The 140,385-nt window shown below is 38.8% G+C and overlaps 3 protein-coding genes and 1 long non-coding RNA gene across 4 annotated transcripts; 2 read left to right on the forward strand and 2 right to left on the reverse strand.

Annotated features, from left to right (window-relative positions):
* Nucleotides 1-21,248: 21,248 nt before the first annotated feature.
* Nucleotides 21,249-27,086, reverse strand: LOC137289510 (uncharacterized). Its single transcript, XM_067820862.1, has 5 exons — nt 27,034-27,086; nt 25,001-25,045; nt 24,136-24,215; nt 23,267-23,335; nt 21,249-23,037 (listed from the first exon to the last, which is right to left on the reverse strand). The coding sequence occupies exons 1-5, from the start codon at nt 27,071-27,073 to the stop codon at nt 22,834-22,836; spliced, it is 438 nt and encodes a 145-aa protein (XP_067676963.1). The 5' UTR covers nt 27,074-27,086; the 3' UTR covers nt 21,249-22,833.
* Nucleotides 27,087-28,130: 1,044 nt separating this feature from the next.
* LOC137268828 (carcinoembryonic antigen-related cell adhesion molecule 1-like) lies at nt 28,131-32,659 on the reverse strand. The gene is made up of 5 exons (XM_067803426.1): nt 32,555-32,659; nt 30,665-31,006; nt 29,529-29,846; nt 28,730-28,996; nt 28,131-28,282 (listed from the first exon to the last, which is right to left on the reverse strand). Exons 1-5 carry the CDS (start codon nt 32,616-32,618, stop codon nt 28,131-28,133), a joined length of 1,143 nt encoding a protein of 380 aa, XP_067659527.1. The 5' UTR covers nt 32,619-32,659.
* An 11,706-nt stretch (nt 32,660-44,365) lies between these two features.
* Nucleotides 44,366-106,169, forward strand: LOC137289425 (uncharacterized). The gene is made up of 13 exons (XM_067820857.1): nt 44,366-44,412; nt 44,807-44,857; nt 45,533-45,684; nt 56,106-56,268; nt 63,303-63,391; nt 68,690-68,834; nt 97,007-97,101; nt 99,086-99,227; nt 100,934-100,981; nt 101,898-101,930; nt 102,901-103,029; nt 103,282-103,338; nt 104,438-106,169. The coding sequence occupies exons 1-13, from the start codon at nt 44,394-44,396 to the stop codon at nt 104,521-104,523; spliced, it is 1,209 nt and encodes a 402-aa protein (XP_067676958.1). The 5' UTR covers nt 44,366-44,393; the 3' UTR covers nt 104,524-106,169.
* LOC137289627 (uncharacterized) lies at nt 91,639-94,372 on the forward strand. The gene is made up of 2 exons (XR_010957193.1): nt 91,639-91,915; nt 92,125-94,372. It is a non-coding gene; the product is annotated as an uncharacterized lncRNA (long non-coding RNA).
* Nucleotides 106,170-140,385: the final 34,216 nt, after the last annotated feature.

A 140,385-nucleotide genomic window follows, 5' to 3' on the forward strand; every position in this document is an offset into this window, starting at 1 on the left:
TTTCAAGGATTATCAAGGAGTACTCTAATGGACTCTTTCTTTGGTTTTAATCACAATTGTTAAAATACTGTGTTCAACTGAAATTTTCACGGACAATGAGCTCTATCTTAATGGGTGAGTGAGGGGGTTTAGGTTTACGCCGCTTTTAGCAATATTCCAGGGATATCACGGCGGGGGACACCAGAATATAGTCCTCACATATTGTACCCATGTGGGGAATCGAACCCGGGTCTTCGGCGTGACGAGCGAACGCTTAACCACTAGGCTACCCCAGCGCCCCTCTCTTAATGGGCCATGAGTTTGGTTCATATCACAAATGTTGGGATACTGTCTAAAACTGGAAATTCATTTCCCAAATGTTAGGTTATTGTGTAAGAATGGTCAGCTCGATGTCTATAAGGTACCTTTACTCTCTGTATCATGAGTGTGACTGTTTCAGTGAGGTTTGTTGCATTGCTGACATATGTTTTCCAGGAACATTCGATCCATCTAGATTCCAACATGTCTACATGTATAAACACATCCTCAGGACCGGACTTACTGAAAACCACGCAGACCTACAGCTTTTGTTTTCTGTAGGTCTGTATGTCCGACAGTTTGTAGCATCATATAGTTACAAGTGATATTTTCCAGAAAATATCATTCTGTAATTTCGAGTATTTATCTCGATCAGCAATGGTTAGAGCATCTGCTCGTCACACCGAATACCTGTCATGGGTACAATATGTGAAGCCTTTTTTTGGTGTCCCCAGATGTGATGTTGCTGGAATATTGCTAAAAGTAGTGTAAATGATACTCACACAAACTGTCGATGAAATGACTCACTTGTCAGTGTTTTGTGCTGTTGACTGAGGTACATGTAGTAGGATATTTCGTTACATTTGAGAAGTTTTTATCATTGATTAGATGAAAGGATTTTGCTTGTTTTTGAGGAAATGGCTTATTTGACATTTTGTTCCAATGTTGATACAATATTTGCTGATGTGTTTGAAATGTTGGTGAAAGATTCGCAGATTTTGTGAAGGTGTTTCAAATGTTGATGGAGAATTTGTTTATTTTAAGAATGTGTTTCAAATGTTGTTGAAACATTTGCTGATTTAATTGTGAGGGACCATCCATAATCAGTGGCCAGGGAAGGTGATAATGAATGTTTCAGGCTGGGTTGGGTTGGATGGGATTGGGGATGTGGGGTAGCAATTTTGTATATATGTACTAGAAGTAGTCAGCAATTTTTTGTACGGTAATAATAAGCAGATATGCTTGATTATGATGGGAGGGGGATGGAGTTAATTGATTTTGTACATTGCAAGGGGGTCACTTACTCAGTACATAAATCTTAGGGTTAATTCACATTGTACATGCTTCTCCATAACTAGCGCACGCATGCACACACATACACACACACACACGCACACATACACACACACAAACACACACACACACGCACGCACGCACGCACGCACGCACACTTTATGAATTACTGATGGCCCCTGGTCAAGATGTTTATTTGGAGTGTATTTCATCAGTAACTAGTATTCAGTTTGATTATTGGTTATACAAATTTGTCTTTAGTAAAATTACAAACTGAATGTAACTGAATAATCTTGTCTGTTTTTAGTATTGTTTTTCCAGTTGTGAAACCTTCATGTACCCATCCTTTTACCATTTTGAGAGAAAATTCCATAACTACTAAATATTTTAGTGGGGTTTTAGGGTAGCCTAACACCCAATTTCAGTTTTTATGAAGTCCATTTCTTGATGTTACTGGCATACCACTACAAGCACATTAAAACCATTTTCACTCACTCACTCACTCACTCACTCATCTGTGATAGTGTCTGGCCAAACAACTGTATAAAAGTTTGTGCTTTAAAATGTGCAGAACGTCTGCAATTGCACCCTATTGTATATTTATTATGTATATTTAGTTTCTGAGACTCTAAAAGAGTTTGAAGGTAAATTTTGTTGCTTATTTTTCCTTTCAAACACGTACATGCATATTGCATTCACATTCTTGAACAAAAACAGCAGGTCAATACTTTACATTGTTTTACACTAAATTTTACACTGAGTTTGAACCACTATTGCTGAGGACGTTAAACACAGATTGTGAAATCTTTTCAGCTGTGACAGTATAGTGTATGAATTAATTAAACATACATTCCCCCATTAATTACACCTGACAATTTTTTGTTTTATTACATGATATGAGTCCTGTGTAACAAGTTTACTTTACTTGTAGCATGGAGTATCACGAAGACAAGGGAGACAACTAAGTAAGTTATTTATCAGATTACCTCCCCCTTACCCACTGTACACACTGATGGAAAAGGTAATATTTCCCCACTGACTTCAATAGTAATGTTATAATTTTTTAAGAAGGGAGCCTGAAGATAGTCGCCATGATGACAAGCAATTGTTGCTGAAGACAAGTTCTAACCCGGATCTTCATGGGTAAAATGACTACCTCTACCAATTCCTTTTCCAACAGACTTGGACAGGTCTGTAATGTAATAATTATTAGTTTAGATGATGTTTCCTTAAAACAATAAATAAAACTGACACAGTGTCCCTCCTACTCACAGCATCCTTTCTGTCTGCTTATTCGGACTTGCCATGAAGCAAAGATAACTCCGTATCAGTGGGTTTAGCATTCAGTACAGCTAAGTACAAGAAGCAAATCAGACGTGTGGGTTGGCACAAGACTTGAAAACACCTAAGATCACATTCATGTGTGGTGGGGTAGCCTAATGATTGGCTTGTCATGCCGAAGATCCAGGTTCGATTCCCACATTGTTACAACGTGTAAAGTCTATTTCGGGTGTCCCTCCGCTGCTATATTTCTGGAATATTGTCAAAAGGTGTGTAAACATTCAGTTTAAGTCATTAGAGTGTTAAAGTGTTAAAGTGTTAAAGAATTGAATTATTTTGTCAACATCTATGCATTTCTGCTAGGTTTGGCTCGTGTCCATTTTCTGCATTATGATCAAATCTCATATACCGAACCGAAAGGGATGGAAGCAAAGGCCTCGTATAACAATACGTACCATACCATGGTAAGATCTTACCGTTTCACCCCTTGTCATCATGTTAATAAATACAAAAGTGAATATCGAAAAGTATGGTCAGTATTCACTGGATGTGCACTAATACAAAAAAAACCCACAAAAATCTGGCTCACATTTCATCCAGTCACAGCTGTCAGATTATTCAGTCATCACTGATTGTTGACCTACAGAATCTGATTTGCTAATTCCTTGAAAGACAGTATATGCTAAAGTTTGCAAAGTAGAGCACCAGTGTATGACATAGGTCAAAGACCCAGCCAGACATCAGCCTGCCTACTTCAAAATGCTACCAGCCCCAAATGGATTTAACCAGACCAGACAAACAAAAGAAAATAACTAATTTTTTTTGGGAATGGAGAGATCACTGTTTTAGTGATCATATCTGTCAGTGCAGCGCTGCAGTGTTCAAAACGTAACCACCAAATCTGAATATAATGTTTGATTTGAAAAAAACAATAGATTTTTTAGGTAAGGTGAACTTACTCATATGTATGGAATATGCCATGTAAAGAATTTACCAAGCTCACTGCTCTTGTAACTTTACAGCATGTGTCAGTCATCTTGCCTGTCTCAGCGGTCAGACAGGCCTTAATTCATAAACTGAGTGTACCCTTCATATTGCACTACTGTCCGTTTGGGTTCAAATGAGAACGATGAATGAATAAGTAACTCGAAATAAGAGTAAGAGCACAGAAGGTAAAGCAGACATCTCTGTAGCCAACATGATCTGAGATCTGACTTTTGATGATCAATCAATAAAAATAGTTGTTTAAGAAACTGCTCAGTGTATGAAATAATTTGTGTATGAAATAAGGTCCCTCTGACCAATTACGGCTAGCCAGCCCAATGGTCTGGTAAAAATTTTAAATGTTCCACTCTGTCTTAAAATGTGTTTTTCAAATTGAGCATTACATTTAGACTTGACAATTACTGTTTGAACACTGAATTTTCATATCACAGGCTTGACATATATTATTACTAAAACAGCGAAATGAATCAAAAAGCACAAAATACAATTCTCAGGTTCATTAAATTATTCATTTTAACAAAAACCTGAGATAATTTCATTGGATTGACTGTTCTGGTTGTTCATTTGGGGCAGGAAACCTTTTGAAGTTTTGAAGGAAACCAGCTATGATGTCTAGTTGGGATTTTGGCCTGTTTCAAACACTGCTATCATGTAACATAGTTTTACTTTCATTCTTCACACCGAGGGGTGACAAACTGTCTGTGAAACATGGCCTACCAGCACTTCAAGTGATCTCAGCACAGCCCCCTAATAGTCAGGATACAGCTGGCATCATCATCATGTTCATCCATCCACACAACTCGATGTGTCTACCTGACTACCCAATCCTGTTAGTCATTGCAGAAAAGCAATTCTAACTTGTGTTGAAGTATTGAAGTATTGAAGCCATCAACATCTTCCAAGGCTTGGTTGATGTGGAGGTTGTTCAGCAAACCAGACTCCAGGCATCCACTTGACACCTCAACAACAAGGACAGCTCAATAAGACATGCAATATTGACAAACTTTATAGATTACAACTTCTTTTATTTCGTGTGTGACATTTCGATATTGATTCTTGTGCCATTGTGAAGTATCTGTATCAAATATCGATTCCCACCAACTGCTCTTATATTTCAGTATTATTGCCCGGCGCTTTGAGCGTGCACTAGTGCGTGGATATGTGTCTTGTATAAATATCCAGTAATAATTATTGAATTTTTCTCTGGTTCTTGGTTTTTACTTAATGTATTACTTGGAGTTTACCAGCACGTCTTATGGTGTTAGCTTTGTTTATCTTGTACCATTCAAAAACAAGGAGGGAACATTAATAAAGCCTAGGAGGAGACACGAGATGAAGAGAAATTTGTTAATGTTACATCTGTATGGATATTACATTTTATCATATGCATTGACATTGACTAGTGGTATGCTCACAAAATGGAATATCCCCTACTTTATTTTAATGGTATATCATATTGTAGTTTGTAGTTCAGTATTGAACAACCTTTATGGATAAGGTCTTTTACTACGTGAGAGTTTTGAAACTCGACAACCACCAGGCTCACTACGTTTGCTTGACACATGGCATCTTCTCCCAGTTTATCCCTTAACGTGCGTTAGTAGATCATGAGCCGTTTCAGCAGCAGCGGCCAGGTAAAGGGATACATGTCATAATGAAGCATTTGCCTGAACATTTGGTCAGGGTGACCTGACTGATAGTCTAGATTTTTATTGATCAGCTCAGCACTATATTGGTTACCATAGTTACCAGCAGCTGTAATTACAAAGTCTGTTTAGCATGCTTTGAATCTTACTCTGTATTTGTATATCTAGTTTTGTTACAGGTATATAGTTATGAAATGAAATACTTCTTTTTTCTGGGACTGTGTCAGTCCAGTTTTGAGACTGTGTGGTTGGAGGACACCATCTATGTCGACACCATCAACCGTTGAGATTATCGAAGGTCACTCTGATCTCAGCTTCATCCTATTGATTTGAACTTCCCTGTATATTGATCTTGTTGCATAAACCACGTCATCATGTCAGATGAACACTGATCACGTTAGACAACTTATGTGATGTAAAAATGGCATTTTTTTCAGCTGTCTCCCCTTTCCTGCAGTGTATCTCATTCATTGGTGCACATACTGACTAATGGTTAGTCTCTGAATAAGATTTTGCTGGAAACAAATATTCCCGTTTGAATAGAAAAAGAGACCCAGTGAGATGAGAAATTCACAGGAAATCTAGACTTGCTTCATTTAGGGCTTATAGCAGGGAGGGCAAGGCAGTGAGGGAAAAGTGCGAGACAAACTAAAGTAGTTGGATGTGGATCTGAGATTGATTACATTTATATGCCACATAAGAATACAAATATTGAGAATCCAGTGGTTCAAACTAATATGAAATGACTAGGCAACAGTGACAAACTCAGGATGGTATCACCTGGAAGTGTAGACATATCTGTGGTGTTGTGTAGCTCAGTAGTAAGAGCTTGGCTTGTCCAGCTGCTGATCCAGGTTTGATTCCCAGCATGGGTATGAGGTGTTAGATATCACTGTCCACACTCCGGCCGTCATGGAACACTGACTGAAATACCATGGTGACACTCATTTAGCACTCCTTTTTATCATTTTGAACCATTTTTATCTGTCTTCTGAATTTCATGTCAAATCAACCCTGATAGCATTTTCGCTTTCTTCGGCCTTATTCTATAAGATTTGTATAGATACTGGTGTCCATGTGTTTAAAATAAGGTAGTTTCTCAGGAGGTAGCTAGGTGGTTAAAGCACTTGCTTGTCGGGCCAAAGTCAGGGGCTAATTCCCTTCCTGGGTGTAGTATAAAGGCTTTAAGGGTGACCAGTCATCAGACTGACAAAATTATTCCAGGCTGTAAATAGTCAACAAAAGATAGGATAAGTCATCAACGCTCTATTTTAATATTTACAAGGAAACAAACGAGAAAAATTCTGCACAATGTTATCAAAATGCTATCTTTCCTGGCATGCTCTTCTAACAGGAAGAAACAGTATTGTTTTGTTTTTAGTTCCGTAACCTTAGAATGCTTGAATTTTGTTTATTTGTTCACTGTTGTTTAAGTGCAGGTTTGAGTTTCTTGTCAACATGTTGAAGGAATGTAGACACAGAAATATATGCTGTTAAAGTGTTTGCTTGTCACAACAAGGATGCTCAATCACTTATGTTTTCATGTTCATAAAGTACGACTACAGTCAAACAGTTCTTGATTATAAAGACATAAAAGGCTTCTTTAGGTGGCGGAAATGGTCCTCAAATTAGGGACTATTTAGCTGACATGTTTAACAAAGACCTTTGTGCAGTAAACTAATAGATAGTCATTTTTTGTATTTTGTTTTAGAGAGAAAACAAGTCATGCAAGCTATTTCCTATGTGAACATGTGTATTCTAAATACATCCTGAAATAGAATGTGTGCATCCCATCCTGAAATAGGATGTGTGCATCACTGTGCATCTGCTGTGAAAGTAGGATTACATGTTTGCGACTGTCAGCCATTGATTATGACAAACACCTGTTGTCAGACACTCAGTCAGTGGAGGATGAACTTTAGCTGGAACCTACAGGTATTGTTCAATGCTCAGAATACTGGATTCTTTCATTACGAACTGCTATTCCTCAACAAACATGCAACCTACTTTGTAGTGAGACAAAATATTTAGCTATTTTGAATTCTCTTTGACAGAAACATTTCAAGTGAGACCTGAAAGAAGACGAATGACTGAGGAAAATGGTGACTTACAGTTTGAGTGAACATGCTGGCTGAAGGCTGCATGAGGGAAGTAGGCACATGTAACAGTTCCTGTTCGGAGATGACTTTCATCCGTCTTCATGTTGTTGTCGCCCTACGTAGGTGCCAGCACATCTGATGACTCAATCAAGAGAATTTTAGCAGAGATATTATTGTATTGTTATGTATGATGATAGTTGAATTCAAAAGGGAAAATCATGATATTTAAAGAAATCAGTGTTGACGATGATGAGGAGGAGGAAGAGGACAGCAACAACAATTATGATATGTTCTGGATGACTTCCGCATATTTTCACTATTATTGACATATTATCTTTCAGAACATTTGATGACTTAATAAAGAGAATGTTAGCAGAGATATTATTACAACTTTTAATTGTGAGTGATGCTTCAGTTCCAAACAACACAGATCAGATGTAAGGAAGTCAGTGATGATGATGATGATGATGATGAAATTAGACTCCCTATACAAGTTGGGATCCATACACATGGCTTGTGTGATATTGTCCATATGCCACGATACATTAGCTGGTAATGATGATTACAAGAAGTTGCCCTAAATAGGGCAGCTAAACTGTGGTGTATTTATAGTTTACAGAATTTCTTGAACAGGATATTTACAGTGATATATCTCAGGCTGTTCCTGTCTAAAGTAGTCGATATCAACAATGCATACATTGATTGCTTGCAAATGAATGTCAACGTCGAGGGTTAAGGTTATTTTTAATGCTGTGCGTCATAATTGGCTATTGGAATCTGAAGCCACATTGCAACTTCATGTCTGCTGATTGTCTGGTCTTTGTGGAGAGTCTGGGTAATGAATTTCAAAATTACCCCACGCATGGTCTCATTAGACATGCTAGATTTACCTGCTCCCACAGTCTGAGTCACAGCAATAGCTTCAGGCTGGAATTACTCATTAATTACATCATGAAGTGATGCAAATTTAGTCTGTTGTAGTTGTTGCTGGATCATGTTTTACCTGCATCAGAGTATTAGGTGATTTAGTGTTAGATTATTTCACTGATACAGCAGGCATGTGTGAACATGTGCGTGTATTTCACATCACATACATATATACAAATATACATTTTCAATCTTTATTATAGATCCCCAACATGTGATATATTATTATTATTATTATTCAAGCACAATGAAAAGACAAATTAGGTATTCATTTCAGTGATAGTATGTAGGTAAAAAAACAAGAACCAATCATATGGTAGATATCTCCCATTTTGTATTCGCCTTTTAAGAAGTTTTCTAGATACTAGCTGAAGGTAAGAAGAATCAATCCCCCAGACACATTGTTCAGTTAAACAAAAGTTATGTCAACATAGTTGAATAAATTTCTTTTATTTGAAACCAGTTATCACCTTTCTGTAAATTTAGGCTCTTTTAGATTTAGCCCCCATGCAAGCATGTGTTTTGTAATTGCAGCAGTGAGCTGTAGGACAATAGTGAACCAAGAAGTAATAAATGTACCGTTACAGGAAACAAGGAAACTATAGTAATGTCACCATCATGAACAGTCATAACTATACAGAGAAGTTATGAAACATTTACTATCAGCTATAGTAAACAAAGAATGATGATCATCATAATCTGCAGTAAAACATTAAGAACTACAAATATTACATATGTAAACAAATAAAAATAGAAGTATCACTGTCATGAACTGTAGTAAATAAACAAAATTATTAATATTGGTGCATGCAAACAAATAGCGAGAGTATCTCCATCACAACCTATCACATATGAAAAGAGAAATGATATAGTATATATACTTCCCATGAAAAGACTCACAAGTGTAAATATAGCCTCTTACTTCAGGGCAACTCTTGTAAATTAAATTTCGCAAAATATGCCATACTGTGTACAGGTACTGTTCACACATGAACTGATGTATTGTAAAACAAATTCATAATGTTGAAAAGATTATTGCCATTAGTGTGGTTGGGGTGACGTGGGGTGTGATGATGAGAGGTGAGAATGAAACTTTTGGCCAGTTTCTGTAGATAGTATGATGTAGTAGTAGCTAAGATCTGGTACCAGAGGGGATACTAGAAAGAGGCTTCACACATCCTACCAAATTGTAGTGGGGTTAAATTCCCCACATAGGTACATTGTGTGAAGCCCATTTCTGGTGTAGCCGTGATATTTCTGAAACACTGCTAAATATTACAGATTGATTGTGTAATATATTCTTGGAACTAGAGCATATATGGGTCCACTTTTTGTACCCAGGTACCCCAAACCATATTACCCTACCCTACCCAGACGCCCGATAAATAATTCATGACATCAAATGTGTAGGAAGTGGCAATATATTCTTCACCTCGGAGGCTATAATTTCAAATTTTCAGTATCTTAACTAGGAATTGAGTTCAAAGCAGGTGACTGTAAATGACGTCTTAATCTTCAGAGAAAGAACAAGCTTTTAATCATGAAAGAATAACATATTACATTGTTTAACCTATTAGTCACATGATCATAACGGGTCCGGGTACTGAGACAGGGTCCATCTAGTTGCCTACCCATCCAGGGTATCAGGGTTACCCGTCCCCGCCCTACTTGGAACGCAGTGCTGTGACATATTTTGCTACCTGTTCTTGGCATGTACACTGATCGCCAACCATCATTCATCTCCCCATCTAACACTGCTGCCTCATAACCGTTAACAACTGCAAGATTGGATGATGTAAGTGGGGAAGATTGCTGGGTGTCTGATATCAGAAACATTCTTTATATGTCTGTTTTTTCACCTTGCTTAGATATTTCAAGATGTTGGAAATTTAATTTACTTTAATCCTTAATTAATGATTAAATGACATATTGTCACAAAACTGGCACTGTCAAATATCATCCTCAAGATTTCTGTCAAAATGTAAATACAAAATCATTATTTGCTCCTAAATATATGTATCCAAACAACAGAATAGGGGTTTAAGAGGAGCTTCTTGTAAATTACGAATATCACTACACAATTTTAATGTTAATAATCTTAGAAAGAAAAATGTACATGATAAAAATGTTCGTTTATTTCATTTTTCTAATGAAGGCCATGTCTAGGATGAGTTTTCATTTGTAAACAGTAGCAGTTTCTCCTTATGATCTCAACTGTGCACAAAGATTAACAACAAATGAAAAACCTGTTCAACTCAAGAACTATCAACATATTTCTAATATCTCTAAAAAGGATTTTTGAAATTAGACAGCCTGGGATATATAGATATGTGTGTGTGTGTGTGTGTTTGTGTGTGTGTGTGTGTGCGTGCGTGTGTGCGTGTGTGTATAGATAGAGATAGATAGATAGATAGGTAGATAGATAGATAGATAGATATCCATGTGGTTCTGCAATGTGAAAATATAAGAACACAACTGTACTGTAGGTCCGATAACCTTACTTCCTGTAACCTGACTGTACCTGCCTACACTATATTTTACCTAGCTTTACCTGCGTGTTCTGGTCTGCTGTTTAATCAGATTGAAGTCCTTCATATCACACTGGAATGTTTAACAAGTAAAGAGCTGGAAATTCATTTTGTTAACCTATTGAAAAGTGCATTTCGTCTACCCCATTGTCATCTGACCAATTTTTTAGATTATCAATTCCTATATGTCAGAAACATTTTTCAGAATTTCAGCTGATATTATCTGTATACAACATCAGGTTTGTAGGTTGTATATTTTCTTGCATATGCAGTAGTGGTGCAGCGTAACAGTGTGACAGTGATCACTTACCTGTGCAGTGCTACCTGCTTTAACCAGGCAGGTGCAATAATCCTTGCAAAACAGATAGAAGAACAAAGTGCTTCTCCCTATAGGTGTATATGAATTGTTATCGGGGTATGGTAAAGTTAAATGTCTTTAAGGAATGGTTTCACAAATGCACATTTTCTGTACGTTTGGCCAAACCAATTAAAAGTTCTGTTTTACAGATTTTTGTCCTCAGAAAACCTAAAGGCATGGGGGTGGATGGGTAAAATCACCAGTCAAAGCATTTTTCAAAGACATTGTTTTTCAAGTTTACATTCACCATGGTGCTTGAAGCATTGATTTCTAATGCAAATATCGTCAATTCAGTTTGAGGTCTCTGAGAACAGATACCGATATGTTTTAGTTTCAACAAAGTGCCTTGCATAGTTGCTCCCATATAGTATTGCTCCCTATCTTAACATTAGGATTATATTTTTGAGCAGGAAAAATTTTATGGATTTTTTCTCGATAATGATAAGACTGGGCCAACAAAATGGGTCTGGGTCTAACACAAAATCAAATTATTCACTTTTTGACAAGGTATATAGTCTTCACAACCCAGCTATGTTGTGTCTTATGATGTGATTTGTCATATACTTATATTATTGATCATTTTATCGAAGAGATATTTCTTCATGTTCTCATTGATCATTCATAATAAGGTATTGTTTGTGAGACATACTGTTTTTGCCAACTGACTAACTTTAACCCTCTTAACCGTAGTAGCATAAAAGTCATTAGGCTACCTGTGGGATTTATTTATGCAACACTGATATAACCGCACAATTTTACAATATCTAAATTTTAATTAATGTCAGCTGATACACAAAATATGATCTACAAGTACCTGCTAATGAAGATCTTACCTGCTAGTGAATGGTACAGAGGTTATAATGCTCTATTCCACCAATTTCTTTTGACATCCCCGGTATAATATGATAGGACTAAATGCCTCCAAACCATACAAACACTGTTTGAAGTAATACAATGTTTCCTTGCTAGGAAATGAAAGGCAGTTCAAAAATTTCTACCTGGTCTTGACACCTGAGAGCATGGGTTGTTGATGGGAAATGTTTCATTGAATGCTGAAAGGTCAAGGTAACTTATTGAAAGTTGCTCAAGACGTTCCTTTCATCAGTTATCACCTGCCGTTATTTCTTTAAGAGACAGGATATTTTGGGGTCATGAAGCTTAAAGTTGGTTTCATCCACTACATATAGCTTTTTGCAGTAACTTGAACAGTAAACCATGTGCATGCACCCATTATCCAGGGTATTTTATGAAAGTCATTTCTAGAAGTTTGTTCTACTGCACTGTGTTAGTACAAAACGACAGGTTGAAGCTTAACTTGATTTTATATCAGAAAGTATTTCTCAGTTGGTGGTATGAAAATGTAAAACTTATTTTGATGATACTGTCATGTAAATTCATCAAACTGGCACTAGTATTTCCTCAGCTTTCAGAGCACTATGTATGAAGGCCAATGCGATTTCAGAGTGGTTTTTCATGGTGTGCTCTCCACCTTCTTTACAAACTCAATTTTATTCATTTGAGATAATGGTGGCATACATTCAGCAAACTCCTTGGCAAATCGCATGTGAATAGCCATTCTGCACTTGACATGTCAACTGAACAATGGCTTCAACAAATATAGGAGCGGTGGGGTAGCCTAGTAGTTAAAGCATGAGTTGGTTGCGACAGAAACTCACATTCAATTCCCCACAATGGTGTAATGTGTGATATGCCTGATCTGATTGGCATATGAAAACTCACTACCTTTAACAAATAAAACGTGCACTGGATGATGACAGTGTTGAATTTTTATTTATTCATGAATCCCATTACTTCCCGATGGTTAGATCTCGTCTATGAAATAGAACCCCTTATTTCCCATCTTAGTGTGGTGGGAAACGCTTTTATTTCCATTCTCGGTGTGGTAAGACCTTGTCTTGACAGTAAAACCTGTTACTTTGCTTCTTGTTGTGGTGAGAACTTGCCTTGACAGTAAAATCTGTTATTTCCTTCTGTTTGGTGAGAGCCTGTCTAGACAGTAAAACCTATTAGTTCCTTTCTCGGTGTAGTGAGACCTTGTCTAGACAGTAAAATCTGTTATTTCCCTTCTCAATGGGTAAGACCTTGTCTGCATAGTATAACCTGTTATTTCCCTTCTCACTATAATGCAAAACCCGATACTTCCATTTTACTGATGAAGAGACCATGACAATGGAGTGAAATCTCTTTCAATTACAAAGTACTGTGGGACCTGAACTTGGTGACATATTGTTGCGTGTCAAGAGAACCCTCTTTAACCGAGAGCCAATAATTCCGAACCATAAATTAACAAAGGAAGTGATACAAGGAGGGAACCTTGAAGCTGCAGACATGAACTAACAAATCCATGACTTACGAGTGTGGCATTATTTAAAACACTGCAGTGAATTGATATGAATATGGCATTGTCTCAATGGGGATTACTTAGGCCTGTTGTAGTTTATTGCCGTGTTCCCTAAGAGAGCAGATGTTTATTTAGCAGCTTGACAAACAGAGTAGCATGAAATATGAGCCAAGTGGCCCATTGGCTTGTCCTTGTCAATAACTTTTACAAATTATTTCCACCTAGAGATGCGTGTGTAGGGGAGAGGGGGGGGGGGGAGGGATCAGGAGAATCCTGACTCCAGAAGCATGTCCCCTCATATTCCACTTGATACACAGTCACTACTTACACATTCCTACAGTGACTCAACTCTGTCAACACAGTCCTAGAGACTCAACTCCACCATACCACCCACACACCACAACAACACAGTCCTACAGACTCAACTCCACCATGCCCCACACACATCGCCACCAAAACACAGTCCTAGAGGCTCGCATCCACCATGCTTCATATACACCACCACAACACAGTCATACAGAATCAGCTCCACCATGCTCCAGCCCGCGGTCAACGGTTAACCAATTAGTGTTTAACAATACCCATGCGGATACACCAGAGGTCATTTGTAACCTGCGGGGTGCCTACTATGCTAACCTTGCCTTACAACACCACGCTGAAACGTTTGATGCTGAATTAAAAGCATCTGTAGATAACAAACTAGCACATATAATTTCACAACCTAATGATTCTACTCATGCTGACGCCGTACTATATACCGATATCCAGTCTTCAGAGTTAAAACAACATCTGGTTAATCTAAATCGTAACAAATCCCCTGGACCAGATCATGTAAACAATGAGCACCTTATCTATGGAGGTGACGCACTGATCGAAAAGCTTGGCGTCTTCTATAACGCAATTATGAAAGCTGTCTACTTTCCCAGTATCTTTAGATTGGGTATGACTGTTCCACTTTATACAGGAAAAGGTTCAAAATACGATCCCCAAACTACAGATGTATCACCTTTACTTCCTGTGTAGGAAAACTATTTGAAAAACTATTTCTTTCACGTCTACAATGTTATATAAGACAATGATATTAATCCATACTTTCCAGACCCTTTACAATTTGGATTTAGAAAAGAACATGGTGCCGTTATGTCAACGTTCATGCTCAATGATTGCGTAACATATTATGTTGAGCGTGGCTCACAAGTCTTTTCAGCGTTTCTCGATATTGGGAAAACCTTTGATCGCATTTGACATAACGGTCTATTCCTAAAACTGTACAAGTTGGGTAGAACGGGGAAAACGTGGAAGCTGCTGTATCATAGCTACCATAGCTTTTATAATGTACACCGGAAATAGCTCAGATATCATTTGGAGTAAAACAAGGTGTAGGGCAAGGTAGAGTCCTGTTTGTATGTTTTTTTCTTGTCTTATTAATGATTTTATTACCTGAATTAAGACTCAGTAACAATGGTATATGTGCATATGGTATTGACGTGCTATCAATCCTGTTAGCCGATGACACGTCACTGTTAAGTACTACCCCGTATGGGCTGCAGGATTCATTACAAATATAAAATCATTTGTATATGACACTACTTGACATACTGGATATAGATCTAGATCTATATGTATTAACTGAAATGCTGGATGACGAAGATGCCCTTGTGCTCTTTTGTGGTGCCAAACTTCAGATCCCTGGCCTTGAAGAAGCAGCATGACAAACCATCAAATTACACTTTTCACACTATATCAGTTCCTTGAAAGACTCTTTGATATATACTTTCTAAACTGTCACTCATGTAAATATCCATCCGCTGTTAATATGCGTGCTTTGTTAATATCATATGCATATATGTAACTGACTGATATCATAAATGCTTAATCTTCGAATGTATTTTGGAGAAAATAAAGACATTCATTCATTCATTCATTCATTCATTCATTCATTCCTACAGTCCTACAGACTCACATCCACCATGCCCCCCCCCAAACCACCACAACACAGTCCTACTCACATCCACCACACTCTACATACACCACCACAGCAAAGTCCTAAAGACTCACATTCACCATGCCCCACATACATCACCACAACACAGTCCTGCACTTGCATCCATCACACTCCACACTCATCACCACACCAGTCCTACTCACATTCATCACACTCCAAATACACCACTACAACGCGGTCCTAAGGACTCACATTCACCATGCCTCACACATATCACCACAACACAGTCTTACACTTCCATCCATCACTCTCCACATATACCACCATAACACAGAACCTACATACAAACATCCATCACGTTTCAAATGCACCACCACAACATACTAGTCCTACAGACTCACACCCACCATGCTCCACTCACACGACCACAACACAGTCCTACAGACTCACACCCACCATGCTCCACACACACCATAACAACACAGTCCTACAGACTTATGTCCACCATGCTCCACACACACATCCACAACACAGTCCCACTGACACACATCCCCCATGCTCCTCACACACCACCACAACACAATCCTACAGACTCATATCCACCATGCTCCTCACACACGACCACAACACAGACCTACAGACTCATATCCACCATGGTCCTCACACACCACCACAACACAGTCCTACAGACTCATATCCACCATGGTCCTCACACACCACCACAACACAGTCCTACAGACTCATATCCACCATGATCCAACGGGACAATGCCAAGGCTATGTGGTTTAAACTAACATATTTATGTGTCTTGGATTTCAACTAAAACACAACTCACAGTTGTTTGTCTAATTACACGCATGTGTGACATAGGCAGCTATGTTACTGAGAACAGACGATGTGTGGTCATATCATGATGCTGCAGCTAATAACTCGGACAGGTTGAACTAGTAATTATAAATTGGCATTCCAGAAGCAGATGGTGACATATACATACTGCATCACGTGGTTCAACAACCAGTGGTTATCCGTGGTGTCTGTGTAAAGGTCTTCTCTCGAAATGACACCCGTATTACTTGCTAGAAGGTTAGAGTGTTTTGTATGATTAGTTGGTTTGGAAGAAACTGAATGTAATTAAGTGCATTTCTTCCACCTTCCTCGATATGATGGTATTGTGTTGAGTTGTGTCCCTTGATCATACCAGCATTTGCTTGTCATTATTTAAAGTTTCAGATTTGTAGGATGGGTGTAGAACACAGAGGGCCCAGTCATCTAAGAGGCTACCATTTGCTATGAAGCGTTGTGTCGATAGCTGTAGGTTTCAATTCTGATTTCCAACAGTCATGTTTGTTAGACCTAACCCTGTGCTGGCAGGGTTCCCCAAAGAGATCTACATCTCACATCTGCGAAAAATATTCTTGACTATGCCCAAATGCTATGGTATAACTGCAATTCTATTAAAACTGGTAGAACCCCAACTCACTCACTCACTCACACACACCCCCAATCACTCAGTCATGCACCCGCCGACTCACAACAAGAAGAAGTCATGTGAAACCACTGCACTCTATCACAAGGAAACAATACAGCTGTCAGGCCAGGTCATCTGTGTTTATTAGCTTTCACATGAGAAAGATGCTTCAAATGAAGAACTGAAACGGGTTACTGCATAAAGCTCACCTAGGAAGGTGATGATCTAGACTGGGAGAGCTTGGAAGGTGATGATGTAGACTGGAAGAGTTACAATGGTGAGGATGTAGACTGGAGAAGTAGGAAGGTGATGATATAGATTCCGAGAGGTGATGATATGGCCTGGGAAAGCTAGGAAGGTGATGATGTAAACTGTGAGAGCTATGAAAGTGATGCTGTAGATGATGAGTGTAGACAGAGAGCTAGGACAGGGATCATGTAGATTGGGAGAGGTAGGAAGGTGATGAGTGTAGACAGAGAGCTAGGACAGGGATGATGTAGATTAGGATAGGTAGGAAGGTGTTGAGTGTAGACAGAGAGCTAGGAAAGGGATCATGTAGATTGGGAGAGGTAGGAAGGTGATGAGTGTAGACAGAGAGCTAGACCCGTCATGACTGTAGGCTGATAGTGATCTGGGTCCACTAGCGCAAAGCAATCTTAGCGCCACAACTATCTTAAGCCTATATGTTGGCGTATTTGAGGGGTATAATCGTTGTGGTGCTAAGATTGCTTTGTGCAAGCCGGTCCATTTAAACTGTTTATACAACCAAGGTTTCAATCACTAATAGCATTCAGTTTCAAACACTGCAACATTCCTACATTTCTTAAACCACCACTATCATCACTGTTACATGCACAGTTTCAACCAACAATTACATTCGTACTGATAACTACAGCCAAGAATAGACCCTACATCCCAAGCCTCAACCACACGAACATTCACATCTCCATCTTCTACAATTAGCGACATCGACACTACAATTAATACTACAAAAACTGTGATTAAATAGTTAACATCACTACAGCGGACGTGTTGTCACCCTTAGGAAATTATCCCAGGACGATGCTGACCACAGCTTGACCAGCTGCAAACAGTTGAATCACTGTACCAGGCTTCGAGTCTCACCGTATATGCACTGATTCCATCACACGCACATGTATTGTATTTGATGGTTGCAGTAGTAGTACTCTCAGTCCTTGGTGCCGTTCTGCAAAGCGAACTTAGTGCTAAGGTGACCCATACCTTAACACAGGCTTCAGGTAGTCTCAGCGTTAAGGTGGCCGTAACTCCCATCTCTTAACATAGACTCAGGTAGTTTTTTAGCCGTTAGGTTAGCTTGGACAAAGGTAGCCAGGCCAACTGACTGCGACAAGACCCTGAAACGTTGTACATATATGCACTGAAACACAGTATACCAATATACTGAAACACGACAACAATAGACACAAGTGGTAATAAAGTGAATTTTCTCTCCCACCCATGCATACGTTCAGGTGGATGTGCTAACGAGATCAAAGACGAGGATATGAATTATAACCACCTAGATGGATTAGTTTTCTTTCAATTTTAATATTGCAATATGCATATTACATTTGTCGCATTCACTTAGCCCTGCCCGACAGCTGAGAATTGTGAGCACATGAGTTCTATGCAATATTGATCATTTATACTGCTGCACACAGTTGTTTTGTGGAAACCATTGCTATGGTTTGATACTGCTGTCCAGCTGATGTATTCAATAGCACATTATGCGGAACATTGTCCCTTTTTTTTAATTTTTACCTTTGCATACGAATTCATGTGTCTGTGATAAATCAACAGAGAATTATGCATAGATGTAACAAGAGCGTGATTATGACGAATGTTTCATACGTCTGTTCATGTGTTCTATATCTGAACTATGGCGGTGGGGTAGCCTTGTGGTCAAAGCGTTCTCTCGTTCACATTGAGGACCCGGGTTCAATTGTACTTTGTGTGGAGTCCGCTTCTTGTGTTCCCCACTTGATAATGCTGGAATATTGTCAAAAGCGGTGTAAAACCTAACTTGCTATTTCTGAAATGTAAGTTTGTCCATTCATGTGCTGGTTTGCACGGATGTGTCCCATGTCAGTCATGTTTCCGGCTCATTAGTCAGTTAGACGTTAATAGATCGCATGTGATTTGAACCTTTATGAGTCAGAGATGTGTCAGCTGCACAGGTCGCAGTCAGTGTGCAAAACTGCAGATTTGTCACATGAACACTTTACAGAACGCTCGTAAATGTCTGTCCTTTTATGAGTTGATCTGGGTGATGGGGTAACCCAGTTATTGAAGCGTCTCTCCGAGGACCCGGGTTCGTTTCTCCACATGGGTACAAGGTGTGAAGCCCATTTCTGGCGCTTGAGGGAATATCCGTAAATGCGTCGTAAAACTGAAATCTCACTCACTCACTCACTCACTCACTCACCCATTCACTCATTTATCAGTTCAGTCGGAATACATGCTTAATGGGTTTGCTTTAAAAGGTCCTCACTAAGAAATACCCGTGAAGAGTTAGAATTAGTCATCAATAACCCATACTTGTCATAAGAGTTGACTAACGGAATCGGATGGTCAGGCTTGTTGACATAAGTCATGGTATCCCTGATGGCTAGATCGATGCTCATGCTGTTCATCACTGGATAGTCTGAATCAGATACGATTATACACAGACCGCTGCCATATAACTGGAATATTGAGTGCGGCGTTAAACAGCCGTCAATCAATCCTCCTTTCAGAGAAAATGTGTAACTTTGGAACAATGGTATTTCTCCAAAAATAACGTAGAAAATGATAGCAGCCTTGATAAATAATGAATAAGGAAATATTTGTTTTTGAGCAGACGTGGGTTGTTTGGGGTAGTTTTACGTGTGTAAGGTCGAACACAAGGGACACCCAGGGATGAATTATTCGCTGTGAGGCAGCTTTGTACGGTCTGATACAAGGAAGTAAATTTGACCCACATAACACTCGAGGTCTGAATATTGAGGCAACTGTATTGAAACACTCAGGTTTTTATATATTACTGAAAGTTCGAGTGAATAAAATCTGTAAATTCTCAAAGCCCTCTCTGTAGAGGTCTTTTATACGGAAGCCGTATGGGGTTATTCAAAATCTGTTATTTGACAATGTCAAGATACTAAACTGAAATTTCAAGATATTAAGTCAAAATTTCTAGCTATAACAAGATTTCAACTCCATATCTTGAAATTTCAAGATGTGTGTAATACGTATCTTTGAATTTCAACTTGGCATCCTGTAATTTCAAGAATAAAAACGCACGACCCTAAAAGGCCTATTGGTATAATAAAGGCCTAATTACGGTACGATCAACTAGATTTGCAGAGTTCTCCTTACGTGCCAATCGCGTGCAGATCAATGACTGCATGAGGGCATTAGCTTTGTATCACTAAGGTCATCACGACCTGCGATAAGTGTAGTAATATGGTTATGTGGTGTAAACGATACTCTTGTGAGACAGTATACGTTGTCATGACAATAAGGTCTGCTGCCACGGTAATTATTCAATTTTCGCGGAATATTGACTAACGGACTAGACGGGTCTGGGAAAGGATAACCCTGCGATGCCTCTGTGTCTATGAATTGATTACCACACTCATACAAAATACACGCTTGATCCATTATCTGGTTCCTGCAAAGCAGTCTTAGGACGCTGTTGTTCGTCAACCTCGAGTATGAGATGGCTTCAGTGTTAAGATTTTGAACATGGCCTTGACAGGAAGGTGTTGTCACGAAACTACAACTGATCATAAACGACAACTGATCATAATTCACAATTCTTCAAGTTACACCAAACCCACCCAGACTACATCCTAGTAAAACACGCCATGATGAACAGTGAATACAAGACTGTCTTATACAGTAAAATCTGGTTAATCTACAAAGTGATATCTCGATCAAACAGTTGTTAGGCAATGATAGGCATGAAGTAACTTCCCTTCTTTACTATCCAGTTATAGTCCCCTCCGACGACAAACATGCGGTGATAGAATAGTTGTTACAATGTCACTCCTAAGACCGTCACGCCGATTCCGCACAAGGGTGCAATGTGTGAAGCCCATTTGGTGCTCCCCTTCGGGATATTGCTGGGACATGGCTAAAAGCGGCGTAAACCTAAACTCACTCACACACGGACAGCTGGAACCTAACAGTATGCACATGTGGATCCCTTTGTATTATTGTACCAATGAGTAGTCGGGAAACTTGTTGCTGGAATGTCTAGGCGTTACAGACCCTTTTGGTGGTATTGCTGAGTGTGACAAAAAATGTAAGACGCTAGTTGCTCAAGCATTTATTTACCAGAAACAGGCATTGCAAAATAGCAAATACAGAATAAAAATAATTTGAGGATTGGCACATTCCATGTTTAACGAGATAGTAGAATACTACAGCATACCATGGGGGCTTCTTTCACAAAGCAACCTTTACTAAGATGAACCTTAACTCCCTTTCTTTAACCTTAGTGACTTACGATCACTAAGTGTTTCGTGGAAGAAGGCATAGTTCTCAATGGGAGAGAAAAAAAGTCGCATTAATATAATAAAATATAATAACGGCAAACCCTGTGTGACTGTAGTGTTAGACTTTATGCTGGTTATTCACTACTTCTGGACCAGGTGCCAAGAATGAATGCACCAGGTATTCTTCAATGCGACATTTTGAAAAAGTTAGAAAGAAGAAAGCCCCCCTTTTTACTTCCATGCAGTTTTGAATTGTTTATACATACTGAGATGATGACATGTCAATGTCAGCATGAACATCTGTGACACGTATACCGCCCCCACACCTTAACATAACATCAGTGACACGTATACCGTCCCCAATACCTTAACATAACATCAGTGACACGTATACCCTCCCCCATACCTTAACATAACATGAGTGACACGTATATCATCCCCAATACCTTATCATAGACTTCAGACGATCTTAGAGCTCAGCTTTCGTACCTTAACATAGACGTAACAGAAACTCAGCGGTAAGGCGATCTTAACAAAGACTCAAGGCTGTCGTAACGCTAAGGTGACCGTAACACCTTAACATAGACTTACGACGATCTTAGAGCTTAGGTGATCTTAACTTTCATACCTTAACATAGAAGTAACAAAAACTCAGCGCTAGGGCGATCGTAACTTCTACACCTTAACATAGACTTACGACCTCTTTATTCTGTATAGGCGACCTTCGACTTAGATTCTAATGTCGTTGTCCAGCAAAGCATAATGAAGTTGTACCTCCATAATAAATATCCTCATTCTTCATCTTCTCAACTTCTAGAATGCCGACCAAAGAGGCAACATACCTTGTCTATTCAAATACCAAGATGGTTAGCCTTGTATGAAAAACAAGATGCATAACCTATATGATCAGCAAGATGCCAAACGTTGGATGAACTCAAAAACACAACCTGCCAAGTCTCTATAAAGACTAGATGCTTATAGTATATGAACAATAACATGCTAAACGTTATATGAGTTCCAAAAATGAAACAACCGTTTGACAAAATACTTTCACAACTTAGTGTAATTCGACAAAATAAAGGAGGTAGATTCCCTACTACGTATGAGGGAAGAAAATACTGTCATGAGAATGCTTAAGTAAACTGATCGCCTTTGGGGCGAATTATAAGCTATTGCTTCTCTCTCTACGGCCAGTGCACAACCTTGTAGATAAAAACACCAATGAAACCAATGTAACCTTGAGATTCTCCTGTACTCCCAATTCAACCTCCCAGGTCTTGTCTGGCAGCTGAAGATACGCAAGTGTCTTTCATCTTCACTCCTTGAAGCATTGCCTCCCTCCTCCAGCTCTTCCACATCCATGGTCTTGTCCTGCAGCTGTAGATTCTCAAGGTTCATTCATCTTCACTCCCAGAGGCACTGTCGTCTCTCCTCATCCTCCTGCTCTTCCACCTCCCATATCTTGTCCGGAAGCTGTCGCCCGGGGGTGAGGGCGAAGTCAATCTCTTCATATACCACAGGCTCCTCCCTTCTGTGTATGATTGGTTGGCCGTCGATCAAGGTAGGCGATTCAAGGGCAAGATCGGCGTAGGTCAGACCATCATCATTCTGAAATTTTAACACAACTGCACTTACAAATGTCTAACTTTTCTATCAGGGGAATTTATTCCATGACTGAACCCAAATCTGCACCTGGTACATTTACTGTTTACAGTTCACTAATGCAGATAATGCTTTCTCTTTGTGTTCGTAGCAACTTAGAGTCGTTTCGGCATTGTGTCAGCCAATCAGGGACGTCTCTTCCCGGAAGTTGGGAGGATATGTATAATAAACATACCGTTTCGCCACAGTTGTTGTATTCGGCAGCGACTGGTCCTGCATAGTCGATTAGAACTGCATTTTCCGACTGGAGACAGCAAACATATGACCTCAACAATATGATGTACTGAACACATGATATCTTCACACATCTCATTTATTACATTGCATGTGTTGTTCAGGCTCTTGAAATGACTTGTAATGTTAATGCCCATATAAGTCTTGCTTTTTTATGAGGAACCGAACTTATTGGTAACTTTTGTTTTTGCATTACTTAAATGAATAAGAACATAATGTAACAACGTTGAAATTATTGAAAGAAGTAATACTGTCCTTCTGCTAGTGATACGTAAGTTCGTTCTTAATGAAAGAAAAACATTGTTTTAGAACTTGGCCTCGATCTGACAGCTGCGAGCTTTTTGTATTTTTCTCTTTAAACTACACCCATTCGTGAACTAAGTGATGCTGTTCTGTGTTGACATATGATTTATGACATGTTAGGTTTGCTTTACGCAACACTCAGCAGTTGACGTCAATGAATGAACGAGAAAATCAATGGTTTACATAATGAGCATCGATCTTCGCAATTGCAATCATTATCTCGCGAGGTGCGGGGTGGCCTAGTGGATAAAGCGTTCGCTCCTCACGCCGAAGGCCCCGGTTCGATTACCCACATTAGTACAATGTAAAAGTCCATTTCTGGAGTTCCCCCGTGGTGATGTTGCAGGAATATTGCTGAAAGCGGTGTAAAACCAAACTCACTCACTCACCCATCACCTTACGTTGCCTATTTCGTATCCATGTCTTTACGACACACTGACTGAATGGTAATAAATTATCTTCCTGTCAGTTTTGTATTGTAGGAAAACAGTTCCAGTACACACTTACCGATGGCCCTGCGCCGGCATAAGCCCTGTTCATGAAGTGTCTGCATTGAGCCTTCTGTACCGTGGCATAAACATCAGACACTGTGGAAAAGAGAACAAAGCAGATGAACTTAGAAGAGTTGTGTGAGATTGGTACTGAAGCCTTGATGGGTCATTCGGGGTTTCGCTTTTTTCAACTTATTTCCTTGAATTTTCAAGTTTGTAACTTAATAATTCAACATGAGCATTTGGAAATTAATGAAAAATGACCCCAGAAGGCTTCTATAGGATGTCAAACTTACAGTAATCTCTTTCAACAAAGACACCTGATGAGTAGGTGTCAAAAACAGCGAGTGTGTGTGCGAGGTTCGCGAATCTTCGTTAAAGTGATTTTTTGTACATCCGTCAGTGACACTGACGACAGCTTGTGTTAAACACCTATGGTCTGATGCTGACAAATAAAGAACCTTATTTGGGGATTCGCACCCATAACCATAGTTTCTTTTATGACAGACAAGGACAGCCATTAAACAGGGTGAATGTCAGTGCTCTAGACGGCACCTCCATCCACACATTGTCACAGAAAATACACAAGGACACACCGCTGAGGTTAAATAGTCAGGACCTAAGATGACGTCATGGCGCGTAGATGACGTCATGGGGTGTAGATGACGTCATGTATAGATCACCTCAAGTGAGATTTGCTTTACGCCGCTTTTAGCAATATTCCATCAACATCACGGCGGGGACACCGGAAATGGTCTTCATTAAACCCATATGGAGAATCGAATCCGGATCTTCAGCGTAACTAGCGAACGCTTTATCCACTAGGCTACCTCACCTAAGGTGAGACTCACTGACCACAAGGATAGAAAGATGGGCTATACCTTCTCTCCTGCGCCTTCTCTTTTTGTTCACCTTGGCATACAGGTCTGTAGGTAGAAGTATATAGTCAGAAACAAGTATTACAAGAAGAAATAATATCAATGGTTCTACAGGCCTTTACATCGCACTCAGCAATATACCAGCTATGGCAGCGGGCTGTAACATCGAGCCTCGACCAGACAACCTCGCGTTTAACATCATGAGCATTGATTTCAGCAACTGGGACATGATACCAGGCATAAATGAAGCAGATAGTCTAACCGTTAATAATTTGTGAAGAGCATTTGAAATCTACATTTTCACGGGGTAGATTACTTGTATTTGTAGATTCTTAAAGATCTACTTGCAAACGTATCCATTACGTAACAGCTTATCATTCAATCACCCAATCCTAAACACTGCTTGTCACCCAATCCTAAAAACTCCTTGTCACCCAATCCTAAACACTGCTTGTCACCCAATCCTAAACACTCCTTGTCACGCAATCCTAAACACTCCTTGTCACCCAATCCTAAACACTGCTTGTCACCCAATCCTAAACACTGCTTGTCACCCATTGCACTCTGTAATCAACAACTGTGTAATCAGTATTACATTGTACATCAGTAAAGCATTTGTGTGTACATGCATATGAAATTTTGCTTATTATTTATCACAAGGTGTGGCTTGTCAGATAATATGCGACAGCGCATGGTGTTTTTCTCGGTCTGTGGAACATTTGGCCGACCTACAGTTATTCCACTATTTATTCTGCAGTAAACAGCATGCTACCAATAATGTGTGTGACGTAGATGAATGAATAAATAAATTTGGATTTACGCCGCTTTTAGCATTCTTTCAGCAATGGCATGGTGGGGGACACCAGAAATGGACTTCGCATGTTATACCGAAGTAGGGAATCGAACCCTGACTTCCGGCTTGACGAGAGAACGCTTTAGCTACTGGGCCACCTTTCCTCTCCTTGACACATGAAATGCAGCACAAGGACCTTGGTATTACTCGGGTCATGTGTGGCTGATTAACTATAGCGGCTTTTCAGTTGCTTCGTTTGCGAACGGGTGTTTTTCCCAACATGTAGTTCAAGGTCACTTTATATATCCTGGGGGGTTATCTTCTTCCTAACATTGGAACATAATTCATCTTCCTTGAACACAGGTCCTATCTTCCGGGCAAGCCGGGAGATAATAATATTCCATGAATGATTTCCAAATAATCAAGTTGATTAGAAACAAACATCAAGTACAAGGAATTTGATACAAATACAAGTACGTGGCGTGTGGCGGTTAGGTGGAGGTAGAAGTTGGAAAGGGGAGGGGCATGTGGCGATTGGGTTGGGGTTGGGATGGCGCGTCGCGGTTGGATGGAGGTGGAGGTTGGAGTGTCGTGTGGCACTTGGGTGGGAGTAGGGATTGGGAGTTCTATTACTTGTGGGGTGTTGCTGCACACATAAAGTTCAATAAACTGACCTTGAGTAATGGCGACGAAAAGTTTTACATGAAATCTGTGAGCATAACTTATTAAGTTTGATACAAATCCAGCCTCCCCCTGCTTCTTCTTGTGCGACTTGATGTATAATGGCGTTCGCGTCATCTCCCGATACAATGCTTAAATTACATGTATCACGTTATATGTGACCACTGACTGTGTCACTGTTACTAGACATATCCTATCCAGATGCCATAAGCACTACTTTCAATTATCCGTTTGTTTGTTGCGCTCAGCATACCGAACCCGGGTCTTCGGCATAACAGGGCGGTGGGGTAACTGCTAGCTTGTGGTTAGTGCGTTCGATCGTTACGGCGAAAATGCGGATTTGATTCCTCACTTGAGTACAATGTGTCCATTTCTGGTGTAGCCCAGATATTTTTGGAATGTCGCTAAAACTAAACTCACTTTCCTCGATCTGACTAAAAATCTCTGGACTATCTCACGCCCCTACGAACAATGAATGCATTACATTCATACAATCTGCAAGGGTTACGAATAAGTGCTGATCGCATGCGCCGATACACTTTGCAAGATTTCACATGCTTACCACTGGGATCTTGTTGCAATTGTGCTTCGTTGTCAGCCATACTGCGGTCTCCAGCTCTGAAAGACATGCATGAGGTGAAGGATTAAGCAGTTCATATCATTACGCGGCATACACCAGTCTGCAAAGTTGTGCTTCGAAAAGACCAGCCTTTAATTAGTTAGCTGCCAACGCTGATATTACCTACCTGAGCCTACCTGATAACAACTTCTGTGATTATCTTGAACTTGTAATGCTCATCTTGAAAGTACAAACGACAATGCTAATCCTGTATCGTTTCTTTTCACTACCTTACCTTATGAGAGAAACACTTAACCGTATTTTGTAGGAGTAGCTCTGTACCTTAACTTGAAGGAGTAAAACTGTATCTTAACTTGTAAAAGTAACTTTGCACCTTAACTTGTAGGAGTAAAACCGTACCTTAACTTTTAGGAGTAAAACTGTACCTTAACTTGAAGGAGTAAAACTGTACCTTAACTTGTAAAAGTAACTTTGCACCTTAACTTGTAGGAGTAAAACTATACCTTAACTTGTAGGAGTAAAACTGTACCTTAACTTGTAGGAGTAAAACTGTACCTTAACTTGTAGGGGTAAATCTAAAGCTGAACTTGTAGGAGTAAAACTGTACCTTAACTTGTAGGAGTAAAACTGTACCTTAACTTGTAGGAGTAAAACTGTACCTTAACTTGTAGGAGTAAAACTGTACCTTAACTTGTAGGAGTAAAACTGTACCTTAACTTGTAGGGGTAAATCTAAAGCTGAACTTGTAGGAGTAAAACTGTACCTTAACACATGTGAGTGACCCTATACCTTAACTTGTCTGAGTAACCCTGAACCTGTAGGGCTAAACCTGTACCTTAACTCGTACATATGTAAACGCTGTGGTCTTCTCATTGTTCTTGAAATGATATACTGACAACAGATACCTGCTATTGGGTGTCCTCACCTGTACACTTTACCTCCTGAAACAGATAAAACATACCCTAGTGTAATCACTACTAATGCAAATTTTCATTCAGAAAGGATTCAGTTGCACTTACTGTAATTGTAAAAAATGACGAGATGCATAACAGGATATACGATAGCAGCATAATTCATATTTATTGTATCACCACATTGACGATACCTTTCTTGATCCTGCTTCTTCGGAAAACGACGGCGACGATGACGAAAGCGATGACGACAATAAGGACAGAACAGACGGCAGCCACAGGTACGATGAAATCGACACCAGATTCAGTTACCTCACGTGCTGCAACATTCACTATACTAAATAGCAGCTTTCCTTTGATTCAATATACATACAACATATGGTGTAAGATCACACTGAAATGTGTTCAAATGGACGCAAGTGTCGCAAATGTCAGGATTTATTGGAACTCGAATTATATAAATGATGTATGTAATAGAGGAAATATAAATTGTTTTGTTCTCCTCGGTTCAGATATGATTTATTTTGCTTTTGAAGAATCTGAGAGTGGAGAATCACGCTGACTTGATGTCATATCATCAGATCAATAGTCAAGATTGACCCCTGAGCTATATTACGAGTTTGAATAAACACTTGTCCAGAATCTCTGTGTGTTTTGAGAAATTTGAAGGCAGTAAAAACTTAAACAATCATTACATGTCTCATTCAAATATAATTTTAAATGTTGCATATTCTAAAGTGTGTTTCCGGAATGTGTGGAGGCCTTACTGAAGACCTCCAGTGTCAGGTTCCGCGATGCACTGCCATGGCTGTTGTTGACGTGACACGTGTACTGTCCAGACACAGACACATATACAGCTGGTATAGACAACACAGCCTTCCTGTGTCCTGTAATCACCACCTGTCTGGATGTGTCCCACCAGGTTACAGTGCAGGCAGGGTTACAGTCAGCAGAACATCTCACTGTTATGGGTTTCCCTTCTTCTACCTCCAGCTTGTCCCTTGTGCCGTCAAACTGTATCTGGTCAGGTCCATCTGCAATGCATGTGAGATGATCAGAAATAATAATTTGAAATTTTCTTCTATCATACCACCTTATACTAGTATCTAGATTCAAGATGATAATGAAACTAATGAAGAATGTTTTTTTTATTATAACTAGAATTTTAGCCTCGTGTCTACTGATATCACCCTCGTTCATTACGATAAAAATATCTTCGGAAAGCCTTTGTAACTTTATCAGCTCGTGTTTATATAATTGATATCAGTAGACACGAAGGTGATAGTCTTTATTTATGCGTATACGTGAAGACTAACTGCAACAGAGGACATGGCGTGGTGATGAATCGGATCGGACCCCATAGCTCGGGTCTTTGAGAAAATCCGTTTCAGGAAGTTTGTAGTTTCTGAGTTATAAGCGGATGGGCAAGCTTCATGTTCCCCTGAAGTTTAGGCATCAAACGTTGATAGTGACAACATGTAGAGTAGAATCAGATTTTCTGAGTACTGTATATGAAGAAACATCTAGCTTCTGTTATTGTTTCAATATTAATCAACCTGAACCTACATAAAACATTGAGTGTGTATCCCTGACTCCAGTCTGACAGTAGTCCTTCTTCTCCAGATTGACACGAGTACACTCCCTTGTCCTCCTTGGTGACGTAGTCTATGGTCAGGAATTGTCCGTCCACGTGCACTCTGTTGTCTACACTGCTGTCTACACTCCTGTTGTTTCTCCTCCAGGTGTAGGACGTGGTCAGAGTATACGGGTACAGGGACTGGTCTGTAGGAAGACTCCGGGAGGTTGTGGAGCAGGTCAAGTTCACAGGATCACCGGATACAGTGTCTGCAGCAGTCGTGATGATGTTCGGTTCTGATGGTTTCCCTGTGAAAAGATGAATGGAAGTGGTTGTAATTTTGCTCTTAGTCTTATTAATTATTAATAACACATATGAATATGTACTATAGAGTCAGTGACATTCAGTCACCATATGCCAGAATGTCGTTTGAACGAAAAGTTTATTTGAATTGATCTTAGTGAACGTCATCCCGACATATGTTCTATCCATGCCCAAGGAAGTAATAACGTGTCTGTGGATGGATAATGAATGTAGTGAGGCAGAATCGCTGACCACATCCGTGATAATGTCCATAAAACGTCTGCACGGAGAAAGGATGGTCAGGTCTTATAAAGCGTCTGCACGGAGACAAGGTCAGGTGTTATAAAGCGTCTGCACGTAGAGAGGATGGTCAGGTGATATAAAACGTCTGTAGTGAGAGGGGGAAGGCAGGTGTTACAAAACGTCTGTAGTGAGAGGGGGAAGGCAGGTGTTACAAAACGTCTGTAAGGAGAAAGGAAGGTCAGGTGTCATAAAACACAAGCAACACCTTCATGAAAGTGCCATGGAAGAAGATTGGCCAGTGTCATAGTATACCCTTCAACAGTCATAAGATATATTTCATCTGGATTCTTTTACAGGATGAAGCTTTATAGCTTCATCGCTAACGTAATTAGTTCTTGCAATGACATCTGTGTAAACGACATTAAACTATAATGCTATAATGATAAAACTTCCTTTGTAAGTATGGATGATTATTTCGCAGATTATCTGCCCGTGACCGCCATATTTCTATCAATGTGTCTCAAAAACTAGCTTTTGGCGCGGAGTTTCTATTTGGTGCTCACATTATCTTCACACTTACGCAGTACAAAAAGAAGTTGAGTCCCGGGAGACACGTCACTGTTATGAGTGGTTAAGCTGTAGACTCCGGCGTCCTGTACGTCAACACTGTGGAATATGAGCATGACTTGCTTTCCCCCCTCCAGGGATGTACTGACATTCAGCTGAATCCTCGCCCCGTTCTGTGTGTGTGTGTTGACAGTAGCAGACAGAAGCTTATTTTCATCCACAATGAACAGGACAGTGGAACCAGATCTGTTGTTGTATGTGATAGATTTTATCTTAAAATCCGTAACTGACTGACTGACACTCCAGGTCATGTTGACATTTTGTCCGACACGGGCCACAGTGTTGGTATCAGAAGCTGAAACATGTCAGCATAATTAGTACACGATACAGAAAAGAAACATAAAGGCCAACTTTGAAAAATAAATACGCGTAACTGCATATTTGATCCAATTTGATTGATACAAAGATGACATTATGGTGATAGTCACATCATGGCAATGCTAATTGCCCTGTCGTAAGATGCCCACTCAGTGAGCTGTCGATCATCACTTCTCTGTACTACTGTGTGGATTTCTCTGCCATTCTTCCCACAATGCACTGTAAACGTGTTTCAGTCTGATGTTGACCTCGATGCAAACACTAAGATGTTGTATCGGATCTCTTTCGTTTGAAAAATATGGTCCCTGCACCAGTTCCCTGAACCGCCACCCTGTAGATCTTCCCAAGCAGGGTATGATTCCCCACACTATCACACTTTCGACACAAAACCTGTCGACCTGTCGAAAAGTGCTTAATACCTTCATTTGACCTCAGACGACAGGCTACCATCAGTTTCAGCATTGAGGGAGAATTCACGAATCATCATTGCTCCAGACTCGCCATTTTCTCCATACCTGCAAGGTGTTGCTCCATGCTACACGTCGGCGTCGTCGGCACAGACTTCTCAGCATAGGAACAAATACTTTGGTGTCTGATTTCATGCTGTTTGGTCGGTCAACAGCACATACCATGCACACGTCGAGCAGTGTCAGCAGTGGTAGATGGATGGCGGTGAGGTAGATGAAAGACATGAATGTTGCGATATTTTGCAAGATTGGGGACTCTTCTCTACCACTTCTCGGGTGCGTGAGTGCGTGAGTGCGTGAGTGCGTGAGTGCGTGAGTGCTTGCTTTGAAACTTAGTGTCACGTCGCGGTCGGCAATATTGCATCAATATCGTGACGAGAACAATTTAATTTATATTTATTATCTATTAAAATCAATACATTTAGAACGTAAGAGCTGCCATCAAAGGACAGTACAAATATCACACATCGTAATTTAAACTGGTACGCTATCATGGAAATAATCACTAGAGACAACAGTACTATGAAAAAGGCCATAGATCACCAGCATCTGAACGTTGATCACTAGGGACGAATGAGTGAGTGAGTGAGTGAGTGAGTGAGTTTTGCGCCGCGTTTCGCAATATTTCAGCAACTGCGGGGAACACCTGAAATGGGCTTCACACATTGTTCCAATGTTAGGAATCGAACCCGCATCGAATGTTTTATCCACAAGGTTACACCACAACCATTGGTGATTAATTGAACGAGATATGGTGTTATGGAGTACCTTCCCTGGGCCTTTTCTGACCTCGTGTAAGACAAAACAAATTTCACCTCATATTGTGGCCTTGGAGAGGCGAGTAAAATGGGTAAAATGGACAGCCAGTCTCGTGGCGCTCAGCAACACCGGACCTTGCACATCATATTAATCACTGGTTGATGATTACTTCAGTTGGAGTTCTGTCGAATGTTTCGAAAAACAAAACAGCAAACATGTTCAATTCTACCAAAACATAACAAAATTTGAACAAACATTATATCTAACTGGAATTATCAAGCGTAAAGATAAACGCTTACCAGCAAATTCCAGAATACCTCCATACAAGATCACAGCTTTTAGACAAAAAATATGAAAAAACATGATAGGTGTGTTTGCCTCCAGTGTGTTGACTACCAGAAAACACTTCTGATGATTTTTAAAACTATTTGTCAGTCAGACTTGTCATGAAATATTTCCGTGTTATTAAGGGTCATTTGTGGAGGAAATGGGAAGTGAAAACTGCATATATACACCGTGTTGTAACCAGTGAGAAACACAGGAGGATATGTTGTACTACTCATATACGTTCTTCTATATACTGGCAATCAAGGCGACTTACTGGATTGAGCGGGCAAGCTCGCTGATTTAGTTGACACGTGACATAGATGCTCATGCTGTTGCTCACTGGTTTATCTGGCCCACACTCGATTATTCACACAACACCGCCTTATAGCTGCACTACTGCTAAGTGCGACGTTAAACATCCAGGAAACCATGTTTAGTATCATCAGGATCAGTGTCATATAATATCATAAAGTTTGCACATCGGTTTTTAGTTTCATACCTCAATGCAACGAAAGAAATACACAGTCAATCCTTAAGTGAATGGTGTGTCTTCTTTGTTTTCCAAACAGTGTTTTTCAGTGTTTACGTTTCATCATCCGAGCTGCCCGCCCACTACAAAAGAAGATGAAGATGCTAGAAATTAAAGGGTACCAGTTGCAAGGGTACTGGAATGATAAACTCCAGCAGAAAAACTGAAACACTATTCTTTCACCACGGTGGCCCATGAACCATACCTTCTTTTCAAATATTAAAACCGAAATTATGCTTTTGACATTCCGAGTTATTACTCGCGGGTTGAAGATACTGCAGTGTAATAATCTTACAGCAATATTACACTAGTGAAACGCATGACGTCAAACTGGTTCAAAGTTGTGACGTCACAATGCTAACGTCGCTGTCGCTATTTGACTAGACCTTGCTTGACTCGCGGAAAGCTGAGAGTCCTTACACTGTAAGCAATTTTGCCGCAGTTTCTGTCAGTTTATGTTGGCGAGTAATAAACAGAATACTAAACTCGCTTAATAAAAACGGTATTACACGGAAGCGAGTTTAGTATCTTCTATATACGCATCATTTAGCCAACGCTAAAGTATTCCTGTTGCGATTCGTTATCATTTGGTGGCTCCTTTAAATTCGAAGGCAAGAAAGCGATATCCCGAGACGAAAAAGCGATAGCACGAAACGAGAAGGCAATATCAGTGCGCGAGAAAGCAATAGAACGAGAAAGCCATAAAGTAAGAAAGCGAGAAAGCAATTCAGATCTGTCTGCACATGATCTATTACAGCATCGTTTCTGCATAGCATTAAGTGGTTTTCAGTAATGTTCTTGGAGGGCGTTGTATGACTTAATGTTTAAAGAATATCTAATACGGGTTTACACGTTCCTGTTTGTACATATATGCAATGGTCATTTTGTGAAATACAGGAAACATTCATTTCGTGAAGTGACTGAAATACATATTCTATGCCAATAATGGTCTCGGATTATCTTAACCAACTTAATGACACCAATCAATGAAATTATGATATTGTGTGGCCACTGTTTCGGAAGTGCCAGGTGAAAGGGAGAGACCTATGACACATAAGGCATTGACATGAGTATCTTTCATGTTGATTTCCATCATCATTGGTCAGCACTAAGAGAACGTAGCAAAAGCCACACCCATCATCCTAAAATAATATCATTCTAGCCAATCGACAAATATTTGCTATGAATATCAAACGGCATAAACAATGTATTAATTCAATTAAAATTACTCTTAAAGATGTCTTCACGGAACAAAAATTCTTTGCTATTAAGATTAATTCGTTCTAAGTAAGATTGTATCTTATTTTGAATGTACTATAATACTGTATCTCACTGAGTGTAATAAAGAAAACGGAATAAAAATGAAAAATAAATTGAGAGCTACACCCTACCACATTAAGTTGCGATTTATGCCGCTTTTAGCTATATTCTATCAAAATGGAACTTGAGTTTTTTTCGCAACTTCTTGTATGTCAAAAACATCGCATTCAGGGATTATGTGACACTATAAATGAGCCGTATGCAGCCGATTCTATAATAATTATCAGTTCTCGCTGTCTGGTTATAGGTGGAGGAATTAGAAATGAGGTATGGGAACTTGAGAGGCATGTAGAAGTTGGTATTCGGGAATGAGACAACATATTATGGTTGTCAACTTCTTCTTTATTGTTTACACAACGTTTCTGGGCAATTCCTTGCCCACTCGTCATGTGGATATTAACTGACAATTATGCAGGATATATATACCAGTAATGTGCATGAAGCCAGAGTGATGATTAGAAGCATGTACATACAATAAACAGCAGACAATAAGATGAAAGGGAATTAAACATACAAAAACCGGTATGGTGTTATTACAGCAGAATAAGTGGTTAAGCGATAGGAGACAATGAGGGTACAACAGGGTGGATGATAATCTACGATACGCAAAGATTAGGATACGATATATAAGGTAGGGATGAAGCTGTTACAGTCTAATAATAGGCGATTGGTGAAACCTTGAGTCTAAGTAATTTCGTTAGATGGCAACGTCAAACAACGCAGGATGATGGTTTGGTTGGTGTGTTGTTCAACACCGCACTCGGCACTATTCCAGCTATATAATAATTTGTAAATAATTGAGTCTGGACCAGACAATTAAGTGATCAACATCATGAGCACCAATCTACGTAATTGGGATACGACGACGTGTCAACCAAGTCAGCGAGTCTGACCACCCGATCTCGTTAGTCACCGTTTACGGCAAGCATGAGTTGCTGAAGACCAATCTTCGCCCGCATCTTCGAGGGGCAGACAAGAGGAGAGATAAGTCTAACTCTAAGTCTAAGCCTCCCTAACTGAAGATTACAATGGTACAGTTGGATGTTTACGACAGGTATAATGTACAGGTGACATGAAGGATACTGCACAAATAGATGCATGCTTTAGATATAAAATCAACAAATGAGGAACATTATTTTGCACCAGATATCAAAAGCAATGTCAGCAACACATTCCGGAAAGCCACCAAGTAGAAATGTAATCATAGTGTCATAATCGTTTGCCTACGAAACCACAAAGCAATCTACATCGAGTATATCAATGACACTTCCATACAGTTCATATATTTCTTTCATATTCATACGGCAAGACACGAATACATGCTTAATGATATCATAAGCAACAGTACCACAGCAGCATTCCTTTGCTTGAAGCTTATTTTATGCAAGTGAAACAATACGAGACAGCTGCTTTACATAGATAAAGTTGGGGTAACAGCCACAGTTTATTATGTTCACATCTGATAGGGCCATTCGTCACACCACACGGCTGGTAAGGAGGGACATATCCATACAGTGCACTTTCTCCAACACAGTGCTAGTCCACTTAGATTAATTTACTGAGTACGTTGCCATTAGCATCACGTTCAGAAACGTCACTAGAGAGACTGTACTTTTCAACCTTCTGGACAATATTGAAGCATGGTGAATAGGAACATCTTTTAGCGCACGCTCACACTTAAAGTGAACAAGTCTGCCGATAAACACATGTTTAAAATAGTAGCAGCAACATGCTCTACAGAGTTTGCCCATAAGAAGAAGAGATTAAGAGTCAATATGGGATTGTATACTGATAAGAATTATGCTGTCAGCATAACTTCATTCGGGGTATTCTTGGGAATGCCTTGAAGCTTTACAACGTTTACATTAACCAGTTTCTCACAGACTTCTCACAAACAAATTCGTCTCCCACTACAAGAGAAGAGCACGCCCGCAAGTACTCTGTTGGCGAGGAGTATGAAGACATGACTGTTGTTTCACGACGATGTTCCTCGGTGTCATACGGTTTCGGCATAACCTCAGGCCACAGTCATTTGCCTTTCTCCAATTAAACTTTTCACCACCATAAATTTTATAGCTGTTTTGTATATCCATGAACATCATGAGAAGAAGGTGGTCTGACACTGAATAGGTTATATTAGTGTCCGTCAGGTATCCTGTTACACAGTGAAGGTCCTCTGACGGGGACAATAGAACATAGCTGTCTCACTGTCAGGGCTCTGCGTAGACTTGCAACATGCTTCTTCATGGGCGCAATGTGTGTTCTCAAGTCGGTGTTAAAGTCTCCCATTAGTATAGTTTGACCGGCTTGAGAGCAGATATCATACAGTTCCATGATGTTGAGTCTAAAACATTTGATGAAGGTAGATGAGCAACAATTATATATACTTCACTGTCACATGATTTTAGTCAAACACAAAGTGAACGTTCATATCCACCTTTGTGAGTTACTGATATCTTATAGTTCATGTGTTTTCTGACAAGCATTAGAACTCCTCCACATCCCCTTTGACCTGTTGATACCTCTGTAGAGTTTCTCAAGCAATTCTCAACTTACTTGACTCGTCAAGCCAAGTTTCACAAATGACGTCATAATGGCCAACCTTCTGGTTCAAAGTGTCTACACCGTTACCAAGACCACGTATGTTCCACGTACCAAAGATTGTGAGATGCATTATTAAGGACCACTAAGAGTAGAGCCATTAGTGATGTGGCTTGGTTACTCTCTAACATGAGTTTTCTTTATCATTTCGTGTGCTGACATCTTGTGAGTACCAGTATTGCTTCGGCACCCACTCGCGACAAAGTACATCCTCAGGCCTGAAAGTCTCTTCTGGTTGACGTTGCTTCTAGTTTAGCAAATAAATGGATCCAGGATTTGGATGGCATACTAAATACTGAAAATATTACATACATGCGACATTTTCAATTTCAAAGTATTTCTAGCGGCAAGACCGACATGAATATTGACGATTCCACCAGTTGACAACATACAGCCGTGGGACGAACCCGATCTTGACTAGATCTACGTTTTGAATAGACTACTGCATACTGGTATGCAAGCCACTTGCCTACAATATACTCTTCAAACAAAGTAGGGGAACCCGAACTGTGAAGTCTGGTAAAAGGAAAACCCATGGGGGAACATTATAATGACATTCATCTTTCGTATGCAGCATCATTTCACATTATCACCACACGCAAACACAGTGCATGGTCAGCACGTGCACAAGTGGTGCACGAGCTTCGAACACGTGCATGGGGTGTCATTATGAATCTTGACGTTTCTCAGGCTGGTCGATAAATCACTGTAGACCATTTTCCGATACTTTTCTTGCATCTGTGCATGGTCAGGGTTTTCAGAGTCAAATCCCACACTACTGACTGAAAAATGTAAACGTAAAAGTTTCATGTCATATTCCAATGTTCGATCAATGTGTTACGTCTGTCTTCCGGTGCTACAGTCAGTATACATCGGAAAACGTTGAAATAGTTACGTTCGAGGTTCACGAGTTTATTAGGTTTATTAGTTTATTATTTCAGCTTTATTTCATAAAATGCACCTTCTGATAACATTTATCCGAAAAGTTTTCAGAATGGTAATAACGTATACCGTTACGGAAGTCGACAAGTTCGATCTCACTATTGTAATGTAGAGAAGTACCCTAAATTCGTTAGTGTATGTTTTCGGAGCAAGTCGATAGAGACTCTATATATAGAGACCCGGTGCATTAAACACCAGTTTTATTACACTTTCAGTTTCGATGCACGTGTAATCTGCAATATATACATAAAATGTTAAATGATAAAGACCCTGTAACCTCCTTCACAGCTGATAATAGATATAATAAAGAAATATAGATGCAATAAATTCTGACAAATCCTTGCTGTATCGCTCTCTCCACCTGTCAGTACTAGCGAAGAAGAAATTACTTCATTGCATTCTAGTAGTAATATGTAAAAGTGTGATCAGTCCCAAAGAAAGACCACCAATCAAATCTAGAAACCAGTACACAACAATTAGAGCAAATGTTTTATTTGCATACAAACTGTTTATGATAAAATAATGAATACGCTGTGTACACCAATATCATGACGGCTATGGCTTGCATGTGTATTAACTGGATGGACTGGTTTAAGCCAAAAAAACATGATTGCTCTCTAATAACATATGGCGACTGCAATTTGGAAACATTTACCATCTAAACAAGTGGCATTAATCGAACAGAGGAATACAATAGACCTTAAGACATCAGGTACAATTTGTTTCAGTTCACACCCTAAACATGTTACACCCCTCGGGTTCAGAACTTGCCTATATTTTAACCTTAACCATGAACTTTCAACTTAATTACAAAGGCATAAATGATAGTTACACAAGAGATTAATTCTGGTGCTTATGGCATATTTATCATTACTTGAGTAGTGGATATGCATCAAGGTAATGCTAAGTTGCATTATAACTTCTTTTGTAATTGTAATCCTTTAGTCAAGGCAGACACAATGGTCTCTCAAAGGTACCATGGTCAACTTATTTACTACTGTTATGGTTTATAATGAATTCATAAACAGTAACGCTGATATTTCAAGATAATAACATTACATGTCAGGAAACTATACATTCAGATTCCTAAAAGGAACATCGTTATTCAATTCTGTAGGCACACTTACTGAAAAGTGTTATAATTCATTCAATCTAACAAATATTAAGAGTAAAGTTTTGATCAAATGCATGAACAAAATGGAACTGACAATCCTTCATGTTCTTTACATGTATCAAACCTACTTACAACAACTGCAATTCCTGGTTTTTGTCTAATAACAAATTACTGGCAAGGTCATAAACAGCGACATGTCCGCGAAATCCGCCTTTCTATCAGTTATTGTTTATAGACTATCTTAGACTTTCCACATGAATGCAATATATAACCATAATGTAAATATGATCCTGACAATAAAACCTAATTGTAGAAATTACAAAAACTGTTCACAAACTGTTGAATGGTGAATTGGCTACCAGCAAATATGTTGATTACTAAGGGCTTGTCCATGTGACCCCTTTGTATTTGTCTTAGACTTGCGACATCTTTAGTCAATTTTCAGAAGGTCATACAGAGGCTTGGCACGACGTGCAAAGTCGGGGATGTATTTCCTATAGTAACCCAAGAATTATAGTAACTGCCTTCCATCTCCAACAGTACGTTGTTCCTTACTCTTCAGCTTCAGGACTGTTTCTTTGTTTGCAGGATCCATTCTGTATCCATCAGCAGAGACCAGATGTCCAAGGTAACGGACTTCCTTTTTGAAGAATTCACATTTCCGTCGTTTTAGCTTTATACCGTTTGAGGCTAGTCTCTTCAACACTGATCTGAGATGCTGTATATGGTCTTCAGAACTTCTGCTGAACACCAAAATATCACCTAAGTAGGGTAGACATATTTCGTCCCTCAGGTCGTCAAGGCACTCTTCCATGAAGCGCTGAAAACACCCTGATGCTTGGGCTATACCAAAAGGTATTCACTTCCACTCGCATAAACCCCAAGGTATAATGAATGCTGTCAAATGACGATCATTTTCCCGAACATAACCCTGGCGGTATGCTTTTCCTTGATCTAGAAGGGTGAACCATTCATTTCCTCTCAGAGTATTGAGGGAATCTTGAATCCTGGGTATTGGTTACCTGCCAACGAAACTTTGACGATTAATCTGCCTGTAATCTAAGCGTAGGCTACCATCCCGTTTGCGCACACACACCACTGGACTGGAATAATCAGAAGATGAAATCTTTGAAATCCACCCTTTTCTGATCAAATCAGTTACATAGTCTTTCACTTCCTTGTGTAGAAGTGGTGGAATTGACATTATGTTTTCTTCACAGTGGTATTGTCTTTCAGATTAATCTCTAACTTCAGGTCAGGAACATTTCCAACATCATCATCTGATTTTGAAAATGCCCTACACTTTTCTCGGAGACCACTCCCGACTTGCTCCTGCTGACTCCCATCTGAGTGGTCTAGACTGACTGGTGGATCCCACGATTCTGTTTCCCTAACTGATGACACTGAACACTGTTGAACCTAATCCAGATGTTCATCTCTGGGTATCAGGGCACTACAGACTGTATGGGCTGTATTTCTCCCAGTGTAGTTCTCTGTAAATAATTACATCCTTATCACTTAGGCTGCTCAATACAATATTCACATTACCAGCTAATGTCTTGGCAACAAGACTAAAGTTTCACAAAATTCCCATGAATCTTGTAATGACTCAGGATATGGTACAAACAGTCCTTGATCAGTCACCTCGCACAATCTAACTCTACATTTCAAAATGATAGTACTTCTCTTTGGCACAATAACATTCTTTTTACCAGTCTTAATTGAACACAGTGGTGAATAATCCCTCTTTAACAACTGTACAACTGTGGATGCACCTACGGCTGTAACGCAAGGAATGGTAGACGTGACCATTTCAACCGAGTCAGATTGTCTAACATCTGAGAGATAAACCTTAATTACATTAAATCCAATCAGTGGTTGTGTCACATCATCTGTAACTAGAAAGGTTATTGTTGTTACTAAGTCCTGATACGTTCTGATCACAATTGACTAGATCAGATATAGGTTTAACCGGAATGTTTGGAAAATTGTCCTTGAGCCACGAGGCTAACCTGTTCACTCGCGTCCCATAGGACTTTTGTAGGGGAGTCATTGAGGAAAACGTCCATCTCACAAACTTGACCTACAAGGTCAACCATGGTTTTCCTTTGCTTAGGTGACAGAAAGTGCTCATCCCCTTGCAACTTCTCAGAACTCTTCCGTGCGAGGTCGAGTTCTGGGATCTGTCCTCAAAGCACCTAGATGCAACTTCCCTGATTCCTTTACAAACGTTCTTGTGTTGGTTCCAGTGTCTCTCGTGGCACTTGGTGGAGCAGTAAGAGGTAGTATGACAACCTGAACAAACAGACAACTTCTGTTTCGCTGCCTGTGCGCATGCTACACAACGTGGGATCTCGTCTTGTGCCGGCTGGGTCACTTCAGGTCCCTGATCTGAAGTGACCTTCGTCCGTTTCCCTGTCCGGCTCTGCAACCAATGGCGGCTGTCACACTCATAGCAGTGACTACATTTATCCCCTTCCTGGCATTTGGGACACCACCTCGGCCGACGTTTAGTTGACAAGTCTCCTGCATTCCCCAGTCTCAGCTTTTCCCTTAAAGCGGCTATTTCTACTCTTAACTTTTCAATTTCATCATCACAGGCATCACTGGAGGAGGTTTGGAGCTTGCTCACCTTGCCGTTATTTGTTTTCTTGGATGTCTTGTGACTTCTTTCGTTTCTGTCAACTATCAATTTTCCAAGTCTCTCAATAAGTTCCTCATCAGTGGCTTCCTCCTTGCACTCGGTAAAACGCTTCATCTCCATGTGAACTGCTTCATCTGTGAATCCGGAGATTAAAGACTGGATGAACATTCCTTGCACAAGGGGATTTCCACTATGGGCGTGATTACTGGCAGCCACAGTTGCCCTCTCCAAGGCCCTCAACAGGTAAGTCTGGGGATCGTCATTTGGTTTCTGCACTAATCGTCCTAATTCTGCATGCAAATCGGAAATGCTACTATCCTTGTAGTGGGAGCTGAGAATGCATTGTAGGTTGGCAAGCGTCATATCACCACGTCCATCAAGGTAGTATCTCAGGGAGCTGGTGTGTTCTACTACCCGGATAATCCCATCGATCACCTCCCTTTCAGTATAGCCCTTCTCAAGGCCTGCTGTGATCTGTCTCAGGGGACTGGTGAAACTTAAACTTGTTCCTTTTTCTAAAATTTGCCCTCCCACAATCTTGAAATCTCTTCATCATATGGGACCCGTGAAGGTCCCGGGGTAGAATAGTCCTTCAGGAACCCATGCTTGCCATAAAAGGCGACTCAGCTTGTCGTAAGAGGCGACTAACGGGATCGGCTGGTCATACTCGCTGACTTGGTTGACACATGTCATCGGTTCCCAATTGCGCAGATCGATGCTCATGTTGTTGATCACTGGATTGTCTGGTCCAGACTCGATTATTTACCGACCGCCGCCATATAGCTGGAATATTGCTGAGTGCGGCGTAAAACTAAACTCACTCACTCTTCATCATATGGTCCTACTGTGTCGTGGTCATCTTTCTGTGGTGGTACAGTGCTCTGACTCACTTAAGCTTGGAATTTCGAAGCCTATTCTAGGATCCTACAACCCACAGCTCTGCCTTTGTCTTCTTCCTTAATCGCATTCGCGAAGTCTTTCAGTCCTGCATTCTGACCCAGTATGGCGAGGCTCCTGAAGTGGCATGTGTGTGACACAATTAGTACATTACATGGTACATGGTATGCATTATTACTGAAGTACAATCTGTTTCAACAGCATGTTGAACTAATCTTTGCACAATACTTTCAATGTTTGTCTAGGGGTATTATTTGCTCAAGGAAAGTTACAGTAATTCTACACAATGAAACAGGACAACTTCAACTTGCATAGGGGTTTGGAGTTTTTATTATTATTCGTTTTTAGTTGTTCTTGAGTTGGTCTTTTGTTCACTGGCTTCTACATCAGCTGTTTCTTTATACAGGAAAGAGCTACAGGAGTTTTTATATTGCTCCAAAACAACTACATCTAAAACTCATCTGCAACCAACATCTACAATACAACTCTCTCTCAGTCTCTGTCCCAAGTTCATTTCAGCCTCTGTGTTTGTTTAGTATATCGAAATGAATGCCTAACAAAGAGCATCCTTATATAGTTTTTCCCATTCGTATCAATATTTTGCCGGCACTGTGGTCTTTCACAGCACCTCTTCGAAAAAGGTAACGAACAGAGGTGACCGTGCTTAGAGGTGTTCACAAGATCAGCACGACGACAGTACTCTATGCCCTTTTTGCTTGCCAAATAGAATTGCTCAGGAAATGTACATCCGTGTCGTTTACACATTTGGATAATCACCAAAACTCAGTTTGTCAGTTTCCAGTACATAACCACAACAACGCTTTATTCACAATATTGCGCTTCGCGTCACTTTCAAACTCGATGGCGTATTAAACAGAGAATACTGCACGAGGTCTCATTGCAAACGAAATATACAAAACGAGTATGCTTCCTATGGTATGATACCATAGGAAGTTCACGAGTTTCGTATAATTCCTATGTACCCACGTTTTACTTGCATTAAAATGACAAAATATCGCATAGTCATTTTCATGGTTTCAAACCGAAACCGGTTTCAGAAACACATTCCGGCAGAATGTTGTACTGCTGTTCACTCTTAGCATGACGTCACAGTGTGGCATGACGTCACACCCCTTGATGACCGATGTCGCGATGCATGTCAGTTGTTATTGCCTCGAATAGTCTCCTACACTAAACTACTCGTAGCACCCCGGGGTTTTTTTTGGGGTGGTGGTGGTGGGGTGGTGGGTGGGGTGGGGTGCAGTTGTGTCGTCGGTTATCCAGTCAAATCGTTAGAATCTCAGGTCAAATCGTTACGACACAGGTCAACGTGATACGACACACGTGTGATTATTATGCAACTACCCATACGTTGACAACATGGGTAATAATACGCACTACTGAAATATAAACACACCGAGCGGACTCTCGAGTGTGACGTCACACCTAAAAATGTATTATGGACACGAGTGGGCAGGGCTAAAGTGGTTTTCGTTTCGGTGCATAATTATAATTTTTAGGACATTTTTTCATAAATGGATGGTGCAAATGTGGTATATATTCATGTCTGAATGACATTATATAACAAAGATTGATAGTGTTTAACTTTTTAAAAAATCCTTTAAACAAAGATTTGCTTCATCTTCTTGGGGGATTTGTAATGAGTAATGTCTGGCGGCATATAATGACGCGAAAACAAAGACACAAAGGGGACGCAACTCCTGCGCCCGGAACGCTTCCTTACAGACGCTGTGCTGTATAAACATGTGGAACAGACATGACGGTAGGTTGGTTATTGTATTTTCCTAAGATTTAGTTCTGATTATAACACTGACGTCAATGCTGTCTAGTACAATGACCATCTCGTGGATAGAGTATGGGTTCCAAGATGGGGGTACATAACACCACAGATCAACAGTTAAATCCACATGCAGTCAGGCGCTCATCAAATATGGCGGTTACAGTGGTGATGGTGACCATGCGACCAGCTGACTAACTGGTACACGAACAGTCGAGCTCTATATGGTGCTCATTGTGTGAATATCGCATATGCCAGCATTCACTGACTTTATGAGCTTTTTCACACGTGTCGTACCACTCGGTCGGGACTGACAACGCTAATTCCAATATCAAGAGATATGAATATGCGGTTTAATTCATCCTTTTCACCTTTTCAGTGGCATGTCTGGCTGTGTGCTTGCATTTGTGGCTTGCCAAATCCTCTTCAGGTATGTACAATGTATGAATTAATACCCAAACATGGGAACATTCTGAATGTTTTCCGGAATATCATCCGTGTGAGCTGAACGTAACTTGTTCACACATTTGACAGGCTTTTTCAACACGATTCCGTATGTTCCTTTCCATAAAAGACACAGTATAAAATATTTAATTCACTTTGCACATATACAACCAGCAATTGTCCTGTTTTAACTTGCTCTCTGTGGTTCACATGGGTGATGTTTAGATTGATTACATCCTGTGGGTGTCAGTGCAAGAATACAGTTACCGGACAGTCTGCATGGGTAGTTTCGTCCAGACTCGACCATTGCTGTGTACGATTGATGGGGTGGTCGCTATTTCCAAATCATACTGTAAGTTCACAGAAGTATGCCCGTTAGGTGTATAATTGTATTTGGGATGCTGACGGGTCATAGATACATACACAGACAATGAACGAACGAAATAACGTCAGTGCCTAAACCTGGCAACAATGGTATTGTCAAGCCTTACCTCCCTTTAATTGGTGGGCATTTCTTCATATGGCGGGGCGACGGCGGGTGACGGTCGTAGTGAGTGAGGCGGACTGTTTGATTAAGAATCTGCCATACAGACCCTAAAACAACTCTACAAATCTGTAACCATGTTATGTTTATCAGGTAACAGAACCGTTTTTTTTTCAGAAATATTCACACAGCACAAACGTGATGTGTGTGCATCTAAAGGAGGAAGAGGAATCTTTCACTGGAACGACATTACCCGAGATGTTTTAAAAGTTGAATATGTTTTTGAAAAAAACCTAATTGCAAAGTTATCCAGCCCCAATCTGTCAACGGTAGGTTCTCTTGTCATCTAATTGAATACTTGTATAGAGAATCCGTCAATAAGTTTTTACACACTTCGAAGGTGTATATATATATTATAATTATATATATTTATATTCAGTTATGAGCATTTTATACGGAGACAAACATATTCCACACAGTGTGGCATACGGTCATGAATGAAATATAACCAGATGCACATATATATTCGTTATATGTAGTAAATGTGAAATCCAGTCTTCAAAGGACACCAAAACAACCGGCGTTTCACAAAGTTTGAGTTAAATCTAGCACGTTATCATAAATAGATATCACAAATTCTAAACGAAAAGTCTACCGGCTATCTAGATCGTCATGACAATACAGAGTATTATTTAAATATATTATTACATATTACATCACGCACAATTTCCTAAGTAAGCACAAATAGAGGATTACGGTTTTGTGTGTCTAAAAATAATTTATGAAACAGTAACTATAATTATCTTTCTGTGAAAGTTGATGACAAAATCGTAGACGAATTCAACCATTTTCTGGTTTTGAGGGTCAGTAAGTTCTTTGTTTCCGTTAATAATGGTATCCGTGTTATAACCAGAAATATATAATACATATTAAACCTAGCAGAGTTACCGCAAGTGAAAAAACATAACATATAGGGCTTTATACTCTCGTATGTACAAGGGCAACATGGACTGTCCATTGAATGTTTCTTATACTTATCGGCGTTTAGGTCGCTATAACCGAGCCTGAAGCGACATAGTTAAGGTCAAAATATATCTCGCTTTCGGTTTTTCGGAGGTAGTTTTAAAAATTCGGAGAGAATGCACGACTCTTTGGAATTTGGTAGAGGATTTCATATTATGTCTGGTAAAAAGGATCTAGCGTAAATTCCTTTAATTTCAGAACTGTGTCTTAACGCCCTGCATGGTGCCAGAGGGACATATATGTGATTCCTCTTCAACCCTCACTTTGAAGTCCTGTGAAATTCTCAACAAATCACACACTCTAATACAATTCAAAGTTTTGCATTCTGCGATAAATTATCTATCCCTTGATACAAGCTGTGTCTCAGACAGAATGCTTGAAATAGCCTTTCAAAATAAGTTTCATCGTAAATGTTACCATTTTTGACACAATACGAAATCGCGATTCACGGTGTTATTTGAAACGCTGCCGGTGAACCTTCAATCGGTTGGGATGTTTTCGAAAATACACCTCCACGAATACCGAAGTGCGTGTTCCCCCTTACTGGATAATGTTTATAAATCATTTCGCAAAGGCCGCGGTATTGACAAACCTGTGACTACACGTATATTTCACATTCAGCATCACTGAATTCACCCAACATTTTTAATCAAATTACATCTGATCATTGTCACCATTACCAGCTGTCTAGATAAATTGAATTGAAACATGTGGATGTGAACACGAAGCTGTGCTCGAAAGACTGGGCTTGTTTGAAATGTAAACAATGATAAATTCCTATTTAACACTGCGTAGCGTTTCCTCGAAATTTCTGATATACAACCGTCTCTTCATTGCTTGGACTGGCTCAGTACCTTTAGAATATGAATGGAAATACTATCGTTACAAGAAATGGAAAATTAAAACTATATCAAATTTGATGACTTGATAATTTGTACGTTTCCACGCATTGTGGCGCCATGACTGACACAAAATCACACAGAACGACCACGGTAAGTATCAACAATTCTGACGTCTTCTCTTACATACAACACTGTCGAACGTATCCGCTCACATTGAGGAACTTTGTATTGGAATAGTTTGGTTCAGCGTGAACAAAACTTAACGAAAATATAGCGTCCGCATCGTTACATATATCTAGAGTTAAGCACAGCAGAGTTATGCCCCTTATGTGACAGTGTCAGTTACCATGTTGTTAATGTCCATTCCATTCCCCACATACAATAAGATATCGGAATTAATTATTAATGTAAACAAAAATGTGGGGGTGTATCATTTATTCTTTCATTCATTCACATATGTACCTATTTCTTTTATTCTTTTCTTTGCTTCTTTCATTCATTCACACATTTCGTGCTCTTAATTCATACTATAATCAGAGACCATATACCGTATCGGTATCGTCCTTTGGGTCCCTACATCCATACCTGATTCGGCAGTGGACGATCTTGTAGAAAACGAGTGCCATAATTAAGGCCAAAGTAAATCTTGTTTTCGATTTTTGTAATTAGGTATTTAAATTTTGTGAAACTGCATGGCGCTTTGGAACTAGGTCCATAAATGTATTGTGGTAGGTGAAAAGGATTTGCCATAAGAAGCAGCTCGACTGTAAATTCCTTGTATTTAAGAGATATTTCTTAAATTATAAGTTGTAGTTTGGAGATGGAGTTTGGGATCACGTCACAAAGAAATTTTGTGAACTGGTTAGTGTACATGTTCATCTTAAAAAAATAACATCTGGCAGTAAGTTCTATCTTGCAAGGACTGAAAGTTTGTTATGAGTTGTGCTACAAAAGACACCACGTACAGTTCTCAGAGCATCAGGATTTACGTGAGAATTGAGTACCTTTGCTTTTATTTGGGTAAAATGTAACCTCCCACTCACGGCCCCAGTGAGGTCATTGTTAGAACAAGTAGATGCAGCTGATGGATCGTCTATAACATAATCTCATCCGCAAAGAGCCGAAAGTTACTGTCAACATCACATACAGTATCATTGATGTATGTCAGGGAAAGAAGACGTCCAAGGACAGAGCCCTGAGGTACTCCAGTTAGTACAGTTTTCTTGTCACATTTATACCGATTAATTGATACCCGGTGTACTCTATTTTCAAACTATTTATAATATCACATTAAGTTTTCAGTTTATAAATAATTCCTCAATGCCAGATCTTGTCAAAGGTCTCACTATGTCGCAGAGGACTGCTCTAACATCTTTACCTTCGTCAAGAGCTCTAGCAATGAAATTATGCAAATGTGTTAACTGATTTGATGTGGAATCTCATGGCATGAATCCTGATTGTAACTTTGTCATTAAATCGTTATTTCTTAAGTTGAATACATGTTTAAGTACGCATTTATCAAAGAGTTACTTTTTATTATACATTTGCGAATGAAAGATGGTACTTAAGACGTCACCCAAAGCGGATCTGCAGGTCTAACATTGGCAGTCTTATTTCGTATATGTTCGCAGCAGTTTTTCGTAATTGCGGATTCTTATCTATACTACCCAGACTCACTTGTGTAAATGTAGCCACTTACTTCAGTCAACATTTCCGAACTAGATTTTGTAAAATATTCCATACTGTTTTAGGTACTGTTTACTCATGACCTGATGTATTGTAACAAATTCGTAACGTTGAAGAGGCCATGAGTTCGGTAACTGAATAAAATCTGTGAATATTTGCGACTTCATAACAAATATTTACACCAAATACAGGTGTACACATACATGATATTTGCTTATGTCTTACAACAATTGGATGCATGCTGAGAAATTTATACTCGATGTGAGTGCTTTCAGTGAGTCTGATTTTTTATGGGTAGTATATATTATTGGAATGAGTGAGCGAGTTTAGTTTTACGCCGCACTCAGTAATATTCCAGATATGATATTGGACGAAAATAAATTTTTACTGTCATTATCATCGATGCTCCAGTTCATACGTTCTTCATCAGCTAACGAATACTTATAAACGTACCTCTCATAGTTATTAGGCAGGGGAATTGATTCTTTAATGGTCACAGCAGATTGGGTTAAGAACCCTCGATTCATTCATGGCTTTAATATTCCAAATTTAATAAAAAAATGTCAAGGTACTTGAAAGGAGTGAAATTTTAAGTGCCGGCCCGGTAAAGCGAAATTTCAATATTCCTTGTCCCAGTAAAGCGAAAACCAAAGTTGTGCTAGAAGTGCAGGGCAAGCGAATTGCTATGAAAACATCGGATTACCGAACTTCAGGTTAGCGCGCGACCCCAAGGTTCATGGCCGGGAAGGCTGAAATCGTGACGCTTCTCGGTTCAATGAAGGACTGTCCTTCTTTACTGACTCAACCATGCAGAGAGAACACGATATTCCTCAGAATCCTGTCATTCAAAGTACTTTAGGTCCTGAAAAAAGAAAACCACACTAGACACCCACATGTGACACAAGACCACTGACACAGATGACATCACCTTCAGAGGTGTCAGATGACCGAGAGTTACACGATCCTTCCTCAGTGGAATCGTACCGGGATGTGGCCACAGGTATGAATACTTGCGCTAAAATGATACTTGCTCAACAAGGGTGTTAACGATACCTTTTCATCTTCAGTAGTAGTCGTAAGGGTACACTCAACATCTGCACGTGTCAGCATACGCATCGAGCATTCGCACAGACCTTTAGAAGTCGTCTTCTGGCCCATGTGTATTAACTGTCATCCCTGGATGAACCAAACTAGCCTCCAGAGCAAGCGTGACCAGCAACCTAAACACTAACTGATGGTTGCCACGATACTGAACCTTTTCACTAGGAACTGGAAAGACTTAACGACTGGTGTTGCTTTTCTAAAGTCTTATATGATCACACAGTTGACACCTGCGGTCTAAGTGAGCACTGGCTGTTTGAAAAGGACCTGGACATTTCTTAATTCAATAAACTATGCAACTTGTACGATGAATTTAACACAATGGTAACAGTGACATTCATAGGTGGTCTAAACAGTAAACTGCAATATGGAAGCAGAGATCGTCCTCTTCTGAACTTCATTACTGTCTATGACCTCAGAGCATTATCACCAATTTGTCAGTAAGCTTCTACTTCCTATATTTTTTAATGGCAGGCTACATCATTACCTTAAAAGTCTCGTTATCATACCAGCTGCCAAGTGTGTGCGTGTCGCGCTGCACAATTCTGGGTGATGATGCCCTGAATGTAAGCAATCATAGACCCATCCTTGTCTCTTTTCAAGCTCACGCCAAACTAACTGTTCATGAACAGGACTATTGTAAAGTTTCTTACAACTGGCGTAAACCAGCGGACACTGAAACAGAACAAAGCTATACCATCTTATTGTGTGAACGCCTTGTCGACAATGAAGTCCTCACTTCTGGGATGAATTCTATAGAAGATATTGATATGGCGACAAAACATATCACAGAATATCACATCCAAGCTTCTGAGGAAACACTTCCCCAAATGCGATTTAGACCCCCACCTTGTGACTTATTAGTCTAAGGAACTCAAGCACAACTGAATTAAGAGATGAGACACTCCAGATCCATCTGGATAAGTTACGGGCGGCCTGGAGGCCGACTTCACACCAGCTACGGTGCCTATAAAAAATCAAGTGTTCGTGTAGGAGACTCCAACGGCAACTCATTGCACGTCTCATGAGGTGGAACATCTGGCTGAAATTGACCAAAGTGCCCCCTGGGGAGTTATCAACTCCAAACGTATTTCCCCAAATCTTGGTGCTGGTTATGACGTTTCCTTTGATGGTACAAATACTCTGCATGATTCAAAGAAAATCACGTTATCTTGGAGAGAGTACTTCAGGAATCTAAATATTCCAATCGAGGATTTATCATATTTCTCTGTTCATCACGTAGCAATCGAACAAGAAATGAACCGTATTCTCAGTGGAAGAGGTTAAATCTGCTTGGGACTATCTTAAGCGTGATTAAAATGGTGTTTTGATGGCATTTCAAATGAACACCTATTTTATGGAAGCGAGCTCCTTATTGACTACTTGACTGTCGTTTTCAATGCCCTTCGCATAAGTTCCTGGAGAACTAAGCATAAGTCGTACACTAACCCAAAGAGCTATAGAGGAGTCACACTCTTGACAGCCATCTATATGCTTTTTGAAGTTGTGTTTGGGCGATTAGAAAACCCCCATACACCTTCAATCTTGCAACATTCAGAAAAGGCATCAATTCCACAATAACGTCCGTCCTTATTCGGGAGTGCATTGCGTATGCACAACAATAAACTATTCACCTGCTTCCTGGATGCTGAAAAAGCGTTTGATTGTGTATGGTTCAGTCTATTAGTTCACAAGCTTTGGTGTATGGTCCAGATTCCCCTCACTATATTGGCCATGTACACTGACTTGAACAGTTTTGTCCTCAATAAAGGTTACCTTAGAAAATGGTTCCCAATATTACAAGGAACGAGACAAGGCGGTGTACTGTCTCCATGGCTGTACCAGATCTACATCGATGAGCAAAGTCCACTACCTGCTCATATAGTACGCCTACACAAGCTGATGACTTCTCTCTACTACCAGTGACTGAACATGTTCTCGACGGACTCATGTCCAACTGTCATGAGTACAGCTGCAAAGGGCGATTTCACAACAGCGCTATGAAAAGCATGGTGATGGTGTTCAATGAGACTCTGCCGCAAATGATGCCATCATCCCGATCCTGGCTTCTTTGTGACATGAAGGTATCAGAAATGACAGAATATGTGCACCTTGGGCTAACCATTACAAACTTATGCAGTGCCCAGCAAGTCGGTGATATGTGCAGAAAACTTAAGAGCTCTTACTTCAGCCTGATTAATGCTGGTCTTTATGAAGATGGTTTTCATCCTCTCACAGGCTTTAAAGTGCATATAAGGCATTGGTCATGCCCAGAGCTGTTTGTGGCACTGAAAAACTTTGTACCTAAAATTCTTGAACTTCAGCTGGGGAGAACTCATAGATTCCGTGTCAAACAGCTCCAGCGATCTGACTGATCCGACTGATCATTGAAATGCTTTCTCTTATTTCAACAATATATCTGAGAACGATAAACCTCTTTGGCTGAATTGTTAATTGTCCAAGACATTGCACAGCTAAAACCGTTTTCCTCTTTCGATTCTTCACCTGCCTCCTGAACACAGACCAGCGTGGCTTCATCCTTGAAGTCAAAGGCCCCTGTGGACATTACAATATCTCTAAGCTCCTGAAGTCTGCATACCACAGACTGGGAGTTTCTACACATTCCTGGAAACACCGCGCTAAGGAAGCAGTGCACACATTTGAAACCAACTCTCTGAGACTTAATGACGACCCTGAACTTACAGTGATCTTACAGTTACACAGCTGCTCCTCTCCCCACTATGCGTGAGTTCTAAGCAAGTACGACCCAAAACACAGAAGTGATTACTACAGCTTGCTTCGCCGGATTGCCACACCCACAATAGCAGTCCTCACTGTCGCTCTGATCTGGACGACCTCACCCGTCTGATCCAGCCCTGTAGAGTTCCATCGAACAGAGAGAAACATGTGGTACTCCGTACTTGGCATCGTTGGACCTGACACATATGTGATGCTGGACACTACGGACCCTGAGAGTCAAATTGTGCCTTCTCGGGCTGACACCAACTGAACAGGAGTTGTTTCTTGTAAATACAATAAATGAACAAGTCGGGCTCATTTCTATTGCTAACAAACAGCAAACAATTAAGGTAATTAAAGATTAAATATTTCAGTTTGAAGTCAAGTACTTTATCGCTTATGGGTCACAGGTCCCTATACAACACAAAACGTTTACATATATTTACACGTGTCTACAATAGCACTGTGTATAAAAGATTGATTCACAACACATAGTTATAACTATACAGTACATGGAGAAAAGATACAAAAGATACGAAAATATATATCTTATTTTATCCTGTTGGTTCATATGCATGGCATAAACATGTACATAGTTTTCTTTTGAAGCGATTTAATAATTTGTGTAGATCATTGCTTGAGAGGGATGCACATCCCCAAAGCTCAGTGTGGATACTAGAGACCTTTAAATAGAAATGCGAATTTTGTCTTAATTCCATGCCTTTATTGCATGTGAAGAAATAATGCACTCCGTTATCGACTGGATGACCACATAAGCACGAGGGTCTGTCGATGATTCCAATCGATGGTGTCAAATCAAAACGGAGCCTGAAGCGAGAATGGATAATTTGGCATAATCCTGTCCACAGTTTAGGTCAAACGTAATAGTTATGTTATTTGTGTTTTGAATCGGGTTAAAGTGTCAGTTTTGTGCGTTTCAGAACTAAGGTAATTCCATAGTTTTATTACAGCAGGTACAAATGATCTGGCATCTGACGACGATACTTTTGACGATACTTTTGACGGTGTACCCCACTATGCCCAATACATAATCTTTCATCCCTGGGGGTTTTAATCTATCGTCCGGTTTCAAATGGAAGATAATGGTTTGAAGTTCGGAAATTAAGTAACGTCCTCCGGCTATTATGATGTATTAAATTCAGATAGGCTTCATATTTGAATTCAGAATTTTTAAAGGATATTATACATAGCGCCTCTTGAAGATATTTCATTGAAGATGTGTTTGAAATGCCGGTTTGTATATTGATGTCTTTCAGTCTGTTTACTACAAGTGCCTTAAGATGATTTCTATTTGGACGTGCCTGTGTTGCCCAAATACAGCTCATTCCAGTTTTGTCAAAAGTGTCCTTAATACAGGCAATCCATTTATAGCTAGATGTATTACGGGTTGTATCATTAAATAGTAATTTATAGACTAGAAGAGAAAATTTATAGGCCTTTCATGAAACGAGAGTTCCCCAAAAGAGAAGCATTCGTGATTTAATTTCAATTTCCATCGGATATCTCCCCAGTTCTCCATAAATCATGAATGAGGGGTGCTCTTCTTTAATGAGAGAAGTTCCTTTAGAAATTTTAAATGAATATTTTCTACCCACGATTTATTACCAAAGCCCCACAATTCATAAAGGAGAACAGGGGCAACTAAACAATGGAATAATCGTAACTGACAATCACTAGACAACTTAGGTAATCTGCCTTTGCTTAAAACAAAATACATAGCTTTGGTGGCCTTCTCCGACAAATTCTTTTTAATTACGGTGAACGTACGAGTATTATTTTTTTCCTAGGTATTTATAAGACAGCACGTTCTCTATGATGTGATTTCCAATTTTGAAACAGGATTTATAATCTTTTTTTGATCCACCAAATATAAGTATGTTTGTTTTTGATATATTTAAATCAAGTCTCCATGTTTTACAATATTTGTCGAAGCGATCTAACATATGTTGAAAATCATTTGGGTCTGACGCTAGTAGACCGGCATACAACAGAGCAAATAGATGTATGATAGTTTCTAATCGGTTCTTAAAATCATCGGGGTGTAACTTGATTCCTTTACAGTTATCAGTTTTTAGACTTCGAGATCATTCAGGAATACTGTAAATAGTATTGGTGATAAATTTTCACCCTGACGGACGCCAGACGTATATGGAAAGACACTGGTCTTCATTCCATCACATGATACACAGTGTTTGGTATTTTGGTATACATTTGAAGCATTTTCCGGTTATGTTGTTTGATATCAATTTTTTGCCATAGACCTACCCGCCACACGGTATCAAAGGTTTTCTTAAAATCTATGAAAGCATAATATATTTTCTTTTTTCTTCTTTTTAGCAGTTCCGAAATGAGGTAAAATGTAAAAATATGGGCCATTGTGGAATACCCTTTTCTAAACCCAGCTTGTGCTTCAGATAATATTGTATTAGAGTTTAGAGAGTTTGTAAGACGATTATTTAAAAAAGATGTAAATAATTTACCGAGGCGGTTCAAACGGGTAATAGGCCTATAATTTTCCGGTTTGGTTGACAGACATTATTACTCTATTTAACCAGGTTTCTGAAAAGCTCCCTGTATCTAAAACCAAATATACTCGTTTATGACATCATCAAGGCCGGCAGCTTTATTATTTTTCAGTTTTGTAACTGAGGCAATGATTTCTTCCCTTTTTATGGCGCCATTTAACAGTGCACTGTCATTAATATCAAAGTCGTTAATAGAGTTAATGTCATAAGCAACATTTCCTGGGTCTTCGTTTAACATTTGGAAAAATATGAAAAAGTAATTGTTTGTCCGGAAGCTTTGTCGTGTCAGCTTTTTCACCTTTTAATAGTATCCAAAATGAACGAGGATCTGACTTTTCTAGGTTAGTAAATTTATCTTAAAGGCTTTTGGAGTGTAATCTTGAAAATTTTAAAAGGCAGCGTTTGTATTCTTTACTGGCATTTATTAGTCTTCGTTTATTTGAAGCGCTGCCATAGGTTTTGAACACCTTTAGCGACTCAAGTATTTTCCTCGTATTTTACATTGTTTCCCGAAAAAAAACGGTTTTTTTTCTTGTTTGGAGTAAAAGTTTTAAAGTCACAGCCATGTATATGTTACAGCCAGATTGTGAAATCATTCATTTCGCAAAATGAATGAAAATGTCAGTCATTTCATGAAATGACTAAGATGGTCAGCCATTTCGCGTCTTTTTGTGAGACAACAAATAATATGGTTCTCTATTTATTTCATTAATCTGTCTGCAAATGCTGAATGTCGTTGTTCAGCAAAGGGAAACCACTGCTGTCTGTATGTTCCATGTTGGGCATGTATTCAAAGTGTACACCATGTTACAGGTGAAGATCAAAAGCGAGAGACTGGAATCCCGCTTCAGTGTATTGGAAGCCGACAACGTTGCATTTCAAATAGACAAGGTAGAAGAAGACGACTATGGGAAATACAAAATCATTTTGACCTACATCAATGGGGACGAACGTGAACTCGTTGGACGTCTGAGAAGTAAGTATAATGTTGTGATAACAGAAGTGATTGTTACGCCACGCCGAAAGAACCTGTTTGCAAAACACTAGGGAAGTTAGAGGTAAGTGTAACGTTCCAGTGACAGAAGTGACGGCTTTGTCATGTCCAAAGCACCTGTCCCTTTAAGGTGTTGGAAGTTAGGTAAGTGTAAACGTTGTGATGATAGAATTGAAGTGACTGTATGTCACACCAGGAGGACCTGTATGCGAAACATGTAGGAAGTTAGAGGTAAATGTAAACGTTGTAATGATAAGAGTGAGTGAGTTTGACAATATTTCAGCCACATCGTGATTAAAACAGCTAATGCTTCATAATTTTATTTTATAAAATCTTTCACCAAAAGACGGTAAAACAACTACTTTATCACAGTAAGACATTTAAAACTAGCATGCACCTTAAAATTATATACTTTACAAAATAGACTGGGCTATATACATCGCCAGCAAATTGAGGTAAGCCGCCATACTTGGGACTACCGGGACCTTTGCAACCTGCATGAGCCCTAGTTGGACTTACATTGTATACCTTCTCTTCAGGGGCGAGCGATTATAGGCTGATTTAGCCATGATTTAAAATAACACAAATACTACTACGTGTAAAAAGATGGTGAGCATAAATTTTCTTTGGGACTTAAGTACATCGACAGAAGGACAATAATTTTACAATACTTCAAACCCCAGTGACTGTATTATTATGAGTGATTGCTATGTCAGGCCAAAACTAACTGTTTGAAAAACGTGTATGAAGTTAGCGGTAAGTGGAAACACAGTACTGGTATAAGTGATGGTTATATCACGCCAAAAGAACCTGTTTGCAAATTGTGTCTGAAGTTAAAGCTGACTGTAATGATAGATGTGATGGATACGTCAGGCCAAAGGAGCCTGCTTGCGAAACGAAAGTGTAAACACAGTACTGATACAAGTGATCGTTGTGTCAGGCTAAAAGGACCTGTTTACGAAATTTGTAAGAGGTGAGAGGTAACGGTAAACACAGTACTGATATAAGTGACGGTAATGTCAGACCTAAAGGACCTGTTTACAAAACGTGTAGGAAGTTGGAAATAAGTGTAAACACAGTATTGATATAAGTGACGGCTGTGTCAAGCCAAAAGGACCTGTTTGCAAAATGAGGAAGTTAGGGTCAATGGCGCCGCACGTGTAAGTCGAGTTGTCTGCTTCGAAAACGGTAGGGAGTTGCAAATAGAGTTCGAGAAATTGGTGAGGTATCTGGTAGCGCTCGTTGAAGATGTGGGCCGGGGACACTTCACCAGCAGGTCTCGATGGCTTTGACCATGTCGGAAGTTGTCTTTGTGGCTCGGCGACTTTACTACCTCGGATTCTCGTATATCTGTCTTGCAATTTTTATGGGATATTTCCTCTTCGCTTTCCGGAGGGACAAACGACCCGATCGGATCTCGGCATAGGCTTCACATGTAAATTTCGTTTCTGGCATTTTTTATATATCCATACACCTACAATATGTCTACTTGAAGCGCACTTACACCAGCGGAATTTGTATAGACACTCTTTGTTTTCCGAACTATAATTTACGTAAACCTCTACTTTTTATGGCTGTGTGAGCCGAGGTGGCTGTGTGGAGGCCCCTAGGCCTGATGTACCTATGCGGTCCGAAACCACTTTTGTTCATACTAGTCGTCTGAATGACATACACAATTCTCTACCATTCATTCTCTTTATTTGTTGCACTGGTATCCAGGACCTCTATACGAAGACTTGTATAACTTGCACTTAAATGTATGACACTTCACACTGTGTATGCTGAATTCCATTTTTATACTATCACATGGTGTTTTACAGAACAAAATCATGATCTCAACCAACGTCCCTGACAGATCAACCGACCAGCCATGTAGGGGTCGGTGAATGAAAGCGTTACTCTCACTTGCCTGCTGTTAACAATTCCCTCTGTATGGAATTCTTTCCAACTTACAGTTCTATGTTTTGAATTAGCGCAAAGATGCTCTAACCAACTTACAGTTAGGGTTTATATCTGGTTGCTCTACCGCAAATTGGTTACCTTATCTAAAATAATACCATTGCTAATGTTTTAGTAAGGAGGTTTGGCTCACATAGCTTATATCTTTAATAAGGTGGTCTATAAATTACTTCAAGTTGTAAAATGTGATTAATGTAATATCTTCTAGATAGACTTCAACATCTTAAATCTGTTATTAAGACTGTATATGGGATAAATGCACTTTAGAACAAAGTAAAATGCTTGAAAATTGCATCTTTATTACAATTTAATGCTACTGGTAATAAATTCATCGGACTCAGCAGTAGATGCATCCACGGTATAGTTGAGACTTAACGGGGCGTTTTCCCTGGCGAGAGAAAGGGAATATTGGCAAAGCGCAGGTAAAATCTGCAAATTACCACCACAAATATCTGCATATACATTAAACATGATGAGGACTGAAATTAACATTGCTAACTCGAACAGACACTGGGAAGTATTACATTTTTCACAGTGTATGTAAACTTTTAAGCAGTGTAGGGCATGATGTTTGGGTTTAAAGGGCTATAATGCAAAAATATTTTGTGAGCACCGATGTTGATTCCATGGTCTTTACGTGAATCAGTTCTCCAGTGCCGGGCTATCCTCTGAGAATTTCTTCAGGTGATCTTAAAGTTAAAATGAAATGCAAAAGGAGACCAGTGGAGAGATGTGTGAATAGTTAAGTGATCTGATTTGGATTCAATCGATGGCAAAACATAAAAGTGGATATAAATGATCAAAGAATATAATTTGATACCAATAAAGACCTGGTATCACAATGGACAAGAACCTGTTGTTTAAATTGTGAGAAAAACAAACCGTAGTAGTCGTATGTGAACCAAGTTGTGTTTGTACAAACCATGATATGAACTACTGTAAGCAATATGATACTTTGTTTTCCAGGAATCGTGTTTTCCGGTTCTGTTCTTAGTCTTACTAACTACGGGTATGCAATCGCGTTAAATAACTGACAAGCACAGTCTACATGAACATTCAAAATTTGAATGGATTTGAGGGCCTGGAATCGTGAACAGATCTCCAAACACACCCAAGAACACGTGTCTGACACGAGAGCGTATCTCTTAAAGACAGCTGAGGTCATGTACCTCCCAAATAGCTCGGGAAAGGAAATAATTATCTCTTTAACATGCTGTAGCTCCCGTGTTCTAAGGTCTATAGTTAAACAATTTGTGTTCTAAAACCTACATGACCTCAGCTATCAAACACAACCAACTGGAAGGTAGCCTCTAGTTACTGGACACAAAAATATGGACGTTCTGGAAGCTCTGGAGCTTATGCTTTTCGGCTCAGTATATTTAGAGAGAAAACACCTATAAAATGGTGAAAAACACGGCCCAAAAATTCAATACAATGTGGCTGCCAAATGGTTCCCTGTAGCTAGAGTTCTAGACTTGATATTGTGAGGATTCGGTTCCAGCCATTTCGACAAACAATTTTGGAGGTTATTAGTCTGTTTGTTTTTTTTTAAAAAATACTTTCGAATAATCCCTCCTTTGTCCTTCAGAAAGCTGCAGTGTTAGGGAACCTTCATATTCTATCTAAGTTCTTAGTGGGTTCGACAAGGCAGTGCTTCATGGGAGAAGTCCCATTCGCTCTCTGGGCTGTGTGTAGAGGGGGCAAGGGTCCTGAGCTGAGCTTGAGCCTTACTGGCCTGACTGTGCCAGATTCACCCGAACCCTCTCTGCAGCACACTATCTTATATCTGTAACACATGATAATAATATTTTGCGACTCTTTAATGAATTTGCAGAGATTGTCCAACATCTGTCAGTGCCTTTTCTTGGCAGAAAAACATCTTAAGTATGCGGACCCCTCTGCTGCATACTTTCGTTAATCTGTAAAACATAATAACTCAAACATTTTCAATCGGTCTCCAGCCTTTTGTGCATGGAGTCCTAATGAGATGATTATCCAATCTGCTTCATAATACAGTTTGTATCTTAAATTTCTATTTCATTTCTGAAAAGTAAGAGCTTGTTCAATAAAAAGGCAGAACAGAAAAAGATAAACCGTTAGAACGGTTTAAAGTCATTGCAGATAAATGTGTTGATCAAATTCGATAATATGTTTCTCGATGCAAATACGAAGTCTAACATACCCCTATTGAATTGAACCATAAAACTATTTGGGCTCAAAAGCGTACTTAGAGGAAATGATCTTTCTTTCTCAAGTACTGCACTTCTTAAATTTAATGTGATATTATTGTGGCCAGGGCGTTCAATAAGATAATGTTCCGCTGTCTCGGGAATATTGTCGTACATACTGGAGAGACCTCGCCACCACTGACGATGCGGTAAGCTTTTGAACTACAGTGTCTTACCCGAAGTCTAGTGATTAACACTTCTTCTCATTTCTTACGTCGACGAATTGTCCAATTTAATTTTACATACGAGCAAGCTCAGTACCCACCTTAGGGCTTGAAAAATAGCTGCGAGAGATGGTCATTGCACGCATCTGAAATGCAAAAATCTGGAATCCAATTTACCCCGGCACATCGAACCAAGGCCAGATCTTTTCGGACATCAGTAAATGTGAATGAATGAAGTGGGCATAATGTTTGATTATAGAATCCCAAAACACGGCTTTAATTGCATTTGGACAAATTCTTTTATCAAATTCAGATCAATACAAAGACCCGATTTCAGAAGCAGTCAAGGACCAGTATACTGAATACATGAACCACAAGAACCTTGCTATGTGACCAGTTGCAAATAGCATACTCGACACTGTCATTTACAATAGAGACTTACGTTCACGATGAAGACTCAGAGGTATGTCTAAATAGTCACCCTGGGGAGCTGGGGTAGTTAAACAGGCACCCGTGCATATTCGCAAAGCCATTTACTGAATCTGATGGCGGCTATTTTTCAACGTTTTTCATTTTACAGTCTTAATAGGGAGTGAGTGTAGTTTTACTCCGCCAGCAATGCTGCAAGTGTTTGTAAATAATGAAGTTTGTACCAGACAATCTAGTGACCAACAGCATGACAGCAGTTGAGATAACAGTTTAGTTACTGAGAACTGTTTGGTAAAGGTGTATGTAGCAGTTCCTCCGGTGCATACCGGTGGGGTATTTGGAGCTTGTCCTCTGGTAATGTCCAGACATTTTTGTGTGTTTTTTTCTGGTTATTTATGTAGTAGGATCGCTGTTGCTATTATCACCAGAGAATTGGTATGCTAATGTATTTGTTGTATCTTCAGTAATTACCAATACAGGTCGGGACATCAAGCAAACCATTTATCCAAGCGACGTCCCCAAAGTAGTAGGTCTCACCTAGAAAATGATACAAATGCAGCTGTTTTATGTTACATTACTCTACAAATTATCTTTCAACATGAAGAAAATGCATCGCAAACTTCTAGACCATATTATGAAAAAAATATGTGTTTGAGAAAGGCTGATTTCTGTTAGAATCAAACGTAAATATCAAAGTGCATTAAAATACGATTTGAAACATTTGTGTGTTAAAGTGAAATTTTGGATGTGGCTTTTCTAATGATTCCTTCAAGATAAAATGGAAGCTTTTCTAACATTGGACATCGAGAACATAGGCATGCGGAACAGTCCTCGACAAATGATTCAAAGTAACGTCAACGAATATTTAGCTACATTACCAGACAAACTAAGCATTCGGTTTTAAATCAAATTTAGAGCTACAGTCAGGCCTCGTATATCCGAACTTCAGATATCCGAATACCTCGGTTTCCGAACATTCTCCACAAAAAAGTGACAATTACCTCGTATATCCGAATGTTCGGTTTCTGTATCCGAATGGTCAATTTTGCTAATGAAACATCAAAATGTGTACAAATTTGCCTCGCTTATCCGAACACCAAAGCTGACATCGGCAAGATGTCGGATGTTTACAGCTTATTAACAGTGATCACTGCTTTTACCTTTGTTGTCGGCGAGATATCAAAACACGAAGTCTGTCATGTCCACCGCTTGCCAGTTCATTTCGTTATATACTTCTGATTTCCCAACACAGTATGTTTATCTCCCAATTATTACCCCAAAATAAAAAGCCCTTCTCCAACAGTTACAACCAACAAGATAAATCCCCCAAACAACCAAACACATAGTCAAGACAACGACTAAACTATGGACAAGACACACTAAATTATACTCACACTTGCCCAAAATAAAGACAACAAGCACCAACCAGCTACAATAACACTTGAAGATATCTCACTACACTGAATACACGACAGTCAACACTAAATGGTCCTTCAAAACTCACTGGACATCAGCACACTGTTAACACTGATAACCATATTAGGTCCACTAAATAACGCTCAAACTTTCCAAACCAAGGCATGCATCTAATTAAATCTGGTCTTCATGACTGTAATTCAAGTGTAGCAATCTAAAAACCACAACCTCTTTTACCCGAACTTCACCAAGTCACAATGAACGTTCACACTGCCCCTTCAGTCGCAGTCGCAGGAGCGCAGCAGCGAATGTTTGTTCGCAGTGTGAGCCAGATTTTGAGAAAATCATACAGACAAACTGTGAAGTTCGAAACTTTTTAAAAATATATGCATCAACTCCTACCTCTTTCAGAGTTCCTCTGCTAGAATATTGTTGCAAAGATTAATCGGTAAGACAATCTGAAAAACGAAAGTGAGTTGTGGTTGGTACGTTCAACTTCCCAGCTTGGACATTTGAGTAGATTAAAGCTAGCCAATGGAGGTAAAAACATTATCGGGCCGAATGATGCATCCATTAAACCTACCCAAGTTTCAAGTGTGAAATATATTTTACTAGAATTTAATACAGCGACACTGCTATGGTGTAAACATTAGGCTTGTTAACAACTGATGAGCGGGATTGCACTAAGAGTTGTGCTGCTAAAACAACATGCGTTAAACAGATTCATCACGTTTGATAGATTGAACAATTTCTTTGATCTAACACAGGTATGGTTGTATTTGCAAATGAAGAAAAAGCTATGTGAAATTATTTATTGCAGATGTTACCACTGGAAACTTCAATATAACATGTGACCAGAACAACATTTGTACATGTGGGAATCAAAACAGCAGCGATGTGTATAGTTGGGTAAGTATCATGTATTGTACACTTTCAACCCTGGACCTTTGTCAGTTGCTTTTGCTTTGAACAGTGCCTTGGAAATATTGTCATGGCATTGATATTTGTTGATTCGATGTTGTCATTTCAAAACACCATAGGGCTTGTAGAGCGACATTCACACGGCGAACTAAAGTTTGACAGCGCACTTCCGTCAGACTTTCGGTGTTGTCAAACTCTTGTCCAGAAACAACCAATCGTAGTCAACGAGTTGTCCGGAATGTAGGGTGGACAGGCATCTGAACTAATGGATAAGGGCGAAACAGTAACTGTAATATGGGGTGACTGGCTGACACGTAACTTGTCTGTAACATATATGTTAGGTGAAGGTTGACAGTTAGTGCTACCGTGAGATGGAGACTGACATTTAGCCTTACCGTGGGGTGAAGACTGACATTTAGCCCTATTTTGGAGTGAAGGTTGACACTTAGCCCTTCTGTAGGGTGGAGGCTGAAGTTAACCTACTGTGGGATGAAGGTCAACATCCGTAACATGAAGCGAAGGTAACCATACCGTAGAGTGAAGTATGAAGTAATGGTCTTGTTCGACGAGTGGCGCGTTATCCCGAATTATATTCCACTCGTTCATGAGAGCGTCTGCAAGTTCTTGTCGGTTCGCTTAAGGTCAGGTGATCCCACTAGTGCTTTATGTCCGTGATCGTGCTGGCCATGGAAGAACTTGGATATTGTGGGCGTTCAAGAGACTCTGGAGACTTCGCGCTTTGTGGCACTTGGCGTTGTCGTGCTGTAGAAGTGTTCCCTGGTCTTGCTGGCTAAGAAATGGTTTTGCCACAGGTTAAAGAATATCATCTCTGTACCTCAGAGCGTTCATGTTTCCACGTATCACGACCAATTGTGTACGTTGATTCCCACACATTCCTCCCCACACTATCACACCGCCTCCTCCATAAGGATGCTCTAGCTTCTTGGGCGCAGTTTGGCGCTAGTCATTTCCCATGCGACAATGTACTCGCACCCCACCATCATTATGGAACGAGGTGAATTTGTTTTGTTTGTAAATACCACTCCCTGCCAAGTTCTTACCCGCCCGCGACGTAAATCCTTGCCCACTGTAACCTACGAAAAGGCACGCACTGTTCCTGGGTCAATCCCATTCCACCTGCCGCACGTAGACGTCGTAACACGGTACGTCGACTGATGACATGTCCTGGAGTTGTTACCGTCGTTTCTGTTGCCGTGATGACCAGGTTGCGCAGATGAAGAGAACACAGATGTGAGGTAGTCACACAAGGTCTGTCTGGTCGTAGCCTGTCTTGGGTGCTGCCAGTCTGTCTGTAACACTGGAATACCCTGATGATGGTACCATGCGTACAGTTCAGCCCTTGCAATAAGGCTAATCTTGGAACCCATCTGCCTCATACCTACGGCCTTATCTCTTTCTTTCACTGTCAGTCGTGGCATAATTTCGGTAGTTTTCTGTCATCTGAGATGTATGGCCACCGATTCGGTGTCTTTTTATACCAGTTCTCGACAAGCATTTTCCTTGTTTGGGCGCAAGGTTAGTCGGTGTGGGAGCGAACTGTTTCGGCTTAAAAGGATTTTACAAACTTGAACAGCTTTGACATTTAAAATAAAACATATTCACTTTCTTTTGCCCATGAGTCTATATACTATTTATACTAATAATAAACCGCTAAGCACCACACAGTATATTTTGCCAATATAGCTTGTCTGAAAGGAGATCTTTCAAAACAAATTTGGTTTATTACTTTTCAGTTTAAAAAGCAAAACCATTACTGAAATTATCTTTTATTTAAATGGGATGGAAAATGGGCACCTTGTTTCCTCAAACAAATTATAGTATTCCCAGAAATTATTGAGAATCATGTTGCGTCATGTAACTCATTACGTTTATTAACTTCTGGCGTTTTACTTACATAAACATGTTAAAACATCATCCTTTTACAGTCTCAGTCTTGTTTTAGTACTTTGTTAGACCTCCTTGCTCAGCAATGCATGCCTGAATACGCCTAGGCACATTTCCCATCAAAGTTTGTAGGTAATCGTGTGACAGGGTATCCCAATATTGGGCCACCTCTGCCTTCATATCTTCAATATTTCTCAGTCCCTTTTGGTTTATTCTGTCCTTCATGACTCCCCCCCACATTCTCAATTGGGTTTAGGTCTGGGCTGTAACTGGGCCAGTCTAAAACTGTTCAATTTTCGCCCGACAACCACTGTTTTGTGTAGCGCGCAGTGTGTTTTGGGTCATTATCATGCTGGAAAATCCAATCATCTTCATACAATGTTTGTGCTGTCGGAAGAAGGTGACCATTTAGAATGTCAACGTATCTTTCTTTTGTCAAGTTTCCCGTGAAAACACACAATGGCGTCACTCCGCGAGCCGATATGCCACCCCACATGTGAAACTTCGGGCTATGTTTTGGTCGCTGGTAGATAGGTTTGACAGTATCTTTGGTCCAAATTTTCACACAATTAGGGAAAAGCCAAACAGAACTTTCATCCGAAAAGAAAACATTATCCCAATCTTGATTTTCATGAGCCCGACACCAGTTTAAACGTTTTTCCTTTTGTGCATCTTTCATCAACGGCGAGGGAATTCCACGTTTTTTTACCCAATTAAGTCTCTGTAATTCCTGCCTAACTGTTTCATTGCATACCTGAGGACTTCCTCTGCTAATCATTTCATTTCTGATGTTCAATTCAATTTTTCAATTCAACACTTTTCAATTTGCCCCTACTCACAATCTGCCCAAGTCTTCGGCGATCCACAACACTGAATTTCCTAGGCCGACCTGCCCCTGCTTTGTGCTCTATCCCGGTTCCTGTTTGAATATTCTTCAAAGTTCTGTATACTGTAGACAGAGGAATACCATGTCTACAAGCTAGCACTTTAGCATCAGCCTCACCCCTTTCAAAATCATCTAGAATGAGCTTTCTTTTCTCTCTTGCTGTAAATTCTGCCATGTCAACACAGGAAGCCGTCTGCTCAGACAAGGGAGATAACTCTTGACGTAATGAGCTGCCTTCTAAGCCTTCAAGAGTTGTCTCCCTTATTTAGTGTGCTTAGTGCATAGTGAAAGCCCCTTTTCCAATCTTAGCATCATTAGAGAAAAAAAACAAAGATTTTCTCAGTAATTTCTGGGAACACTGTACCTTCTTTAGAAAAGTTAACCTCGGAAATGACCAGCACTGTTACATGTTCAAATGAGTGAAACCTAAGCTTAAATCGTGATGTAAAAGATTGATAGGAATATGTATTGTATTATATACATTTTTAATAAAATTTTCTTTAATTAGAAGGTGTAGCTACTCTGTTGATTTAAGACAGCTAAATGTAATATAGCGTTAGCGTGAGGTTTTTAAATTGAACATTTAGTGATCTTAAATCAACCATAAAGGACCTCAACACTGAAAACAGTAGCTTTGCTTCATTCTAACAGGAGAGATAAGCAATTTGAAACCGCACTCTTTGCAGCGGAAAAACACAAGGCGTGAAGTGGCATTTTGCCTGGAACTTGCTTGGAATCGTCCAGTTGAGTGACATGTTGTGTAATGAACAAAATAAGCCAGTTTGCAACAACAACACAATTTGCTTTATTTCAGGAACCAGTATGTAACAAGTAGCATAAATATATCACACGCTTTGTGTGGACACGAAAACCCACTTAGACATACTATTGGGTACAAGCTAATATGTAGCCGTACTGTGGGGTGTGGTAAACGTTGATATTTAGCCAATCTGCGGGGTCAAAGGTTGATAGTTAACAGTTCTGTGGGGTAAAAGTTAACATTTCATCGTACTGCGGGCTGATGAGAGCACAGTTAAGAATTATGCGGGGTAAAAGTAAATATTTAGCCGTACTGCGGGGTGAAGAGAGTACAGTTAGCAGTTATGTGGGGTAAAGGTTAATATTTAGCCGTACTGCGGGGTGAAGAGCGTACAGGTAGCAGTTGTGTGGGGTAAAGGTTAATATTTAGCCGTACTGCGGGGTGAAGAGCGTACAGGTAACATTTCTTTGGGGTACAAGTAAATATGTAGCCGTACTGCGGGTTGAAGAGAGTACAGTTTGCAGTTATGTGGGGTACAAGTTAGCATTTATCCGTACTGCGGGGAGAAGAGAGTACAGGTAACAGTTATGCGGGGTAAAAGTTAATATTTAACCGTACTGCGGGGTGAAGAGAGTACAGGTAACAGTTATGCGGGGTAAAAGTTAATATTTAGCCGTACTGCGGGGTGAAGAGAGTACAGAGAGAATATTTCCTTTCACCCAAAATACATCTTTTTTCCATGTTTTGGAGGTTGTGAATAGATGAAAGCATGTTCATAAGTATCATGGCACAAATTTCAACTCATTTTGACTTAATTCCGTTAATTTAGAGCTATTTAACAAAATCTTACCCAACATTTTGGCCCATGGGCGAGAATATGTCCTTTTACTCCACATAATCTTTTCCAATGCTTGGAGGATGTGAACGAATGAAAGTACATTTATGAGTATCATGACAGAAATTTCAACTCATTTTGGCTTAATTCCGCTAACGGAGAGCGATTTTTGCTTTCACACAAAATACATATTTAGCCCTGCTGCGGGGTGAAGAGAGTACAGGTAACAGTTCTGTGTTGTAAAAGTTAATATTTAGCCGTACTGCGGGGTGAAGAGAGTACAGGTAGCAGTTCTGTGAGGTAAGAGTTCGTGTTTAGCCGTACTGCGGGGTGAAGGAATGACAGTTAACTGTACAGTGGATCGAAGGATGTGTCACCCCCTGATGACTTGTGAGCATGGTACACGTCCGAGTATTTGAGACTGATTAACTGCTTCATGAGCCCTTGGAATTCTCCACAAGCATTTTTATCAGCCAGTCTCACAGTAATGCATTGGATTTGCTGAGGAAGGTTGTGTTCAACTGTGATCAGTCCTTGATAATGGTTCTTTACCACGTTTTATACTTAAGGCACTATCGTTAACTGGACTCTTGTATCGATTACTGGGATTCTGTCCCTAAATCATATAGATATGTACGTTTTGAATGGCATTCTAGAAGTTGGTGGAATAGAGATGACAAAGCTTTATGGATGATAAGCTTCTTTATATTAACAATAGCGCTGTTAGGGTGTAGCAACAGTTCTTATATCGTAACATCTCGTCTTATGCTGATGCGCTTGAAAACGGTAGTAGGAACTGTACCGAAACGTCGCTATTGTGAATATAAAGATGTTAACCATCCATACAGTTTTGTCATCTCTAGATGTTGACATGTTTTTTATTGTTATGAAACCTTCCAGGTTTTCCATGATGGAGTGGGCAGAAACGAGACATTACCCACGAACCGATCGGAATTGAACGTGACTGGCATAGCAAAGAACGGATCGTTTCACTGTGTGCGCCATTCCGATTGTCAAAGGTCTCGATGCTTCAGTTTCACGTCGGGTGAGTCCTCAGAATTCGTAAGGAATCACTTTTGGTGTTCATATTTTGGCCAAACAACGATATTAAACTTCATTGTCTCTAAATGCTCAAGTACCTATTTAAATACTATGCCTTGAGTTTGGCCTTGGGTGTAAAAAGAGATGGAGAATGTTTTGATTTGATCCAAAGATGGTTGCACAGGAAATGAGCAGTGTGAGAAGATCGATATCCTCGAAGGCGGCATGTTTAGCAGATCGAAGCATCGTATAAATAGATCTACGACTGCTAACTATGTTGTACGTCTGCACAAGACTTACTGAACAGATTGGGGCCATTCCTTGACATGATATATACCCATAGACGAGCACCTCAAACAGAACATTGCGGCAACAATGTAATAACCTCGGGATGAAAGTGACATGTTTTTTTTGCGTCCACGGATTTATGTCCTGCAGTGGCATTTTGTACTAAATGCAGTTTGTGTGCGTGTTGACGTTAATCACTACAATATTACCATACTGTGACGGGTAAGTGAACCCATCAAGTGTGTTTCTTACCAGTACATAGGTTTTGCTCGGTTAAGTATGTTACTTTTCCGTTTTTTATGATGTAAAAAGGTAGAAAACTTCAGTAGAAATAGAGAAGAGTTTTGTGGTGGCAAGTAACATACACGTGGAGTAAAAGGAGAATGTTTCACTACCCAAAACGTTCCGCACGAATCCCCAAACAATCAGGTCGCAACCGTTCATCCGACTTTCTCCACACATAAACTTATCTGTCCTTCCCGATCTGGACTTGTGTCACATCACTAAAAATAACATTTTCTCACTGATGTCTTCTCCAGTGCAATTTTGTCCGACAAAATCGGCGTCTCTTCTCTCTATTAACACGAGAAATGGTGATTTTTTTGCTTACCACACGTATGCGGTACCCCTCAGTGAATAGTCTTCTTCTGACTGTGCGAGAAGACACTGTCGTTTGTACCTGATTGTTGACTTGTGCTGTCAAATCCCCAAGAGTTTGACGGCGATTCCGTTTCACAACACGAAAAAGTCGTCGTTCGATTTGCGAGGCAGCCCACTTCTCGACAAAGATTTCACTGAACCGCGCTCCAAAAACGCTTTGAAGTTTTCTGAATGGTTCTAGGGTTTATACCTGTCAAATCAGCAATTTCGTAGCTTGATTGGCCTAGTTGATCCAACTCAACAATTAGATTTCTTTGATCAGGTGTCAATTCTCGGTTGACAGACGGCATGATAGCAGACGACAAAAATGTAAACAAAGAAAGGGAGGTAATCGCGCATTATGGTGCAACACATATTTTGTGACTTTGTACCCCGAACTGCATTACGATTGGTGGCTTATCAACACGACGAGACGGTTTCAAAGCCAGCCTGCGGCTCAAAACAAGGGCAATGTAACATGATTTGCGAACAGACTTTTGGCCAATGACTGTAGTTATGGTAATATATCAGCCTATAACTGGTCTGAATAGTTCAGTTCATTGCTCAACCTACCTTTCTACGGCAAAATCCAACCAATCTTGAGCTAAGGCTTACAAATCTGGGGAACAATGTATCGTTATATCATAACATGGAAAGAGACTACTCTAAGGTTTGCAACTTTGTCCTAGGAGTTGGTTACCGCTCTTCTAATAGGCGAGTTGGATTGCGCATCATCGAATCCCAATGGCATAGATCGCTGCTCATGCTGTTGATCGCTAGATTGTCTGGTCTAGCCACCACATAGCCTGAATATTGCTGAGTGCGGCGTTAAACGACAAACCACCCACCCACCAACCAGCTACTACTACTTCAGTCAAAGTATTCTTTTGTTTAATGTTAATACTTATATGAGGATAACAGACAATGATGTGCCTACTGCTTTATCGATTTCGTTGCCATGACCAATCACAGTAACAACAAGTTAAGAGCTTGTATTTCTGCTCTTACCTACCTTCATCATGCACTCTTCATTGCCCACTCGCCTTTCGAAAGTGTTCTGGAAATGATGTTTCTGATCATTTGTTCAATCTTCTTTGCTGCCATTTCACGCATCAGTTTTCATATCTTGTTGTAACCCTTACATGGGAAACCAGAAACCCCCTGTGTTATATTTTCACTCCATTAATATTTTATACCATGTTTTCTACTTCAAAAAACCAAGAAAGGAGACATAACTGTGCATGCATTTGATTCCTGGTGAATTTTACCAACGATGACAAAGGATGTGAGTTCAGGTGAGATAGTATTTAGAACACCTTTGACTGGTTTCTCCTGTTTTCTCACATGTAACATCATCATTGTGTACTCTATGAGTCACATTTCATGAATCACCTTTTTGTGTACAGTAATATTGTTTCATGCCTTTCGAACCTTCATATTTCCCATCTCATCCATTATATAATTTCCTTTTTTTGGATATTTTTCCTAATTCATACTATAACCTTTCTTTTCTCCATTCCAGATGAAGATCCTGAAGTAGTTATTGACAAAGGTAATGAAGCAGTGGGTAATATTCAACCCAGCTGTGATTGGGTATCTCATTAACACGAGAGAGCCACAATAAACCTGGTGCGCTTAGTGGCAGCAAGAGTTGTAAACTCCCCAAGGCGTTGAGATTTAAAATACGATGTGACGTTGAGATTGACATCCAATGATCGAGGGAGAAAACAGCAACGCCTTGAGCATGCACTAGTTGCATGTGCGCCATCTTATTATAACTGGCGTAATTACAAGTTAACATATGTGGGTTTTGGGTTTCAAATCAGAACATGTTGCATTATTTCTGAATCGTCCTGTTTTTACATTCCTATTGTAAAAATACAAACACCCATAATCGTGAATGTCTGTCACTGACGTTTTACAGTTAATATGTTTTATCAATAGATGATTCAGTGTTGAGAGCTTCCGATGAGAACTCAACGTAATTTTGGCATTAAACTGAGACTACTCATTTGACATTTATCAAGAAAAGTCATTAAAACCTGCATCTGCGTGAATATTAATAGTTGAAAACGAAAAGGATAGCCAGGAATTAAACTAGGTGTCGAACAAAACAAACAACAAAGAAACTACAAAACATGAATATTTGAAATAGTAATACAAAACTATTACAGTGCAAAGGTGCCACTATGGCTGTTAGGAAATAGTTTGAAAGCAGAAATTCAAATGCAGTTTAATACAAGAGTAGTGAATAAAGCAAGACTTAGTCTGGGAAGAATATCCAATCACGGTCCAGGCTGATCATAAGAAATGCTGGTCATGTGCCGAGATATAATGTATATAGCATATTCTAACAGTTTCCAGATTAGACTTAATCTGTTGCAAATCTAAATACACATCACTGCCCCTTACTGACTGCATGTACAATCTATAACATTATAAACATTGTTGTCCAGCGTATAGCACTGCTAATTCACATAACCGACATGGATTAATGAATAATAATTGCATCAGCAATATGACTGATATTCGTCGTGAGCAAAAGATGGAGAGAGATGGAGATTCCGTTTATCATCCAGAAAGTATACACCCATTGCCACACAAATACCTCATCACCCTGTACCATTACTTGATGTTATGAATGGACTTGACCTAAGTTGGGGTTTCCGCAATGGAAGTATCGTCAAGTGCAGAAGTATTTTCTTTAGTATTAATTGTAATAAATGTTATAATGTGATACGTGTGTGATACTTTGCATTTTCGAATGATTTCAAACTGTTTTCTTTCTGCAGAAAGCTCGATCAGTATACCAGCCGCAATCGGAATTCCATGTGCACTGGTCGTCATAGCAATACTAATAATAGCCCTCTGCAAGAGAAGACAACAGATGAAATGTTCCAAGCAGTACGTATGGGTGTTTTTCAGAAGAGCTACTTATGATTCAGGAAGTAAATGACAAAATGTCAACGTTAGAAGCAAATTGTTAAAAGATGGGTTATGATGCCTGATCTTTTCCTAGTAGAGAAAGTAAGGACATGACCAGGACACTAGGTATAAAGTTCAGTTGTTCAAATTCGCTGCAAGAAAGCTGTCATTGAGCAATGGCAGTACCACATCTTTCAAACGAATGCTTGACCCGTCATGCGATAATGCTCATTAACTGGCAGAGTCATCTCAAATGTTCATTGTGTAGTTACACAATCCTGTCGCCTCGTTTGTTTGTACTCGTGCAATTCGCCACGAACACAGTCTGTTTCCGGATATATTATACATAGTTCTGTCTTTTTAACACACTGATTTATTTCTTGATATTTCTAGATACGTAATTCACCACACCTTTACGAATATACCCAATGTATAAATTTAAATATATATGTAATGTCGTTCATAATACACTCTTACTTCACCGGTTAAAATATAGAAATGTTATTCAAAGTATTGGGGATACGTGTGACCATTCTGTGTTCACTAACACTAACTTTAATCACTCAAAGACTATTGATAATACATTGTTTTGTTACAGACCTCCGACGAAAACCTCTCAGGATGAGAACGATGAGAATGAATCTAATCTCTTATGATTGTATATTTCATACAAAGTGTGAAACAATTTTGACATTATTGGTTGGTCAGGGGTCCTTCCACTGGATACAATATACACGACTACTGCCACACATGAAGTGCGTCATGACATTTTACCATTACTTGTGGTTTTGAATTGACATTCACTCTTTCTCTGTAAGCCGTGAATTAATATGAATTACAAGATCATTGCTGGATGTGACAACAGACAACAAACGAACACAAACTGCTTAATAGAGATTGTGTGGTTTATTGGTGCTACCGGTAGAGAAGGATGCTTACTCTTAAGGCAAGAGAGTTTTATCAATTCACGTATACAATGTCTTTTTCTCTTAGCAGCAAACTGATTTTAGCGTTGCCATAAAAACTTGTGTCAGTCAGGGAAACGCTCAGAGCAATGGGCGTGCCATTTGTGAATCTAGTCAAATTTGCGCGTATTACAGTATGCACAACGTTATAGGGACTCTCAATATTTATGCATCCGTGTGCCCAATGAATCCTAAACAACGCTGACCCGGCAAGCGATCACCCAGGACGTACGTGTTAAAACTGCGCGACATTCCAGTAGTTCTCACTGCTTTGCCCCGCTCTCCTCAAGTAATGTTGACTGCTTTGCCGCAGTATATTGAAGGAATGGTCAATCCTTTCCTGCTTTGCCCTGCTCTGTTCCAGTCATGTTTCCCCCTCTGTATTTAAGTAATACTACTTTGCTCTGGTATATTTAGGAGATAAACATCATGTGTTGGCCAATTTCCGCGTGTTATTGAGTATTTGAAGCACGGGAATGCATTTGGAACCGACGGCGTCAGTCGGAAGTTTCAAATGGAACATTCCCGTGCTTCAAATACTCAATAACACCCGGATATTGTCCAACACATGATGTTTATCGACATTGTAAACACAAAAGTAAACCAAAGGGTTTTACTGTCTGCACTCGTGAAACCGAAACTGTCTCAATATATGAACAGACACGGTGGTGTTCGCAATATGGCCTTTATTTATACTCATGTAGAAAAAACCCTGAAACAAATAAAACATCCTTTAAGTACAACGTAAGTATATGCTGATAGATAATATCAGTCATTAATACAATCTGTGTATATATATAACCATTTACAGAATATCATCATTGCTGAGCCATTTCATACACATTGCCTCAATACTTAATTGATAGCAGATTCCATATACTAGTATACTTTAATTCATACATAGAACACAAATATCTATGTACACATCACATCACATGGAGAAACAAACTAATATCGTACATTGAATATATCAAGTAATCATTACATAATGCGTTAAATACACTGAACCCACCAAGTATGTGGACCTGGGTCTGTTGACTGAAAGACACTACAGCTGCACGAGCAATACAGCTACATCTGCACAAATAAATGAAACATATATACACACTGTGCAGACTAATCGAATGGCAGCAACAACAATGCAAACAAGTACGTTTAGGAATTGTTGATCAATGGGAAACACTTAAAATATATTTATTGGTAAAACCCTGCTTCATTCTTACATGCATTCGTTCATTTACACATTATACATTCGTACATTTACACATAACGTACACATTCACTCATCACGCATTTACACATCGTACATGAATATGTACAACCATAAAATGTATTGAAAGAGACTAACCTCTGGAAGTGATCCCGACAGCTTTGTGACCAGTAGAAATGTTAAAACTCAACTGCTAATAGACAACAAACTTTAAACAGGGGACAGCTAGTAAGCTGACAAAGTTTATGACAAAGGGACGCTAAGTGGCGCGCTTGGGCTGGCTATTGTGTGGCAGTGCTCAGTGTAATTGTAAGCTGAGAGAAAGGGGTTAGAGAAACTGGAGCGTGAAGTATATAGTGTTTAAAAATATGCTAAACTGAATATCTAATTCAGTTAAAACTAAAGAATAAAAACGCAGAATATTTACAAATATTTCATCCTGTCACATACTTCCCTCCCTTGAATAATGACGTCCTCGTCATTCCGGTTCTTCATCAACAAGGGAAAGCAATGCCTTGGAGATACTGGTGCTGATGTGCCCCAGAATGCCTGTCGCTGCCAGCTGTTCCAATCGTCGACTCTTCTGTTGCCAATCCGGGTCAGAAGTCTGGCACATTACGTAATCTCCCGAGGTCTGCCAAGCAGGCTTCCTGGTTAGTCTGCCAGTTCTTCTCGGTGCAGGTATCGGTTGAGGATGAGTATCGGGAGGTGCAGGATGGGGTAGATCATCTCTGACTGAGTCTTCTGGCTCCACTTCCGTGTTCTGTGATGGTTGCTCCTTTGCAGGATCTACTTCTGAGCTGTTTTCGTCATCAGATACGTGGTCGTCACCACCAGAAGCATCACCTGCTACTTCAAGAGACTGTAGATCGTCACCTGTTGTCTCTGAAGTAGCCACACTCTCTTCCACAGTGTCCTCACTGATGATAGTAACATCCTCAGCAACTGTGGGAAAAAAGAATGGAGCATCATACTCAGACTCTTTATCCTCATGATTGTCATCTTCTACAGTCTTGTTCAGTGTCTTTCTTGGTCTAGGAGTTGGCTTCGTGGCTCTTGGTATGCTGTTGTTCTCCGTGATCACTGGTACTGATCCAATGGGCAGGAGGTGGTTTCTATGCAGCGTCCTCTTCCTCCCCTCACCAGATTCTCTTTGCACAACAAACACAGGGATATCCTGGTTTGGCTGCAAGAGAACAACATAAGGATCTTCCTCCCATCGATCAGCCAACTTGTGTTTACCATCAAAGGCTAATGTCTTTACCAGAACTCGATCACCTGTTTGGACTGTGGCTCCTCTCGTCTTCAAGTCATAGCTGGCCTTCTGCTTGTCTTGGGCTCTCCTTGATGCCTTGGATGCCAGAGTGTATGCTTCCTGAAGCTTCTTCTTAAGAGACTCTGAATAAGCTGTAAGAGACTGGTGACTCTTGTTGGTCTCTATCCCAAACGCAAGGTCTATAGGAAGACGAGGTTCACGACCAAACATAAGGAAGAATGGAGACTGATTTGTTGACTCATGCCGGATGCTGTTATAGGCGTGGACAAGCGGAGCTACATAGGTCTTCCAGTCTGCTTTCTTGTCTGGTTGGAGAGTTCCCAACATGTTAAGCAGAGTCCGGTTGAAGCGTTCAACCATACCGTTACCCATGGGATGATAAGATGTAGTTCGGCTTTTCTCCATTCCCAAGAGATTGCACAATTCCTTCATAAGTTGGCTCTCAAAGTTTGCTCCTTGATCACTATGGATACGCTTTGGGATCCCATAATGCATTATGTAGTTCTTAAACAAGGCTTCTGCTGTAGTTTTGGCAGTTTGATTCCTAGTTGGGATAGCTTGTGCATATCTCGTAAAGTGGTCTGTGATAACGAGAATATTCTGGTGGCCTCCCTTTGACGGTTCCAAAGTTAAAAAGTCAAGACAGACAAGCTCTAAAGGTTGGGTGGTGGTGATGTTGACTAGAGGAGCACGTGCATTGGTGGGAGACTTCCTTCTTAAACATCTGTCACATCTCCGGATCCAGTCTTCTACGTCTTTGGCCATGCCTGGCCAGAAGAAACGATCTCTGACAAGCGACAGGGTTCTCTCTCTTCCAGGGTGTCCTACATCATTATGAAGTCCTCTGAGCACATTTTCAACCATGGCTGATGGTAAAACACGCTGTTGTCGTTCTTGGCCGTTGACGTTAGTTTTCCTGCAAAGGATTCCATTTTGGAGAACTAGACTGTCAAAGTTCCTGTAGATAACAGTATTGGCTTGACAAGGGGGATAATCTTGTCGCTTTGGCTTTCTGTTAATCCTTATCAAGTTAATCCATGGCCTAAGAACGTCGTCTGCAGCCTGGGCCTTTCTCCAGTCTCTGTCTGTCATCACTTCAAGGTCCTTTCCGGGATGATCTTCTAGGCTTGATAGATCTGGCGTTGCTAAAAAGCAAAGACTGTGCACCAAAGGATGGTCCTGTGAAACGTTACACACAGCCTGTATTGATTCCGATGTTATCTGTTGTCTTTCAGCTTCTATTCCTGGTAGCCTGGAAAGACCATCAGCATCTGCATTATTGAGTCCTGGTCTGTAGACGATATCAAAGTTGTATGCTGATAAGGCTGCCAGCCAGCGATGACCTGTAGCATCCAACTTTGCAGAAGTAAGCACATAGGTCAGAGGGTTATTATCAGTATAAACACGGAAGGTGTTACCATACAGATAATCCTTGAACTTTTCCGTCACTGCCCATTTCAAAGCTAGAAACTCTAAACGGTGTGCTGAATAGTTGCTCTCTGCCTTGTTCAACCCACGGCTTGCATAACCGATGACTTTCTTCAATCCATTCTGTTCTTGGTACAAGACAGCCCCCAGTCCATGGCTACTGGCATCAGTGTGAACCTCAAAGGGCTTAGTATAATCTGCATATCCAAGGACTGGTGGTGTTAACAGGCATGTCTTGAGTGTCTTGAAAGCACTATCCTGTTGTGGTCCCCATTGCCATGGCTTGTCTGGTTTGTGGGCTTGACTGGTTTTCCTTCGTGCCTTGGTCTTTGTAGCTGGTATCAAAGCAGATAAAGGTTTGGAAATCTTAGCAAAATCTTTGACAAATTTCCTGTAGTAACCGGCAAACCCAAGAAACTTGCGCACTTCATCAGGGTTCACGGGTGTAGGCCAGTCCTTAATCCTCTGTATCTTGTCAGGATCTGCCTCAATTCCATCTTCAGACACAATGTGACCAAGAAACTTAATCTTCTTCTTAAAGAAAGAACACTTGTCAGCGCTTAGCTTCATTCCCGTCTCTCTGGATCGTTTGAGGACTTGTTCAAGCCGTTCTAGGTGTTCTTCGTATGAGCTGGAGAAGATGATAATATCGTCCATATAGATAAGACATATTCTAAGGTGTAGTCCTTCAAAGCATTCATTCATGACTCGTTGATATGTTGCAGGGCTGTTGCAGAGACCAAATGGCATGCGATTATACTCAAAGAATCCCAAAGGACCTACAGTAAAAGCTGTTCTCTCCTTATGGGTTTCCTCAATTTCTACCTGATGATATCCCGATTTCATGTCCAGTGTGCTGAAATATCTTGATCCTGCTAGTGCATCGAACATCTCCTCTATTCGTGGTAGAGAGTATGAGTCCTTGATGGTCCGACGGTTCAACTGTCTGAAGTCCACACATAGGCGTAGTTTTCCATTCTTTCTCCTGACTAGAACCACATTAGATGACCATGGAGAGTACGAATGTCGGATAACTCCACATGCCAGCAATTGTTGTAGGTGTTCTTTGACTTCTTGATACATTGATGGTGCAATTCTTCTGTGTCTCTCCTTGAAAGGTCGCTCGTCCTCAAGGTCAATCCGGTGCTTAACATTCGGGACATGTCCTAAGTCTGTCTCACCATTGGAAAATACATCCAAATATTGTGAGATAACCTGCTTGCCAATTTCCAACTCTTTGGGTGTCACTGCTGCTTCCCTGAAGTCCATGAGATTCATTACATCTTGGCCTTCACCTTGGCTTTCACTATGGGGAAGATCTTCAACCTTGACGACTTGGAGTTCACACAAAACTGCACGGGGTGGAATGGCCACAGTCCTTGTTGTTACATTAGCAACGTGTACTTGTACCATAATCTTGTCGTCATAATGGTAGTTGATGACAGTTGGTGCTATATCGAGATCAGATGGTATCGTGGATCCAATAGTCGGATGTATCATTGCGCACGTATCCTTATAAACAAGAGGCTTGGTTATATATCCTGAAATAACTCTTTCAGTGTTGGGTAGTATTATCAGTTGTTCAGTCTCAGCGCTTCTAACCTTTCCGAGTGAGTAATCGTTTCTTGCCAGTTCCTTCTCCTGAAGCATCATGTTCCGGAAAGCCATGTACCAGGCTGTATGAATATCTGCCTGTTGGAGAAAACGAGTTCCATACTGTTGTTTGCATGTGTCCATGCAAGAGGACAAGATGTTAGTACCAAGTAACACAGGGACTGTTGAGTTATAGGATGTGTCTGGAACAATTAGTAGGATACATGGAAGTGGGGGTATGGCTCCTGTATCTCTCAATTCAACTTCAATGTGGCCATAATATGGGAGACGTTGTCCATCTGCACAATCAATCTGCAAGAATACATCCAAAGGTTTAATGGGAATATCCAATAGATGTTTTGTATAAAAGCTGTGGGAGACAGTTGACACAGTGGAGCCTGTATCAAAAAGAGCTGTGGCTTTAACTCCATTAATGAAAACTGTCCCCTCATTTGGTTGACCCACCAGCTTGGCAGCTTGCTGATTAGTGATGGGGCGCGTCTTCCTATAACCTATGGCCTGCCCCGTCCCATAGGTTTCTTCCTGTTTAAAGTGCGTCTGTGGTCAAGTATTACACGGCAACCATACTGTAGATGTCCCGGCTGGTTGCATCGGAAACAAATTGGCTCTCCAGTTACGGAATCCTTAGATGGTCGTTGATTCCTGGAGTCCTGGTACCGTGGTGGCAATCCTGGAGATGGTGACCAATACTGTTGAGACTGAGGCTGCTGATGTGCTGATGGTCCTATGGGTCCTGGGTTTCGGTTCATCCAAGGATCAGGGGAAACATACAATGGGTGACTCTGTTGCTTCTTCAGTTCCGCAACTTCACCAGACAACTGTCTGAGCATCCCTTTGATTTCCTTCATTTCAGTGTCCTGTGGGTTTACAGCGGCCATACTAGGAACTGAAATCTTCTTCTTAGCTCCAGCTCCTCTCTGTTGCAAGTCCACTTCAGCTCTCCGCAGTGCTCTGAGGAGGTCATCAAAAGTGCTTCCTTGATCATAGATGTGAGCTGTCTGATCTCTGAGTTCTGGCTTGGACCCTGACCACAACTGTGTACGGAGCATCTCATTCCTGGTTGACTGGGGAAGAGGGCCTTGTGTCTCTGCTTGAATGAGTAAATGCTCTAACCTGCATGCCCATGCCGTAACTTCCTCTGTGGTCTCTTGACGTGAGCTATAAAAATTAGCCAGAAGTGACTGACCCGTATCTACGCTACCAAAAGTAGAATCTAGCTTGGAAATAAGTTGTTTGATGTCAGCCTCAGGACCAAGACACATGGCAACCGTGGCTGCCCTACCACGCAGGGATTGCTGGACTATGTTTGCAACAGTTTGTGATGAAAAAGACTTGTTTTGAATCAAACACTCGACTTGGTACTTCCAAACATCAAAAGATGTTTCGCCCTTCTTGTCACCAGAAAAAGATGGGACTTTTGCCGCCTGAGCTAATGTAACAGGTGCTTGAGCGCCTGAACTATTTGAATTAGACGGAGTACCAGAGTTAGAAGGCAGGGTGGATTCACCATCCTCGACCTTCACCTTGGTCTGAGTGTATGCTCGCATCCACTTCACCAAGTCCTCTGCATTATCAACAGTAGGCCAGGTACCAAGAGCCTGAAAGGATGATATTAGTTTCTCAAACTCTTCGGGTAGAGGTTTACTCATGATGGCGAAAGAAAAAAAAAATGAAGACAAGTGATGTGGGAAAACAACGTTAATGTTGTGTAAATAACCGGAATCGGGATATGCCGATAAAAGCAGGTGGAAATATGAAAATGTACGTGTACACTCAGGATGTACTGAACAACAAGCGCATGATACAAATGAGAGCGTACACCTGGGGTAATGACATCGAAAGATGGGCGAGACACCTGGAATATAATGGCCGAATAACTAAACCATTAACAAGCTGTTAATATTTCACACAAATCAAAGAGACCAAATATAAAGAACAGAGTTGACGGTTGTGCTTGAGTCTATATGCAATGTATATTTACGCGCGCAGGGCATGGAAACAGAAAGGAGGGAACACTATGGCAATGCCTTAAGAATAGACCCAGCAAACAAGACAAATCCCTACTGACACAAGAAGATACACGTAATGCAAGTAAATGAACGATATGGTATAATTTCACTTGCAAAAGACAATAATAATGCCACTACTGACCTTGGAACACAACACCAACCCTACATGATGAAACTTATCTGGTTAAATATTTAGTTGTTTATTTTTGCAAGGTTTTCAACGTGAAGTTTTGTATCTCACATCAATCATACACGCAAACCAACATCATATTCTCAGTCATTGTTCATTCACTCACAGGGCACCACACAGAAAAGGAATATGTAAATTTCTTTCTAGCAAAATACCATAAATGTGAGCGCTCACTGAAAGACACTACAATGTATATGAACCAGTTTATGCTCTGAGGCACGGCAAAATTATCAGCATATTATACCCAAGAAAGTTCAACTAGGGCCCGAATCTACAGTATTTGTACGTACAACATGTAGTGATATCAATTGACAAGGTTTACAACAAGGTAAACAGTATAGTTAAACCCGGGTGGTGTACCTTAAGGCTACATTACTATCAATAGTATGCATAAAGCAAAGTTAGGAAATATGATTGTACAGTCAAAGAACTGAGCACCGGCACGTTCTTTGGTTATGTGACGACTGGCAGTTCACATGAAGCACAGTATAAAGTGTCTTTCTGAATAACACACAAAGATGTCTCTCACGCCTTTAACAGCATCTTAGGTCTCCGAGAGTGACGTCATAACACTTGTAGTGAACGAGGGATGAATACGCAGATGATGGTGTCTTAGTAGGCCATGTTCCTCACTGGGGGCTCCATTGAAACCGAAACTGTCTCAATATATGAACAGACACGGTGGTGTTCGCAATATGGCCTTTATTTATACTCATGTAGAAAAAACCCTGAAACAAATAAAACATCCTTTAAGTACAACGTAAGTATATGCTGATAGATAATATCAGTCATTAATACAATCTGTGTATATATATAACCATTTACAGAATATCATCATTGCTGAGCCATTTCATACACATTGCCTCAATACTTAATTGATAGCAGATTCCATATACTAGTATACTTTAATTCATACATAGAACACAAATATCTATGTACACATCACATCACATGGAGAAACAAACTAATATCGTACATTGAATATATCAAGTAATCATTACATAATGCGTTAAATACACTGAACCCACCAAGTATGTGGACCTGGGTCTGTTGACTGAAAGACACTACAGCTGCACGAGCAATACAGCTACATCTGCACAAATAAATGAAACATATATACACACTGTGCAGACTAATCGAATGGCAGCAACAACAATGCAAACAAGTACGTTTAGGAATTGTTGATCAATGGGAAACACTTAAAATATATTTATTGGTAAAACCCTGCTTCATTCTTACATGCATTCGTTCATTTACACATTATACATTCGTACATTTACACATAACGTACACATTCACTCATCACGCATTTACACATCGTACATGAATATGTACAACCATAAAATGTATTGAAAGAGACTAACCTCTGGAAGTGATCCCGACAGCTTTGTGACCAGTAGAAATGTTAAAACTCAACTGCTAATAGACAACAAACTTTAAACAGGGGGCAGCTAGTAAGCTGACAAAGTTTATGACAAAGGGACGCTAAGTGGCGCGCTTGGGCTGGCTATTGTGTGGCAGTGCTCAGTGTAATTGTAAGCTGAGAGAAAGGGGTTAGAGAAACTGGAGCGTGAAGTATATAGTGTTTAAAAATATGCTAAACTGAATATCTAATTCAGTTAAAACTAAAGAATAAAAACGCAGAATATTTACAAATATTTCATCCTGTCACACTCGTTTACATCGAGTACGGGTACAGCAGTGAAGTGTCATCAACAGGTTCAGCTGGTTCCCATGGTTGCGTCTGGAGTTGCTCATTTGTGACGTCATTCTGACTTTACGTCACAATATGATTTGAATGACGTCACCACTGTTGATGACTCAACAAAACAATTGTTTGCGAGGTCAATACGCAGTGAATAGTCTTGCAGTTTCCGGGAATCTAATACCATTTGATCATGTTTTTCAACCAATCAGATTATAGAACACAGTGACTTTTGGTTTACAATCAAGAATAGTTCACTGCTTTGCCCCGCGACGTTCAAGTTATGTTAACTGCTTTGCTCTGCTACGTTCAAGTAATTTTAACTGCTTTGACTGTTATGTTCAAGGGATGTTCACTGCTTTGTAATGCTTTGTTCAAGTAATACTAAGTGATTCGTGTAAGTTTCACCTTTCGCGCTTTGATCAAGGCTGAACAGAAGAGGAGGAAAATGATAATCGTCATTCAAAGAGATGAGGATGCGTTGTTCGGGATACAGTTGACAGCGACCAGTATGGAACGTTGTTCTACGTTTATGTAAGTCAAAATTAAGGATTCTTTTTATTCCCCCCACTAAACTTTAAAATAAGAACAAAAGAACTGAATAATGGTAAATATTTACATAAATGTTCATTTTTTAATATTACATGATAGAAAGCATTCACCAAAGCCTTGCGAGAAATTAACTTTGATGTCTGGACGAGACTGTTTTATGGAACTACCATTCTTAATGTGGTTGAAATGTATTTATTCCTATCCAGACATGAAAAGGCACCATCGCTTGTGGTAAGCTTTTCAGAGAGTGTCAGAATTATAAAACTGTCATGACACTTGGTAATTGTTTGGAACAAATTTCTCTTCATTGTATCTTCATGTATATTTAAATTTCATTACGTTGTATTTTCAGTTCTACATGGGGAAAATGTTTCATTTCAATAATCATCAATAATCACTAACAACACTCATCTAATAACACTATACATGAGTTTAATACCACTTTTAGGTTCAGTAAGTACGTGGTCCGACCCAACCCCACTGCGGAAATAACCTTTGAAAACATCACAGCCACGTCACATCCAGAACAAGAGTCGAAGTCCGTACCGAAGGGTAATTCAGTCTGTAGAAAATGACGATACTTAGTAAACTTTATATAAAACACCAAAATTCCCCTCAACAGAAACAATGCTGATCGAATTCACTGGAGATATAAATACAAATAATTATCAGTCACGAGGTCTGTGCTGGAATTACTGATTTTTGACAGTCTGCTGGCATAGAGCTTTCATATTGCTGAGTGGGCAACTTTTCAAGGACGTTTATATGTTGCTGGCCAGTTCTCTTTTTCTACGAAGACAGAGAACTGGTATCCTAGAATTGTAAGTAGAACGCAGTACTCTTCTCTGAATAGGCTCTGTTAGATATTGCTCAGAATATACAAGTGAAAAACGTTAAGTCCACCTCAACTGTATTCAAATGTATTTTTATCTCATTCTGATAATAAATTCACTGTGGCCAAAGGAAAATCAACTTCATGTTGACTGATCTCATGTTTGTTCTTTGTTCCAATGTCCTTTTTCAGTAATCACTGTGCTAAAATGTATTATAGCTGAAGGAAAAGGATAATTGAGTGTGTTTCCATTTGTATGAATTAATGAAGATAATTCTGCAAAGGTTAATGCACCTTAATTAGCTCCAATTTACACTACGTTTCAGGGTTATACATTACTCTTTCCCTTAAATGACTGTTTGTCGCGGCGCGGAACGTCCCAAGTATCAGGTGATTTTGTGTTTGTTACACTCTTCCTACTGTATTGTAGGAATCCAGTCGGCCTTCAACATGACTGCCGGAACCTCTGTGGCATATAGTACAGCATGCCAAGAAAAGTCTCCCACTTAAGATAGGGATCCTTAAACAAATATTTACATGATTTGTCTTAAATTTAACTAAATACATGATCTGCAATGTAAATAGTACTTCATCCTGGTTACGGAAAATTGGTAAAACCAGTTTTAAAGTCAACAATGGAAGAACACTCAGAAGCTGAACTAACGACTAACTATAATGACCCTGATAACTGTTGAATCAAACTTACAATCGCAGTCATTTTATGAGCGCTTCTAGCTCCATTCAGTGGACAATGATGCCACGACATCTAGACAGATTGTACGTATATTGTATGTATATTGTATGTGTATTGATATTACTGATAACACACTAAAATTGTTGATTACAATGGATAATAAATCAAAGTTATCTAAGCTAGTTAAAGAGGACTAGGAAATACATATAAAAGTACACTCAGTACACAATAATCATATTGATGAGTTTACTTGCAATACTATGAGAAATGAATTGGGCTTTACAATCTCTGATTGCACCTTTTAAATCGAATTCAAAAGGTGTGGCCATTCTTTCTAACAACGATATTGATCTCAAAATACACAGGACCTTCATAGAAAATGGCGATTATATATAGTGGAAAAAACTAAAAAAAACAGACTTGATTTCTTTATTGTATTGGAAGATATATTGATATGTCTTTTGATTCAGATATTTTACAAGGCTATAATATCTGTGATCACTCAACCTTTTAAGCCAGGGACGACGACATGAGTATTGGAAGTTTAACTTTTCCTTGTAGATAAATACAGAATATTGAATCTTAGTCATAAATATGGTAAATGAAACTGTTCATTACTACTCAACATAGAGAAAACACTGATGACTTTAAAAAAACCCTCAAAACCAAATCCTTTGGTATGAAGAAGGAGAAAAACCTTCATAATATTCCTGCCATGAGGAAAATAGATATTTCTTGAAAAAACGGAAATGAATCAGTTACTGACATTGAATCGATACTGAATGAAGATAAATATTTCATGGAAATCTCTACGCTTCTCATAATAATAAAAGGAGGAAGGATGTTAAAACTCCAAAAGACCAATTTCTCCAAAGAGAAATCAGTGTGGATGAAATTAGAAATGATGTTTACGGGATGAAAAATAATAAAGACTTGGTGGATTTCCCATTGATTAAGAATGAAAAATATCGATCTAGAGATTTATTAAAGGTTAATCATCAAAAAATGATTTGTCTTTGAATTTGAAAAGAGACCAAGTCAAGTCAAGTCAAAGATGTTTATTGCATTTCAGGTCTCCGTCCCATGATGGACAAACAAATACAAAATGAATTTCGTTTTCAATAGATAAGTTACACAATGGGCAAATTTTATATAAATGTCGAGGGGCATACGACTTCCTTCGTTTTTCATTAAGTTTGATAACTATTTCTAAGTCGTATTAATGGATGTCTCAACGTTTTGGTTTTTTGAGAGTGCTAGGTACATTCCGGGTTGGAATATGGTTTTAAACATGCCATAGGAATCATATCGTTGTCTAAAACTGAATGCCATTCTTGATTAAACATATAAATAGCTGTTTCTCGAAATTGGTTCAAACAAAGATTCGCATTGTCAGCTGACTGATTCAGCCACAAAAAACATAACCTTGAGAAAGAAGTAGATTTCTTACATGAGATGCCACTGTATGAACGAGCATATTGTAAGCATTTTTACGTAGTTTGTGTTCATGCATACATATATATATTTCAACCAGTACTTTATGCATCTAATACAAGAATTGATATACAAGGGGTATCTCTCACATTCTCCATATACTATACATGTTGGTGTTGACTGTCCCACAGCAAGGTAACCTTTTACTCGCAATTAGATATATTTTTGCGACACTTTCAAAACGCTGGAATGGACAAATGTCGGATCCATACAATAAGAATCAAACAGCTTAAAAATATTTTGGGTGTTAACTTACCCACGTTATGCACAAATGACAATAAACTAATGAAATCTTTCTTTGCGCTCAAGGCCATTTCAGCAACCGATTTTTGTTTTCATTTTTTTAAACGTAAGACCAACATATATATGTGTACTTATGTCTCACAGTTACAGGTTAATGATTTGGACACCCACAGTAAAAAAATCAGTTAAATCTTCACCGCAATGTACGCATGCTTTCACATTACTATACATAAGTTTCAGAACTAAGTAGATTTTCCCTTTAAATCCAGAATTATGTAAACATTACCGAAGTTTTGGACGGTCAACAGAATCCAACGCATTGCGAAAATCGACAATGGCATCATATAACCTCCGTTTATGGTGAGATAAACATTTTTCCACTTGTACAGTGCTTGCGATTCAGAATTTCATGTAGGTCGATGATTTAGAACGGTATTAAACATTTGCCTAAAGTACTCATGAAAGAAAGGCCTCCGTAAGCATCAGGGTTTGTACAGTCCCCGTTTCCATGAATAGAGATGACAACTGACCAACTGCTTGGAAATATACCACAGTCTAAAACAACTTATTCAAACGCTTCATCAAAAAATGATATGGTGCTAGATTTGGTGCTAGATTGTGAATGCTTTAACGTCTCTACAACCACTTGCTCCAAACCAGCTGATTTTCCAGTTTTAAGTGCATCAACGCTTCGTACATTTCCTGATCTATAATGGGTGAATCTAATACAAGTGCTTCTGGGTCTGTATCATCTTCAAATATCATACTTACATGTATTGCATCATTTTGCATATCAAAAAGGGTCATTTCTAAAGACCCCTTTAATACCAACGACGTGTTCGTTATTCAGTTGCCTAGGGTCTATTTTTGATTTTCATATGTGTTTCCAAAACGCTGTTGGAGAACCACTTGTATTACGTAGTCTTTCTACATTCGATTACGCAAGTCTGATTTATATCTTCTACAAAGGATTTTGTATCTATGTCTTTCTTATTGTAGAGTCTCCACTTTAAATAACTACGATGTTTTCTAAATTTCCATTGTGATTTTCGTGCAGCCCTTCGTGCGTCTCATTGTCAGAGGTTTTCATTACACGTTTCTACATGCAACCAGCAGCCTCCACAATCATGCACATTAAAATTAGCAATTGCGTCATCAACGGCTACTGTCAAGTTTATCTAAAAATGTGCAAGTGCAAAATTTGGATATTTACCAAGAAAAATGTGGCAAAGAGCATCATTGCATAACATATTATCGGGTAAACTTTCAGATGATGTATTAAGATTTGATGTATTCAAAGTAGGAAATTTACAGTTAAGTTCCAGTGGTAAATGATCAGATTCTAATTGATCGCCCATGTTCAGCTTGCTAATATATTGGAAAAAGTCAGGAGAAGAGATGAAATAGTCATTAACACTTGTTAATGCCTTGTTGTCCCACGAAGTAAATTCACCTCGTTCTTCTCGGAACACTCTGTCATTAACGGTAAATAGTTGAAACTCATAACAAAGGTCTATCAAGTTTTATCCGAACTTTTTAATGACAGTATCATGTGACTTTCGATTGTCTTCTGTGACATCGTCTGTCATCATTGAAAGGGACCTGTGAGCTGTTGTACGTATGCACATAACAGATTAATATTTCTATCACTGGAAAAGATATTTTTTGTGAAATTGAGACAACTGATAAAATTATCAATGTCTGTATTTCTCAACTTACAAACATTACTCAAAAACTGGTGGACACAGACGACACCAGTGAGTCCTCCATGCTCGGATAACATGATACCGGAACTATGAAATATATCCTAGTTAGCTAACCAATCAACATTAGAGACATTGCCGATAAATGATTCCACCAGACATACAATTTGAAAATCAAGTAAATGATTATTAAAGTCAGGGTCACAGATTTTGGTTTTAAGTCCATTCAGGTTTTAGAAACCCTCACTGAAAGGCGTTTTAGCAATGCGCGTAGTTGTCACTACCGCCGATGTCAAGGTTTCAACTTCCTGTGAAATAAGATCCGGGTCAGGAGTTGAAGGTTCAGTATCGATGCTAGACGTGTAGTTACGCCGTCTCTTTTGCGTAGATTTTACATTCGTTGACTCAACTGAAGGTGGTTAACTGAGTTGCTGTCAAACTTTATATTTTCTGAGATACACCTTATTCATACTATATAATATTTTGTTTCTGATTTGCATTCCTCTTATCCCTCTTCTGTAATTGATTCTATTTGATGTTTTGCGATTTCAGAAGGAGAGTTTCATCGGTATTTTGAAATTTGTCCTTATTGTATCTTCACAATCCACAATTTTAGTTTCAAGTGCTGTCATATTGTTGTTTTATTCTTTTCACGCAATGGTGAAATAGATGTTGATTTTCCTCTTATTTTCACCAAAGCGTTTTCTAAAAATATGCTGTTATAAATGTCAAGTTGTTTTGTTTGTTTTGTTTTTAAGTATAGGTACGGAATTGTGGCACATACTGATAGATGATAAACAGATATTATGTCAATGTCATGTTAACAGACATATATCTTTGAGTGAGTGCCAACATCAGTTTCGATTCAAGAAGCTGATTTGGCAATACCATTCAGTGAAAATTGTATGAACATAACTCTCAATGAAGGACGTTTTTTCTTTACGAGCTGATACTGCTTCTCTTCCCCACAGCTTGAGATGTATGATTGCGAAAATGCATTCTCTTACAAACTAGTTCCCGGGTTCTTGCCGTGTCAGCCGCGTTTTGTATTCGTCATTATGATGAAATTTAAAGGAAGATTTTATTGATAAATGTATATAAGTCGTATTAATTATCATACGAGGTCATAAATATGAGTGCTTATGTATTCTGGATTATCCAGTTCTTAGCATAACAAATTATATGAGTGGTAGTAGTTTATTTCAGTAAATCAGGCCACAGCCCATTTTACAATGTATTGACAGGCTGTTTTTGATGCGCCATTGGTACATGAGGCAATAAGTACAAGTTATGTGTGGCACAATACACATGTAAGTATAAGGTACATGTATATAGATTGCATGATAGAAAATTGTTTGCTCCTCGTTATATTTGAAACAATATACAAATGAGTGTCTTTATATGGGTTATGTGATGAACAATTATTTGCTCCTCGTTCTATCTGATACAATATACAGATGAATATTAATATATAGGTTATATGATGGACACGTGTTTGCTCTTCATGTACAATGTACAAGTGAGTATCAGTATATAGGTTATGTGATAGACAATATAACTATAACTATAACAAATTATACATCACTGTGATTTACTAAATCTTTACAGAATGATATGATACAATTACAACACAGTTTTACGATGAATTACTCTGTGCAACAACACAATGGAATAGTGTAATAGTCCACATGAGCTAGGTAGTTAAGGAAATAACCTGCGACGTGTATCCACATGAGGAAAGAAATGTCTATGATATCATTTGTTCTCCATTCTATTATTCAAGCAGAATGGATTTAAGCCAAACAAAGAATCTCATTGTCGTGTCTTCTGATATCAAATATATCAACACTCGTTGAATAACGTTTCACATATCTGTGGCTTTCAGCAAAACTTACTGACAGATTTCGAAGTGGTACCTTTTGCCATTTGCAGATTTTGGGCACATATAGTTTTAATAACTTTCATACAAGCGATTTGGAATGCAGATTCAAGTTGGAATTTAAGTAACTGACAAAAGATTTGTTCTTTCAAATTTGTGTTGCCGGGGAGATTTGTCATTTTCTGATGTTTTTGTTTATCCTGAAATCATTGATATAAGATTAGCATAAACCATTTTTGCGCACATTGATAAATAAGGTTATTAATGATTCAAAGGCTTCGAGTTCCAGAACTTGCAGTCCTGTTATTACTGCCAACCTTCAACTGCATGCGTAACTTCATTGTCAAGTTACTGTTTTTGTGAAGTTTGAATCTCATAGCATTGCAGGGAAGTTCTGTACACCGAGGTAATGTATACTATTCAGCCCATATATATTTGGTAGTCAGGGTGTATATAGATGATGTGACTGAGTGGGTTTTGATTTTTTGTCACAATAGCAGTATTTCAGCCATATCGTGACTAAAACTTACACATTTATCATTTATCATCATTTTTCCTCAATTCATCAATGATATTTAAGGCACTGTTGCGGTGTAAGCACTTTCTCACAAGCATTGTTTTGTTTCGAAATCACCCAGATTGTATGTATGAACTTCAGGTGTTAGGATGTGTGGTTAGTAGCTGAAGCAATATTTATGATGAGCTTCAAATACAAATCTGGCCCATGTTTGACTTTGGACGGTCGAACAGTACAGAGTACAGTGAAATGATAACTTGTACAGAAGGAACAAGAACATGTAATGGGTCTTGTAAGATATTATTAGTCGTCCACTACAGCTAAGGATCAAGTCAAAATATGGGCAATACAAATCACTTTGAAGTACACATATGCTGCACTGTTCATGTGCTGAAACATCCAAACAAATTTGTCACCCTATGACTAGAAAACATATTTTCGTGTTTATTTGTAATCAAGCTTCCTTTTCGTTTGAAATTGTATAAATACACAGGCTTAAACATGTTCCTATGAAGACAAATGTGAACGTACACATTTAATCCAATACTGCAACGGAAGAGATTTAAGGGCATGGTGGTCCACCTGTCTGAGGCGCCAGCGGAAGCTGAGTTGTTGGGGGGAAAATGTTGGCTAGTTTAAAATAATCCAAATGAAACTGAAGCTATCATTTTAGCCTTAGAAACCAAGGTGATAACATAACTATATACTTAGATGGATCGGAAATTAGTAATGTAAATGAACATAAACACTTAGGTCAAACGTTTCCCGCAGGTGGGGTATGATATAAGCATATTAACAAAATAGTAATATCAAGTTCTAAGATGACATATGTTATACGTAAATTCGTACTATGTAGGAGTTTTTTCAATTACATTATGTTTATCAGACCACACTTTGAATATTCCTGCGAGGTTTGGGATGGGTGTAATTCTGAAAGGTCATTGATACTTATACTAGAGCTGGTGTACCAAATCACGTAAATAACTGTCTCTTTTGGAACTGGGTGGAAAAAATGTCAGTATCAGATAGAAAAAAGTTAACATTATCTTATACAGTAAAATGTGCTAATGTACCTTCAGACAGATTTACTTCCTCAGACTGTTCGTGACTCTACAACAACAATTGTGCAAGTCCATTATGTAGACTTAAATTCATTTTTTCATCCCACCAACTACAGTATTATGGAATAATATTCCTTTACTAAAGCGAATGTTACCATCAGCAGAGACCTTTAACTCTTTCAACACCATTCCACCAGTGGCATTCCACCAGTGCCATGACACCGAGGTCCCAGAAACTCCTATCAAGGAAAATACCAGCTCAAAATCATTGTTACTACTATATATCATACACCATTTGAAAGATCGAATCCTACTGTTTATAAATATGACCGTTATTTTTTATTATGTTATTCACGTAATACGATTCCTACGTAAATAGGTTGACTTTTAGTGAAACTGCAGGCTTCCAAATTAATATGACCAGATAAACCACAAAGGAAGTAAAAACAGGGACGATTTTGTTTCCATTTGTAACATGTCATAATATCCCCTTCCGTCTGAGGCGATTCGTTTGATGGCGGGTGTCATTCGAAAGCTCTGAACATCACCAATGTCACTGTACCCTTGCCAAGAGTACATATTTTAACAGTCGTAAGAAGCGAGTTTTATTGGATAAAGATTGGTTTCTAATGACGCTTTTTCGCCTCAGGCTACAATAAGATCGTGATTGGTCAAAATCAGACACGTGGCCTAAGTCACCCAATCAGATTACAGCAATGAATGCTGTACTCGTAAACGAAAACCTGTAGATTCAGACGAAAGTTTTGGGCAAAGTCATGCTGTTCTGAACGTGTTACACAAACTGTCACCACCTGTACGTACGTATATTATGGAACTATGGAAATATTACGTTTTATGCATATATTTTAGTACTAAACATAGTGTCCGAGCGTGAAGTTCGAAGCAACGAAAGCCGAGATGTAACATGAATTACTTTACACGATCGCACAATAGAGATGGAAATACTAGGTTATAAGGTTCGTTTAACAACGTTTATAAGTACTGTTGTTGATTTTACTCTTCAGTTTATTTGATTTGTTTAATTATATGCTCCAAACATTGTTTATTGCTCACTGAGAACTCGGACGTGGACCCGTTGCCGAAGCATGTGTGCGAGAATAGTTTCTTGGGTTTTTTCGCAATAACATAGTTTATAATTAGTCGATAATACATGGCCATTTGAAATCTAATAAGTGTTGACAGGCATTGTGAAGTGTGATAGATTTGATAGGTGAGTCATATATTAGTTAGGTTCCTGAAATTATATATCATTTTGAAGCGGTTACTCCCTGGCCGATATTTCGGCCTACGGTGTCTGGGGCTGGTGACGTCTTGGCCGATTTTTGGGCCTACGGTGTCTGGGGCTGGTGACGTTTTGGCCTACGGTGTTGAATGTGTTAAATCATGTTTGAAGAAACATAATCATTGCACCATCATATTTCTCTACAAGTATCCGCAAAGAACATAATATTAGTACTTGTTTAAAACATCATGAAAGTGAATTATGATTTATTTCATGCTTGCATTAGGTCAGATTCAAAAGTATGAATGTGGTAAGTTATGTGAATATGTTTATCACTTCATTTTTGTTTTTGATTTTAAATATATATTTATTATTAAGGTGCAACAAGACCTTCTACACTCAGAGTCATGCAATACTGAAAGCTGTTAAGAATGAGATAACTGATAGTTTTGTGTCAGTGATTTCTGTTGCCCTTTGATATACATCGTTCGTCTGTCTTTGACGTCCAGTGGAGACAGGTTGGACATAAATTACATAATAGTTTTCCGTTGATGTTTCGAATTTCGTCACAACGCCAACTTTGACTAACTTCTCTTTCTATATTATCTGTGGTTAATGCTCTATACCTCGTCTCATGTTTAAAATAATGCTGTAAATATATGAGTTGATCCTTACAATTTACCCTGTACAAAAATCCCAGACTCTCTGACATTAGGCAGCGTCGTTGCCACCGACCCAAGTTTATGAATCGCTGGAAACCTGGAGATATAGAAGCTGATGAGTTCCGATGCTTGTACATGTGTATTATAATTAGATTGGCGTCGTAGTAATGTATCTGCATAGATTTGTAATACCTTCTCTGTCTCAGAACTGACAAGGTGCTATCAGTACTCCTGGCTTATGTACAATCGCATTCATGCCAATAGTTAATGTATATCTTGTTTCTTTGAAGTTGCTTTTGATTTGTGTTACTGTTTCTGACCTTTGTTGCGTCTCAATACAACTAGTATGTCTAGTCATACCTTCCCGTGTGTTTTCACATTCACTGCAATAAACGTGTCTTTTTTTCAATAAAGTTTCTGCCTCTTTGTGGGATAGTTGTCACTTAAGGAAAGGCTAGTCGAGAACTGTGAGCGCCACACATATACGTATGCACGTTCCCAACGCCGTAGTTATCAAGTAGGTAAATTACTAATAAGCATTAGGACAAACGAGAAAGGTCTAGTCATCTGGATGTCTCACACTCTATACGACAAGAGCAGCAGTTCTTTCAAACACCCATCATTGGAACATGTGTTCATAAATCCGACACGGATCATAATATAGTCTTTGCATGTGATACGCTTAAAGCGGGAAATGCATTGGTTTTAACTTCTGTAATGTGAGGAACACGACTTTTCGGGCTATATTCCTGCTCCTTTATCGTTTCTCCACCACCTGAAAGGATTAAGAATATACACCGACAGTTGGTATTCCTCATTATACAAAAGTTGACATCTATAAACATCGCCCTTGAGAAAACGTTTGCATGGTCGAAACTGGCGTTCATAAGAATACATGGACACGCTCATGCCTCTCATATTGCAAACCTTAAACTTTCCCATCGTTGCTGCTTTGTTACTATTTGAATACCCATCTCAGATTTTGACACACATAGTATAATATGATGAAGAAAATTAAGGAAAGCAATTAGAAATCAATTACCCGTCCCGGTGAAGTATGGGCCAAAAGAACGCAGTTCCTGCAGCCAGTGCCCTCAATAATTTAACCTCCACTGACACAGGGGCGCAACCCACGGTAAACATTTTTTTTCATTATTATTATTTACAGATTAAGATTGAAATGCAGCAGAGAGGGTTCGGGTGATCCTGGCACAGTCAGGCTAGTAAAGCTCATCATCAGCTCAGGGCCCTCGTCCCCTCTAAACGTAGCCCACACAGTGAATGGGACTTCTCCTAGAAAACACTGCATAGTCGAACCCACCAAGAACTTTCCGGAGAATATGGAGGCTCCCCAACACTGCAGCCTTCTGCATTACCCAGATTGTCAGAAGAGCTGTGCTCCCCGGCAGTTCTGTTCTTACTGCCAACCTTCAACTGCATGCGTAACTTCATTGTCAAGTTACTGTCTAGTGAAGTTTGAATCTCATAGCATTGCAGGGAATTTCTGTACATCGAGGTAATGTATACTATTCAGCCTATATATATTTGGTAGTCAGGGTGTATATAGATGATGTGACTGAGTGGATTTTGATTTTTTGTCACAATAGCAGTATTTCAGCCATATCGTGACTAAAACATACACATTTATCATTTATTATCATTTTTCCTCAATTCATCAATGATATTTAAGGCACTGTTGCGGTGTAAGTACTTTCTCACAAGCATTGTTTTGTTTCGAAATCACCCAGATTGTATGTATGAACTTCAGGTGTTAGGATGTGTGGTTAGTAGCTGATGTAGTATTTATGATAAGCTTCAAATACAAATTTGGCCCATGTTTGACTTTGGACGGTCGAACAGTACAGAGTATGATGAAACAATAACTTGTACAGATGGAACAAGAACATGTAATGGGTCTTGTAAGATATTATTAGTCGTCCATTACAGCTAAGGATCAAGTCAAAATATGGGCAATACAAATCACTTTGAAGTGAACAGTACACATATGCTGCACTGTTCATGTGCTGAAACATCCAAACAAATTTGTCACCCTATGACTAGAAAACATATTTTCGTGTTTATTTGTAAGCAAGTTTCCTTTTCCTTTGAAATTGTATTAATACACTGGCTTAAACATGTTCCTTTGAAGACAAATGTGAACGTACACATTTAATCAAATACTGCACAGTCAGGCTTGTAAAGCTCATCATCAGCTCAGGGCCCTCGTCCCCTCTTCTGCATTACCCAGATTGTCAGAAGAGCTGTGCTCCCGGTGGAGCGATGCCTTTTGCTAATTACAGGTTCTTGTGATTCTTTTTCGGTTTCCATCTAAACGATTCGGAGTGTCAGTCTCAAAAGGCAGTGATGGGCTACGTTTCCGATAATATCTTTCAGTAGATCTCGGCAGATATATGAGACAGATCTTGTAGTGGTGCCTCTTGCTGTTTACTGATATATGGCATATATATTTTCATGATTTCAACGGAAACGATTGAGACTTAATCTAAAAAACATCAAGTAACTGTCAGGTGAGTTGTCCTTTCAAAATATGAGGGATATGCCATCTCCCGATGACCTGAGTTTCTGATTACAGGCATATATATGTGCTATTTTTGTCCAATCGTAGTTTGAAAGAAGTGTTTTGAAAGAAAGGATTGCTAAGATACACATGAACAGTTTTTATCTTTTTCTAATAATGTGAACATTTTTAATTGCTAGAAGTTTTAAAAATCTTTTCTAAAAAAAAAGACACCATGTAGAAGTATTCTTCGATTGCTGACGGGTAAGGAAACATTTCATTATTACTATATCTTTAGTTTTATACAGATACTTGATAAAATGGAAGTGTTTCTTTTGTCCACCAGGATGCATGTTACTTTAAAAGACAGTAATTTGTCACATAAAACGCAGCTGAAAATAAAGGAAATCATCCTTCTATAAGAAGCAGTTCGGTCAGATATGTTTTGGGGACAAGAAATGTCCATTCTGTTCTCCGGCTCCGATATAATATACAAAAGCATAAACGATTATAATTGCATATGTTGCAGGAACTATGAATTTAACATTTCACAAAGGAAGAGGCGAGGAATGCTGGAACCTACAATGTGGAGAGCCACTGGAAACAAAAACTACTTATTATTGGGTGAGTATTATACAAACAATAGTGACAATGTTTAAGCTGTATTTTATGCTAAGAAAGATATTTGATGATACGAAGTCATCTTTGATCTCTCCGGCGACGTCTCGCGGTCCCCTCTATTCCCCGTCATATATATTCAAATGTATTTGCGTATTTATGCGCACACAGACGCACGCACACACGCACACACGCGCCCACGAACGTGACTACATAGTACAGATGGGTAACTTAAAAGAGATCAATAACTGTAGCTCTTGGTTTTGTTCTAAAACAGAACAATAAGTAATTGTTTCAGAAAAGTGAATGGTATCAATAAATACATTCGCCTTTATCAAAAAGGACAAGATTAGGTTTGTTGGGTGAAATTCTTCTATGTCTGCATATGGACCTATTCCAAGGAAGTTTGGACCTGTGAAGGTCCGGGTTAGAATATTGGCCTTCAGTATCTCGTGTTTGTCGTGAGACGCCACTAAAGAGATCGGTTCATCAAGCTCGCTGACTTGGTTCACACGTCATTGATTTCCAGTTGCGCAGGTCGGTGCGCATGCTGTTGATCTCTGGATTGTCCAGTCAAGACTCGATTATGTACAGCTCACCGCCATATAGTTGGATTATTGCTTGAGTGCGACGTAAAACTAAACTCACTCACAAAGAAGCTTGAAAGCATTATTTCCCATTTCCCATTAGGTGCCTGACTTTGAGGGTGCGGGTTCGAATCCCGGATGGGACTCAACCAAAAACAAAAGTACTAGAATTTGTACTTTCCTAAGAAATCCTATCCTAAATATGACACATGCTACTCCAAAGGAATAGGAAAGGATTGGCACAGCAGAGGTAATGGTGGCTTTGACCTTATTTCGAGCATTTACATCTGAACTCCCGATTTTCTGTAAGCGAGATTTGTATTCAAGCCGAAATTTGTCAATAATCTGAGGATTCTGGAACTTGTCTCGAACTGCGTTCCAAGATAGGTGTAGGCCTGATCTTCCATAAGATGCTCAAAAACTCCTCCCCTTCTAACGTGACCAATCCATCAGTTACCTTGCCACGTTTCAAATGAAGAGTATTCCATTTGTCGAGTCCAAATGTCAATCAATATCATTAGAAAGGTCTCAACATGTACAGCCCCTTCTTTCAAATTGATATCCCCTTTGGCAAGGAGCTCGATGTAATCCATGTAAAGGAGATGAGTAAGAGGTGTTGCGGATCTGTGCTGAGGCGCCACTGGGAGGTAGGCTTCCTCTTTGTTGAGCAGAAAGCAAAAAGACAAGGAAATATAAAATAGCCATGGACTAAAGGAATCCCACTGAAATATTGGCTTTGTGCCTTGATCCTTTAAATGCAGATTAAATGTTACCATATTATTAAGCATATGTCCCAGGGCTTTGATAATGTCACGGAAAACAAAACACATTATACTGAGGATAACGGTACTTGGCTCATACATTATATATTTTCATGTCACAATTTGTTAAACCAGTATTGTCATTATGTTACCATTAAATCTTTTAAGATTCAGTGGAACGTTGGTTGGTTGTTTGGTTGTTGTTTAAGGCCGCACTCAGCAACGTTCCAGCTTATGGCGACGGCCTGTAAGTAACCGAGTCTGGATCAGAAAATACTACTGAGATACGATGACATTTACAACAAGCATTGATTGCTGAGGACCAATTCTTACCCGAATATTCACGGGTCTGTACGGATAAGACATCTGGATGAGCAACATCATTTTTTACATCATCAACACTATTAAACATCATTAAACACTAACTTTGGAACAATGATCCATTATATTAATCTGGCATAGTATGACATTGTGGAATGTGCTAAAGACTGTGGGCAGGCGTACAATTCTGCAATTCTACATGTTCAGAAAATAATCCACTGTAATTATGTGTTTTGATCTGTGTGAGATACAGTCAAAATATTGCAGTCAACATATTGTACATCCCAGAATCACGGAATCTATATGTACATCTATTTTCAGTCTGTCAGGAATACTACATGTGGGAAAAATGAGAGTAAACCCACAGATAATACCTACGAATTGTGTTCTGAGTATTTTGGCTGTATGGTTAAATGCAAACGCGAATATGACTGCTCGGAAACACCTTGGGAGTGCTTCAACGGTAAGTTAGCATATCTCCTTAAGAAGGTACATTAAACCTTGCCTTTTTTGCATTTTTACTATACAGGTAGATAATTTGGTTTCTAATACATAACTGGTTCATGAATGTATGTGAGTGCATGTTTGGATGTGTATACAGTTTCTGCCCTGAGGCACTTTCCCTCATATAACGATAGCCCATAAAAACCCCGTATTAGACCAGAATAAGACATAACAATAGTACCAATCTATCTGAATTTTTTTCTGCAAATGTTTAGCTTTTTATTTACTCTGAGCACATGCATTGCGCATGTGCTACCGACTATCGGGTCACACAAAATGCACACACAGATTAGTTCCAATGTGGCATGAATATGTAGTGAGCACAAATTTGTCTTTCTCAAAAACATTAACCCACATGCAAACCGGACAACGATGAGTGCCAATATGTTGCATTGCAGTGTGAAGTAACCTTTACTTGCACAATATTAGTTAGGTACCAGGCCATTATAATGAGGCGTAAATTTGTTTTAGCTGTATTTCACTTCGACGTCCCGAGCTAACGAAGGTACACTAATCTGAAAACAAATTACGTAACCACAGATGAATATGAAAATTATGATGCTGAATATCGGTGTACACTATCACGACTTGCAAGAGGTATCACAGCACGTGTCCTGGGTATAGAAGGATGAAATGCCATTCGTCACTACTCGCCCCTTTTTGTAACTGCCATGAGGACTCTACCTCCTCTCGATGCATGTTGTGTGCGAAAATACGACAACCCTATCAGAACGCGCGTAATGTTTCCAGTGCTTTGATGAAATTAATCCCGAGTAGCAAAATCGTTTATGACATTGTTTAAAAAATCATACTGAAAGAACATAGTACAGAAATATGTTGAGTCATGTTGTGACGTTTTTACAAGGATAATGCTATGGGCGGCGAGAGTGTATTTCGGACTATCTTGCGCGCTTGTATAGGAGATTACGATTTCAACAAAAAATATAAAATGTTTCAACACAATTGCATAACATCTACGTATACATCAACAGCTTTAATGGGATTAAAGTTTGCGCCTCTGGAGATATTTTAGTCATTCATTATTTTTTTAATGTATTCATTTTAAAATTCCACCAAGGGTATGGCAGCAAAGTTACACGAATGTTCAGTTTGAGAAATATTTTGAAGGTATTTTTGAGTATTTGCTTTGGGATTTATTGTATGTAAAAATAATTTGCATACGTAATAAAGCAAATCCCATATGGGATTTTAAAACCCTATTTTGCAAAATACATTTGAAAATATAACGTGAACAGCTGTTAATAACTGGAGATAGATTCTCCCTCCAGTCCTGTCAAATAGGTTTTATTCTATTAGATGAATAAATATAAACAAAATCAGCAGTGAAATGTGCGAGCGTTTCAGTCATATTAACTACCATTGCAATCAAACAGGAATAGTGAGTCTGTCATGCTTGAAGTAGCTCTGATGTTAGAGGAGTTAGTCACGAATGATAAGATGCGTATAAGTAATTCTAATCGTCTGACGGGTAATTCACATTGAAGCAGCCTAGTAAAGATTCGCAACAATTTAATTCGTTGTTTTAGACATTGTGAAATATCGAATGTAGACGTGAGTACAATCTTTTTAATGACATATTCAGTGATGGCACAGTATGTGAATCATAATCTCTGTCTCTGTATTTTATTACAACAAACTCAACAGGAGGAATTACAAAAGACTCTAAAGAAAGACGGCGAAAGAGAGCATTGGGTAGATAAAGAACATTATTAACGCTACCATCGCTTGAAATTCTATGTTTGGTTAAGGTCAAATGTTTTATGTATATGGAGAAGCACAGAATGTGTATCTCAAAGGCCTAGTCGTGATGCATTTATCACATTCTTTTAAATGATTAAGCTGTTTCCATTTATCTCAGATGAAACGAAGTACGAAAGGTTGATGTCAGTTTGGATCTGATTTTCATAAACACTCTGCTAACGTTGATTAGTGGATATAAGGGAAGTGCCGCGAATTTTTCTCTTTTATATGTGCAGTTTAATGCACAATGGAGCAGGAATACATTTGCATAACCTTGATTCTTGAAAACCATTAATTTTGTAATAATGTCTGCCCGCCAGAATTAGTTGAACAACGAATTCTCTTCAAAGTGTTATGCATTGTGTTTTGTTGTCTCTCTGACTCTGCTCCGGTCTACCTCTCCAATATCCTCACTCCATATTTGCCTTCTCGATCACTGTGGTCTCAGAGTAAAAATCTCCTCCACGTCCCCAAAGTACGATCAACCCTACATGGACACCGAACTTTCTCCTACTCTGCTGCTGTACAAGGGAACAATCTTCCTCGGCATCTCCGCCTCTGTACTGATTTCTCCTTGTTCAGGAGCCAACTCAAGACGTACCTCTACAAATGAGCTTTACATCAGCGATCCCCAACAATCTCTCTTCTTTACTTGTATATAGTGACTCTGGAACTTTTGTGCTTTTTGAGCAAGTAACGGGCATGGATGTATGCGCTATATAAATATAATATTATTGTTGTTATTATTAAAACAATTTTCACTGAATATGCAAGTTTTCAAGTTTGTTGAATTGTTCTAGGAAGGATGATGTGGTAAATTATAAAGGGTATCTAATTCCTTAATTACCTTTCCTATGTCCTGTTTTAGATGTGAATAGTGAACAGCTTCACATCTGTGAAGGTAAGTATGAAATGCATGTATATATGTTTGTGAAATGTTTGTCATGCATTTTAGTTATCCATATCCTTTGCATAGCATCCAGTGCCCATAAATTAACTTATATTAACGTATTTTTACTCCTCATGCATAATCATTCGATCGTCATGAAATATAGTTTAGTCACAAGAGTGAAATGTATTTTTCACCCATCATACCGGGCCGATGACAGTGGCCCCTGCTACAGCTAGAGAACAGAAGCTGTGCCCAGATTTTCAGAGAAATGCATTGCGCTCATGCATTAAATAAAGGTTCCTGTATGTTAAATCGAAATGAAAGAACATATCAAAATGTGGAAATATCTACCCCCAAAACTCGCGATTACCACACAGTTTGCCTGAAAGTGTCAGGCCGGTAGTGACCCGTCATTTGTATGACATCGGCAGAGACACTGATATTGTTAGTAAGAGGCCCTTAAGCTTGCTTGTCCCAAGCAGTTGCTACACGAAATCGGGAAAACCATTACTGTTTGAGATTCATGGTATCTCGCGCACTTAAGGTTATTGAAAGGGTATATTGGACACTGTCTCAAATGAATGATGCTGTTTTGTAATAGATTTGAGACTTTCAATCAAATTCCAGCTATAACAACTATTTATTCAACCTTGGAGCTGACACCAACGATAAATGAGACCAACGTGATCTTAGTCGTCATCCTCTTTACTGGACAGAATAAGTACATATTAATAGGTAATCAGAATAGATAATAAACAGCTACAGATAGTACAATTGAGCAATAAATTGCCAGGGGCGGAAGGTAATGGACCGTGGTGACTTGCAGTATTTTTGCTACCTACATGGACCTTAGGTGGATTAGCACGTTCGTCGGTGATTGTATAATAGCTTAGCCAAATATTGAAATATTGTGACTGGGTGTAGACTCGTTCCACTGACTAACAATCTGTGTGAATATAACGTAGCCCTTGTTTTACAGCGATCCCCGAAGAGCATTCAGCAAGCCGAACAATTATTGCTGTCTGTGTTGTCGTTGCTGTCATTGTTGTCATTGCTGTTGCTGTTGCTGCTGTATGGCAGTTCAGAAAGAAACGCAACTCTCATACTGGTAATTGCCTGTCTACTGCAATCTCATCACAGTCTTTAGACAGCTGTATATGTGTTGTGCCCGTGACATCCCACAGCTGATAACATGATATACCCAGTATGTAACTTGTTAGAATATGATCAGTTGTACATACGCGTAAGCATTGGAAAAGGGTAAACAAACTGTGAGAACATAATGTCAGTTTTCATCAATCCCGGTGATACTTACCAGGACTCGAAAGAACCAAGCTCATTTCTACTTTACGTTTTACAGTGCCATCAAGAGAATCGGATGAACCTACCTTTTGTGTCCATAAAACAGATCAGCCAGGTAGGCATTCGTTCCTGCTGGGACGTATGGATATACATATTGAGACATGGTCTCCAAAATATATATGTTCTGAAAAGCCATAGCCCAGTCTGCTTTAACAACACATCCTTGTCCCGATTGGCAATACATACCAAGTCATTGTACTCTGCACTTTCATCTTATAGTTTGTTTGTACATATGTTTCCACCCTTTGTTCTTGTGTAAACTTAGTTGTATTTCTGGCAATTTTACATCCCTGAATATATGTATTCATATCACAGTCTTTAGTTGTCACAATGACAACTTTGTCTGCTGTAACTGAATCGGGATTAAATAATTGAATTTTAGTAGCATAGATGATTCAGTATCAGGTAGGGTCATACACATCCAGTATTTTGGGCACATACCACGACTAGGTTCAGAGTGCACTTCTATAGCCACTGCTGATATATTTCGTAGCTTCGAAAGCTTCAAACGTAATATCTCATTTTCAATGTTTCCTGGTCTTTTGTAATTTGGCCGGGTCATGGTTATAGTCGTCAAACAGGAAGTGATATGTCATCAGAACTTGCTGCATCACGAGCATGTGGTCATGCTCACGATAGCTGGGACACACATCCTCCTGTGTATTTTCTCTTCTCCATGCACGGAATAGATGCTGAACGATTCAGTGTGGTGTCAGTGAGTGGGTTAAGATTTTAAGTCAAATCAACAATATACAAGACATATCAAGACTAAAACCAATTCGAACTTCGTGATAAAGACCTATCATTTCTTTATTATCTCTGTCAACGAAAAACAATAAAATTACAGATTTCAAAACGTGATGAAAGAAAATTGAAATCATTCCAATAACGATGCGAATTAAACCTTTGCATGAGATGACTAGCAACGAAAGTTATGTCACCAAACATGAAATACCTCTACTTCCTTAGCTGAATTTATACCTTCCCTTCAGATGCTAGCGATTGTAGGTAATATTACCCATTTATCTAAAAGCTACAAATATTCTACGATCAAAAACAATAGTAAATATGAATATTCAATTTAGTGTAGAGTCACCGTTGGGACATATATGTAACATTTAAATCAAATGATTTAAAATCCTCTTTTCTTGCAGAGTCTCTGTCCTTTTTAGCAGCGACAACTCAGTCAAACGATGGTTCAACATGTGAAAGTGGGCAGAAACTGGAGGTGGCAGGTTAACGAACAAATGCTGTCTCTGTAGTTTTTTCGTTACAGTACCAAAACAACGTGGAGTGATGTTCCAAACAGAAGCTACTTATCCTTCCCACACCCGTACAAATATTGCTAAAAGCAGAGTCTAATATATACTTCCTTTCAACCGTTTTGACTCTCTTAAAACACTGACTGCATGTTATTGATATATACCTGGTTACATCGAGGATTGATTTCTCCACTAACTTTGGACATCCAGCTGCACACCTTATGCAGATGAATTGTCCGAGGATCCTGCATCGAATTGCTGAAAAACATGTACCAGTGCATACCAGCAGCTGCATTTTGGTGTTAAGGTTTCTGAAGAATTTTCACTTATTGTTATAGTTTCATTGAACTAATAACAATGCTCTTTTCAACAGTTGCCCGAAGTGACTATATTTACACTATTGAGTCTAAACCTTTGAAAGGAAATATGTTTTTCATTTATGATCATGCTATATCAAGTGTATGTGTTTATTTCAGCAGTATTACAGTTATACAATGTGGTTTGTAAACAGTCTGGATTTACCAATCCACTGGTTGACACCGTGTGTCTATGAATCACTAACTAGTGATGATACTAGGTGTTCGCAAAAAAAAACAAGCGACAGATCCCTTTCCATGATCAGAACGCATACTATTTATTAAGAATGTAATCATCTGCTTTGTTTATGAATATGGTAAGTGAATATGCATAAAACACGATGAAATATCTATTACGAAGTACATCGGGAGTATGTATGTACTTCACTATGGTGAAGTTTCATAATTTCATCGCGCCTTTACTCAAGATTCCATAACGCCAAACATAAGCAATGAATATTCAGAACATCGTAAAAATGGTGTTTTAAAGCTCACGATAATTAATGTCTTTTCACATCGTTAAAAGTTACTGAACTGACTAGTGCTCACTGCGTCTCGTCTTTATGGCTGATTGTATGCTTTTCATGTCGTCGATTAAGACTTTTTTAACCGCTTTACTGATTTTACTTAATTTTATATTATTTTTTCGAATGGATGTTTGGATATTTGTAGAAAGAGTAGAGACTACAAACATCCATGACCACCACATTATTACAGTTTACATGCTAGGTTCACCAAACTTCACACACATGTTAATCATTACCCACACATATCCTGTTTGCTTCATTGAAGTGTATCAGAACTTTAGTTTTTGCCTTTTCCACAGAAAAACGACTTAGTCCTAAATGTGTTTGATGGTTATCCTGTCCAGAACATACCACCGAAACTATACATGCCAGGTACACCAAACCTAATACAGAAGTTAATAATGATCCATGGATGTGCCCTTTGTCATTTAAAAGTTGACGATATATTTTTCCGGTTTCTACGGACATATGATTAGACACGTTCTAGTTTTTAAAGGGTTAAGTCAAAGCTTGTCAAAACACTCGAAATAGCACGCATAGATCTGGTTGAAATAGTGACATATTAATGTTTATAGACAACAGACAAAGATACAGGATATTGAGTACTTGTGTGCCTTCTGATCTATCTTGTTGTCTTACATGTATTATTTTCAATCTGAGGTGTTAAGCTTGAGCATGTACTCTTCTCTTCACTTTACTCTGTACCCGTTTCTATGAAATAAAGGAATTAGACAAGAGAAATTTGCTGCTGATTGTTCACATTAAACTTTGATGATGATGATGATGATGATTTTAACGGAGAAGGACGTATAATGTGAATGACTTCGGCTTCACCTGGTATGTGCGTCCTCTGTTGAGCAGTATAAGGGTGGAGAGACGTGTAGATGTGAAAGTGCACCGTCAGTTCAAGCTTCACTTGGTAAAGTGATCCTCTGTTGAGTAGTAATAAGGGTGGAGAGACGTGTAGATGTGCAACTGTGCTGTCAGTTTAGGCTTCACCTGATACTGTGGTCCCTTGTTGAGGAGTACGAAGGATGGAGAGACGTGTAGATGTGGAACTGTACCGTCAGTTTAGGCTTCACCTGGTACTGTGGCCCTCTATGAAGGGTGGTACCAACCCCTTCATGTGAATTGTCTGTTTGGTACACTAATCATGCTCAGATTATCTTTACACTTACGCAGTACAAGAAGTTGAGTCCGCGTCTCAGGAGTCACGTCACTGTTATATATGCTTACGTTGTACACTCCGGCGTTCTTTACGACAAGAGTGTGGAACATGAGACTGACTAACTTTCGCTCCCACGTCCGCCACGAGATGTATTGACAGTCAGCTGAATCCCAGGCCTCGTCCCGTTCGCTGCGTGTGTGTTGGTAATTACAGTGGAAGCTGTCAAAACAGGCATCTGTCCAATCCGACAAGTTGTCAACATCGGCATAAAATCTCAGTTCCCCACCAGGCTTCTACATTTATCATCAGCACTACAATGCGGCTTATTTCTTCTGCTCCAATGCGTGCCGGTTTTGACAGCTTCCACTGTACATGCAGAAGCCTATTTCCGTTCATGGTGAACAGGACAGTGGAACCGCTCCGTTTGGGCTTAATGTGTTGGTATGTGAATATATTGTAAAATCCGTAACTGACTCACTGATACTCAACGACATGTTGACACTTGTCCGCCACCGGCGACGGGGTTCTAATATGAAGCCGAAGTTACACATTACTCACACAATTACGCTGTTCAGTTGATTAAGTGAAAGGTTCAAGCAGCCATGCATGACAATACCAGCTGTGCCAGACCTACCAAACATCAACAGCTTTTAGGTAAAATGTGACATCATTATCATTTCGTCTAATGACGGTTTACCTTCTACTCACGAACTTCAGATACACATGGTGAATACGTGAGTAAGTTAAGATTTTAAGTCACATGGGCAATATTTCAGCCATATCGTTATATTTGTATAATAAATCATAGTAAATTATAAAACCCTGTCTGCAAAGGATATCACAAATATAATTATTGTCATTTTTTGAAAATCTAAAACATCTTAACCATGAAAGACAATAAAATATACAAAAGTGTATTATATCACCAACAAAGGAAGGTAGATAACAACGGGACAAGGAAACATTGTTCTGCATTTGAAATAATTTTTTTCATCGTATGTAACAAACTTACACCATTGCTGCATATCATCCCATTGCCACTTGTCCCCTGTATCTTCTGATCGACAGTTAGAGGGTTGTTCTTTACTGAAAATCCTTAACCTTAAGATTTGTCGAATTCTGATTGCTCTTTAGCCAAAGTATTAAACACCATGTGGGTGAATTTGTCAGAATGTACAAACCGTACACTCACTCAAATCTCTCTCTACCCAGGTTGTACAAATGACCTTGACCTCAAATAGAATGGAAAAGTTCATTTGTCGTTTATCAAAATACCAAACCTTTTGCGTCTCCTTCTGCCGCAGATTGAACGCTGGTTTATAAAGATAAGTTGAATAAAAACATCCTAGCGGTAATAAATTCGCCACACGGTGTTTTGAAAGGGTTACGGCACTGTAAGACCCTTGGTATTCCGGTTGCGCCTCAAGAAATATGAAATTTGTAGGGGTCTTACAGTCCCGTAACCCTTTCAAAACACCGTGTAACTAATGATCTTTCATAGTGTTCATAGTCGGTAATTCGTGATTGTTGTTTTCCGCTGAACAGCTATATTGTCAAAAGGAATATCGTACGTACTTCAGTGGAAAACAACAATCACGAACAAACTACCGTTACAGATTGGGAAAGAACATTAACAAAAGGAGCACAGAGTGACATTACATTCCACCGTACAAAGCAGTTGAAAACAATGTTCACATACGTGTTGCAGTTACTGTCACACACACTCCGCTCTTACAACACACTTGAGACAACATTCAATACTCGCCACTTTAACAGAACAATAAAAAGAACATTTACAAATATGTCACTGTAACAAAACAGTAAAACACAAAATTCACGAATGTGTCTCGATACTATAATAGTAAAGCACAACATTCACAAACATACTACTGTAACTTGTTTGAGTGTCACTCTAGAAGCTGAGAAATACAAAACTGACGAACTTTATGAATAATTTCTTTGTTAAGGGCGATGTTTTGATACAGATTCTTGTACCGTTATCAAGCAGTTTATACAACTGACTGGGCATTAGGGTGATGAAGCTTGTGGGTTGACAAAAGGGGCAAGGCACAAAAACCGGAGATGTACAAATGAAAGGCATAGTTTAACCAGGAGGAGATGCTTAGACAGCTGACTGGGCTTGTAGGCCATTATCAAGCAAGACCGCCTAATTGATCTTCTAATTGTGTTAATTATCGTGCTTTCGTGTTTTCTTTGTTACTCTCAGTATATATACTTATACTTATGCATTTTACAGTCCTACTCGACAACGGTACACGAATCTGTGGCACTCTTGTAATGAAGTAGCTGTTATCCAGTGCGTCAGTTTCATACCACTGTAACGAAACTGTGAAACACAGGAATCACTCATATGTTATCACAGTAAAACACAACATTCACAACTATGGCATTGTAACAAAACAGTAAAAAACAATACTGAATAATATTCACGCACATACTGCTGTTACAAAGCATTAAAACACAACATTTATATTAACAAGATTATATTAATAATTAGTTATTGGTGAATGGTTTCCTCTGCGTGTTGTTGAGAGGACCACGCGAGGTAAAATATATGTGAATGGTGCATCATAAAATCACAAAAAATAATGTTGTGCCGAGGAAAACCTGTTAGAATAAACGTGTCCCTCCACGTGACTCTGTTAAACAGCCATGTCATGATCTGTTCATGTTCTGTCATGTTCTATTGTTATTAGGTGAAAATGCACCCCCAAACCATTAGAGAATTACATCAGATTGTGTCTTAGATTTGCAGTTTGCTAATGAGTCATAACGGATAAGCACGACATGCAGACAGAAGGTCAGTAGAGAATGGCGTTTATCCGTAGGTTATGGGAAGAGAACCAGAACACATTCGTCGTGAAAGACATAATAGAACAAATAACAAGTCAAGGAAAAGAGGTGTGTCATTCATCCAGTTACGACAAATGTTTTCGCAGCCATCACTAGATTTTGCGGACGATCGAGTTCCATTTGCAAAACATCGGTAACTTCCGTGCATCATGCGTTATTTAATGTTATTCGAGATAAACAAAAGTAACTACCACGATGTACCGAATGAGCTGCTATCGTCAGCGGGGTGTATTGCAATGCACCTCGCTTGTACACGGAGTACGTTGGAAAAAAAACAGAAGAGCGCTCAGCCGATCGGGCAGCGACATTTATGTGTGAGGTAAGATTATAAGGTATAGCCATTAACAATCAAAGTTATGCATTCATTCTTGCAATATTCAAATGCTAAGAACAATATATATACAAAATTATCAAGTAATTCATTTTCTTTTAGAAACTCAATGGAAAAAATGAACAGGCACATTATTTAAAGATCCTTTATCGTTTTTACATGAAAATACGTGTCGCGTATGATGGAAATATCAATTTTGTCAAGCAGGACATGCTTGACCGTGATTCTTACATCAGTACAAGCACTAGAGTATCAATGGATTAAATTATGATTTAAAACTAGCAAGCAAATATCTTTCAAAGTAGACAACTATTTGCTTGGACAATACAATATAATACTGGGCTATTTATCGCCAGCAACTTAAGGTAGATCACCATTCTAGGGTCTGTGAGAAGTTACATTACTGTTGCTACCTGCATAGACCCTAGCTGGATTTACATCATCCCTTCAGCAGTTGGCGTTGAGAATGACCCAGGCTTGCTGGATGATAAAGGGTTCCAGTGTTTGAACTGCCCTAAATGTGTTTCATCATTTTCCATGTTCAGGAATCACATCAAAGAACATAACCAGGTTGTAGCTCCCTCTGGACTTCCACCTGGGTAATGTCTGTTGCGCTCGTGTTTTGGGGGAGGATAATCTCAGTACTCACATTAGTCTCCACCAAGCTGTAGAATCCCCGAATGACTGCTGTACATCCATATTCCGCTGAAGGATCTGTAGCATCACATTCCCAAGCAATAAGTGTTTCATGACACATTAGGAGAGATGGCACCTGAAGCAATTTGATTCCAAATTTCAACGAAAATACTGTTACCGTTTACAAATGTGTTCGTTATTCTATATTTGTTGACATTCTGAATTTCAAGAGACATGTTCAGACGAAACACTCTGAGGCTCTTAGAGAACGAATGAGAACAGAAACTGACATATCAGAAGGTATGATATTTGATAAGGTTTCTGGGCATACACAGACACTAATGCATTCAAAAATACAACCTTGATATTGATTTGAGAAAAAAATAATCTTGTATCCGGAAAAGGAATCAACAGAGAGGAAAGAGCCGACTTGTAAAGACACAGCTAGACATTGGAGCCATTTCTGGTCAATGTCACCTGCAGCATGAAGCGGTCAGGTTTAGTGACAGTCACTATAGGCATGAGCATGGCATGGTCAATTCCGCTGAGAACAACACTGAACCTGAAGATAAGAGTGATTGTCTGATGCTAGTGCAGTTTACTAAAACAGATTGCAGTTTCCGTGGATTGACAAAGGGAACAATGTCCGGTGAATATAAGAAATGCTGTAAGTCCGTGAGAGCTGCAGTTAAAGGTGATGAAACTGATGACGAGTCTGATTTTTCTGAAACAGATGATGCTGGGGATAATGGCACCATGAAGCTTGTTCCCAGAATGCCTCACAGGTCAGAGTTCTTCTCTGCTTCAGAAACAAGCAGTCAGGATGTGGTGGGACTTGATTCTTCCTTCCTAGTAGTCAGGAAACAGTCTGGGAAATCAGAGAGCAAATATAATATGAATGAAAACATACTGACCCACGACATGGAGAGAAAGGTATGTGACCTTGAACTGGAGGATGACAATTGTGGAAGAAAGACATACGAAGACCAGGTTGGTTACAGAAACTCAACTCAAAACACATACATTGTTGGAGTAGATCCTGCAGTTGATGGAGGTGCTCAGGAAGTTGCTATGTCCATGACTGAAGTAAATGTGTCTGAGGTTACAAGGAGCATTGATCCTTTAGTGAAGGTCATACGATGTGATAAAGAAGGTGCCATGGTTAAGGTATTTGGGACGGGGCTAGAAGGCTGCTGTAATTGCACATTGTGGGGAAGAATATTTAGGAGCGAAAATGATTTTGGCAGGCACTGTAAGGTTAAAATGACCCATAAGATATTAAGAACAGTACATCACAAGAATCTTTCAGTAAGAAATAGAGGAGCAAGTGAAGGCAACAGTGAGAGCACCTGCAAAAGTGACACACATGTAGTGTCTAGTACAGGTGGTAGAGATGTTTATCTGCGTCTGTGGGAAGTTGGACATGTCGCACACCGGGATAGTAGAGAGTCCATACAGGTTGAGGAACATGTAATTGTGGAAGTCAGACCGGATGTTACCACAGGTCGTGTGAAGGTCACACAGCATTGGGCAGGTTTCAGGACAGGACTTGTGTCAGGTAGCTTGACAAAGGTGTTATGGTTGATGAAGAGGATCTTACTGTCACTTTGTCTCTCGCTTTGGATGAAACTAATTCTGTTGGTGAAACTAAGGAAAGTGGTGTCGACCCTGAAAACGTTAATTGCATCACAAGAAATGGACCATATTGCTCAAAGGAAAATAAACATAGTAATGAGGAAAATGCACCCAGTGTTTTAGATATCAAAATGGAAAACAGACCTTGTGCTTCAAATATCAAAGGTAAAAATGGGCCTAGTGCCTCAAACATCAGTGGGAAAATGGACCAAGTATTATAGGTATCAAAATGGTAAAATGGTCCTTGGGCGTCAAAGAGCAATAGGGAAAATGGATGCAGTATTTCAAACAGTGGGGAAAATGGACCAACTTGTGTTTCCCTCTTTGGGGAAATTAATAATCTTTTGGACGCTGATAGTAACACAGGCAGTGACTTCATGGTGAAATAAGAAAGTCCAGCACGTGTTAAAAGTGATGTTAGTCTCAGTGACTTCTGACAGTACCCAGAATGATTGTAATAGTGATTTTAGCGTCCACTCGTCACACCAAACACCCAGGTTCGATTCCCCACATGGATGCATTGTGTTATGCTCATTTCTGATGTCCACGGCTGTGATATTCCTGGTGTATTGCTAAAAGCAGTGTAAAACTTAACTCTCGCACCCGCTCAAGTGATCCTTTTCAGTTATGTAGATCATATATTCATTTCAGTCTCCTAGTTATATGGAGTCATATCTCTGTCACATTGTATCGTTTCTAAACTGGAAATAGTCTTGAGAGTTTTTATGACTGCAATTGTTTGGTATCTCTTTTTCAGATAAGCAAGGACAGTGCTATGTTGGTATCACAGAATCAGGTTGTGGAAATGGTAAGTTAGTGAGTGAGTAAGTGACTGTGTAAGTGTGGTTTTACACCACTTACAGCAATATTCCAGCAATATCACTGCTGGGTTTCACACATTGGACCCATGTGGGGGGTCTTTGGCACGATGAGCGGACGCTTTTACCATTATTCTACCCCACCACCCCATCCAGGAGTAGGATGGTGGGTCGCTGTAAGGAGTGTCTGGTCTGGCTTATATTTGAAACTTGGACACAGGGTTTAATTTTTTTTTAATTCCAGATAAGTAGACTGATCTTAACATTTGCTGGACTTAACTTAATATCATCTGAACCATATTGCCTTATAAATTGGAAGTAGTTTTGGCAGTTTTATCCATGCAATGGTTTGGTTTGTGCGTTTCGGGGAACTGAGGACAGAGCTGTGTTGGAATTCGAGAAAGACGACAGTCAGACTGTGATTATGGTAAGTACAAGGATGGTTGGTCAGTGGAGAGAGCGTATAATGTATATCTAATCTTGCCTGTATTTGAGACTTGAGACAATCAGCTGGATTTAGTGAAATTCAGTCTGTTACATACATACAACGTAGTTGGAAATTAAGTGTTTCATTAAACAACAGCAGCAACAACAGACTCAACATATGAAGGGAGACAACTCTTGCAACGTTGTTTATTCTTCCCTAGACAAAATTGTGGAGAGGTAGGATGTTTATTAGGCTGGATGAAAATATAGTGCTTGAATGAATATGAGTGAGTTAAAGTGTTACGTCACAAGGGCAATATGAAGGCAGGGTATGAAAATCCAAAAACTTCAGCCAGACCAAAGGGCTTGTTGGATAAAAAGCTTGCCAGTCGTGACCCAATTAATGACCCAATTGAAATTCATCATTTATTTTTTAAAAGTGAATTAATAATGCTTTATTACCCAGAAATATGAGAAATACCTTCATGTACATTTGTCATAAAATTTTAAACCACTCATTAGGCAGTTGACTGTGAGAATCTGTCAGTCCATGTTGAAAATAACATGTCCCGGGTGGCGGGGCAGGCAGTTATTTTGAACTCTGATGAAAGTATATCAGTTTCAAAGATGGATGAAGTCTGGACAACCACAATGCTACCTAGAGTGGCAAGGACACTATCTGTTGGTGACGAAGGATTCATATTCAGCAAGACTGTTTCCAAGGATCGACTTCGGTGAACATTATAAAATTGAATGAATATAGTGTATTGTTTCAAGTGAAGAAGATGAATGTTTCTCATCTTTCTTCAGATTAAATTGATGTTATTCATTTTTTACTGAAATTACTGAAATCGATGAGAAATGGGGAAAATATAATAGCTCAGTCAGATCTTAATCATAACTTTTATTGTATCAACCGTAAATGAGGATGAAGTGGCAACTGCAGTCAAACGTGATCTAAATTCTGATTCAGCATCTGGTTTCACAGTACAGAAGGAAACTGACACGTGTGCAAAGACCTCCGAGATGTATGTGATAGGCAGTGATGGTAAAACTGTTATCAAGACAGAATGTGGAACAGAAAACACTGTTGTTCCCAATGATTCATTCATTATTACAAGGAACGACGACGACGACGACGACGACGACGACGACGATGATGATGATGATGATGATGCCATGGAATCAGATGCATATCAACATGGCGATGTAAACCCATCTGTGATAATCACGCGTGACTTTGGCTTCATGGGAAGAGACTCAACAGAATGGACATTGATGGTTCCTATGGTTGCCATTAAGAAAAAACTGTAGGAATGTATGGAGACCCTGAATGACAGTCACTCTGTGTAAGATGGTGGGGACATAAAGAACGATACTGTCAAGACAGAGGTAAAAGTTGAACCTGTGTTGGTGCAGGACCTCATTGGATGTTGGCAATGAGTTGTGGGGATGGAGAGGATGGGTAGAACAGTGTAGAGGTGAAAGCGGAACCTGTCAGCGACGAGGAACTCTGTCAGCCAGCTGTAGGCAATATGGTGTACATACACAAATCATCTCAGGATGAACATATTTATATTTGATGAGCATGAGAGACAACAACCTGACATCCAACAAAAACTTGGTTATACTTATCACAGCAGCATTCTTTGACAAAACAAAAGTCCGTAAAACAGCAACTTGTTGCAAAACTGCAAATGGTAAGACAATAGAAAGACCTGGCAAAACTACAAGCTGTAAAACAGCAACCCATAGCAAAACCAAGGACGGTAAAACAACAGGTTTTTGAAAAACGGCAGTTAGCAAAGAAAGTGGGGGTGTTCCCAGAACCATTAAACAAACAGCTATCAACTGAAAAGCTACAACCTAAGAAAAGAAAGCAACCAGAAATACAACAACTAGCAGTAGAAGAAGAACAATTAACCAAGAGGCCAGCATGGGTTCAGACACAACCAAAGCCCCAAACTGTGGAATCCAGTTTGTCTGTGGCTGATGCAAAATCTCTGGTGACAAAACACGAGTAGCCAGTGATACAGCTACATCCACAGCCGCTGATAAACCTGCAGCAAGTGGCACAACAGCAACCAACAGGGAAATTTCAAGCAGCAACCCAACAGCAACCAGTGGTGAAACTGAAAACTTTGGCACCATGACAAACTCTGGCAACACAGCAGCAGCTGATGGTGAAACTGAAAGCAGTAACACAGCAGCAGCTGATGGTGAAACTGAAAGCTGTGGGAAAACAACAACCAATAGTGAAACTGAAGGCAGCGACCCAACAGCAACCAAAGGTGAAACTAAAAAGTCTGGCACCACAGGAATAATTCGTGAAACTTCAAGCAACAACACGACCGCAGCCTATGTTGAAACTGGAAAAAGTAGTGAATCAGCAGTCAGTGGTAAAGTTGCAATCACTGATACAAGAGCAGACAGGGGCACAGCAGAAACAATTATTCAAGTTTCATGTGGTGACCTACAGCCCTACACACAAATCATATGGTTATCCTGTAAGCAAAGAGACCTTTCCACAATCCACCCAACTCTTCGGCCACCTGCACACGCACCAAGCACAGAAACAGGGTAATGTCCATATGTGCGTTGTCTGTGGTTCACAATTCAATCAGGCCTCAAGTCTGCGCAAACACATGCACTGTCACATTCGGGAGTCGGGGAAGGGTTGACCCTGCGTTAATGCCAGTCGCAGAGAGTTACCCCTGTGAGAAGTGTGGATTGGTGTTTCGTTCCAAGAATCGGAGGACTGTCCATGTTCGTTATGTTCATAAGCAAATGGCACCGAATTAGTGTACGCTTTGTGAGAAGACGTTTTATTCGCCATCGGAATTGGAGTGACACATGTGGACACACAGGTGAGAAACCATTTGCATGTGATCAGTGCGGGAAAGCCTTCACTCTTTCTACCACACTAAAGGATCACCTGCGATCCCACACAGGGGAACGGTCAAATAAATGTTCTATATGCTGCAAAGCATATCCATCGTCATCAGTACTTGGACGACACAAGTTCACACATGTTGGTGAACGAAAGTGTAAGTGTGACATCTGTGATAATAGTTTCCTATATTCCAACTCACTCACAGTGCACATGAGGACTCACACAGGTGACCGTCCATTCACCTGTAACATCTGCGGAATGACGTTTACAGCGTCATGTCACTATCGTGTTCACATGCGAATCCCGACTGGGGAGAAACCTTACAAGTGCACATTCTGTGAAAAACAGTTCAACAACTACGGCAGCCATTACCGCCATATTCGTACACATGAGGAGTGGAAGTGCAGTGAGGAGGAAGAACAGGAGGACATTCCTGAGATCTTAGAGGTTAAGCAGGAGGTCACAGTCATTGACTCTGAAGATGAAGGCGATCTTGAGGGGAAACATGTTCCATTTTTGCTGTCATCGGGTCTGAAAACAACCTTGTTGCAAACACAGGGAGTACCAGATAAAAGCAAAGTTGAAGAAGCCAAACAAGAACTAAAACTATCATTGTTAGCTAGAAGGACAACAGTAGCTGATGGATCAGCTAATGTGTCTACAGGGGCTGGGGCTTCAAGAGCAGCAGTTGCCAGTGCTTCCAGTCTCTTCGCAGGTGCTGATGTGACAACCCCTGCTCACTGTAAACCCCATGGTACTGCATCAAGTGTGCCATATGCTCCAAGTACAGGAGTCGCTGATGGATTGAGCCTTGAATACCAGGATGATCAAAAGAATTCTGTTCAGTTAAGTTCACAAGATTCAAATTCTGATGCACACATGAATCCAGTCAAAGGCAGTGTTGGTAGTGTTATGCTTGAGTTACTTGATCCTGTGAAGCCTGTTAAAGCTGGCTCACGAAAGTAACATGTCCAGAATTCAACAGTTTATGCAAAGGGTGATCACAACACAGCCTAGCCAATTGCCCCCTAGTGAAGTGACTCCACCTAGTGTCAATAAGAAGCAAAAGCAGCCATTGAAAAGACCCACCACTTCTCCACGGAGACGGAAACTTGAGCCATTATGAACAAATGTGGCATCGTAACCCAGCTGCTCTTGTCTCAGGCAAACAGATGTTGTGAGGCATACGTATGGGGAGGAGGATAATACATGCTACACAGAGAATATTTTCTGTGCAACTTTGTGATGCTCTTATCCACACACACTTCGTGTGTCTTCTTCGATTGGCATTCTAGAAGTTGGGTAGATGAAGGATGAGAACAAAATATCTTTGTCCTCTATAGACGGCGGTTCGACATAGATTTTAATGTCATTGTGCTTGACACTTGTCGAAACGTCACCTATACAGAATATAGAAGCTGTATGGCTATAAAAATAGTCCTCATCCTTCATTTCATCTGTGTTATTGACACGGGCAGTATTTGCAGTTCCCATGAATTAAATCTGTGGCCTTTTTAAAGACTGTGGCCATGAGATGCTTTGAATCGGTGATGATGTACATGGATGTATGTGTCTTCTGTGTAGCTGTGTGATATAGTAATTGGCACATGTTCTTGCAACTTTTGCATTGATCCTGTATGAACACTACCAATGCCTTATATGAAAACTATTATGAGAGGCTATAGAACATCCACATTGGAACTATGGCTATTTCTGTGCTTGACTGTGAGTGCTCATTTCTCTAAGCACCTGCAGGTGTGCCTGTCAGAGGGAGTAGTCCATGGCTTGATTCATGATGACGTCAGTCGTAATGCAGTATATGTGCATCAGATCCACAATAAGGGAGGAAGTAGTACAACCAATTCTCTCATGCATTGATAATACATCAAGTCTTGCCATATTTAAGCCAGGCAAATAATCAGTATTTTTCAAATCACAACCTTCACAATATTTTGTAGAACATTGTCATCAAGCCTTGTCGGCAATGTTTTAGCCAGACAGATAGTCACTGTTTTTCAAATCACAAATGTTAAGATGCTGTGTACAATTAACCTCTTGCTAAGTAATTTTGTTCAAATCACATAAATTGTGATATTTGTTCAACTGGCTTTTGCCAAATTGATAACTGTTTTTGTGCAAATCCTGAATGGAACATTGTGTTCAACTGGAAATTATCAGTGAAAACAGTGGACTCTTTCTTTGTTTTTAATCACTGTCTTTAAAATACTGTGTTCCACTGAAATTTTCACAGACAATGAGCTCTCTCTTAATGGATAATGAGTTTAGGTCTGATCACAAATGTTAGGATACTGTGTAAAACTAGAATTTTTTCCTCCAAATGTTAGGATATCGTGTAAAAATGGTCAGCTCGATGTCTACAAGGTGTACCTTCACTCTCTGTATCACGAGTGTGGTTGTGTCATTTAGGTTTGTTGCATTACCGACATTCCATCTATCTAGATTCTCACATGTCTACATGTATAAACACATCCTCAGGACCGAACTTACTGAAAACCGCTCAGACCTACAGCTTTTGTTTTGGCCGACAATTTGTTTCATCCCATATAGTTAAAAGTGATATTTTCCAGAAAATATCATTCTGTAATTTCTTAGTTTTTATCTTGATCAGCAACGGTTAGAGCGGATGGGGATGTGGGGTAGCAATTTTGTATACAAGTAATAGGGGGAGTCAGCAGTTTTTACATCGTAATAATAAAAAAGTATGCTTGAATATTATGGGATGGGAGTGGGGGTACATAATTGATTTAGTATATTGCAAGGGTGTCACTTACTAAGTACATAAATCTTAGGGTTTATTTACATTGTACATGCTTCTCCATAACTAGCACGCACCCCACTCCCCCATCATCATGTCTGCAATTGCAACATATTGTATATTTACTATGAATATTTAGTTTCTTAGACTCTAAACGTATTTGCAGGTAAATTTGGTTTAATATTGTTGCATATTGTTCCTTTCAAACATGTTCATGCCCGTTGCATTCACATTCTTGAACAAAAACAGCTGGTAAATGCATACCATAACTTTACACTAAATTAGAGTGAGTCCATCATGTGTTGGAATTTGAACCACTGTGACTCAGGGCATTAAACACAGATTGAGAAATCTGGCAGCTGTGACTGGACAATAATGTGTATGAAGTTTACGTTAATTAAACATACATTCCTCTATTAATTACACCTGACGATTGTTTTTTACATATTAGTCCTGTGTAACAAGCTTACTTTACTTGTAGCATGGGGTATCATGAAGACAAGGGAGACAACTAAGTAAATTATTTATTAGATTACCTCCCCCTCACCCACTGTACACATAGATGGAAAGCCTAATATTTCCCCACTGTCTTCAATAGTAAAGTTATATTTTCTTTAAGAAGGGAGACTTATGTTAGTCGATATGATGACAAGCAATGGTTTGCTGAAGACAAATACTAACCAAATCTCCATGGGTAAATGACTGCCCCCACCAGTTCCGTTTCAGGTCAGGTACAGGTATTGTACAGGTCTATAATGTAATAGTAATTAGTGTCCTGAAAACAATAAATAAAACTGACACAGTGTCCTTCCTACAGACAGCATCCTTTCCGTCTGCTTAGACTTGACATGGAGGAAAGATAACTCCATATCAGTGGGTTTAGCATTCAGTATAGCTAAGTACCAGAAGCAAAAGATACATGTGGACTGGCACAAGATGTCACCAACTAGAACATACCTGTGATCACATTCAGGTGTGGTCTGGTAGCCTATTGGTTAAAGTGTTGGCTTGTCATGCCGAAGATCCAGCTTCGATTCCTACATCGGTGCAATGTGTAAAGCCTATTTCTGGTGTCCCGCTGTGATATTGCTGGAATATTGTCAAAAGGGGTGTAAAACCATGTTCATTCACTGTGGTAACATTCAGTATAAGTCATGATTAGAGTGAAACAGTGAAATAAACCCATGGCAATTTGTCTTCTGTTTTTGTTATACCATAATGCAATCCAGAAATTTAGTATTTTCGGCTTTTTGTACATCTGTGTGTATCCTGTTTACAAATTCTCTGAAATTTTAAGGAATTGAATTGTCAACAGCTATTCATTTCTGTTAGATTTGGCTCGTGTCCATTTTCTGCATTATGATCAAATCTCATATACAGAAACAAAGGGGATGGAAGCAAAGGCCTCGTATAACAATACGTACCATACCATGGTAAGAGCTGACCGTTTCACCCCTTGTCATCATGTTTAAAAATACAACAGTGAATGTCGAAAAGTATGGTCAGTATTCACTGGATGTGCACAAATAGAAAAAATACACGGCTTCCACTTGACACCTCAACAACAAGGACAGGTCGAAAAGACATGCAATATTGACAAACTTTATAGACAACAACTTCTTTTTTGTTCATGTGTGACATTTTGATATTGATCCTTGTGCCATTATCAAGAATCTGTATCAAAAAATCGATTCCCACCAACTGCTCTTATATTTCAGTATTATTGCCCTCATCAATTTGTTCCTTAACGTGCGTTAGTATCATGAGCTGTTTTAGCAGCAACGGCCAAGTAAAGGGATACATGTCATAATGTTGCAGTTGCCTGAAACTGTGGCAGCATTTGGTCAAGGTGACCTGACTGATAATATAGATTTGTATTGATCAACTCAGTTACCATAGTTAGCAGCAGCTGTTATTAGAAAGTCTTTTTAGCATGGTTTGAATCTTACTCTATATGTTTCTTTATACATTTTTTGTTACAGGTATGTAGTCTTGAAATGCATAGGGAATTTAGACTTACTTCATTTAGGGCTTTTAGTGGGGAAAAAGTGTAAGGCAGACTACAATAGTTGGGTGTGGATCTGAGATAACTGATTTAATTTATATGCAATATTAGAATACAAATATTGAGAATCCAGTGGTTCAAACTAATATGAAATGCTTAGGCAACAGTGGCAAACTCAGGAGGGCATCACCTGTAAGTGTAGAGATATCTATGGTGTTGTGTAGCTCATGATCAGTGGTAACAGGTTGGCTTGTCCAGCTGCTGATCCAGTTTTGTTTCCAATGGGTATGAGGTGTTAGATATCACCATCAACAGTCCGGCCGGCATGGAACACTGACTGAAATACCATGGTGACACTCATTTAGCACTACTTATTCTTATCCTTATCCTTATTCTGTAAGGTTTTATATATATATATATATATATATATATATATATATATATATATATATATATATATATATATATATATATATATATATATATATATATATATATATATATATATATATATATATATATATATATATGCCTATATCTAGGTGATTAAAGGATGACCAGTCACCAGGCTGACAAAATTATACAAAGCTGTTAATAATCAACAAAAGATAGGATAAGTCATCAACGCTCTATTTAAATATTTAGAAGGAAACAAACAAGAGGACATTGTTTTCAATCTGTACATTGTTTTCTACGTGCGATCTTTACATGCATGTTTGTTGTTTGCTGATTACCTGAAAACTAACAGGAAGAAAATGTGTTTTATTTTGTTTTAAGTTCCCTAACCTTGTAGTGCTTGAAGTTTGCATGCTATAAGGACCAAAGGGAAGAAAATAAGTAAGCTTTTGTTTTTACCAACAGAAAACAGGCAGTATAGTGTTATTCACCATATGTTCACTGTTGTTTAAGTGCAGGTTTGAGTCTCTTGTCAAAATGTTGAGGGAATGTAGACACAGAAATATATGTTGTTAAAGTGTTTGCTTGTCACAACGAGGATGCTCACTCACTCACTCATTCAATCATTCACTCACTCATTCACTCACTCATTCACTTACGTTTTCATTTAGATAAAATACAACTACAGTCAAACAGTACTTGATTATGAAGACTGATAAAAGGCTTTTTTTGGGTGGAGGATATGGTCCTCAAATTAGGGATTATTTAGCTGAGTTGTTTAACAAAGGCCTTTGTGTAGCAAACTAGTAGCTGGTCGTTTGTTTGTTTTTTGAGAGAAAACGAGTCATGCAAGCTATTTCCTATGTGAACATGTGTAATCTAATTACATCCTGAAACAGAATGAGTGCATCATCGTGTGTCTACTCTGAAAGTAGGATTATGTATGCGCATCTGTCAACCATTGATTATGACACTCAAACAGTGGAGGATGAACTTTAGCTGGAAACTACCGGTATTGTTCAATGCTCAGAATGCTGGATTCTTTCATTATGAACTGCTATCCCTCAACAAACATGCACCCTACTTTGCAGTGAGACAAACTATTTCTCTTTGACCGAAACCATTTCAAGTGAGACCTGAAAGAAGACAATTTACTGACAATTATAAAGTGACAGAGGAAAATGGTGACTTACAGTTTGAGTGAACATCATGACTGCTGGCTGCATGAGTGAAGTAGGTACATGTTACAGTTCCTGCTCGGAGATGACTTTCATCCTTCTTCATGTTGTTGTCACCTTACGTAGCTGCCAGAACATATGATGACTTAATAAAGAGAATGTTAGCAGAGATAGTATTGTATGTTATGTATTATGATAGTTGAGTTTGAAAGTGAAAAAACGTGATATTTAAAAAAAAAACAGTGTTGACAATGATGATGATGATGATGATGATGAGGAGGAGGAGGAGGAGGAGGAAGAGGACAGCAAGAACAATTATGATATGTCCTCAGATGGCATATTTTCACTATTACCGACATATTATCTTTCAGAATATTTGATGACTTAATAAAGACAGTGTTTGCAGAGATTTTATTACAACTTTTAATTGTGAGTGATGATTCAGATCAAAACAACAGTCAATGATGATAGTGATGATGATGATGATGATGATGATGATAGTTTAAAATCAACGTAAACCGTTTATATAACTATACATGTTTATATAGATGCCATCACATTTATCCGAACAACAACATCCTAATACTTGAAGTTAGACTCCCTATACAAGCTGGGATCCATATAGCTGGCTTATGTGATATTGTCCATATGCTACGATACATTGGCTGGTAATGATGATTACAAGACGTTGCCCTAAATAGGAAAGCTATGCTGTGGTGTATTTATAGTTTACAGAATTTCCTGAACAGGATATTTACAGTGACATATGTCAGCCTGTTCCTGTCTGAAGTAGTTGATCTCAACAATGCATACATTGATTGCTTTCAAATAAATGTCAACGTCGAGGGTTAAGGTTATTTTTTAATTCTGTGCATCACAGCCACATGCAAATTCATGTCTGCTGATAGGCTGGTCTGGGTGGGAAGTCTGGGTAGTGAATTTCTAAGTTACCCCACGCATGCTCTTGTCAGACATGCCTGATTTACCTCCTCCCAACTGTCTGGGTCACAGCAATAGCTTCAGGCTGGAATTAGTCAATAATTACATGATGAAGTGATGCAAATTTAGGCTGTTGTATTTGTTGCTGGAACATGTTTTACCTGCAACAGAGTATTAGGTGATTTAGTATTATTTTACTGTTATAACAGGCATAGGATATGCCCCATTTTGTATTCATCTTTTTAAGAAGTTTTCTAGTTACTATCTTAAGTAAGAAGAATCAATCTCCTAGACACATTGTTTAGTTAAACAAAAGTTATGTCAACATAGTTAAATATATTTCTTTGATGTATTACGTGAAACCAGTTATCACCTTTCTGTAAATATGGGTTCTTTTGGATACAAGCGTGTGTTTTGTAATTGCAGCGGTGAGCAATAGGACAGTAGTAAACCAAGAAGTAGTAAATGTATAGTTATCACGGGCTGTAGGAAACAAGGAAACTATAGTAACATCGCAATCATGAACTGTCATAACTGTACAGAGAAATTATGAAAGATTTACAATCAGCTATAGTTGACAAGGAATCATGATCATCATAATCTGTAGTAAACAAGTACTACAAATATTACAGATGTAAACAAATAAAAATAGACATATGACTGTATAGGTACAGTATAGGTACTGTTCACGCATGAACTGATATATTGTAAAACAAATTCATAATGTTGAAAAGATTATTGTCATGAGTTCAGTACACGGCTGCTGACAAGCACAATATTTGCATATACTTTTCAGCAGTTTGATTCATGATCCTCAAGCTATTTAACTGCATAAAGTTTGCAGTTGGTTCCCCCATGTTAGTGGAGAGATCAATCGACCATGTAACCATATAACGGTAGACATGTATTTAACATATATACTTATGTTGCAGTAAATAGTCATTTATGTACCAAACACCAAATGATGTCACAGATAGTAAATAAACAAATAGTGATTTGGGATGCATATGTAAGAGGAACACTGCAGATTTTATTCATTTTTTGTTTAAGAAACTGTTGTATACACTATTATTTGTTACCGTAGAGGGTTATGCAAGTCTATGAGAGCTCAAAAAGTGATACATAAACAAATAGTGTTAACTTACTTACAACTTCCAGTACAATATAAAAGCTTTTTTTTTCAGAAATGTCTACTTAACTGAGAAAATAAACCCCAAAAACCCTTAGAAAATTATCTCTACAATGAGTTAATGTAAACACAAATGTTATGAAATATCACCTTGTATAACAATGTTAAAGCCGCACATGATCAATGATTGTAATTCATCACTCATGTTAAAAAGAGCTAGTTTCCCAGGTACAACAGCCACTTTGTCCTAGTTGTGTTTAAAATTTGAAATCCTATCATTTCGAGCTGACTCCCAGGCGTGTTTTACCATCAGATCATGTTCAAGTACTTTAACCTTAACTTTAGAGCTGCCATCATTTCAGGGAAAGCCAGGCAGTACTAGTATCTGTGTGGTGTGGTGTGGTGTGGTGTGGTGTGGTGTGGTGTGGTGTGGTGTGGTGTGGTGTGGTGTGGTGTGTGGTGTGGTGTGGTGTGGTGTGGTGTTACTTGGTTGGGTGACGTGGGGTGTGGTGATGAGAGGTGAGAATGAAACATCTGGTCAGTTTCTATAGATACTATGATGTAACAATGTGATAAACTGTGTGATAACGGTACAAAAACATGGTGGCGTCTAGTTAAGAATTATGTAAAAAGTAAACATATCACCAATATTAACACTTTTCCTTCGCACAACGACAAACTATACGATGACAGTGCTGAAACAGCAAACATTATGAATGATTTCTTTGCAGATCAGGCAAGAGTAGATGCTCCAAATAGGGATATTCCCGAAATTCACTCACCGGTAGATAATCCATTATGTGACCTAACACTTAGTTCACAAGAAATCTACGATATTCTCTTCTCTATTGACAGCACTAAAGCAACAGGCCCAGATGGTATTGGCAACAAATTCCTGAAAATGAATGCAAGAGAATTAGCAGTTCCCTTATCTGAAGTTTTTAATATATCATTAAAGAACAAAGTGTTTCCCGATATTTGGAAGGAGGCATTAGTTATTAGTTATTCCTATTCACAAAAAGGCAGTATAAATGAATGCTGTAACTATCGACCAGTCGCACTAACAAGCTGTGTAGCAAAGACTTTTGAACGATGCATTTTCAAACACGTATTCAATCATTTTAGGGATAATGAAATACTTACAAACTTACAATCCGGTTTCGTGCCAGGTGATTCAACAGTAAATCAACTACCGTACCTGTATGACTTTATAGCGAGTGCAGCCGATAGAGGTAAGGAAATTAGGGCTGTATTTTGTGACGTGAGTAAGGCTTTTGACAAGGTCTGGCATAAAGGTATTATACACAAGCTAATACGTAATGGTATCGGGGGTAATTTGTTGACATGGTTTGAGAGTTATCTAGACAACAGAGTTCAAAGAGTTGTTATAAATGGTTATACGTCTGACCAAAGATCACTCTTAGCCGGCGTTCCACACGGCTCTGCCCTAGGACCCCTGCTGTTTATAGTTTATGTCAACGACATTGTTGAAGGAATTAACAGCAATATCCGTCTCTTCGCAGATGACACATCACTTTATGCTATAATAGACGATCCTGCCGAAACTGCTCTGTGTCTTAATAATGAGCTTCGTAAAATTTCTGATTGGGCCGACAAATGGCAAGTTACATTTAATCCCAATAAAACAGATTCTATACCATTCTCTCGTAAAGTGCGGCTAAGCCCAAAACTAAATTTAACAATGAAGGGTTATAACATTAATGGTGTTAATAGCCGTAAACATTTGGGACTTACTTTACAGCATGACTGCTCCTGGACAGACCATGTTAACTGCATCGCTAAAAAGGTCGCACCCATGGTAAACTGTCTTAGAGGTTTTAAATATCGTCTTTCACGGAAAACTTTGCAAACAATGTACATACAATTTATTTTGCCTATTTTCGACTACTGTTGTCACATCTGGGACAACTGTACCAAACAGCAAGCATTAACACTTGAAAAACTTAATCTTGATGCACTCAGAACTATTTGCAGTGCTGTTCGCGGTACGAGTCATAAGAAAATTTATGATGAGAAAAATTTCCAACCACTATGTACTCGTAGACACATCCAAAAACTAACATTTTTCTATAAGATGGTTAATAATTTCACTCCAAAATATTTAAGCAATCTCGTCCCTCCTAAGGTATCTGACACAGCAAACTACAGTTTTCGAGATCGTTTGAAGCTCCAAACTATCGATAGCAAAAGTGCAATTTATGCTAAGTCATTTCTCCCAGATACTGTAAGATTGTGGAATTCTTTGTCTACTGATCATAGAGAATCGGCTACTCGGGGTAGTTTTAAGAAAAAATTAGTGTGTCATATAATAATCAAACCTAGTTTAATTTAAACTCAGGATCAAGATTCTGTCAGATTATTCATTCGCGGCTCAGGCTCGGTTGCAGTGACTTAAATGCACACAAATATGAACGATTTTTATCTTCAAATCCGTCTTGTTTTTGTGGCTACTCTTACGAAGATCCAGTTCACTATTTTCTTTCGTGCATAAATTACTCTGACATAAGACACAAAATGCACTTCTATACCAAAGGATATGATATCAAATCAATACTATACGGCCACTCTAGTGGATCTGCTAACGATAATCACGAACTATTACAATCTATCCATTCTTTCATTGTACTCTCAGGCAGATTTGTGTTGTAATAGTAAAATGAATCTGCACTTCCGACATTAATGATCTTAATGTTATAAGTGGCTATGTTATCACTTTTTGATTGTTACATTCACAGAAAGCTATTGTTTATTGTTTGATATTTGCATGCTTTTCTCCTCACGACTGCTGTATATAAGTTACTTGTATCCTGGAGCGGTATTAACATAAGCAATATATTGCTTGTTTACCAATCCAAATCCCCTTCTGGAAATAAATATGTTTAAACCATAAACTGTTTATAAATCTGAAATCTGACAGTGGTAGTAGCTAAGATCTGGCACCAGTGGGGATACCAGAACGAGGTTTCACACATAGTACCATGTGGGAAATTGAACCCGGGTATTCGGCATAACAAGTGATCGCTCTAACCACTAAGCTACCCCACTGCTCCTAAGATCTAAGAAGAAAGTGCTGGTGGTGTATCCTCGTGGTAAAAGCGTTCACTCATCACACTGAAGATCAGGGTTTAATTCCCCACATAGGTACATTGTGTAAAGCCCATTTCTGGTGTTGCCGTGATATTTCTGAAATACTGCTAAATATTACAGATTGATTGTGTAATATATTCTTGGAACTAGAGCATATATGGGTCCAAATTTTGTACCCAGGTACCCCAACCCATATTACCCTACCCTACCCTACCCTACCCTGCCCTACCCAGACACCCGATAAATAATTCATGACATCAAATGTGTAGGAAGTGGCAATATATTCTTCACCTCGGAGGCTAAAACTTAAAATTTTCAGTATCTTAATTAGGAATTATATTTAATACAGGTGACTGTAGATGGTGTCTTAATCTTCAGGGAAAGAGCAAGCTTTTAATCATGAAAGAATAGCATATTACATTGTTTAACCTATTAGTCACATGAACAGGTTCGGGTATTGAGACAGGGTCCATCTCATTGCCTACCCGTCCAGGGTATCAGGGTTACTTGTCTCCGCCCTACTTGGAACGCAGTGCTGTGATACATTTTGTTACCTGTTCTTGACATGCACACTGATCTCAAACCATCATTCATCTCCCAATCTAACACTGCTGCCTGATAACAGTTAACAACTGCAAGATTGGATGATGTTAGTGGGGAAGATTGCTGGGTGTCTGATATAAGAAACATTCTTTATATGTCTGTTTTCCCCTTGCTTGGATATTTCAAGATGTTGAAAATTTAATTTACTTTAATCCTTAACTAATGATTAAATGACATATTGTCACAAAACTGGCACTGTCAAATATCATCCACAAGATGTCTGTGTCAAAATGTAAATACAAAATCATTATTTGCTCCTAAATATATGTATCCAAACAACAGAATAGGAGTTTAAGAGGAGCTTCTTGTAAATTACGAATATCACTACACAATTTTAATGTTAATAATCTTAGAAAGAAACATGTACATGATAAAAATGTTCGTTTATTTCATTTTTGTAATGAAGGTTATGTCGAGGATGAGTTTGTAAACATTAGCAGTTTCTTAGGAACAGGCATCTCCCTATGATCTTAACTGTGCACAAATATGAACAACAAATGAAAAACCTGTTCAACTCAAGAACTATCAACATATTTCTAATATTTCTAAAAAAGAATTTTTGAAATTATATACATATATATATACACATATATATATATATATATATATATGTGTGTGTGTGTGTGTGTGTGTGTAGATAGATAGAGATCGATATCCATGTGGTTCTGCAATGTGAAAATATATATTTAGATAGATAGATATAGATATAGATATATAGATATATGTGTGTGTGTGTGTGTATAAAGATACAGACAGACAGACAGACAGACAGACAGATAGATATCCATGTGGTTCTGCAATGTGAAAATATAACAACACAACCGTACTGTAGGTCAGAATACAGCTTGGAATACTGAATAAACTGAGAACCTTACTTCCTGTAATCTGACTGTACCTGCCTGCACTATATTCAGATCGAAGTCCTTCATATCACACTGAAATGTTTAACAAGCAAATAGCTGGAAATTCATTTTGTTAACCTATTGAAAAGTGCATTTCGTCTACCCCATTGTCATCAGACCAATTTTTTAGATTATCAATTCTTATATGTCAGAAACATTTTTCAGAATTTCAGCTGATATTACCTATATACAACATCAGGTTTGTAGACTGTATATTTTCTTGCATACGCAGTAGTGGTGCAGCGTAGCAGTGTGACAGTGATCACTTACCTGTGCAGCTCTACCTGCTTTAACCAGGCAGGTGCAATAATGCTTGCAAAACAGATAGAAGAACAAAGTGCTTCTCCCTATAGGTGTATATGAATTGTTATCGGGGTAAGGTAAAGTTAAATGTCTTTAAGGAATGGTTTTACAAATGCACATTTTCTGTACGTTAGGCCAGACCAATTAAAATTTCTGTTTTACAGATTTTTGTCCTCAGAAAACCTAATGTCATGGGGGTAGATGGGTAAAATCACCAGTCAAAGCATTTTTCAAAGACATTGTTTTTCAAGTTCACATTGACCATGGTGCTTGAAGCATTGATTTCTAATGCAAATATCGTCAGTTCAGTTTGAGGTCTCTGAGAATAGATACTGATGTTTTAGTTTCAACAAAGTGCCTTGCATAGTTGAAGTCTTGCTATGTTGTGTCATATGATATGATTTGTCATATACTTATTCTGTTGATCATTTTATCGAAGCGATGTTTCTTCACATTCTCAGCGATCATTCATAATGAGGTATTGTTTGTGAGACATGCTGTTTTTGTCAAATGACTAACTTGAACCCTCTTAACCGCAGTAGCATAAAATTCATTAGGCTACCTGTGGGATTTATTTATGAAACATTGATATAACCGCACAATTTTACAAAGTCTAAATTTTAATTAATGTCAGCTGATACACAAAATATTATCTGCAAGTACCTACTAATGAATATCATACCTGCAAGTGAATGCTACAGAGGTTATGATGCTCTATTCCACCATTTTTTTGACATCCCCAGTATAATATGATAGGACTAAATGCCTCCAAACCATAGAAACACTGTTTGAAGTAATACAATGTTTCCTTGTTAGGAAATGAAAGGCAGTTCACAAATATCTACCTGGTCTTGACACATGAGAGCATGGGTTGTTGATGGAAAATGTTTCATTGAATGCTGAAAGGTCAAGGTAACGTATTGAAAGTTGCTCAAGACGTCCCTTTCATCAGTTATCACCTGCCGTTTTTTCTTTAATCCTCTCAATGCTACCGTCGAACCCATTCGACAGGAGTGCAGGATAATGACATCTCCAAATAAAACTTGCAATAATTATTCAACGAGTCGGATTTACGTGTCATATGAATTATGTATGGAATGTGCTAATTCTCACCTATTTAAATATGTAATGTTCAATACGTTTATATACCTTAAAACGAAACGCCCGCGAATTAAAAATGAGATCGCCGAATTTCTCGGCACGCAGTCGAAAATAACGGCCATTGTTGACTTCCAGCGCACCACGCCGTGTGGTACCCAGTCTAATATTTTCTTCATAATGAAATATTTTTTGATAGTTTAGTCGATATTTTTTGTTCCTTGACGAAGAGAAAGCTCATAAGTTTCCCATTTTCTAAAAATTAGTAACTTTCGGCTCAAATAGATATAAACAAAACCAATCTCAATGTTATATCATCGATTGGACGAATAGAAACGATCATGGCAACGGCGGTAAACAAACAACTCCACATGTATCGTGATGCCGAAGAAAATGTGCCATCCTTTTGACATATCCAATTATTTTATCTGGAATTAATTACACGGTGTGAATAGGTAAATGTTATTGCCTCTGCACAGAAATTACCAGATTTAGCGATTTTATTTTGATTTGGTTTGATAAACCTTCCAACATTCACAAAGTTGACAGCCGTTGGTGACCCGTAAGGGCGTGGCCAAACTCGCGGTCTTTCTAAGTGACAAGATACGAAGGATGTTTGAAAATATGCGTTCATAAGCCGAATCTGAACACATATACATTGAAAGAAAACGACTCAATACCTATATAATGCAGATCATGAAACGGTATCACAATATTTGTAATTGTACCCACCCTTGATGAAACCGGAAGCACGTACACGGCATGGCACTCGTGGAAGTAAAATGTGAACGAGTTGGAAAACGACCATTGATACATTTTCTAAACTGATTCAAATTCCCGTAAGATCCATACTATACACCAGAATTACCTTTCAGTCATCCTCAGTCATTTACTGTTAGTTGTGTTCAATAGCAGTTGTCATTTGTTGCTTGTGTTGTAGTATTTCTCCTGAAGTTAGCCGTCGATGTGTTGATCTTTAGTTTAGCAAATCCGAAGTCGATGATTTTCGCGGTCTATTTTTTTCAAAGAATGTTCTGACACGGGGAGACATATAAATTGTCAGTGTGTCGTAACAATAACAGAATATTCTTCTGTGTATATCGTTACAAGAAGTACAATTTTGATGATTGAAGATGTCATGAAAAAAAAATCATTTTTCCTTTTGCAGAAACGAACGAAACCAGAGCTAGTGTGAGAATGTAACGTACAGTAAATGTATGTCATAAAAATTAATTACTGCTTAGAAAACAACTGTCATCGTCTTTGTGAATCAGTATTTATTTTAGACATTAAAACAGCTAAACATCACATCTTTTGTTCACGAATTTGGAGCAAAATTGAAATTATTTTGTTCTCCAAACAGCAGAGCTTTCGAAGTTAATTCTGCCTAGTATAATGCAGCAGAGACCATATAATATATGGTCTCTGAATGCAGGTAATGTTTCAGATCAAATTGTTTGACGTGTGTGCATATTTGTATAAAAAAATCATGTCATGTGGCTCAGTCCGTGGTTCCATACAGCTTTTAGATATTGCACTAGTGCAATCTGAACTGCAAAATGTACCTCATGTTTATGGCCATACTTTTTACCTACTTGCACACTGTCTATGTTCATATTTTACTGTTAAAACAGACTTCATCTGGGAAACAGACTGATGATCCAAACTCTTGGAGCAGTGATTACACTGACAGTGATCGAAAGACAGACTCATTTTTTTCTTGTGATGAAATTTCATGAAGTAATATGAAATTATCATACCAGACCTAGAATAATTTTGTTGTAGTGATGTTTTGAATATGGAATGTCAAAACTACAAGTGACAGATAATTAAGTGTTGAGTAGGAGGTGCAACCTATGTTAGTCTTTGGCATCAAGGTAATCATGTGGTGGCAAGTAAATTTCTTTTTTCCTAATACTGAGCTCTGCAGTGAGTGGTTTTTGTTGTCCACTTTGGAGCTGTTCTTTAAGATTTCAGTTTGGATTTTTTTCATTGCCATGTGTATATGGCAAAGACATATATATCAAATGCTTCCAGATCTTTAACGGAAGACTGCTCAGTCCTTGGCATTTTGTTATTCAAGGAAGACCGTTCTTCATGTTTCTTGTTTCATGATGGCTATTGAACACTAAATAATTGGAGTATATCACCATCAGACACTTCAGCAAACAGAAACAATCCTTGAAAGTTCATTAGACCCATTTCATATTGTGACATTGCTCCTAAACCCAGGAAAAGACAATAAGGTAGAATAATATATATTTACAGAATATGAAGCCTGTTTACTTTCACCAGAGACAATATAACTTCTTATATGTATATGGTTTCTTTTTTTTCAAATGATAACATTTTCTGATAAATTTACATGTACTGTTACTTCAACAACATAATTGACATTATTTGTCACATGCGATTCAAAATAATTCAGCAAACAAAGTGGTACTGTTGAAAACAAAAATAACTCATCACCCATTTGTATTTGATATACATTTTGGCACGATATTATGAAGAAATAAAATACACAAAATAATTTGTAACATCTATCCATATATTTTATGGCATACATGTAGTTGTAATAAAAAATTGTGCAAAACTGTCAGCTTTCCACATTACTGAAAGACATTAATTAAAATTTGGTTATTTACACGTTGCTAATGCATTGACAGATTTTAAGTGTCTTTGCCCTTGTCTGTTTGAGAGAGAAAAATAATTGTCATATTATTAATATCATTTAACATATTAAAGTATATGAAAAGATTTAAAGTTGTAACCAGTTATGAAACATAAAGCATTGACAAATCTATCATAATTATTCATCAAGAACGTTAATTCATTGCATAAAATTATGAATGTAATTCAACTTGTTCTAAAGTGAGACATATAACTTTCCCAATCATGTAATATAAACGCACTTTTTATCAAATCACCTCCGATATCATGTGAAACTATAACTGAAAATATATTTTTGTTTATAAAACATGTATACTGCAGTTCTTACTACACTACATCGTCATAAAAAGAAAAGCATGAATTTTATTTTGAAACACAAATGCCACGCCCATATCCGCGCACCTGTTGTTGAGAATGATGTTTGTACACGTTTCTGTGTTGGACCATGTGAAAAAAGGAATAAGCTGGGATCAACATGCATCACAATTATATCTTTGCTATCTTTATATTCAGTGGACAATAAAGTAATGTGCCTAATATGAACAAAAATTCAAATAAAAGATACTGAAAAACTTGCATCTGCAGTGTTGATCGACTACTGTTTCCGGGTCACGGGAGCATACAAGGTCAAACTGGTTCGGCTATGTGCGAATTATATAGTAAAAAATACACCAAGAAAATTCCATGAGCTCTGATTAGTCACTTTAAACAGTTATTTGTGCTAAATTCAGACGAAATATCTCCAACTTTTCTGTTCATATTCAATACCGAATGAATTTCATCAGGCAATCCCCGTCTGTGACATCACATCCGGTGACCTTTGCACTTACTAGAAAACAAGTTAGATTTCACGATCTTAATTTTCGTCCGTCTTTCGTCATACTAAACGGAAAATGATACATGGAACACTTGTAGAATGAGAAATTCTCCCTCTTTCACCAGGTCTTACACAGAAGAGTTCTGTAATCTTTCTTCTGACCAAAAATGCTATATTTTATGTAGGAGTTCGACGAAGCGCGCCATGTTTGTTTTTTAGTATGCGTAACACGATTTAACACCGTCTTTTTGTGGGTTTGTGCAAAAATTAATGAACCATAAAACTTGATATTTGCACTCATGAATGCTTATGAATCATGTATTTTATTCTGCTATTTTCATTACATGACACGTTTAAATAAACGTAATAGTGCCATTTCAGTAAGACCTGTTATGACATCGAAAATGTTATTTGTTTACGACGAACGTTTTCGATTATTTTTTTTTCAGAATTATTTTTTAATTTGTCGTCGCGCGGATATTTGCCGATTCAAATATACGAAATTAAAGTCAGATACTTATGAAATATCAGTAATACGAATATTGAAATCGGTTTGCGATAATTGGACAATTTATACGGTTCCTAGTATAAAACGCATCCGGCTACCAATTGAGTAATTCAGGTAAATTCAGGAAAATTTACTGTATTTATGTTTGTCTTGTAATTAATATCTGTACGTTTGAAATTACCTGGATATTTTTTGATAATAATGTTTATTTTTGTATGTAGTATTAATGAGCTGAATATTTTTTCAGTTGTCCCTTATTTAGTGACGCACTGAGTGTTTGAAATCACCCACCCTCTTATTAGCGCCTTATGCTGAAATTAATTCAGCAGGCTAAAGGTTAAGAGACAGGATATTTTGGGGTCATGAAGCTTAAAGTTGATTTCATCCACTACATATGGCTTTTTGCAGTAACTTGAACAGAAAACCATGTGCATGCACCCATTATCCAGGCTATTTTATAAAAGTCATTTCTAGAAGTTTGTTATACTGCACTGTGTTAGTACAAAACGACAGGTTGAAGCTTAACTTGATTTTATATCAGAAAGTATTTCTCAGTTGGTGGTATGAAAATGTAAAACTTATTTTGATGATACTGTCATGTAAATTCATCAAGCTGGCATTAGTATTTCCTCAGCTTTCAGAGCACTATGTATGAAGGCCAATGCAAATTCAGAGTGGTTTTTTATGGTGTACTCTCCAACTACTTTACAAACTCAATTTTATTCATTTGGGATAATGGTGGCATACATTCAGTAAAACCTTTGGTAAATCGCATGTGAATAGCCATTCTGCACTTGAGATGTCAATTGAACAATGACTTCAACAAATATAGGGAGCGGTGGGGTAGCCTAGTGGTTAAAGCATTCAATTCCCCACATGGTTGTAATGTGTGAGCACATTTCTGATGTCCCTGATTTAGTATTGCTGGAATATTGCAATGTTTGGTATATGAAAACTCACTCACTTTAACAAATTAAACTTCCACTGGATGACAGTGTTGAAACTTTTGATTTATTCGTGAATCCCATTACTTCCCAATGGTGAGACCTCGTCTATGCAATAGAACCCATTATGTCCCATCTTAGTGTGGTGGAAAACGCTTTTATTTCCATTTTCAGTATGGTAAGACCTTGTTTGGACAGTAAAACCTGTTGCTTCCCTTCTTGGAGTGCTGAGAACCTGTCTTCACAAAAAAAATCTGTTTTTCCTCCTTTCTTTCTCACTATAATGCGACCTTGTTTATGCAGAATCACCTGTTATTTCCCTTTTCAGTATAGTGAGACCCTGTCTGTGTAGTAAAACCTGTTTTTTTCCCTTCCTTCTCAGTATATTGAGATCTTGTCTGTGTGGTAAAACCTGTCATTTCCCTTCTCAAAGTAGTGAGACATTGTCTATGCTGTAAAACCTGTTATTTCCATTCTAAGTATGGTAAGATTTTGTCTATGTAGTAAAACCTGTTATTTCCCTCGTTAATTTGGTGAGATCTTGTCTATGTAGAACACGTCACAATTTAATTCTGGACTCACAATAGTCCAGAAACTCTCCGCACTGTGGCCACTGGCACTGGAGATTTGGCAAAAATAAACATGCAGCTATTATGAATATGTGCTAAGGATGAAAAAATGAAAAAATATTTTTTCGAAAACTGAAAATTTAAACTCGCTCGCCCATGGGCACGCCCATTGGCGAACAGCGGCCGAACAGCGGCCCATGGGCAGGCCCATGGGCGAGAGTGTTTAATTTCGTCCAAAATAAATGTTTTGGAGGTTGTAAATGAATGAAAAAATGTTAATAAGTATCATGACTCAAATTTCAGCTCGATTTGACTTGACTCCGCTAACTGACAGTGATTTTTAAAAATCTCGCCCATGGGTGAAAAATATATTGGCCCATGGACGAGAATATTTACTTTCACTGAAAATACATGTTTTTTTCTATGTTTTGCAGTTTGCAAAATAAATGAAAGTATATTTATTAGTGTCGTGACACGAAAATCATCTTATTGTGACTTAATTCTGATAATTTAGAGCTGATTTAAAAATATCATTTGGCCCATGGGTGAGAATATTAACCTTTACTCAAATTACATCTTTTTGCATGTTTTGGGGGTTGTAAATGAGTGAAAGTATGTTCATAAGTATCATAATACAAATTTCAACTTATTTTGACTTAATTCCGCTAATTGAGAGCGATGTTTAAAAATCTCGCCCATGGGTGAAAAACATTTTGGCCCATAGCCGAGAACATTGCCTTTTACCCCAAATATATCTTTTCACGTGTTTTGGAGGATGTAAATGAATGAAAGTACATTTATGAGCATCATGACAGAAATTTCAACTCATTTGACTTAATTCCGCTAATTGAGAGCGATTTTAAAAACTCCCGCCCATGGGCGAAAAACATTTTGGCCCATGGCCGAGAAAATATTTTTTTCACTCAAAACAGATCTTTTTACATGTTTTGCAGTTTGTAAATGAATGCAAGCATATTTATGATTATCATGACACGACATCCAACTCATTTTGACTTAATTCTGCTAATTTAGTGCGATTTAAAAACAATCTCGCCCATGGGCGAGAATATTTCCTTTTACTCCAAATACATCTTTTCCAATGTTTTGAAGGATGTAAGTGAATGAAAGTGGCTTTACTAGTATCATGACACAAAATTCAACTGATCTGATTTAATTTTACGAATTCAGGAGGATTTTTAAAAATATACGAGAATAATTACTTTTACTCAAAATACATCTTTTCCTGTGGTTTGGAGGTTGTAAATGAATGAGGACATGGCAAAAAATCCATTTTCACTTAATTCCGCTAACTACAAGAATCTGCACTTCCACTCCAAATACATAGTTTGTTTTATTGTGTTAGACGTTGTAAATGAATGAAAGTGTGTTTATAAGTATCACTCCGGTCTTAATTCGACTAACCTCGCTCGTGGACAAAAATATTTTCATTTGATTGTTTTCTTTATTTTGCAAGCTTATGGTTAAAATTCAGATGAAATTATAATGACAAATAATTTCAGTTTAATTTAGTGAGTTTAGTTCTATGTCGCACTAAGCAATATTCCAGCAACATGGCGGCGGTTTGTAGATAATCAATTTTCGACCAGACAGTCCAGTGATCAACAGCATGACCATCGACCTGCACAATCGGGAACCGATGACATGTGGCAATCAAGTTAGCGAGTCTGACCACCCGATCCCGTTAGTCGCCTCTTACGACAAGCATAGTCACCTTTAATGGCAAGCATCGCTTGCTGAAGCCCTGTTCTACTCCAGATCCTCATAGGTCCTGAACGCAGAGCTATGAAATTGAAGTTATTTGTGAAAGTCCTTACTCCAGTGACACAAAGACTATGCTGGGACACATTAATAAACAGCGTTGTGAGATCTTTAAGCTGTTTTGTGTCTTGTCAACCCCACTGACATTCGCCAATAACCACTTAAATATAGAATATATAGTCCGTGCTCCTTCGGAACAAATAAGTAATTAAGGATCCCCAACTGGGTAATTAAGTAAAACAACTCAAAATACTGTCACTTTCTGCCCAGGACATCACGCGTCACCAGTCGTGAGCTAATGACCTTGTAAACCCCCTCACAAGGAAACTGTATTTCTTTCTAGGTGACACACGGTATGTTGTCAAAATATTTGTTGTGGAATACATTCTATAGTGGGCAAAACCTTACGTTTGGAAAGGGTACCTACCCAGTAGTTTTAAGTGTACCTACCCAGTTTAGCATGTTTCGTTTTAATATTGTGGGATCCACTTTTATTAATTCTCGTTTGCCTGTCCCAGGTTTTCTTCGACCGAGGTTTTATGGGGTATTCTCGTATTTGTCAGACCAGGAGGAATCTACAACAGTGATAGGTCACTCGCTTGCTTTCTTTACCATTTGTATCAATTAACATGTTCCTCGTCATGCTCCAGCGCACACAGTGACTTGGTTCGTTTCCAGCGCAACTTCGGCTGCGTTTAACAACTTCGGCTGCGTTTAACAGTACTTCAGCCAGTTTACTGTATCAGTCGAAATCTTACAATGAATGAATGAATGAATGAATGAATGAATGAATGATAATAAGAATTAAGAGCAAGATGTATGTGAATGAATGAAAGAAATAATAAAAGAAAGAAGTACATATGTGAATGAATGAAAGAATAAATGATACACCACGGCCATCCCTTCCTAAACATGCTAAATAATGCAAAACTATCGTTAGATCACATGTGTTAACATCAGCTAATTATAGTCTCCCTTGTCAGACATAACAATTTTCAGACAGGTTTAAACAACAAACTATCTGCTTGACTGCACAGCTGCCTGTTGACGTAGTATACCCACCTCACCTAATTTGCCTGCGTAATCTTCATCTACATCACCGTAAGCAGAGAGCACAGAGGGCCGAATATCTGTAACCACTGAACCGTGGCGTCTCACTGGAACAGGCTAAGTTCCCAAGTGCGGGTGTCCTTCTCTACCTTTTCCATTAATCTTTAAAACATCTAACAAGCTCAACGCATGCAACTTTTGACTAAAATGTGATGTTATACATATCATAAAAGTAATTTTTAGGTATTATTCAGTTGATAAATTATCAATATTTTGCTTTGATTGTGTAACTACCCACATTGGGACATTGAGACCATTCTGATTTATCGAGTAAAGTACGATTGTATGGTTTAGAGTTTGAATCTTGGCATATCTTACCGGTTTTGCTACTTTTGCACTCTACCTTTTACCTGGGGCGAGCATGTTTTGGTGGTTTTTAGTATTTCATCTATTTGTTTAGATTTATTGATTTATTTGTTTTATAACTGTAAATGTATTCTGACGGTTGACGAGGTTTGTGTAGTTATCATGTATGTTATGTAATTATATTATTGGTATGGAGTGGCATTGATATGCATGATAATGCTTGCCAATCCAGTCATGATTACTTGAAGAGATTATTTTAAACTATAGATTAACGTATCCATACTGTTAATGTGTAATCTTTATATTGGGCTATGAGGAATACGTAAAATATTCAAGATTGATTTTACGTTTACTTTTCTATCTTTTTATAAATTTTCGCTATTTTTTCTACAGTCGAAAACATTTACCGTGGCTTCGTTGTGTACAGGTCCATGGTTGTGGTCTCTAAGTATGTTAGAAATTATGTTGTTGAGACTGTTGGAACTGTTGATCTGCAGTCTTTCAAAATTCATTTTCACGAGGTACATTCTCCCTTTTTACTACAAAAATATTCTCACAATGAACAAATAACCTTTTACAAAAAGGTGTCTTCAGGTAAAATAGGTAGGAGGAAACGCAAAGTATAGCAGCGCATTTGCCATAACTGAAGTTGTTAAAATGATAAAGAAAACTGTCATTTCCAACATTCACATTTTAAGCAATTTTAGTAAGAAACTGAATAACTCATTACTAACAGAAAGGGTGAACTGAAAGTTCATTTTATTAACTAAAGTCACTGAGTGAACTCGCTAACATCGGTTCAATTACATTGGCACACGTGTCTTATTTCGTTTCCTAAAGAAACACATTTTATTTTGTTATTTTTAGAAAACCAGTGTCTAATCCCTTAAAACAGCACCGTTGTCACTACACCAAACGATTTTGACCTTGACCCAAAACAAAGGTTTAACTTACATAACTACCCCGTAGTTTAACACCTACGCCGAAATGCTGCTTACATTAGAAGAACTTCTATATCCATATAACTTTCTCTGTT

Source organism: Haliotis asinina, chromosome 1 (assembly GCF_037392515.1).
Source record: "Haliotis asinina isolate JCU_RB_2024 chromosome 1, JCU_Hal_asi_v2, whole genome shotgun sequence".
Lineage (NCBI taxonomy): Eukaryota > Metazoa > Mollusca > Gastropoda > Lepetellida > Haliotidae > Haliotis > Haliotis asinina.

Bases quoted from the DNA above. Each gene is read 5' to 3' on its own strand.
- LOC137289510 (XM_067820862.1), bottom strand. From the start codon at position 27,073: ATGGCTGACAACGAAGCACAATTGCAACAAGATCCCAGTG. The intron at 23,336-24,135 runs GTAAGTGTGTAC...TGCTGTCTCCAG, and splicing joins ATGCCGGCGCAGGGCCATCG to TCGGAAAATGCAGTTCTAAT. The intron at 23,038-23,266 runs GTATGTTTATTA...TTAAAATTTCAG, and splicing joins ACAACAACTGTGGCGAAACG to AATGATGATGGTCTGACCTA.
- LOC137268828 (XM_067803426.1), bottom strand. From the start codon at position 32,618: ATGTTTTTTCATATTTTTTGTCTAAAAGCTGTGATCTTGTATGGAGGT. The intron at 29,847-30,664 runs GTAAGTGTGAAG...ATCTTTTCACAG, and splicing joins TCAACTTCTTTTTGTACTGC to GGAAACCATCAGAACCGAAC. The intron at 28,997-29,528 runs GTAGGTTCAGGT...CATGCATTGCAG, and splicing joins ATACACACTCAATGTTTTAT to ATGGACCTGACCAGATACAG.
- LOC137289425 (XM_067820857.1), top strand. The intron at 44,858-45,532 runs GTATGTACAATG...TTTTTTTTTCAG, and splicing joins GCTTGCCAAATCCTCTTCAG to AAATATTCACACAGCACAAA. The intron at 45,685-56,105 runs GTAGGTTCTCTT...ACCATGTTACAG, and splicing joins CCAGCCCCAATCTGTCAACG to GTGAAGATCAAAAGCGAGAG.